Here is a 112,675-nt window from a genome sequence, read left to right as displayed (position 1 = left end):
GCGTAATATGCTGTACAAATATCCCATAGGCGGCCATTTTGCCGTTCACACGAATTGCGTAAATTATGCGTGCAAGAAAAACTGCAGCATGTTCTATCTTGGTGGATACACGCCAACATAGTACATAGCGATGGGCAGCATGAGGAAAATTCCTGCTACTAGACCCCAGCACATAATAATCTCTGGCACCGGCCATGTTTTTACATTTTGCTCAGTGAAAGAATACAATCTGATACATAAAGCAACATAGGAGCCACATCCCCAGCCTGCAGGACGTGCAGCTCTGCGGTCCTCCTGCACACAGACACGTACTTCCGGCTTTGGCGGCGCTCTACTACAGAGGATTATCTTCTCTATGCTGCTTACGTAACGTCGGCACGTACGGCTTCACGACACTGCTGGCACGTTCTGACTACGCTCGTTCTGGAACTTTTTGCGACAGTGCTGGCCGAGTGACGTAAAGCGCTCTCTTTCGGCAGTCTTGTGACTAGAGCCGGTAGTGGGTTGCTGTGCGGCCTAGAAGAAATCCGCCGCCATCCGGGGAGAGATCGGTGGAGGTCGGTGAGTTGGGAAGTCTGTGAGGATGGGGGGCGGCTGGGAGGGGATTTGGGGTGATTTTGGCGTTAGGATGTGTAGGAGAACGGCGTTAGGCCGGAGAGCCGGTGTTTCTCCCTGTATGTGTATGAATGGCCGGTGCTGCCAGCTGTACGGGCACAGGAGTAGTCGTCCTTATTGGTGACTGGCACAGTTGGCACCCCCTCACCGTACGTTTGTCCTCACTGCCCCCAACTTAAGACCTCCGTATTTGCCCGTTTGCAAGCGCCATTTTACTGTGTATTATGCAGTCTGTTTGCAGCACTAGGGCCGCTCTCACACCGGCTGTTTGGCTATTTTCACTGCAGTTAGCGTGGCGTCCCGCGCGCTGCGGTGGTCATGGTACAGCGCTCCCATTGGTTTTAATCGGACCTCGCAGACCTGCGCTGGAACACGCCATTTTTAATGCTGCGTTTCCGTGGCACGTCTCTAACTTGTGTTCTTGCACCGCATATTTTATGTGTGCAAAATCGTGCGCAGCGCGTCCTATTTTCGGGGTTTTGGCGTTTATTTATGTACTGAATCGCCCATTGAAATGAAAGGGGTGCATAAAAAATGCAGTAAATCTGCAATCACACAAGTAATACAGCGGTTTTTCCGGCGGTTGCTATGCCAACAGGAGGGGAAAACAGTTGTGACATCATCACTGGTCTGTGTTGATACTGCTCAAAAATATAGAGTAAAAATGCGCACATAAACAGCGTTAAAATAATGCAGCGTCTTATAGTGCGGCGCTGCGGAGGGGACATGTCCGCTGGTGTGCCGTGATCGCCCGTGTGTATGATGCCACGTCTCTGCCCTCAGCAGTCGGCTGATTGCCGTGGGGCAGATGCCGCCTTTTTAAAGGGAACCTGTCATAACCTGAGCCCCTATAAACTGTTATGGGGCTTAAAGGGGTTGTCCCGCGCCGAAACGTTTTGGTTTTTTTTCAATAGCCCCCCCGTTCGGCGCGAGACAAACCCGATGCAGGGGTTTAAAAAAAAAAAAACGGGTAGTACTTACCTGAATCCCCGCGCTCCGGTGACTTCTTACTTACCTTGCGAAGATGGCCGCCGGGATCTTCACCCTCGGTGGACCGCAGGTCTTCTGTGCGGTCCATTGCCGATTCCAGCCTCCTGATTGGCTGGAATCGGCACACGTGATGGGGCGGAGCTACGAGGAGCAGCTCTCCAGCACGAGCGGCCCCATTCACCAGGGAGAAGACCGGACTGCGCAAGCGTGTCTAATCGGGCGATTAGACGCTGAAATTAGACGGCACCATGGAGACGAGGACGCTAGCAACGGAACAGGTAAGTGAATAACTTCTGTATGGCTCATATTTAATGCACGATGTACATTACAAAGTGCATTAATATGGCCATACAGAAGTGTATAACCCCACTTTGTTTCGCGGGACAACCCCTTTAAAGATGGCGGAACGGGGAGTCTTGGGAGCGCTGCTTCATATTCGCCACTGCCGCGTCCCTGCGCAGTGGGCGGGCACAGACACCCTTCTGTGGAGCGCAGGCTGCTCTGACATCTGTGTCGGGGGCTCCAGTTTCCTGTTCCGTTCCGCAGCATCGGGGAATCCCTCAGCCGAATGGATTAGTCTCTTAACGGAGCTGAACAGACCCCGCTGACTATAATGGGGTCTGCCGGCTTTTACAGGAAGAAGCGCTGCATTTAGTCTGTTCTTACAGTATTTCATTCCGAACGGAGATTCCAACGCAGATATGAAGGCCGCCTTAATGGGAGAGCGCATGCGCAGAGCTGGATAATATGGTAACGCTGTGCGTGCGCCAACTTCACGGGAACATGGTGAGGATGCAACACTTCTTTCCATACTTCCTGTTCCTTCACCTTTAAGATCCCATAACCAAGTTCATGGGGCTTAAAGGTGATGACAGATCCCTTTACCGATAGTCCGCGGTGGGTGCAGATGACCCTCTGTTGGGGATCAGCAGCGAATAATGTTCTTGCAAAATGTGTGTAGAGCAGACGGTCGCCCCAATACTTGTGCCCCTCCACACTGACGCTTGCCCTGCCAGCACTGAGGTTGTGGGGGATCTGCTGCTGATTGTGGGGGGCTGATGAGCCGCTAGTCGTCTCTGTACGGCCGCTTTCCACATTTTCACATGCAATAAATCCCTGATAATTGGGAGGCCGATCTCCTGGACGCCCCTGTACGGGCTAGTGGATCCCCGACTGCAGGCAGGGTAAAGTACGGGCACGTTCACACGGGTCTGTGCAACTTGGGTGCAAAACAATTGCACAGTTTTCACTGCGTGTATTTAGTGCGTTTTGGTTCTCATGCGCGTTACATCCGTATTCACTGTGGTTTACACTCGTGCCAAAAAAACACCCAACTGATGTCACTATTTTTTTTACCCGCTGTCTCTGGGCAACATGCATAAAAACAATGCTTACGTACCCAATTGCATATTTGCTGCATTTTGACACAGTCCCATAGACTTCGATGGGCAATTTTGGTCTGTGATACGCGGCAAGATAGGACATGCTGCAGTTTTTTTTTCACATGACCAATGGCGCACGAAAACAACACTCATCTGAATGCCCCGATGCAGATCAGTGCGTGTACCCTAAGGAAAATCGCTGATTGTGTTAGTCCAGTTCCCTGCCACGACCAGTGAGCGAGCTCTCACTCCGTGTAAACAGGCAGTCATTCATCAGTAAATGGAGGCGGGTGGCTGGAAGAGATCTCTGGCGCGCTCCATCTCTATTCGCTGAATGACTGTCGCTCCGGTGAGAAAATACAGAAGCAATAAGTCTTTGGGTGACTGTCCGACCTCCATGCTGGCAGCGCTTTCAATGTTGCCAGCGATACTCTTGTGTAACGGCACAGGGCGGGCATCACTGGGACAAGTGCCAGGCATCATTTGCCCCACAGCTCGTCCCGTCTAGAAGGACCAGTAGTTTTCAGCCATTTTCTCTCCTGCACTTTTTTCAGCTAGTTTATGATAACTTTGTCGCAGCCATAAACTGGCTAATAAGGACGTGCAGGAGAAGAGGTGCACGTAGACGCAACCATTATCACTCCAAAAATCATTCAGTTTCAACTAGCTTAAAAAGCAAGCGTTCATTCCCTGGTCGCTTCTTTTGAACTCGCCCAAAAAAGCTGTTGTTTGATTGTCTGGTGTAAACAGGCAAACGTCCTTCTTCCGGCGACTAGCCAACAATTGCGCAGTGAGGTCTGTACTTCAGGGACTGCTCTTTGTAAAAGCACCCAAACAGTCGTTCATACGCTAACAACTCGCTGTAGCGACTATTCAAGCACTGTAAGCTGTCAGGGTAGCCTCACTTACGGATCTCCTGTTGGCGCTTGGACTGCAGTGTCTATATACAGTGATAAGTAGAAGCTGCAGACGACAAATGATGCAACACATTTAATAAAACTCTATTGCAAAATTGATTGTCATCCAAAATACATACATTTCAGGAAAAAATAATTGTCCCCAATGGTGTCTACAGCCTTTAAAAGGGTTTACAGTATTGATGACTGATCCTCACAGGAAAGGTCATCAATTGGAGATTGGCAGGGTTGGACTCTTTGCTCATGGCTGTCACTATGCATGGAGCCACAGCTCCGTACACTCTGTAGTGGCCCAAATGGTGTACAGGGGGAGATCCTCTTATCAGGGCAACCTTCCAATGCCGAAGCTGCTCTTAGTTTCTATTCCAAAATTCACTTTGGAATTTTGGGTATCTAATATGGTGTTATGTTTTTTTTCTTCCAGGTCCAAAATGGCGAAATTCCAGGCGCCAGTGATAAATGATAATCCCCTGGGCTGGGGACCCTGTGCCGTACCTGACCAATTCAAGGATATGCCCTACCAACCCTTCAGCAAAGGAGATCGTCTGGGAAAGGTGCCTAATTGTGTTGTATATAAGATATGTCAGTATGTAAGCGTGGCTTGACATTGGGCGATATTATGTCCACTAATGAGCGCCGATCTGTGGTTTAGGATCTCAGTTGGCACTCATATACGCTGTATATGTACCCCCGGATTTGTAAAGTGCTGCGGAATATGTTGACGCTATATAAATAATGATTTTGATGTATGGGGACAAATTATGACGGTCATTTGTCCCCATACAGACTGCATTCGTGAGCAGCACAGTCCCCTCTTTACATCTTACTGACAAGCATTTTTTTTTGCCTACGCAAAAGATCTAATTGGCTGACAAACGAGTAATTTCTCGTTTGTCAGCTGATGATTGGGAAAACAATTGTCTGTACCAAGGCCTTAAAGGGATTTTCCAGGGAGAATACTATTGATGACCTATCCTCATTGAGATCAACACAAGCGCCGGCCACTACACAGAGTTGGGAGCAGAGACATGTGCTCCCACCCCTCTATAATTGTGTCACTGTCAGCGGGTGCACAATCAGCTAATCGGTCGGGGGCCCAAGCGACTGACCCCAGCCGATCAACTATTGATGAGCTATCTTGAGGATGCATCATCAGTAGTATTCTCCTTTGAAACGCCCTTTTAAGTCTTCTTGTTAGCCATGTCTGGGGACTTGTACATTTACTTGGGGTGGCTAGTAACAGACTAACAGGCTGTGCTCTTTCTGCTTTCACTGATAAGGTTGCAGACTGGACAGGGGCCACCTATCAAGACAAGAGATACACCAGTAAGTATGGGGGCTCGTTCATATTGGTAGAGTCAGATCAGTGTTCCAATTTCAGAGAAGTGATGGATGGTTTTATTCATTTGCTATATATAATCTGAGCAGTACCGGAAGGGGTGTGAGTCCGGAAATCCAAGATCGGACCCTCCAGAGTGATCGTCCCATATTTATACGGGACTTATCAGACAGATCCAGTGAACAGACTCGTCCAGTTTTAGGAAGGTTGTAACTTTTGATGTAATCGCTCACTTAGTTCTTGTTGGGGTTTTTGCCTTCTAGATAAATATTCTTCACAGTTTGGCGGAGGCAGTCAGTATGCCTATTTCCATGAAGAGGATGAGGGCAGCTTCCAGCTTGTGGACACCACCAAGATGCAGAAAACCGCATACCAGAGGAATAGGCTGCGCTTCGCTCAGGTTATGAGGCCAGATATGTCTGTTGGGGGGAGCTTAGTGTCGGAGGCTTGGGAATGTAGGCAGTTCTGGCGGTGGTGGCATATGCGGTGCTAATGGTTTTTCACTATGTTGTGCTTACAGAGGAATCTGCGTCGTGATAAAGACAGAAGGAACATGCTCCAGTTTAACATGCAGACATTACCTAAGAGTGCCAAGCAGAAGGAGAGGTAAGAAGAAACCATATATCCAAGCTATATATGGTTATTGCACTGAATGTGTTAGTAAAAGCTAATAGCACTTCATCTGTAGTAAAGATCTATTTAATACCATTCCAGAGATCGTTTGAGACTCCAGAAGAAATTCCAAAAGCAATTTGGTGTTCGCCAGAAATGGGACCAAAAATCTCAGGTAAGCCGAGTGTGTGTCTAAGCAGGGTAATGGATTTGTGAGATCATTTCTGATAAGTATGAGACAAGCGGCTGCACTAAATGAGAATGACTGCAATATACTGTACATAGGAGACGTCCAGAGTGTGACAGGTGATCGGGTCGGGGTGCGGTGATGGAAAAATGTGTTGTCACTGGAGTGGCCCTTAAGGTGTGACTCTGTTTTAACCTAATAGGCTCAACTAAAACCAAGAGATTCCTCTGTAGAAGTCCGCAGTGACTGGGAAGTCAAGGAAGAAATGGATTTCCCCCGCTTGATGAAAATGCGTTACCTTGAGGTGTCTGACCCACTAGACATGTGAGTAACTGTAATTCTCAACCATCCATAAACCCATTTTGAATTGGATTCTTTAGCAAGTTTGGAGAATTGCTGAACGGTGATGTGTATAGGGGATTCTCAGTAGATAATACAGCCGCCTGTGCGTATGTCCAACTTCACGCTCAGGGTGATTTCATACCTGCGCGTGGAGTTCCACTTTCCTGCTTCGCTCAGGGAAGAGGAAAGCGAATCCCCATGGCTGAACGGCTCTGTTTCAGGATGGAACAATGCCCAACGGACCCCATTAACTATAATGGGGTCCATTCGGGTTCCGCTCAGCTGCAGTGCTTTTTCTTCTAGTATTTTGAGTCAGATTTGTGGTGAACCTTCCGACCAGAGGTTCCAACGTAAATGTGAAACCGGCCTTAATTGCATAAAACGTATATCATTTGCGGCTGGTAATGTTTACAAGTCAAATAGTATAACTTGTGGAAGTTAACGTTTATAGCCTGTATGTATACCTGAAATCAGTGGTACCATAGTGGGGACAATGCATGTTCTTTACACCCCAGAGAGTGCTGCGGAGCCCTGGAATACTATGATAAAGCCTTTGATCGAGTCACCACAAGGAATGAACGATCTTTAAAGAGCATTAAGAGGATCTTCCATACAGTGACAACTACAGATGATCCTGTCATCAGGAAGGTAAGTTCATAGTGTTATGTATTATTTATCTATACAGTAAGTGTCCTTTTTGTTGTTTAGCTGCACTTATTATGAAGTTTCTCTACAACGCCTCTAATGCTTGTCTGTCCACAGCTGGCAAAGACGCAGGGAAATGTATTTGCCACGGATGCCATTCTTGCCACCCTTATGTGCTGCACACGTTCGGTCAACTCTTGGGACATTGTGGTTCAGAGAGTGGGGTCGAAAATCTTCTTTGACAAGAGAGACAACTCAGACTTTGGTGAGGATTATAAGTTGTTGATGGCATTTCAGTTCCAGCTATTACATCAGTATGTTCAGTACAGTTTAGACCGGTTTTCAACATAATTAATTGTAAACATTCCTCTAGGATATGCCGTTAACACTTTCTGGTCATTGTGGTTCCAGCCTTTGGGATCGCTAGATTATTAGTGTTAGCGCCGTGAATTCAAAGGGTTAAGTTACGAGCTGCTCCCAGAATCATTGACTGGTTACACAGAACTTGTGTAATCAAGACAATTTCCAGTTTATTTGTTAACAAGCAGAAGTATTTATGTTTTTTTAGATGAAGACATTGGAAAGGAGGTTTAATAGACCCCTTACTTATACATAGCTTATTACAATTCACTATTACCATTAGTTATTAAAGCTCAGCAAGTGCAGTGAGGTCAGTCTACAAGAGCCTCCCTCAGATCACGCAAAGTTTGTTACATTACCTATTCCTAGGCTTGTCAGTTAGTTAAAGGGGTTGTCCCGCGATGGCAAGTGGGGTTATACACTTCTGTATGGCCATATTAATGCACTTTGTAATATACATCGTGCATTAAATATTGGCCATACAGAAGTTATACACTTACCCCCTCCGGTGCTAGCATCCCCGTCTCCATGGCGCCAACCAAAGCCGCCTTCTGCCTGGATTAGACGCGCTTGCGCTGAAGGGGCTGCCCCGGCAGCGTCTCGTGAGGCGGCTTCACGCTATCTTCCGCTGTGCTACAGCAGCGGAAGATAGCGTGAAAGGACGGCTTCCATTGACTGCAATGGAAGCCGTCCACGCGTACACCAGCGGCAAATAGAGCATGCTGCGGGTGAGGACGGGAGATTTCATGGTGCGGAATTCCGCACCGTGAGCTCTGAGCTATTGGGTTCAATAGAACCTAATAGCTGCAGGCAACGCAGCGAGTTATGCGGCGGAAATCCGTCAGTGGGAAGGAGGCCTAAGGCAGACCTTTCTCTCCCTGAGGCTGCGTATACTTTCAATTTAAGACTGGGTTACTTGCACTTCTTCAGGGTTCATATGAAGTGACCTTGCGTTTTTCGGACAGCCTGGTACATGAACTAAACCACCCGCATATACATGTAAGCAGAGAGAAAAGTGGACAAAGAAACTTATAATGGAACAAAAGCAGAGAGAACATTATGGCTTCTCTCAAAAATAGGTTTACAATGATGCCCTTGTATATTTTGACCGATGCAAATGAAATAGAAAAAGAACTCAGAAAATGCACACTATAGTCAAATGTAAAGAGCTGTGCTGAGCGCCCCCTCCTGGCCTGATTGATGTCTTTCAGGCCAAGATATGTCATTACAAGCTAGGCTCATCAGCGTCCAGCGCATGTGCAGTGAAGAGAGGCATTACTGGCCTTGGCTTCATAGGCACATATGCTGAATGCTTGAGTAGAACTTCTGGCTAGGTTTTATACTGTCCTCCATGTACAAATAGTGGCTGAGTAATTCTATTGGTCACATCTTGTAGGAAAGACAAGTAAACGTGTGTCTGCAAGATATAAATGATATGAGTGAAACTTTATTTGATTTTGTATATATATATATATATATTTTTTTTTTTTTTTTTATTTTATCCAACCTCTGATTGCTTATTGATGTATTACATGTTCAGTATTGCAGCTCCATAGGGAGAGAACTGTCAGTAGTTCTATATCTCTGCTCATCCACATCTGGATTGATTTTCACGTATTAACCCATTGCTGTCACTCTGGTTTCTATGAATCTAGACTTGTTGACTGTCAGTGAAACTGCAAACGAACCACCTCAGGATGAAGTGAACTCCTTCAACTCTCCTAGAAACCTGGCTATGGAGGCAACATACATCAACCACAACTTCTCCCAACAGTGCTTGCAGATGGTGAGTGTCATAAATGGCAAATATATGCCCTCCGCTCTATTAAATACTGTTAAAGGGAAAACCATATAACTCTTTTGCCATGTGGTAGGCTGGATTCTCATTCCTCTGTTGTGTCTGACCAGTGTTTACATGCTGAACACAACTGATGCAATTTTGGTGCATTTCTTGCACTGGTCCGGCCTTCATATCTGGACAGAAAATTGCTGCATGCAACGTGTGCAGTATGGGGGAAGTATCAAAATTGATGCTCTAGATGCCATCAACTCTCCCATAGAAAACTATAGGATCTGTTCTGTCATCAGTTTCCATTTGGCGTTTCACTACAATACCTGGGGGGAAAAGCCACGTGGCCGGGCATATGGGCACCTTCATTGTAGGTCCAAAGCTTCATCTGATGTGCCATTTATAAGCTACAAACTGCTAGCTGGTGCGCAGTGTCATGTAAATGGTTCTAATCCGTTTGCATTCTTGCTTGGATTAAAATCCGAATTAAGAGTTGCCTGAGATTACAAAAAATCTGTTCTGCTTTTTGTCTGGAATTGGCCCCTCTCTCATGTGATTGTGTCTGCTACTGCAGCTCAGCCCCTGCACAAGAGTGGAGTTGTCTCAGGAAGTGCACCCTTGCGCCTACCACTAGGACAGACCCCCTTCTTAAACCTGGTTTAACAAACCTATACTGCAGATGGTACCATGACAGCCCACAACAGATACACCAGCCAGAAAGGGTCATTAAACTAGACCATATCATCAGAAAATATTAACTACTATCCTCTTAACTACTACATCAAATGCCAAAACTGAACAATGTGCAAAAATCCCCAAGTCCATAATCTCATGGATTTACAAAAAAAAGGACATTTAATGACTGTGCAGATGAATACAGATACTGCCTCTACCCGTCCGAAAGATAGAAACCCTACAGAAACTGAGCCATAAGGAGTTCTGGTCCCATTAGTCTCAGTAGTAAGCGCCAGTGTTGTTTGGATACTCCTGTAAGTGATCTAAAGCAACTTGGCTGAATGTTCACACAATCTGTCAGCGCCTGGTGATGCCCAGCGTGTTCACTGGTAATTTCCTAGCTGCTTTTATGGTAGGTTTGTGATAATTGCTTTAGGCCAGGCTCACACAAGTGTAATTGAACATCATATTATGCACACAATACGCGGTGAATGGAGTCAATGAAAGTACATTGATTTTCACTGATACATTCACACTTGCGTATATTCATTGCGTATAATATGCTCGTAAAAAGGAACGTAGCAGTCCTATTCTCAGTGGGTGCGTATGAAACCGCTGTACATATGCAATTATATTGCCTATACAGATAGTCCCCGACTTGCGAACATTCGACTTACGAATTTCGCTAGATACGAACTATCTGTACAGCACAGTATGATGTAATGCTATGGCATTACATCATGCTGTGCAGGGAGCGGAGAGGCTTCTATCAAGCCTGATAGAAGCCTGTCCGGTCAGATCGCGGTTGCTAGGCAGCCGGGGGCCTTCTGAAAGGCCCTAGGGCTGTCTATGCAGAGCGCCTATCAAGCCATGCGCTTGATGGGCACTCTGCATAGACAGCCCTGGGGCCTTTCAGGAGGTCCCCGGCTGCCTAGCAACCGCACAGCGTCCCGCAATCTCATCGTGGGACGCTGTACGGGCCCCCTGAACGTCGGGTGCAGCGGGCACCCGGCGGCAGCAGTTCCAACGAGCCGCGCCGCTCGGCGGAACTGTTAACACTCTAAATACCGCTGTCAGAGCGGTATTTAAAGTGTTAACAGTTCTGACAAGCGGCACGGCTCGTCGGAACTGCTGCCGCCGGGTGCCCGCTGTAAGAACAGCCGGCAACCGACGTTGTATGGAGCGGGATCCACCCGCTCCATACCATTTGTTCGACTTGCGAACAAAACGGACTTGCGAACGGGCTCCCGGAACGGAACCTGTTCGCAAGTCGGGGACCATCTGTATGTAGCTTTTTAAGCGTGTTGCTAGTAAGGAAAGTTAAGAAAATATTTAAAACCAGTAAGCCGGTGCAGGACAGCGCAGGCATACGTGATCACAATTGTGGTGATCGCAGTGTCTTACTGCACCATCACTTGAGCCCGGCCGTAGGCTGTCCTCAGAGCATCTATCAACTTGCATGTTAGATTTTTCGTAAGCCAGCAGAGCTGTTTGTGGTTTCGTGTTACCAGAAGCCACCATTGTGCCATATTGGAATCACCGTTGTGTATTTCCCACAGGGTAAAGAGAGATACAAATTTCCAAACACAAACCCCTTCATGGAAGATGATGTAGACAAAAACGAGGTGGCCTCTGTAGCCTACAGGTGAGCGTTCAGTTCTATCACAGGTCTTTATTAAGAAATAACCTTCCGCACGCAACGTCATCTTGTCCTACTGACTGCAGGTACCGACGCTGGAAGCTGGGAGACGATATTGACCTGGTGGTGCGATGCGAACATGATGGAGTGATGACTGGGGCAAATGCTGAGGTGTCCTTTATAAATATCAAAACCCTGAATGAGTGGGACTCCAGGGTAAGGACTGTCAGATCTTAGAAGTGAATTCTATCCCGCTATTTCCCATCAGCCTTGCGGTCTTACTTCCGTTTTGTGTTTGGCCATTTTCAGCACTGTAATGGTGTGGACTGGAGACAAAAGCTGGACTCTCAGAGAGGAGCTGTGATCGCCACTGAGCTGAAGAATAACAGCTATAAGCTGGCCCGGTGGACTTGTTGTGCTTTGCTGGCTGGTTCTGAGTACCTGAAGCTGGGGTAAGTGTGGGGTTAATTGTAATAAAGCAATATATTAATGTAGCGGTATTGTTGCATTTGCTGACACTGTCTCAAGAGCACACTCACTGTTTAATGGGGCCTGATGAACATTTCTTCTCCCTTGAAGGTATGTGTCCCGCTACCATGTAAAGGATTCATCTCGTCATGTTATTCTTGGAACTCAGCAATTCAAGCCCTGTGAATTTGCCAACCAAATAAACTTGAGCATGGAGAATGCCTGGGGCATCTTGCGCTGTGTGATTGACATTTGTATGAAACTGGAAGAAGGGAAATACCTCATTCTGAAAGACCCCAACAAGGTATGAATAGGCTACATGGGTATACTGGTGAGCTTTAAATACACCTATACACAACTTTCAGTGTGATGAGCACTGAGTACATCGTAGCACGTTAAATCCTTTATTAGGCTCAATTCATCTTTTGCAGTTATGCCTCATATATATACTCAACCTCCAGAACCTTAACATGGCACCTACAGTCTTTGTGGTCCCTCTGTACGTCTGATTTTCAAGCAGCACACAGTGCTCATATGATATCCAACAGAGAGTAAAAAATCATTGCATGCTTCATCTTATAATACCAAACCATGTATACAGCTCCATAGTATGGAGCTCCAGGGACCTCTGTGTGCTCCTGTACAAGCTTAATGCTACACCATGTGCATGAGATCTAGAACAAGTGCATACGTATAGAGTCTTAAGTCACAGCAGAAACTGTTTGGCCCTAATGTAGGTATCTTATAGATTGTCTAGATTGTTCATGTGTTATTTCTGTCCCCTTTTATAGCAAGTTATTCGGATATACAGCCTGCCTGACGGCACGTTTAGCTCTGATGAGGATGAAGATGATGAAGACGAGGAAGAGGAGGAAGAAGTGGAAGGTACAGTCATTACATTTAAAAAAAATGTGTCTTGTATAATGTGTATGATTATAGACTCAATTTGCTGTCAGGCTGTCATGTATCATAATCAAACGGCAGCTTCAATCATCTAGGGTGCATGTGCGGGATTATATTGTCTCCGCCATAACATCTGCGGCCCACAATGCTATCCTGTGTGTCCCGATCATCTGGACATAGAAGTATCTATGCATGGCTTTTCACATGTAATTTCAATGTTAGTGAAGAGCGACAAAGCAGGGCAATAAGAAAGGACAAGTACTAAGGGTGCACAGTGTAGCCATGTCTGGGTGCACTATATATTAGGAGAATAAAGTCTCTTAACCCGTCTTGCAATCCCAGAAATGAGTATATAAGTTAGAGGCATCCTATATACATGCAGCTCCCTCCATTGTAGCTTATAGGAGCTGTGAATTGCCAGGCTGTTACCTCGACATCCATCATCTACAATGGAGAGAGCCTTATGCATTGTCTCCTCCCCTCTGGAGAGCTGATTGGGGGCAAAGGTGACCCCCATTCTCCCAATATCTGGGAGTCCTGGAAGTGAGTCTTATGGCATATACTTAGGATGTACCATAAATGTCTCAGATGGGAATACCCTTGTGGCCCTTGGAAGTGGTTCAGTATGGCAATGTGGCCCTCAGACCAGAAACAGACCTGAGATTGATAGAACAGGTCTGTAGTTATTCTCCCTACAACTAAGCAACATTGTCTTGAATGGAGCTAAGTAATTGTACCAGCCAAGGCCATGAAAAAAAACGCACTGTTTTTGAGGTACAACAGACTAACGTGGAGCCAATAATATAACAGATGATTAATTATAATTAAAAGTAGATAACGAAGACTGAAAGCAAGAGAGCAAAAGAGGGGTGGAAGGGGTACAAATGGGAAGGCCAGATACAGGATGGGTTGAGGCATACTAACAGTAGGGGTACAGCCCTTACTTGTTCTTGTAGCATGAATGACTTGTGCTGTATTTCCTCTTCTGAGGATTATGTATATGACGGGTGTTGTGTCTGCGTATGCAGTGATCTAACTCTTCTTTTTCTTATAATAGAAGAAGAAAGCTAAGTGTCAGAGTTCCTCTTCAGAATGCGTCATCCCTCACAGATGCTTGATAAGACCCATTATCAGAAACAAATAAAGATTATGCACAGACCGACACTCGACTCGCATGTGTTTTATGATGTCTAAGCTCAAGACTTGTCTATTTCCTTTAATGGTCCTGCAAAGAATCTGTGTGCTCAAATGGAGCAGAAAAGTTTAGGGGTTACAGGGTTTGTATGGAGGGGAATCTGGGGTTGATCCCACTCTATACAGTGCGGGTGCACCCAAAACAGCTCTCATCAGCAGTGCCGCTGATTGGAGCTGTTAACCTTTAAATGCCACAATTAATGTTTGATGAGATCGCGGGGTGCCGTGCGGTTGCCTTCTGAAAGCCGCCAAGACTGACATGGCAGATTGCCTATCAAGCTTTGCCTGTGGGGTGGCAGATTGCTGTCAGATCATGGTATAATGTAATACTATGGCATTGTATCATACTGCAGGAGCGATCAACCATCGCAAGTTTTTGTCCCCTATGGGGACTGAAAAAAAATGTGAAATTGGTTTTAAAAAGTTTTCTCAGTACATTACATGGTACATTACATAATGCTATTGAAAAATACAACTCGTCCCGCAAAAACAACACACAGACATCTACGCGGATGAATAAATAGAAGAGTTGTGGTTTTTCAAAAGTGGGGAGGAAAAACTGAAAATGTCCAATACCGTAGGGTCACAAAGGTCCAGGACCGCAATGACAATCCTGAGTTTTCTGTAATTTAAATGAGCAGTCTATGGGAATGCATTGTATTTTATATACATTGCACAGTATTGAGCTAACATTTAATAAGAACAGTGTGGTACAGACTAATGAGTATACATGAGAGCTTCGTCCATACAAGCTTATAATCTATAAGGAATAGATACAAGTGGTCAGGAAAAGGAGTAAGCAGGAATAGATATAGATTTCAATGTTGGTCTATTAAAGGGGTTGTCCCGCTAAAGCAAGTGGGGGTATACACTTCTGTATGGCCATATTAATGCACTTTGTAATGTACATCGTGCATTAATTATGAGCCAAACAGAAGTTATTCACTTACCTGCTCCGTTGCTGGCGTCCCCGTCTCCATGGCTCCGTCTAATTTCAGCGTCTGATCGCCCGATTAGACGCACTTGCGTAGTCCGGTCTTCTCCCTGGTGAATGGGGCCGCTCGTGCCGGAGAGCTGATCCTCGTAGCTCTGCCCCGTCACGTGTGCCGATTCCAGCCAATCAGGGGGCTGGAATCGGCAATGGACCGCATAGAGCCCACGGTGCACCATGGGAGAAGATTCCGGCGGCCATCTTGGTAAGGTAAGGAAGAAGTCGCCGCAGCGCGGGGATTCGGGTAAGTACTAAACTGTTTGTTTTTTTTAACACATGCATTGGGTTTGTCTCGCGCCGAACGGGGGGCCTATTGAAAAAAAAAAACCCGTTTCGGCGCAGGACAACCCCTTTAAGGCTTTATTCCCAGTGCATATACAATGCGTTTTCACGCCTGGGCGCATATACGATATCCATGTGAATAACAATAAACTGAGGATTTTGCATGCTTTTGGAAAAAATGTTCCATCCTTTTTTTTTTTTTTTTTTTTAAGCCAAAACCAGCAGTGAATTAGAAAGGAGTGTACAGTATATAAAAGAAGCACTTCTGCTCCGTCCTTTTGCTTTAAAAATTGCATCAGAACCTGAGTAGCATTTAAAATAAAAAATGCTGCATGAAATTGCACAAATAAAGCATCAAATCCCGGCTGGTGCTCTGTATGCGCCAGTTGCTCTCCAGTGAAAGCAGATGTAACATGCAGCAGGATCTAAATAGCTTGATAAAGCCATGTGTAGTAAAAAGCGGTGCCGGGGCGTAATATACCATAATAGCGTTAGTTCTAAATGCCGTGTTTTTTACTATATTCACACCATATCTGCGCACTACACGGCTTGCTGCAGGAGGATGGCTCCAGCGTTACCCCAGAGGTTACAGCTGTTTGCTGAGGGTCCTAGTAACCGGGCTCCACGATAAGCTGATAGCAAAAAGTTGTCCAAAGGGAACAAGTCTTTGGGAGTTTTGACTTTTCTTTTCCCAGACTCCTATTTTCGCTGCAGTTTTCTACGACTTTCTGGCCCGGATCCCAGATCATTCCTAGGAAATTACTAGAATTTGACACTGGCTAGAATGTCTGTAAATTCCAGAAAGCAACAGGCAGAACCAGCGGATAAATATTTGCATCAGTGCTGCAATCACCAGGAGATCGGTATGATAAATATAGATGCTTGGGAGTTTAGACTGACTGTTTTCCCACACATCTGTGGCCTGTGATCACCGAATTTGTGAAGGGGATCAAATCCACACAAAAAAAAAAAAAAACGCTAAAAAAAGGCCAAATTTATGATACAAACCCCAGTGCCCAGCAGCATATTGGAAGGCAAGATGCTATATGGGGAGGTAGCATCGGTGCAAAATACTGATGAACAGTCACTTGTACACCTAGCATACATTTGGATGGGGTGCTAAGTATTTGGCCAGAGACACACTAGCGTTTTGCAAAATATGCAATACTCTTGCACAACTTCTTTTTGCGCAGAGAACGAGTGTACTTTACGTGTGCCTGTGCAAATACTGTGCGTATTTGTGCAGGCACCGCTAGATCACATGACGGGGGGATCCCCCTGCTCTCATCTTAATAGCGATTAAGCCTAACAAAGTGCCGATGTTTGCAAGTATAAATCTCTTTGGCGTGCAAATGCTCATAAATTGGAGCAGGTCCTAATAAAAATGTTATATATAATATATACATTTTTATTTTTTGCGACTGAGAATCACGCGCAAAAAAAAAAAAATGACCCCATTAAAATTTTCTGCGTTTTGCATGCAAAAACGTGCTATATAGGAGCCGTCATACTTGCATATAGATAAGGCTTGTAAAGCGTCTCCTCTTGATACTAATAGTATGAAGGTCACTTATAGGGTGTAAGCTTGCATGGTGCACTACATGTTCTGTATATGTGTGACTGCTACCCTATACACGTATAACAGGATGTTCCTGGTGGCTCTGTGCGCGTTCATGAGTATTTTGCACCTGTGCTACCTCTGCCTTTGTTGCACCTGAACGCCAGTCCGCGTTCCCTCTGATTTACCCGAATAGAGCACATAGACGTGCATTAGCTTGTCCTATTTCTACTCTGTGATACGGACAGGAATCAGACACACAATGAGTTTTTTCTTTCATGCAGTCAACATGAAAAAAAGGTCAATCTGCATGACCCCATAGGCTGTAATGCGGCCATGTGCTGCCTGTGGATTAACATGGTCAGCACCCGGCCCCCAAATGCAAAAATCTAATTGTAACTTGGTGAGATCATAAAACTTATATTAACGGCACAAGATTAAGCAGGATAATGGGTGTAATTAGCGAGGAAGAAAGCATAACAATACGTATATAGCAGCCGCATGTTCATGTAGAAGTCAGGTGCCGTTACATCTGTGAGCATGTGGGTGAAGAACATAAACCTCTTCACTAAGAAACTAGCTTTACATGAGTGTCCTCTTATTTAAGCGGAGAAGAACAAGTATATAATTAGTGTTTATGCATTTTGAATTACTTTATAAGTGAAAATGAGACTGGCTTAGCAAAAGCAATGGCTTGGTTTACATCATTAAAGGGTTTTCCAGGACTTCAATAAAATCTACAGCCTGAAAATACTACATAGTATAGGTACTTTATACTCGCCCAGTCCTGCGGCTCCCTTGCCAGCGCTGCAGCCCCGATCCCTGCTGCTTGAATCTTGGTGCAAGCCTTTAGGTGGGCAGGTGACCGCTCAGCCAAACGAGGTGATTCTTCCATGGCCGCTGCAGCCTGTGACTGGCTGAGTGATCGCGTGCACAAGGTACGGCACATGACCGCTACCAGGTTCCAAGCGGCTTGGATCAGTGCTCAGTAGGGAGCTGCTAGAAGAGGAGAGTATCCTTTATTCTTTTTTTTTTTTTCTTTTACAGAATCCCAGAAGACCCCTTTAAAGTTAAAATCTAAGAATGTCCCATCTATTGCTCCATACACCAATACTGACACCTTTTACTACAGTCGTCATTAACCCTTTCCAATCCAATTTCCTTGACTCCTCTACTCTTCCTTGTTTTGGTATTGTTTTAAGTGCGAATTATATATATTATATACCTCTTTGGATCTATTCCATTTAAGCCTGAGGAAGAACCCTGAGAGGTTCGAAAGCTCGCTATAACAACATGTCTTTTTGTTAGCCATTACAAGGAAACATATCTACAAGATTACTTGTAGGTTATTCTCTTACTGAGAACAATCACATAGTGTCTGAATACTGACACGAAGCCCAGGACCCCTGATGAGGCCATTGTGGGCAAAACATTTCAGGTGGCACTAAAGTACATTTTAGCATGCAGATTAGCCTCTGACCAATTTCCATGATTTGGATCCAACTTTGCAACAAGGATCCATTTAAGGGTACATACACAGGGGGCGTTAAAAAAAAAAAAAAAAAAGGGTCTGATATTCTCGGATGCAATTCAGATGGGCAACACACAGACATCCCATGTATGGGCTGAACACTGCACATTGACATGCTATTCTCATCCGAACATGAGACAAGAATTGGACACACCATGGTTTTTGGTTTTTTTTACTTGGACTGTGTGCATACACCTATTCAAATGAATAGGTACTATTTCTGGCCAATTTTCGGGCTGAAGATTGAATGGAAAAAATGCCATGTGCATGTGCAGCACCCCATAGGGACACCCTGGACACCTGACAAATGTGGGGAGCTGGGAGGGTTAAGTGATTGCTTGTCACAGCGGCACTTATCAGGACACCATAGACACCCCTAGGATAGGGAATGCCATTAACAGGATAATGAGGGAAGTAGTTGTCACGAGTGACACCACCGTTCCTACACACCAGAATGATCCTTGGCGGAGAATAAATGTAGACAGAGACAGTCTTTGAGTACCACGGGTCCCTGGGAATGGTTAGGGCTTGGTATAAACTTTTCTTTAGCAAACTTGCAAAAACTCAACAACTACAAGGTAATTTCATTAAAATCTTTACAGTACAGGCAATACAAGAGATTTGAGGTCAGGGAGGAAACTCGGGATGACACCGGTCCTGGAATGGGAACACCCCGGAGGAGGAAAGGGATAGGGTCACTCCACAGACACTCTAACAGCAATTATTGACCTTCACCAAGCCCTGGAGACACGTGGGTGTAACAATTAAGGAGTGTACTTCTACGTGGGGATCCTGGCTGTGGACGGCTGCGTAGGAAAACTTGAAGTTTGGTTAGTACCTCTGCCTTGGCCTTGCCTGGAGAATTACTTGCAATCTCATTATTGGGGCTCACTCCACTCACATCCAGAGTACAGACAGCACGGGATATCTCTTCTCCACTTCCATCTTCACCACAAGGAGACTGAAGGTGCCTCCATGTGACACTGTGTTGGGTGGGACTCTGCTAGCAGACAAAATGGAACTTTGAACCAACTCCTTTCCCGCTCTCTATCACACACTCACACATTTATAACCTCTCAAATACCACATGACATGACAGACTGATACATTTACATGCATGCCAATATTTTATTACAGTTACCCTCTCACGTCCGGCAGCTGTGCCACACACACACTGGAAATAACAAGACAGATTTTGCACAGTGCATCAACAAAGGACAAACATGTATGACATTTATGGAGGGGACCAGGATGATGTACTGGGTCACTACACATGTACCCTAACAATCAAGCTTGTCTGAAACGTAATAGTCTAGTCAGTGGAACGCTATCTAATGTGACAAAATAGTATAGCTGGTACAGCTGTAATTTTAATAGCTCTGTAGAACCGCTAGCTTTTTTTATGAGTATAATAAAGGTTATGTTTTACTATATAGGGGTGTAGAAATTTGTCTTTCCTCGCCTGTTCTAGGCTTTTGGGGGGGTTTTTTGTGCACAGTCAAAGTCCAATTAAAATCTTAGGGAAAAAATAGAAAAGACCCTTATCCGTAAACCAGTAACACCATGCGGTGCCTCCATAGCAGCATGTTTGATTATTTAGCAGAAGGCAGCAAGATATCTGCAAAGCTATGGCTGATCAAAATGTGTTCCTTTACAAAAGATGACTTGTAGGTTGTGCTTGGCAATATATGCCGCACTGAGATTCATACACTATAATTGTTAGCTGATTGCCTCCTGATAATGTCTATTGTACAATGCACTTTGTCATATTCATTGCAATCAAAAATAGGCCCAAATTACAATATCTTATTTCATTCCACGGATTAAAAGGGTATTCCCAAAATCACTTGGTGGCTCAGTGTGTTCTACATATTGAAAATGCACCAGTTCTGACTTGTCACCCCCTCAGCATCCCATCTCCACTCTCTGTTTACCTCAGATTACTACTGGACACGACCTCCAGTAGTTCTTCACTCTGGTCAAGCATGCCCGAGTGCCAGTGCGGTTCACTTTTGGCCCGCTGAATGGAAATTTTGCATCATTAATAGATTGTAAGCCTGCATGATGCACTCCATGTACTATGTGGCCTCACACCCTGCGAATTCTTTTTGTGTGCAAGTATAGTATTAAGCAGCTGCCCCCTCGATATAAGGAGGGTGTGTGAGTGGCTCTTCAGCAGTACCTGCCATCGGTTCTATCTGCTCCTCCATATAGCAGTTTGGCTATTTGCATGTTGGGAGATGTGTTTTTTTTTTTACCTGCCCTCTTGTATTAGTACATTAGTAAGTATATGGCCGATTTCTTGGTCAAGCATGCTTAGCTCCTCCTGCCTTCATTTCTATGTAATTGCAATGTCACTGTCTATAGCGCACAGGGTGAGCATTTGCAGAGCAGGCTGTGTCCTTGCTCTTTCTCCCCTGCATTTAGTAAGCTCAGCTCCCCCTTCTCTGACAAAATATTAACAATTTCATATACAGAGATACAGTTCAGTTGGTCTTATTAGGGCTGTGAGAGAAGTTTTGTAGAGCTCCAAACTTCTCCCCTATTCGTAAATAAAGCATAGGAGGAGGTCGAAGCGTTAATATACTCTAACCAACCGTTTCAGTGCATAGGCAGAGCAGTGTTACTGGTCAATGCATAGAGGTGGCAGGTACCAGCAGCTAGGAGGTGATGCAAGTGTGAAGTGGCCCAGAGAAGCAGGGCCCCTGCATAAGTAGGAATGTGTTTGTCCTGTGCCTATGTATTGTCAGTGTCTTCTATGTGTGTGAATTTGATGTGTATTGCACCTCTGCAGCACTGAACGGGTTACTGTCTGGGTTGTGTCTGGGAAATGTATCTTGTTGTGTGTCATGTGACCTTGTTTTATATATGTGTTTGCAAGGTGTATGAGAGAGCTTTTTTTCTTTAGTCTGAGAGAGGAGTACAATTGGACCCCCACAGACCCTGATCGGTCTGTGCGTGGAATATGGAGGAAGCTGAGCGATATACCTCACCCTGGCTTGGGCCTGCTTTGCCTGGGTTAAACCAGCACCATTTCTAAGGAGTGAGAGTGGATGGAGAACCACCGGATAAAAACCATAATGCAACGGATATCGTCTGTGAGAGGAGAGAGTTGGAGTGAGTGTTAAGTGTCGCCGGGACCAGGACCCCAGAGATAACGGGACTGTGGTTTTCTCCTGTCTATCCAAGAAGCCCCCCTGTCACACCACATCTTGGATTGCAGTGTCTGCTTCCTGGTAGATGTAAATTGTTGTGATGGACTGTTACCAGTTATTCTCAAGTAAGTGGGCTTTACCGACCGTTCACGATTCTGCTCTTAAAACATATCTCTGTGTGTGTGGACTGTTTTATTCACCTTGATGGAGTATCACCGCAGAGGATGGAATGGTAGCGTCACGAGTGACAAGGACAGACTAGGCTACCCTTTGAATAGCCTGCCCTCGATTACTTGGACAGGTCCCTGCTGCCCTTAGGGTGGGAGATGGTAGAGCCCTGTGACAAGGCCCAAACTCTACCCCGCTGTCACATCCTAGGCTCAGGTTCCACTCCCCGGATGCTGTAAGTGTTTCTGAGAAATGCAGTTTCCCAGTTATAAACTCTGGCATGTGACTGGAACGTTCAGCAGCAAAATTGCGTCTTTGTTCCCATGATTTTTCAGCGATATCGCTGCTTTTTTCTGTGGCACCGTGGCCACTTAGATAAAATCGGCCAATTTTTTTTTTTTTTTTTTTTTTTACTGCAAAAGTCAATAGGATTTTCTGATGTTAAAAATGCATTGCACAAAATCACAAGTTCGTGCGAGGCAATAAACAAGGAGGCACCATAGGGAAACATGGGATAAAAAAAATGCAAACTGCGGCAAGATAGAGCATGCCACAAGTTTTTTTCTTGTAAGATAGCATCAGATAAAATATCGCTAATGTGAAGGAACCCACTGGAAAGCATGGGCTTCACATATATGTTTTCTTGCTATTGCATCGCGGCAAAATCACACGATTTAGTCGCCCATGTGAAAGCGGCTTCACCTACACAAATATCAGAGCCTACACCCATAGACAGGAGGCACATAGTAAGCTCATTTAGGCATATGGCATTCTATTTAATAATGTTAGGAAGGTACTGGGCTTTTGATAAAAATGTTGCATTATGGGATAATTCCTTTAAGTAATTATAGAATTGACAGCAATTTGTAAATACAATATAATTGGTTTATTAATAAGTAGAAAAAGCACATCTGAAATAAACACAAAACAATCTGGATATGAGGAACATCTCATCATCATGATTACATTAAAGGGATTGTATAGGACTGTCTGCTTTCTTCCAAAAACAGCACCACTCTTGTTCACAGTTTGCTAGTGGTATTACAGCTCAAGCCCATTAACTTCAGTGGAGCTGAGCTGGAATATTAGACACAACCCATGGGCAGGCATAGGGCTATTTCTGAAAGAAAGCAGATAAAAGAAAGTGATGCTTGGCTTTCGCACTAAACGATGGTGCCATATATTAAGTTTAGACTGTACTGGATGTAGCTCAGTGAAAACTGCACGGCTTAAGGCAGCAAACTTTTAAAGGGCTTGTACAGACTTACAAAAACATGGTTGCTTCCTGTAAAGCCCTTTTCCTACAAAGTCTTGTCTACACATTATCACGAGTGCTCGTCATATTTCATCTCTCAACTGATATTTATATAGGGGCCGTGTTTGCAAACCCATTCCTAGTCATTCTAATGGTTTCGGATAAAACTAGACCAGTGGATATTGCTTTCATTTTTGATCATCTTTTTTGGTAGATCAGCATTTGGGGTCCTTGGAGATAGGTGATCACCAATCACAAGTGTACAAAGAAGGAATTTATATTCATGCATCAATATTACAAGCTGCTTCTAAGCCAAATAGAAAATTGTAGTGTAAGACTTTGCACATGGTCCAATCTATAAAGTATCATCCGAACACACTTTTTGCCGGAGCCTTGTCAAAGGCCGTCTCTGTTCCTTTTCTGGCTTGACTAAACACAGATGGAGCTGCACCTCCTGCTTGTTCTAGAGAAGAAGACATAAAACTGTTGTAAAGTATGTATATAAAATATCAACCGTTACAGATAAGTAACATATTATTACAACTTACGGCATTATGGGTTCTGTCATTTGGCCTATAATCAGCAGGTGCACTTTTTGATGCGGATCTTCTGCGGCGGGCATTCTACAGCAAATCTGCCCCATCTGGACATAGCCTAAAGCAGGGGTGTCCAACCTGTGGCCCATGGGTCACATGCGGGCCAGGATGGCTCTGAATGTGAGCCAACACAAAGTGGGAACTGATTCGGGAGGAGGCGAAGTCACAGGCAGTACCAGGCAGTGGTGGGCTGTGAGTTTCTGCTCACAGATAGGCTCATACAGATGATGACACAGTGGGCGAGACTCGCAGCTCTGTGACTGTCTGACTCACTCAGTCACTCAAGGTTGGATGCAGGAAGCAGACAGCTGCATTCTTACAGTATTGGCCAGGCTTGGTATTGCAGGCAAAATTCCCATTCATTTCAATGGGAACTTGGCCTGCAATACCAAGCCTTACCACTACAGTAAGAACGTAGCTTTCTGCTTCCTGCAGAATTCATTTCAGTACACAAGTGCTCTGGCCTGGTGAACAGCTGATCAGCAGGGGGTTCCAGGAAACAGACCCCCGCCAATCTACTATTGATGACTTATCCTGAGGACATGTGGACAAGGAGGAAAAAGAGGGATGGAGCAAAATCCGTACAGTTGCTTCTGCCCTGGCTGACCCTCACTACACAGGCAAACAGGATCTAATTATTAACCCTTTTGGGATCCACTAATTGCTTGTATAGCTTGTATGTTTTAAACACCAGCTGAACAGATGAAAGGCTTTTCCCCGAAACACGTTTTCATAAGCTGATCACGTACTTTATTAACTAAAAGGAGAAGTTTTCCACACCGCGGTCACTTCCTACTTGCTTTAACCTGGAGTGTTGCGCCTTCTCCACTGCCAGTTTTTTTAGTCCTATTCTCTTATCCTGAGGATAGGCCATCAATAGTTTATAACCGGACAATCCTTTAATAAGTGGAGAAAGACAAAACAATGTGGCCCGGAGATGCCAAAAGGTTAGACACCCCTGGCCTAAAGAGTATGCTCCTCCATTCTATCTGCCCCTTATACTTTTTACTCAAAATTCGCTCAAATGACATCTTTTGAGCGATAATCATTGTGTGCATTTACGCAGCAAGATGGTTGCTCAAAATTCGCTCAAACGACAGTTTGAGTGACAGTTTTGAGCGTTTACATTGCATAAGTTTGTAAATGAAGGCTCACAGGACCGCTATCTTCTGCATACAGCTGTTGTCTTCTTGGAGCGCTCAGCTGGTTTCCAGCTGAGCTCTTTCAGCGGGGTATACAGAATACAGCTGGAGCGCTGTCTTCTGCATACTTCTGCTGTGTTCACGAAGCGCTCAGCTGGTATATAGCTGAGCACTCTGAGTGGGGTGTACAGAAGACAGCAGGAGCGCTGTCTTCTGCATACTCCTGCTGTGTTCCCTGAGCGGGATACGAGCTGAAACAATAGTATCGGCGGTATCCCGCTGAGAACTCAGTGTGCGGCACTGATAAGACTCATCATTGCCTTTCAGCTTGCTGAAAGACAACGATGAGCGAATCATTAATGAAAACTGCACAATGGCCGCGCATTTAGACCCAACAATTCTCGCTCAAAAGACGGCTTTGAGCGAATTTTGAGCGAGAATCGTTGGGTCTAAATGGGCCTTATGACGACAAGATCAGATTACAGAGAGTTTGTTTATTGACTGTTAACATTTATGTTTCATGTGAAATAAACTATGTACTTCAGTTTCTCCCCGTGATTATCTTTTTGGACTATTTTTAGCTTATTAATATGGCTACCTTAAAACACAGGGCTACATTAGTCTTAAAGGGGTTGTCTCGCGAAATCAAGTGGGGGTATACACTTCTGTATGGCCATATTAATGCACTTTGTAATGTACATCGTGCATTAAATATGAGCCATAAGAAGAAGTTATTCACTTACCTGCTCCGTTGCTAGCGTCCCCGTCGCCATGGTTCCGTCTAATTTCGCTGTCTTCTTGCTTTTTTAGACGCGCTTGCGCTGTGCGGTCTTCTCCCTTCGGCTCCGCTCGGCAGCATCGGCGTTTTGGCTCCGCCCCCTTGTACGCGTCATCGCGTAGCTCCGCCCCATGATGTGGCCCGCTTCCAGCCTCCTGATTGGCTGGAATCGGCACGTGACGGGGGCGGAGCTACGCGATGACGTGTACAAGGGGGCGGAGCCAAAACGCTGATGCTGCCGAGCGGAGCCGAAGGGAGAAGACCGCACAGCGCAAGCGCGTCTAAAAAAGCAAGAAGACACCGAAATTAGACGGAACCATGGCGACAGAGACGCTAGCAACGGAGCAGGTAAGTGAATAACTTCTGTATGGCTCATATTTAATGCACGATGTATATTACAAAGTGCATTAATATGGCCATACAGAAGTGTATAACCCCACTTGATTTCGCGAGACAACCCCTTTAACTTTAGGACACTGTGAAGGACATTTATTTTGATTGGTGTTTTACAGGTCGGTCTAAGTAAAGAGCATTCTGGAGTCTTTTAATACACTTAGCTAATGTCTACCCCGACCCTGAAGATCACCAGAGTTCGCCTATAAATTACGCTAGTTTCTGGGATAAATTATAATAAATGTGAGGGGCTACAAGAGGCCACACACACTTTTAGAAAAGTGCTATATGGGGCACATAAAGGCAAAAAAGTTACAAACTTTTGCACAAATTTTGGAACTTTTTAACGCCAGATAACTGCTGTAAACCATTAAATAAAATTTTTCTGTTAATGAAAAAATGTTCAACCAATCTTCTCTACTTATCCAAAAACTATTCTGAGAAACACTGTTGTGTAAAGGGAAAGTACCAAGTTCAACAAAGACAACAAATTACAATAGGAGGACGGTAAACCAGATCCATTGCAGTAAAGCAATTCCACTATACAGGTGTTTCTCCATACCATTTTGGTGGAATTATGAAGTTTATGGTACATGTGAAAACTCTGTAAGAAGAGATTTTGTTTTCTGCAAGTCACTTCGATCTGTCCACACACAGACCTCACTTATCCTTTAACCCGTTAAAGACCAAGCACGGCAAATATACACTTTAATCCCCATCGATAGCAAAAATACGGCACGAGATTAAAGCCTCTGCTTCTGCAATTAAGCAGAAGCAGGTTGGGTTATCAGCTGTTAGTCACAGCCAAGGAATCGGAGGAGAAGGGAGAAACCTTCTCTTTTCTTGGGTACATAGCGCTCAATGAGCGCTTTGGACTGAAAGGTGAGAGTGGAAGTATTACTTCCATTAGTCGACCTGGTGATCACGTGACTGCCAGTTGCCCTCTGTTAGAGCAGAGCTGCAGAGTCCTAGCAGATGCTGATCAGCTCTGCCAGTGACTATTGTTACTACAGGGGGATGTTTTCTCTTGTAACTGTAGCTTCCATGGATGCAGCTTTTATGGATGCCCCAGTTACACTGGAAGTGTCAAATAAAAAAAAACAATGAGAGGTCTTACATGACGTCATGGAGGTCATAAATGGTATAAAAATAGTTACAAAATAAGGTTAAAAAAATTACAGAATAAAATAAAAATATATACATAAAAAAGAAAATGACCCCAAGCCGACACCAACCAAAACCGTCACCGTATGTGCCCTGCAATCCAAAATATACAGATTATACATCAAAACGTCTGAAACAAAATGAGGAACCCATTCCTGTACTTTGTTTTAGTGTAAATATACTAATTTAAAAGAAAAATATATATAAATGTTAAAAAAAATAATTTTTTTCAGCTTTTTACCCACAATAAAACAAAAATTTTGGCAGCTGAAGAAAAAACATAGGAAAATAAAACTACCACATGGTTAAAATCACTAAAACGTGTCCGGTGTTTAGGACCAAAACAGCCTGGATCTTAAGGGGTAATAAGCGCTGAGAATGATTACTCTGGATCTAAAATGATACGAATGATAGGACTGTTCTGCCCATACTTACCACATTCATTCAAAACTTGGTATGTCTTAGATTTGATGGGAACTTGTTTCCCAAGCTTATCTTTGGCTCCTTTGAGATCTTCCTCCTTCACCTTTGGCCTCTTCTTTTTAATTGGGGCATCCTGGGAAAAAGTAGAGAAGCGCATAGGAAATCAGCAATCTAAAGATAGAAGTCTGCATGTATTACATAAATGCCATCTTGTTGCTATGCATTGATGATAGGAAGGTAAATAGTAACAGAAAGCAGCGGCTCTGGAGAGTTACAGAGTCTTCATTACTCTGAATGATGTTCTATACACAACAAGCCTTCCCAACTAATAATGCTACGGTTAGAAATAGGCTAGAGTCTTCAAGCAGAGGCCGAAGGAACCTTGGAAGCTCGCTATGCTTCATACAAGCAGCTGGAAAATCGTCTCTACTACTTCTTTACTTATTTCTATAAGAGAACTATTAGTTTTATTGTTTAACCCCTAATGGTCTCAGAGTTTTTTCCTCCCCACTTTAACGAGTTACGAGTATGATTTTTTCACCCACGTCGCTGTTTGAGGATTTGATTTTTGCAGAACGAGATGTATTTTTCAGTGGTACTATTTAATGTGGCATATAATGTACTGAAAAACTTTTTAAAAATTCTAAGTGAGTGAAATGGAGAAAAAACTAAATTCCGGCATCTTGGATGGGGGGTTGTTTCTATGGTATACATCCTGCAGCTATTTGTGAGTACAATTACTACGATACCAAATTTATATATATTTTTTTTTTTGCTATACTACTTTTTAAATATAAAATAGATTTTGACAGCAATCATTTTTTTATTTGTCCGTCAATATAGGTGTGTGAGGGTTTATTGTTTGCAGGATGTCCTGTAGTTTCAATTTGTTGTATTTTGGAATACATATAAGTTTTTGGCCACTTTTTATGACATTTTTCTTTGAGACAGGGCAACCCAAAAAGTGCAATTCTGGCATTTTTGTGGGTTTTTTTTCTGACGAATTTCAACATACAGGATAAATAATGCGTTACTTCGATAGATCGAACTTCAAAATAATGGGAAAAAAATATTTCGGGGCTTCATGACAGGTTGTCTTTAGCTATTTCTAGGTTTGCTGAAAGTTCTTAAATCCACTGTAACATAATTCCTTCCTCTTAAGTGCCAAAGTTCTAAAGTCAGTTCACCTCCTGGTATAGAAGGAACCGTCAGTGATTATGATGTCCGTTACCTTCTAGTCCAAGCCTTGTTTTTTTAAGTAGTGCCAATAAAAAATTCAACTCGCTCCACAAAAAACAAGCCCTCATACGGCTATATCGATGAAGAAATACAAAGTTATGACTGTCAGAAGGCAGGCATGAGAAAAAGTGGAAGTCATCATGAAAACAGTCTGCAGCAGGAAGAAGTTTGAAGTCAATTTTTCTGTGGGTGAACTACATATATCAGAATGGTCTGGCACCCTGTATCCACTATGTGTGGGAGTGTACACCAAGCATCCACCCCCCTCATTATCAGGAGGCAGTGTGAGTGGTTGTCTTATCGGTGTCCTGCACAGGTGTTATTAGCTCCTCCATTTGGTAGTCAGCTGCCTGCATGGTGAGAGGAGAATGTATCTATACGCAAAGTTTTATCTGCTTCAGTGAGCTGGAATGGCTCTGGAATATCTTGAGATATTTTCTGAGATGCTCTTGGTTGTTTATTACTGTTATACAATGTATAACAAGCTTATGAAATTAATAATTCTTGACTTTGTTGCTCAAAAACCCAAGACTTTTTGAAACAAGTCTTTGAACAGGGTGAAAAGTTTCAGGTTTGTGGTGGCAACGTGGCATTCATTCAGAGTGCATTCATTACTCACTATAATAATGACAGATTTAGATTGTTACTAATGGCCATCCACTTCTTATTACATGATTTCAGCTGTGGACATTTTAGACCTATGGAAAGATCTGTATTTTATCATGATAATGAATTTCATCGTCATCTATTACCACAATCTAACCAAATTTAAGGCCCATTTAGACAGGACGGATGTCAGGCAAAGGATGCACGATACTCGTCCCCGCACATACTCCCTCCCGTGCTGCTGCTCAAGAGCAAGTATCGCTGGCTCACAGCGGGGAGGCTGAAGGAGATTTCTCTCCTCACTCTCCCCTGCCCCTCTCCATTGACTTAACATAGCGGCTGTTCAGTACTGAGCGGCTACTATTTACACTGAAAAATCATCGTTCAGTGTAAAAAGCAGTGTTCAGTACTGAATGGCCGCTATGTTAAGTCAATGGAGAGGGGCACTCGGACACATCCGCCGTGCTGAAGAAAAAAGATCAGGCCGGCATGGAGGAGACCCACGCTGGATCCGGAGAGGTAAATGTCTTTTTTTGTCCATGACCACGTTTAGCATGGATTCCGCTGCGGGATTCAGCAGTGGAATCCGTGCATGCAAGTGGACATTAGGCCTTAGACAGATACATTGATGGAAAAATGAGATTTGTTTAAAGTGGAAAGAGGAAGCTCAAAATAAAAAACAAAAAAAAGGGCCGGATCCCTAAGAGGTTGAAGGTGATATGCAAGATTAAATACATGGCGGCTGTCTTTCACATACAGCTCCTCACTTGTGGTATTGCTGTTCTGCTCTATTGAAGTGAATGGAACTAAGCTGCAATACCACTAATAACCTGTGGACAGGTGTGGCGCTGGGATTACAAGAAAGCAGCCAGGGTATCTTTTCTCCTAAAGGAGAGCGCCTAGAAGGTATATGAGGAGACTTCTAAGGCCATGCATGCTCCTCTAGGAAATATGCAAATAAGGAAGATGGAACAATAGCTCTGCAGCGCCACCTATTGGAAGGCAGCATTCCTGCAAGTCAATGTCAGACTCTTTAGACAAGCCTTATACCAATGATTGGGAATTGTAAACCAAGCAGAATACCATACACAGACAGCTGTTTCTGGGTGATTGCCCCTTATCAGTTCGCAGTTGGTTTCTGGCTTGGCTAGTGAGAGGCCTATGACATATGTCGGGAAGAACAGATGAAAACTCAACAGGAGATATACTGTACATAGATGGATAAAATGGACTGGGCTTATGTGCACTTTAGCAAGTTGCTTTCTAAAAAGTGTATGCCGCCAGATCCCAGCTCCAATTTATCCAATACGTTTACACAACGTGAGTGACTACAGTATAAATACAGGGAGAAAAATCTGCATCTTCTTGGATAACAGAAACCACTCACCCTTTACAAAGTCATTATGGCATGCAACAGAAATTTCCACGGGGAGGAGAGGTCATAGTTATACTCTCCAGAGCTGGCACAAAACTATTTTGTAAACTGCCAGTGACTCTCGTCTCAGAATAAAGATCCAGAGATTTTGTTGTCACACTACCGGAGATGAAGAGTGACACAGATGACAACGATTTCTAATTTGGACACAGTGAGTCATGAGGTCACCTTGAAAATGTCTATTCCACCAAGAGTCTAATCAAAGCAGTACAGCTTGAGAGTGTACTTAGACTTTTCGATGACTTTTCCGAATAAGCTGTCATGTACTTACACGAAGAATTACTCTATTTCTGGCCATTACAATTTGTATTCTGCATTTTTAGCAATTTTCACTTCTGCAAGTTGTATATCTAATTCTCAGATATCTCTGAGCTACTGGGTGGAGACTAGTTGCTAAAATGGCTCCATACACTACACACACACAGAAAAGAGGAGATTCTGCTTCCCTCTCTCATATATAGAGAAGACATTACAGAGAAATGGTCCTGAGCTTTAATCCCAGCCAATAGTAAGAATACTGTGCGGGATTAAAGCTCCTGCTATATAGCAGGAGCAGGTTGGGTCCTTGGGTATTAGTCACAGGTTTTTAACTGCTTCTGCCTTCTCCTTTTCAGGCCACATAGCGCTCAATGAGCGCTTTGTAGTGAAGGGAGAAAGCAGAAGTGTTAAGGCCCTTTTAGACACAACGAGAATCGCTCAAAAATCGCTCAAAGCCGTCTTTTGAGCGGTTCTCGTTCTGTCTAAATGCAGGGACATCGTGCAGTTTTCATGCACTAGTCGCTGATCGCTGAATTCTAGTGTGCTAGAACTGAGTGATCAGTTATTATCAGTGGAGCAGGCTGTTATCAGCCGACTACACTGATAAGATTCTCTCAGCCTGTGTCCTGCTCTGAATTCACAGTGGGGACACTGTCAGTCAAGTGGAGAAGAATACAGTTGTTTGTTTATGCAAAGCAGCTGTATTGTTCTATTAGTGGCCACAGCAGTGTCCCGCACCGCTTGCATATTCTATAGTAGTTACTTAGCTACTATAAAGTATGCAAAGATGATCGCTCAAAACTGTCACTCAAACTGTCGTTTGAGCGACTTTTGAGCAATCATCTATAAGTGTAAATGGGGTTTTACTCTGCCAAGGCGGTGCTGCAGGGTTCTAGCAGATCCTGATCAGCTCTGTTACTGACTACTGTCACTAGAGCAGAATACTTTCCCTCATAACTGCAGCTCGTATGGATGTCCCAGCTACAGTGGAAAAGCGTGAAATAAAAAAAAGACAATGTGAATGACCCCCAGAGGTCTTATATGACGTCATGGGGGACATAGATGTTAGAAATAATAGTTACAGAAATAGGTATAAAAAAAGTTACAGAATAAAATAAAAATATACACAGAAAACGACAGACCGCAGACGCCAACCATATACGCCTGAAACAAATTATATATCAAAACATCCTAAATAGAGATGAGCGAGCACCAAAATGCTCAAGTGCTCGTTACTCGAGTCGAACTTTCAGTGATGCTCGAGAGTTCGTTTCGAGTAACGAACCCCATTGAAGTCAATGGGCGACTCGAGCATTTTTGTATATGACTGGTGCTCCGCTAAGGTTTTCATTTGTGAAAATCTTAGCAAATCACCAAAGTCATGTAAAAAACACAGAAATGGATAGGGCAGGCGAGGAGCAACATGCAGGGCTGCATTTCGGGCTCCGAGGTCTCACTATTAAGCCACAATAGTGGCAAGAGTGAGACCCCCCTCCCCGCACTGTCAGCATAACGATCGTTCTCCTCTGCCGCAGCTGTAACAGCTGTGGCAGAGAGGAACGATGTTAGCCCATTGAATTCAATGGAGCCGGCAATACAGCCGGCTCCATTGAAAGCAATGGGCTGCCAGCCAGCGCGGGATGAATTTTCGGGAAGGGCTTAAAAATATAACCCCTTACCTGAAAAAGAAAGATTTTAGTGTAAAAAAGAATAAAAATGCAGGCATTCTCTTCAATGGAGCCGCTGCTGCTGCCGGCAACTCCATTGAAGACAATGGTCCACTCGCACACCTGAATTCTTTTCCAGGGAAGGGCTTTACATATAAGCCATTCCCTGGAAATGAATTAAAAGTGATTTAAAAAACAAAAAAAAAAAAGATACTCACCTCCCTTCAGCTGCCGGGGCACAGCAGCGTCTTCTCCTGCTGTCCCCTGCACTGTGGTGCTGAACTGCTGTCATTCAGCTGAGAGCTGCGCTGAGCCAATCAGGGGCAGCTCTCAGCTGTCATTCATGAATTCATGAATGGGTGTGAGTGAGATCTGCCTCTGATTGGTCAGGCTGTGACCAATCAGAGGCAGCTCATTCAGCAGGTGGGGATTTTAAATCCCCGGCTGCTGAATACTACTCACAGCTGTTCAGAGCAGTTCGGGAGAACTGCCAGCTGGCCGCAGCTAAACTCCGTCTGCCGGGACCAGGTGAGTATATATATATTTTTTATTTTTACACATTTCTGGATAAATTGCAGGGAAGGGCTTATTTAAGCCCTTCCCGAAAATTCATTGTGCGATCGCCGGCAGCCCATTGCTTTCAATGAAGCCGGCTGTATTGCCGGCTTCATTGAATTCAATGGGCTAACATCGTTCTGCCGGGACAAGGTGAGTATATATTTTTTTTACTTTTTACACATTTTAGGATGTTTTTCAGGTAAGGGCTTATATTTTTAAGCCCTTCCCGACAATTCATCTCGCGCTCGCCGGCAGGCCATTGCTTTCAATGGAGCCGGCTGTATTGCCGGCTCCATTGAATTCAATGGTCAGTGCTCGTAATCGAGACGAGCACCGCGTGGTGCTCGTCTCGAGTAATGAGGATCTCGAGCACCCTAATACTCGAACCAGCATCAAGCTCGGACGAGTATGCTCGCTCATCTCTAATCCTAAACAAAATGTGGAACCCCTTCCCTTCATTTTAGCATAAATATACTAATTTTAAAAATAAAGAACTATAAACCTAAAAAAAATTTTTTTTAGCTTCCCTCCCCCCCCCCAAAAAAAATTTAAAACAGTAAAAATAGTCAGTGAAAAAATACGTAAAAAAATTACCCTATGTGTTACAGAAAAAAAAGTAATGCAGCAAAAATAATTTTGGTAGCTGAAGAAAAAAATTAGGCCAGTAAAACCACCACATGGGTAAAATCCCTCAAAAAATGTCTGGTCTTTTAGATACAAAACACCCTGGTTCTTAAGGGGTTAATGATTATGTTCTAGAACAAACTGAAGTATAACATTACATTGTATCTGCTCCATACATTAAAGCTCAAGAACCCCCAGAATGTACCTAATAAAGGAGCTGTGGTGGGTAGTTGATTACATTTTGCTGCCCATCCTTACGTTATGGCCTCCCAGTCTGCCCCCCTTACTTTAGTAATATCTCTAAATGCCTTATTAGCCTTCTATAAATTAGACTTCAGTATATAAACCTTTACAATGGACCATCTATTGACTGTAAAAGTTGTTGTACCTAAAGATCTGTATCTTTAATATGTATTTCTAGGAGACTGGGAAGGTGTTTGACTGAGATCGGGACCAGCTGGAGCGAAGATTGCCACTCAAATAGTTTGCAAAACAATATATTAGTTCTGTATGTTAAAGGTTGATCTAAATAGCAGGTGAGACTGCAAAAGGCCCCAACATCCACCTCCACCATCCTAGAACATCTGGCTGCTGTGTTTTTAGCAACCAAAGGATGGGAGAAAAACAGACCTAAGCGATATATGTGAATTCAGCCTAATACTGACTCTCTAGGTGCCAAGAAAATCAATATTTTTGACTCCTTAAAGGGATTGTCCCATGAAATTATATTATCCCCTATTCACAAGAGAAAGGATAATTAGTTGATTGTTAGAAGTCAAGCTGCTGGGATCTCTGCTGATCGTGAGAATGGGTGTCCAGAGCATTCTTAACCCCTTAGTGACGAAGCCTGTTTGCGCCTTAGTGACGGAGCCAAATTTTGGAAATCTGACATGCGTCGTTCAACGTAGCATAACTCCGTAAAGGCTTTACATATCCCAGTGATTCTGATATTGTTTTTTTTCCACATGTTGTACTTCATTTTGGTTGTTAAAAGAGACTGATACAATTTGTGTATATTTATTAAAGGTACCAATATTGGAAAAATTTTGAAAAAATTGTCATTTTTTCACATTTTCAACTGTAATATCTCAAATATGTCCAAACATACTGTACAAATTTTTGATAAGATATATATTTCCATCTGTTTACTTTATTCTGAATGCACACTTGAAAAACTTGTGTTTTTTTTAACCATTTAGAGGACGTACAAATCTAACATTACTTTTCAGCATTTTGAGGAACACTTTGTTTTCCTGCACCAAGCCAAGTTTGCAAAGGCTCATGAATGTCAGAATAATAGATAGCCCCCCAAATGACCCCATTTTAAAAACTACACCCCTTAACGTATTCACTGAGGGGTGTCATGAGTATTTTGACCCTACCAGTTTTTTTTCAGGAATTAATTCAATTTAGAGGAGAAAAAATAAAATTTTTGCAAATATGTCATTTTAAAGACATATTTTTTCCTATAGTGCCCATAAAAATGAGGATTGATACCCCCGTTTCTCCCGTGTTCAGAGACATAGCCACTGTGGCCCTAATCTTATGTCTGGATGCACAACGGGACCCAAAATGAAAGGAGTAGTCGGTGTCTTTCAGAACATAGATTTTGCTTGAAGGCGTTTTAGGCCCCATAGCACTTTTGTAGAGCTCTTGAGCGGCCAAAACCAAAGAGAATCCCCACAAGTGAAAACTAGACCCCTTTCCGAATTTATCTAGGGGTGTACTGCCCATTTTGACCCCACAGTTTTTGAATGAATTCAAGCAAAGCAAAAGGAAAAACATTTCATTTTAGTTTTTTTTGGCAATTCTGTCGTTTTAAAAACTGCTTTTTTGGTACAGCACACACATGAATGAAGACTTGCACTCCAAAATGGATACCCCTGTTTGTCCTGTGTTCAGAGACATACCCATTGTGGCCCTAATCTTATGTGTGGATGCACAACGGGGCCCAAAATGAAAGTAGTCGGTGGCTTTCAGAACAGAAATTTAGCATGAAGGTGATTTAGACCCCATTGCCCACTTGTAGAGCCCTTGAGTGGCCAAAACAACAGAGAACCCCCACAAAGGATCCCATTTTGAAAACTAGACCCCTTAACGAATTCATTTACTGTGTATTTTTACCCTACAATTTTTGAATAAATCTAAGCAAAGCAGTAGGGAAAAAATTACAATTTTAATTTGTTCGGCAGTTGCATCAATTTAAAAACTTGTTTTTTTTGTATAGCGCACATAGGAATGAAGACTTTCACCCCAAAATGGATACCCCTGTTTGTCCCGTGTTTAGAACCATACCCGTTGTGGCCCTAATCTATGTAAAAGACACATGGCTAGGCCTATAATGGAAGGAGCACCCGTTGGATTTCAGGGTACAACGGAATAAATTCTAGGCCCCATTGTTCATTTGTACGGAATAAAAATTGACTCCGTAAAAATCTCCCCCCCCCCCCTCCGCGCCCTTTTTGGCGTTCCCCAAATCTTAGATAAAAGTAATAATGTGAACTGTGTGCTATTTCCGAAGACGGGTAATTACGGAGGCTGGTTGGCATGGGTACATGGGGCAATAAAACCGTGTATCCCCCCTCCTCTCATGCTTTTTGGGGGTCATTTCTTGACCTCAGTGGCAGGGATGGGGTGTAAAGTGGCGCTCTGTGAGTCTCCGTAAGCTTGATGAGGTGCGGCGGTCTCGCACAGAAGACCCTCAGCAAGGTGCTCCTGGAACTGCAGGAAGGCGAGCGTTCCCAGGGCTTCTTGTAAATTGCGTATTACAGGTAGCGGTCTGAATAACGCCGGGCTCACGCAGCCGTAGGCGGGATCCGCTTGCGGAGGCCCACAGCGGATCCCAGCTGTGAGCCGGCCGTGACCCTGCGTACGGCCGCGTAATGTACTGCGCATAACTGCCTACTCACACAGGCTGTCATGCGCAGTACTTTTTTTTTGCATTTTCCGCACCGTCGCTTAGCGATGACACGGGTACCCGCAGCCCGTATACAAGGTAGTTGCGTATGGGCTGCGGGTATATCCGCGACCATGGAGCACAATGGGCTCTATGTTGCGGATATCCGCAGTAAAATAGAACCTGCTGCGTTCTCTTTTCTGCGAGTGGATTACGCAATTCCAACCCACTAATGTGAGCGGAATTGTGTAATCCAATGTGATTGATCTGCGTATTACCGGGGATCAGACGCATGCGGAATCCGTTATTCCTATCCAGTCATGTGAGGCCAGCCAAAGGTAGATCGCTACCTTTTTTTCACGTGACCGGGGACCGCTCAACGAGGGACCGGGGACCGCTCAATTAGGGACCGGGGACCGCTCAATTCCGGGGGGGACTGCCCGCATCCTGGGATGACAGCTCCATGCTGTCAGCTACCTGCGGGCACCGACAGCATGTAGCTGTCACGTCCTCAGGCAAGTGGGCATTAATCCAAAGAGGATGCATAAAACTACGTCCTCTAGGATTAAAGCCCACTTGCTGAGGACGTAGTTTCCCGATGGGGCAGTCGTTAAGGGGTTAAATGAATGAAATGATGGTTGAACCTGCTTACTACCTTTCCACTCATTTCAGTAGGACTAGCGTAGATAGCCAAGTTCAAGTGCACCACTTATTTCAATGCAATCAATGGAGAGAGCTGAGCACTTGAACTGGGCTATCTTCAACAGTCCCCCTGAAATAAATGGAGCAGTAGAGCATATGAGCAGCCATCAGGAACACTCTGGGCCCCATTTTGCCGATTGGTAGGGGTACCAACAATGAATCAGCTAGTTATCCTCTATTCATAGGATAGGGGATAATTTAAGATGACTCTCTGGTCATGGACAAATCAAGATGGTCATACTAATTCTCTGATTACCCAGTGCAACTGTGCATTGGTAGTCTAAGACACTGCATGCTGCTTTGAATAGCCAACATGTAATGTCTTAGACTACCGATACGTTACCAATGCACAGTTAGTCAGAGAAGCGGTGCAGCTACCTTGGTTTATCCAGGACTGGAGGGTCGCTCTAATTTCATGGAACAAAACTTTTAACCTCATTAGCTACTATCTTATTAGAAAGAATTAAAAAAGCAATGTTTATCATCATCTTTTTTGTCATGTCAGGGACTGCTGAGATTCAAATAGGAGCCCACCAGGGTGCGCAGGCTGAGACACCATATTCTCGTTACATAATGTGAGCAGAAAAGCCCCGATGTGTCTCTATGTAAGATCAGAGACACACAAAAGTACAATATAAACGCATAGAATACTTTGGGCAGTGTGTCTCTGTTAGTGAGGCATTACTTTCAACATGCCAGGATTGTCATTGGGGTAAAGGCAGACAAATTCAAGATTATGAAATTTTGAGTGAAGTTTGGCTTTAATTACTTTTTATTTAACATCTGAGGAAAAATTCTCATTCAATGCATAGTTGTGCTGTCTAGCAGTCTATAGATTGTAAGTCTATATGCAGTGGCAAGAATGATACACGATAGCTCTGCACCACTAAGAATGTGGACAAGACAAAAATAGAAAAGAAAACTGGCCCGCAGTAATCCATAAAAATAAAAGTTAAAAGGATTCTGTCATCAGGTTCATGCTGCCCGAACTACAGGGATCTTATCCTCATGGGGGTTTATTCTGTTTATTCTATTTTAAACATATATCACATAATTTTTATTATCCGTTATGTTTTTCCAATGTGTCCATAAAAAATTTAGGTTGTCCATGATATTTTGGTAAGTTGTCCAAAAAAATAATGTCCTCTGACTATACACAAAAGAGGAGAGAGCTGTTAGTCTTCATGCTGTGGCTGCCATGACCCCCCCCCCCCCCCCACCACCACCACCTCCGAGTCAAACTTCAAAAGCTGCAGCTTTTCAGAATAACCCCCCCCCCCCCCCCCCCACGAGGCAACCGGGTTACCAACCTAAATGTATCTTTTTTTCTGGACAACTTACCAAAATATCACGGACAACTAATAATATTTGTGGACACATTGGAAAAACATAATGAATAATAAAGATTACAACTAATACATGTTTATAGGTCAAATAATAATATGATCTCATTACCAGCATTTACAGGGAGCTGGAAAATGACGATAATTACAGTCATGATACCCGGCAAAGTACCACCTGCTCAAAAACATCTTTTTTCAGAGACAGGGTAAAAAAGTGTCCTATTTTTACGGACTGTTCAGAAATGTCTGTTTATGCAGTGGACATCTCTGTCCTGGGTTCATGCTATGTGCGGTTGACAGAATCCCTATAAAAAAGTGAATAAATCAGGAACAAAACTATGTAAAAAAGTATATAGTATAACAGTAGCTGATAGGAAAATGCAATAAAATAGCCATTAGTAAAAATGAATATGAGTTTGAACTTTCTGTTCCTGCCACTCCTGAAGCTTATTCTAGATGTACAGTCTCTCCAGGAAGAGTATTCCATCAAACCAGACAAATCTTGAACCTGACACATTATATATATTATCTGTGTGTCAGGTTCAAGATATATATATATATATATATATATATATATATATATATATATACACATACACACACACACACATTAGTTATGTTTTAATATGGTCAAAAAAGTATAGTAATAGCATGTTACTCACCTGTGGTTGGGACATTTCTGCCCACAAGTGGTTAATTAACGCAGAAGACGCAATACAAGAAAGAAGAATTCTGCAGTCCGCTGCTCAGTAGCTGCATCTATATATATGTAGACAACGGAGTGACGTGGGTAGTGGGTGTTTACACACAGCCTTATCCAGAGATGCGAGGCACTCAAGGGTTTTATTTTGTAAGATGACTGTGTAGTGTGAAGAATCCAAGCAACTGTTGTTTAAAAGGGGGTACATGTTACAACAGCTGCCAAATTTATCAAACATATCATCAATTCCCATACAACACAAAGCAACAAGGCAGCAAGAATCAACCATATACTGGAAATATTAAAGTAGATACAAGTTGACAATTTGGACTCACGGATGTAACAAAGTTTAACTTAACTCTTAACGTGTTAAGCTGTGTTTCTATATCACAGTTTATTTGCGCTATTCAATGGAGTTTTGTTATGTCAAAACAACAATAGCTTTTCAGTGGCTTAGGATAACTTGTAGCATAAAGTTATCACAAGCTAATTGAACTTTGCAACACCTGTGCTATTATGTTATTGAAACGTTTAACCCTTTGCAATCCAATTTTGGATTCAGGGTTTCCTAGGGGGCTTTCTCTTTCTGCCATTATACAATGGCAGCACCTGCTGGCTAGAGCCAGTACTGTGGTATGGGACATGTTGGAGAGGACCCCGACAACAGAGCGGCCAGTAATATACAGTAAGAATACCCTGCCGGACGTCCTCCGACATCAGAGCTGTACAGCCTGCAATCAGAATGTCTTTCAACATCAGACAGTGGATTGGAAAGGGTTAAATTCCAATTGATTTCACATTAGCCTTCAAAGCACGAATGCACAACCTTTTCTTGTCTGACGGCTAAATTATTAAATGTAACTTGAAGGGGTATTACCATCTGAGATGTTCATGGCATATCAAAAAGTAGGTCATAAATATGTGATAGGTGTCGATTCCAATTCCAGGGCTTCCAACTTTCAGTAGAAATGGGGTCCGCTTCTCCCCATTCAGCACTCCAGAACAGAAGAGACAATTGCTGGATGTGGTTCTCTTTCTGCAGTTTATGTGAGTCGCTGTAACAGCAAACTGCTCACATAAACTATAATGAAAATAGCCACATTTATGCATGGCCATATAAGAGGGGGGAGAGATGCCCCACTCTCCCTTCTTAGCAAAGCGTCTCGCAGCCACCATAATGAGCAACTGCTTTGAGTGTGCTTGGCTCCATTTACGCCTGTCCGACAGGGGAGCGGAGTGAATGAGAAAATTGACTACGTACCAGATTCAGGTGCACAGACAAAGATTCAGGCAAAGGAAGCGCCAGAACATGGTCAGCGCTGTGAGTTCGAAGCCCCATCCCCCTAGAGAGCGAACATAAAAACAAATATTCTTGGCACTGTAAGCGCCATATAAAAGGGAATTTCAGCTGTGCTACACAGAGAGCGCGCAGGGTCTGTGTAAGTGTGTGGAATTGCCGAGGAGCTGCCAGGACAGGCACAACAGTATGCAGAGGAGCTACTAGAGAGAGACTAATTGTTGCTGCACTGAGGAAACACACTTCCTGGAGCCACAAAGAAGAAAGAGAGCCTGTGTAACAGCCCTGAACTGGTGGGGGTATTTGGCTGTTACCAGGAGCGATGGGAATGATGTGGTGGAGTTGCACTCCTGACCTGAGGTGGTATGGGTCAGTGGAAGTGATGACTCCTGTGCAACACAATCGTAAGTGAGGCTAGACTCCAACAGATAAAGTAAGTGTGCACAAAGGAACAAAATAGTTAGCTAGCAGGGCTGCTGTGAATAGGAACAGACACATTTGCAGGAATTTGAAAACTTTTTAGAAATTTTTGGGCTTGAGCACTCGGGTGTCGACAGAAATATTTATATAAATATGGAATAGGCCTGAAATCCCAGAGTCATTAATACCGGAACTCGCACTCAGAAGGGCTTTAAATATAAATTCAATGAATGTCTGAGCGCTGCCTCTGATTGGTCACAGCACTCAGCCAATCAGAGGCAGGGTTTTCTGAAGGTGGGGATTTTCAATACCCGGCCACCAGAAGAAAGAAGAACTCTGCCAGGGACAGAAAGAAGAGTCGGTCAGCACTTTTCAGGTGAGTTATATTTTTATTTATTTATTTTTTCTACAGCTAAGGATGATTTTTCAAGGAAAGGCTTGTATTTAAAGCCTTTCTCTGAAAATCTCTGCAGGGCTTGCCATCATCCCATTGCTTTCAATGGGGTTGCAGAAGCGCCGGCCCCATTGAAAGCAATGGGAGAACATTGTGCTCCTGTGCCACAGCTGTTTTTGCCGCTACCTTGGTCAGCAAAGCCACTGCTGAATGGGCCAAGCAACTGTGCAGTGTTATCTGGGTTCTTCGTTAGAAAAATGACTAGATATTGCGCATTAGATCGGCTATGCTCCGAAGTTTATCTGTGATGCTTCCCTGGACTTTGCCAGGCTCTTAGATTGCGCATTGTCAGCTTTGGTAGCCACACGCCGCACGCTGTGGCTTAAGTCTTGGGAGACAGATGCCTCCTCTAAAAGGAGGACACAAATATACCTTTCATTGGCACAAGGCTTTTTAGCGCTAGACTGGACTAGATCACTGCAGATGCCGCAGAATAGACCTAGGCATGCAAGAGCCACACAGAGGAAGAGATCTTCATTTTGTTCCTTCCAACTCCAGTTCCCAGACCTCAGATAATAAATAGGCATCACAATATCAGAAGTGAAGGTCCTCCTTTTAAACAGAGACCCTCCTGGCATTCACATCCCCAGCACTCAAAGTCATCCTCCACTAAATCTTCCACATAATGTGTGGCCCCCACCTGATTTTTCCATGGTGGAGGGACGACTTTCCCTGTATAAGGAAACCTGGCTCACTGACATCTCAGTCACCTAAATTTGGGAGGTAATTTCTTCAGGCTACGCAATAGAATTTTAGGCCCACCCTCCTGATCACTTCTTCAGCTCAGAGATTCCGAGGTCTTCCCCAAGGGCCAGAGCCTTAGTACAAGTAATTCATAATCTATCTTCGCAAGGCATCATCATTCCAGTCCCCCCTTCTCAACACTTTATGGGTTTCTATTCTAACTTATTCGTGGTACCCAAGAAGGAAGAGTCTGTCGAACACATTCTGCACCTGAAGAATCTGAATCGGTATGTGAATGTTCGACATGTCCAGCTGGAATCAATGAGATCTGTAATTGCATCCATGGAGCTGGAAGAGTTTCCTTCGTCCTTTGACATCAGGGATGCCTACCTTCATATCCCCATCAGTCAAGCACATCAACCTTCTCTCCAATTCACAGTCCGATCCAATCCCTATCAATTCACGTCTCTTCAATTCGCGTTAGCCACGGCCACACAAAAATTTCCAAAGGTGCATAGATTTACAAATCGAGGATGGCCCTCCTCCATGCCAAGGGGTTAGTAGCCATTCCTTATCTCAACAACATCTTAATAAAGGCCCTAACCTTGGCGGCCAACTTGGAAAGTCTTCACATTGTTATGGACACACTGTCCAGGTTTGGATGGATCATCAACCATCCCAATTCTTTCTTCTCACCCTCATAAAGTCTGGATTTCCTAGGCCTCTCCTTTGACAGGGCTCAAATGTTCGGATGCCACCAGGGAAGCTGCTTTGCCTCCAGAAGCAGATACGCTCTTTACAAACTCAGCATGAGACATTCAGCTAATTTCATACTCGGCCTCTCTAGTGGGCCATCCTCTCGAAGTGGGACAAATCCGCTGACTCCTTAGATTGGAAGATCCGAGCACCTCTGCAATCACAGCACTCACTTTCTGGTGGCTGGACTCCCCAGGGGTTCATCTATGGCACTTCTTTCTGACCATCCAATGACAGGTACTCACCATGAATGCTAGTCTCTCTAGCTCGGGAGGTGGTGGTGGTGGGGTGGGGGGGTTCTCTCGGGTTTATCATTGCATTTGGAAGAGTTTCTATGGTGCAAACTTTGCAATTTTCACCCGATCCTCTTTTTTTCTTATCCTACTTACAGTCCTTTCTACACGAGTGTGCGGATCTTGTTTGAGCCTTGGTCTGTGCTTTTCTGCAAGGAGTCGCTTATGCTGCCTCCATTTTTCAAAGACAAGGTGATAGTATGTCCCATTCCCCCCTTTCTACCTAAGGTGGTGACAGCTTTTCAGCTTAATAAGGACATTGTACTGCCTTCCTTCTCTCCCAACACAGTTCATTCAAGAGAACGTACACTTCACAAACTGGATTTAGTACGAGCCTTGCAGGCCTATCTACCTCAAAGGCCCCGTTTCAGACACTCCGATTCCCTGTTCATAATCCTAAATTGCCCGAGGCGTTGCCTTGCGGCTTGCAATGTCATCAATTCTTGCTGGATATGATCCACGGTAGTACAGACCTATCGTGCCAAGGGCAGGACACCTTCATTCCGTGTTACAGCGCATTCTACTCAGACAATGGCTGCTTCATGTACGTAATGGGGCCTCAGGTACACAGGCGTGTATGGCTGCTACATGGTCTTCATTGCACACCTTTTCAAACTTCTACCGGGTGCATACGTTTACATCTGCGGAAGTGTGTTTTGGTCAGTTTTGCAGACTGCTATAGGCTGTCCACATGCATCGCTATATAACTTCCCACCCCGGGGGGACTACTTTGGAGCTGTCCCATGGTCAAAGCTGTGTTCCCCAATTATACGGACAAGAAAACAATATTTTTCTACTTACCGTAAAATCACTTCGTTAGGGGACACGGTGCCCATCCAGTTGAGTATTAGTTCTTTTACATTTAACCTTCTTGCTAGACTGTTGCTTTTGTTTTTGCACATGGTGCTATCGCGAGTTATAGTTATATCATGTTGTTATATTAACTGTTTTTTTTGCGTGTCCTACTTGGCTGCTTATACTGCTTGTATACAAACTGGTTAGCTTGGCTGCTGGGGGTGATAGACCTATTGGGAGGAGCTTTAACATTTTTCTGCTTAGTGTCCACCACCTAGTGGCAGTAGCTATACCCGCAGTCAAAGTGGTGTCCCACACTGAACGGGACAAGAAAGAGATTTTACGGTAAGTACAAAAATCTTGTGTTGTCTGAATGATCAGGCAGAATGAAAGGTCATCACAAGGCAGCAAACTTGTAAAATTGGGGAAAGCGTGAAGCCATTCTGTTTGCTTCCAAGGCAGAATAACCATATAACCACGGTGCTGAGTGCCTATAGCTCCTACAGCAACTCATCTGCTTAGCTACAATCCTCTTTTTATGGATCTACCTGCAGCACAAACCTTCACCACCACAATGTAAAAAAACTAACCTTTCATCACATTTTTATGATGCAATCCATAACAAACCTTTAACCCCTTAAGGACCAGGCCGTTTCATACCTAAAGGGCGAAATACTTTTTAGGGATTTTACCCATGTGGTGGTTTTACTGCCCTCTTTTTTTTTCCCTTCAGCTACCTAAATTAATTTTGCTGCACTTTTTTCCCCATGACATATAGGGCTATTTTTATTTTATTCTGTAATTTTTTTTACCATCTATGACCCACATGACGTCATATAAAACCCCTGGGGGTCATTCACATTGTCTTTTTCTTTTTTTATTTCATGCTTTTTTCCTGTAGTTGGGGCATCCATAGGAGCCCCAGTTACAAGGGGAAACATCCCCCTTTAGTGACATCAGTCACTTACAGAGCTGATCAGGGTCTGCTAGAACTCTGCAGCTCTGCTGTGCGAGGTGTTCCCAGTGGTTACGTGATCGCCGGCTCGTGTAGTGGAAGTTATACTTCTGCTTTCACTTCTTAGTACATAGCGCTCAATGAGCGCTATGTACCCGGGAAAGGATAAGGCAGAAGCAGTTAAAAACCTCTTTACCTTGGAGGTCTCAGCTGTGACTAACAGCTTAGGACCTGTCCTGCTCCAGATTGATTGCAGGAGCAGAGGCTTTAATCCTGCGCTGGCCGGGGTTAAAGCCCAGGACCAAGCACAGTATATTTACAGCGCTTGGTCCTTAGGGGGTTAAAGGCACTACTAAAGAGAGTTCCTTGTCACCATTTGGTTTTGCAATCCATGCCCCAGTACCTTTACAATTTGCTTTTGAAGTTTTTCCCATGCTATAGTCTAATGAGCTAAAAAGAGTCAGAGTTTGAAAAAAAATTCTGATTTTTTTTCCCTCAGTGCTGCACCAGCCCTGCTTCCATTCTTCATTGACACATTCTTCTTTTCTTCGCTGTAATCCCACGCAAGCACCATAGCAAACCCTTCCTACACCTCAGCTCTCCTTTACTAGCTGTACCTTCAGTAGTGTACTTGATGATTGTTACCTTCACTGGGTCTGAGGTCAGATGACTGTGGGAGTAAGGATCCTTAAGGTGCCTGCGCTGCACGCCGCTGAAGTCTCAACAAGTAAGGGAGAGCTGAGGCTCGCAGGGTCTGCTAAGGCTCCTGCGTGGGATTAGAATGAAGTAAACAGTAAGCATGCCAATCAAAAACAGGGGCATGCTGGGCACAGCCCTAAGGGGGAAAATTGTGACTCTTCACCTCATTTTAATACAGTTTAAGATTTTCCTTTAGCAGATGCTCTTCTTCCTGAGCTGAGTGTTGGCATTACTGTGCCTATAGATATATCAATGGCCAGATATACCTATAGGCACAGTAATGTCAACAGGCAGGTGGCCCTCGATATATCTATCCCAACGTGCTCTGTTGTGTGAAAAATCTGGTTCATGAGTCTGATGCAGCTCAGTTTGGTTGACTTGAGTACCATTGGTAACAGGGACTGTCATGAGTGAAAATCGGTTTACAGCATTGTGGAACATGTTAACACTATATGACTGGGTTCCGACCCTGCAGTATTTGCCTGCAGCCGAACACCCAACCACTAGCAGTGGTCAATGGGTGCACAATGTTACTGGTAAAAGAGCAGTATTGCTGACAAAATCATGCATCCATTGACCAACCATAGGGCTTCGGTTTCATGTGATTACTGCAAGATGGAAACCCAGACAATAAGTAATTGGAAATAACATCATTTAATGGGTGGTCTCGGATTGATAGTGGCCAGCTAAAAGGACTTTAAATCACCATGAGTTTTCTTAGCATAGTAGTTAATGACATACTGCTAGGCTAAGCCACAAGTGCTGCATAATAGGTTGGTACTATATAAATAAAGATTATTATACTGTAAGGTGGTGTAGGTAGTCGGCCAATCAGTGCAGACACATAAAATGTCCATGCTGGTTTGGTGGCTTTCCCAGCAAAGTGCATGTGCCGCAGATAAGGATTGTCTGTGACATGGTATGTGGATTTTGGTTTGAAGTTACACTGAACCTGGGAAGACCACTGGGTGTTGAAAATATTATATCCTAAGGCCATTGTAACCTGAGGGATCACTAGTACTGCAATTCAACCCCATTCACTTGAAAGTGTGAATGCAGAGAAAAAGTCGAAGGGGATGAAAACTGATCCAATCTGGGGACCCCATTCGTCAATACTGTGAATAATTCTATCAAAGGTGAAATCCAGTCAAGATCTTATGATTATTCATAGACACATAAATAAGAAGATCAAATTAGTAAATTCTGTCATCTCTGAGCACCACTGATTTCTGAAATGTAAAGAGCCTACAGACACCTTTGGCACCGCTCAGAATTCAGTTACTGAAAATTTAACAACATTCTAAGGAACTGACCCAGTCATATGAATAAGTATGCCTAGAATGTGTCAAGCTTCCAGCAACAGAAGTCTCTAAGCAGCACCAAAAGGACTGGAGAACACTGGGGGACCCAGACCATATCCCAGAAGGCCATTTTGACTATGTCTACATTAAGTACAGCATCTTACCCCTAGATATCAAGCTCTGAAAATAAAGGATTGCTCATGTAAAATGTCACCAGAGCTTAGCAGTTTAATCACATTACAGGACATGTGCCTCTCAGCACTGGAGCGTGCACGTTAGGCCGTGATCATTGCAAATGCGCAATAAGCAGATTGAAGCTGCCACATATGCAACAGATGAGGTCTTCGGCGCATGCACAGTGCATTGGAGATCGTGCATGTGCGTTATGTGAATGCACTGATAAAGGATTTGAGCAACACAGTGTGTCAAATAAGCTCTTGAAGAACTGAGGTTTTCTGGGACAATTTAAATACTGGAAATTACTTCCCATCATCTTGCATGTCAATGTTACCACAGGGTATTCTATATACTTTCTAACACCATTAACTGGGCTTTGATTATCTCTAACAATATCCAATTTGTGGGCCCCTGATGAATCCAGCCAATGTATTAAAATAAAGGAGAAACGCACTGGTAAAACAGGTGGACATTGGCTAATTAAAGGGATTTTCCAGGGAAATACAATTGATGATGTATCCTCGGGATAAGTCATCAATAATTGATTGGCTGGGATCCGCCCCTTCGTACTCCAGTCGATCAGGCTCCTACTGTTAGCAGTTCGAAGAGGAATCTGCTGCTCCGGACCTCTGTGTAGTTACTGGTGCTTATAACTGCAGCTTCCATTGATTTTAATGAGACCCCAGACCCCGGCCAATGCACAGGGGTGGGACCAGCAGCTTCCTCTCTGTACTCCTGTGTGGAGTAGCACCGACAATGAACACCTGACCAGGTAGGGTTCCAAGTAGCTAACCCCAGCCAATCCACTACTGATGATTAATCCTGAGGATAGACCATCAATAGTGTGTCCCTAGAAAACCCCATTAATATAGATGAATGTTCACCTTTTTTTAATAGGGCAAAAGTAGGACTTTACAGTGAAGTGTCATCAAGATGAGGGGGATGCACTTTTCAGGAAAAGCACTCTGCTGTAAGGTAGGGGGCAGTGTAGGGTGACAGAAGGAGAAGTTCTCAAATATACCTTATGATCCCCGTTCCTAATTACTAAGATACATGTTCACCTGATACAGCACATACATGGAGAAGACCCTACAGGAACCTGGTCATGTAACCTTTGAATGTATATACAGTCATACCTCTGCTTTTGTGGTCTTCTTTTGCCGATTCTTCCAACGTAGAATTTCGCTTCTACTTTCAGTGCCTGCTTCTAGTTTTTCCGATAGCCGCTGGTTCACGGGACCTCGCTATCCAATCACAGCCATTCATGGATTGCTCCAATCGCAGCTATTCATTCATGGATTAATGGCTGTGATTGGAGGATCCAGCGCTGGCTGCGATTGGCTGAGCAGGATGTCACTCAGCCAATCAGAGCAATCTCTTGCTGGAGGCAAGGTATTTCAATCCCTATCACTAGCAAAATGCTCTGCCATCTTGACAAGTGCCTGGCAGCCTGCACGAAGGTCTGGAGAGCGGCCCCCGGGCACTTTCTTGGTTGATAGCACTCTACAAAGGACTACCACTGAAATACCAGTGTTGCATATGCAAATGTGTCACTGCCACTTTAGCACAGCATGAGCGCAATAGGAATTTTCTCCAGTACCTCATTGTTTTTTTCCCCATCTTTATTTTTTAAATTTGGGGCACTCCAATCATTGGCTGCTCTCCATGCTACGTGGATCGTCTGTGGACCTGAACAATCGGATGGATTAAAAGTCCCCCGGGATTTCATTAACAGGTGATCCTGCTGAGCACCAGGTGAGTCCCACTGGGTTATATTCTTTAAAAATAGTGTTATTTGACTGATATACCCAAGCGCTGTCTTGTTCATATTGTTACTCTACTGTATAATATACTAGACTAGCTATACTCCATATATAATGGAAATTTATGGAAGCCAGTGTTTTTTTTTGATACCTGTAAAAGTAGCCCCTAGATGAAATCCCAAAGACTAGTAGTAAAAAAATGCTATGGAAACGCTTCCTAATGAGGCAACAGGTACTTCTGCATATGAAAATTGACAAATCCAAAACCAGATGTCGATGATTCCCAAACAATCGTGTAAGTGAAAAAACTTTTGACACAGATACAAAACATATGAGTATTTGGAAACGTATATTTATGTTGAGGAAAAAGGGGAGGAAAAAAAAACACAACTTAACAGTAGCCCTCATCTCACCCCAGTTTATAGGTTATTAAAAAGTGCATACATCCGATACACTGATCCCATGTGGGAAAGCACTTAGCGATGCAACACATTCCTTTAACTCATGCCTGCCAAATCACCACCAATGCTTTATTATGGGTTTGTGGCTTCATTTGGCAGGACAGGTTAAGAATCCCTGAAAAACATCATCTACATACTGCGCCGGTGCGCTCTTGTCCTGGTCAAATTATGTGCAAATACCAAACCCAAAAACAAATTCCCTCAGACAGAAACACAATGGAAAAAAGACAAAAATCAGGCTTTGTACCTCCAGCGTATTCCTTGTAACACAACATTTTTATCAAAAAATAAAAACAAAACCTCTTTTTTCACCCTTTTTGACCTTTTGAAGAAAAAAAATTTATTTGTATGAAAATATAAATTAAAAAGGCTCAAAAACAACACTAGACATACTGCAGAAACCCCCGATGCTGCCAAGGACGAGCAATGCATTGCACAGCAACCGCTTTGCAATCACTCCCTGAGAGCAAAGGAGTTGGGAATGAATGTAAGAGATGATTGTAACAGTAAAACAAAATTAAGGCAGTGTCTTCCATATAGGATTACGAGAGGGGTTTCTGTCATATTGTTGATAGCATTGGCTGTAGAAGTTATACAGGCATTTAACCCTTTCCAATCCAACTCGTATCCTGGTTTTCCTATAGGGCTAACTCTATTTCTGCCATTATACAACAGCGCTATCTGCTGGCTAAAGCCAGTACTGCATGAGGTGACACGGATAGGCTCCAACAGCAGAGAGGCTGGCAATATACAGTAAGAGAACCCCAACGGATGTCTTCAACATCGGAGCCCTACAGCCTTTAAATCATAATGTCTTCAGAGATCAGACAGTGGATTGGAAAGGGTTAAGTCATTGTTCAAAAGGGCTTTTTGATTTGGCAACTCTACGCAAAAGCTCTGTGTCAAGCCACTTATATAGAGAGATCTGGAGCGAGGGTCCAGTTTCTTGAAAGACTGTTAGTGTTTTATATATGAAGATGGGGATGTCCAAGTAGATCTTAGTAGACAGTGCTAAGGGCCATATTGAAGCTTAATATATTAAAGTGGTTCTTTGCTTTGGAGAATGCCTACCTTCATGTTAAAAGGGTTTCATAACAAACTTGTCATACATCATTTTGCTGCTGGGACCTCTTGCAATCAACTCTAATCAGTGGGAAAACCTGGCAGAGATGCTCTTTGTAGCAGCCATTTTATACCATTTTTGGACAACCCCATTTAATAATGCAAATTCAAAGCGATGAACATACTGGTATAATGCCATCAATGATACTATAGTACTTGGGTTGTTGCCCCAATGCCAAAGTGGTAGAAGGGCTCCTACACGCAACATGCTACTGCATCACTACGTGACGGAGGGATTTCTGGGCCCTCAGGCACCAGGACCTGGGTGTGACTACAACCTCCGCACGCCCACTTCTAATTCATTTACTTTACCTATGGCTTTCCAAGTCATCTCTTGTATATGAGCATGTAGAGCCATGGACCTTTGGGAATTTCCAAACTACATGATCCAAATGAAAATAGTCTTGTCACATAATGACATGGCTGGGATCTTCTCAAATGATAAACTGGTTACATTGTAGTGTAGGCACAAGCTAATATACCATTTTGGGCCATTTTAAAGGGTATTAATGCATAGAAAGGAATAGACTGGAATGGTAAGAGAAGGTGAAGTCCAGTGTTTCTGCATTATTGATACCATGATGGATGCTTTGGGGATTGTAATTCACATTCTGATAAATAGAGTTGCAGCTTGATACAGATCTGAGCAGATGGCCTCAAGCAATAAAGACATGCTCTCGCCATACTATCATGTGTAGAGCTGGTATCAGGCATGAGGCTACGGTGAAAAGGAGGGCAAATAAAAGACCCTCTTTCTTCTGGGGGATAACAAAAGTAAGAAATGGAAAATTAAATGGAAAAACTATGGAACAAGCAGTCAGTCAGATTAGAAATATGCCAACAGTTATTGACCTCTGTAAGGGGCAGGCCTCTGCAGTCTTTACATTTGCAGGACCTGCACTGGATATAGGAATGGGCAGCAGCTTGTAGTGCAATCAAAGTTCAGGGCCCATTCCATAGGGTTTCCACTGAAAGAACACTCGGCCTGTATCAACCTCCATCTCTGAAAGCTGACAAGACAGTAGAGGTAGTGGCTCAAAGAATCCTTGTGCCAAGAAGCCAAACCTTGTTTACTCCTGTAAACCTTAGTTTAGTGGAGGCAAAATTGTGCAAAAACTAGAGGAACATCATATGGGCAGGCCAAAGCGGTGCTTCTTCTTCTTAGATTTGGAGTTTGTTAACCTGCGGAGGTCCTCGTCAGCGTCAGACTCTTCCATCTCATCATCCGCTGAAATGAGAATCTAATGAAAAAAATATAAAAAAAAAAAATGAAATGAAATATCAAGTACCCCACAGAAATACCCACTATTCCTATTACTGTATATGGGATCCAACCATTAGAATACATAAGCCATGGATAAGGAAATATCCACAAATGATTTTACGAGGGAAAGCAAAGAATTCTAGTCCTTTCACACAAGGCATTTTGCTCCATTAGATGAGTGCCGATCAGCAAGAACAGTTCAATTCAGACTATTAGGGAACAAATATCAATAATATTTGTGAGCTGTGCTGGTCCCATTTACATGGGGAGAACCAAATAACGCAAATACAACAGCACGTATCACCGTATCACATAAGGGAAGCGCCTTTTGGTTTGTGTTGCGAGCTCCCAAAAGGAGTCTGGATCCGTGACCCCTATAAAGTCCAGCAAGATATAATGTGTTGGAGCCGCAAAGCAGGGTACCCAAATACCTCAATGCATAGAGTTAAAAGAATTCCATATTTATTGAAGCCACACAAGGGCTTGATGCCAAAGTTTCGGCTGTCGCCCCCCTCAGTAATAAGCCCCCCACCCCAGTAATAATAAGCCCCCCTTCAGTAATAAGCCCCCCTCCCCCCTCAAACCCAAATACTTACCTCCTCCTTATTGTCAGCGCCGCTCCCCCTCTGCTCTCGCTAAGCCCAGATGCACACTGACGTCAGTGTGTGCGCCCGTCACGCTACGTCCCCGAGTTCTCTCCTGCAGGACTGATGAGCAGAGGACTCTGGGGAGGAGGATCCTAGCTGCACACTGACGTCAGTGTGCGCCGGGATCAGCGGTAACAGCGCGATTACCTGCGGGGAGCTGTGGCACCCCAGCCGGTAATCGCTGCAGTGGTGAGCAGTGTTGGCACGCCATGGGCCATATAACACGAGGCAGCGAGCCTTGTGTTTGACACATGTGACCTATACTAACTAAATAGTATAGGTGATTGTAATGGAAGGTGTTAATGTGGAGTTAATGTTTTGCACATAGTGTGAGATCAGAGTAGAGTTAAGGCGAACACAAACAGGAGAGTGGAGGAGAGAGATGGAGAGGTGATGCAGTACTGAGATTCCAGGAGAGTTTGTAGTATACAAACTTTCCCGGGCAGCGCTATCACAGGCTGTCAGTGCTGACATCATCAGGACCAGAATCATCAGGTGCTGATAACAGCACCCCGAACAGCCAGCTTCAGGCGTTTTACCCGCTGTGGGGGGCCATAATCCCTGGCAGAGTGGCTGACAAATTTATGTCACTGCTGCACGGAGCCCAGGCAGCAGCAACTTAAAAATATTGTTGGCGAGGAGGGTTAAAGGAGTACTACTTCTAAATTTGGCCACTGGATGTCAGCGATACCAAAAACTGTAAGGCTCAAACTACATGGCGATTTAAGTCGCGACTAAGATGGCACAGCCAACATGCTATATCGCAATCTTATATGACTGCAGTTACATTGCGACTCACAAGTTACCATGACCCGACAACCACAAAAAAACATCCAAACCAGATGGAATTCTTGCAATCATGGAAACTTGGAAGGCACAATATCACTGCATTAACTTACATCAGGTTGCAATGTAGCATGGCAGTATTGCCATCATTGGCCAAGCAACATGTGGCCCTAAAATAATACAGTGACACTTCTCCATGAGACTAACTCCTATCTAGACCAGATGCTTTTTTCTGACAAATTTCCAATTCTATTGTAGACTAAGTACACTTGCCCTGAATTTAAGAGGACCGTCTCTGTAAAAGACCATTTCTACTGCAACTTTGGGTGATTAGCTCAGATTTTTATAGAATTTTATGACTTTTTTTTTTTTACTTTGTCATGTCTAACCAGATAAAATGAACCAACACTGACAAATATGTAGTTGACTAGTAATTATTAGGAAATTATAGTAGCAGTGTTTCTGGTGGTGCAATGCGCCTCACACAGCCCCGCTACATGCGCGCCCCACACAGCCCCGCTACATGCGCGCCCCACACAGCCCCGCTACCCCCCCGCCCCACACAGCCCCGCTACCCCCCCGCCCCACACAGCCCCGCCCCACACACCTCCGCTACCCCCCCGCCCCACACACCTCCGCTACCCCCCCGCCCCACACACCTCCGCTACCCCCCCGCCCCACACACCTCCGCTACCCCCCCGCCCCACACACCTCCGCTACCCCCCCGCCCCACACACCTCCGCTACCCCCCCGCCCCACACACCTCCGCTACCCCCCCGCCCCACACACCTCCGCTACCCCCCCGCCCCACACACCTCCGCTACCCCCCCGCCCCACACACCTCCGCTACCCCCCCGCCCCACACACCTCCGCTACCTCCCCGCCCCACACACCTCCGCTACCTCCCCGCCCCACACACCTCCGCTACCTCCACGCCCCACACACCTCCGCTACCTCCACGCCCCACACACCTCCGCTACCTCCACGCCCCACACACCTCCGCTACCTCCACGCCCCACACACCTCCGCTACCTCCACGCCCCACACACCTCCGCTACCTCCACGCCCCACACACCTCCGCTACCTCCACGCCCCACACACCTCCGCTACCTCCACGCCCCCCCCCCCACACACACACACACACACACACACACACACACTTCTGCTACATTGCTTTCGCATAGCAGCTGCACGTGATTTATGAACTTCAGCTGGTGGCTGAGGTGAAATCGTGGCTTGTTGCTGTATCATGTAAGCTGTATTAGCTTCACGCCGACGTTGAACCCTCTGTGGTGACATGTTTGCACGACAGCAGCAATTTGTTTTAACACTGGTTGATGGTTAGATGAAGGCCTGACTGGTGTTGGCAGCATTAGCACTTGAGTTGACGTGATATCACATTCAGGAGATGTGAAGATGGTGAAGGACTATGCTTCAATGTTGTTGGTCAGTATGCCCCACCAGCTATGTATGTGGGCATTTGTAAGGTGTCATTTATTGGAGTCTCCACACTAGTGTCCAGCTGTCTCACAACAAGCCAGACTGAGTACTGCTGTATCTGCAGCAACTGAGGCTGCAGGGTTTGTGAGGGATTAGTCCACCCATAATCCCTCATTCAGTACACGAGGATAAAGGATCCGTGATGACGTCACCGTCATGTGATAAGGGGGCGGAGCTAAGAGCCGATAACTGACATTCACAGGTGCTGTCAGGCTCTGCATTTAACTCACACATCACACACAGAAAGACTGACAAGTGGTCATTAGACAAGAAGTGATGTAACAGTTTCATGCTCTACTTCTTTCTTGCAATACCAAATGACAGCATGGTGCAAAGGATTACTAGGCAGTAATAGGAAGCAGGCCCAACATTACTGCTCCCAGTCACTTACAGGTGTCAGAAGAACAGCAGTCAAAACACTTATCAACTTCAAGTACTCTCTCTGCACCACAATTAATGGGGGGGTTTACAGTCATACTGTGCCAAAAGAAAAGTATTCACGTGGAAGAGGAGCAATATGCAGCTTCTTTAATGATAAATGGCTATGCAAATGCCTAATTATCACCCCAGTCACAATACATAGGCAAATATTTAGGATCATCATCTTCATCAACATGTCAAACTTTCCAGAATACCTGAAAGCACTTGTGTCTGGAGAGACGAGGAGGCAGCATTCCTGGTTTCATCAAAGCACAAGAGCGAGGCTGAAACTGCTAACAGGCACGACATGAACACTCAAGGCCATACCTTCCCATTTTAGGCTTTAAATCATCTCCCAAGATGGAAAGGTGTAAACAGGAACCAATGCCAAACTTATTGTGCCTCCAGCTATGCCACTGTCCTAAATAACACACTGATGACATTGTGTTTCTGGGCTTCAATTCAATGTTATAGCAGATTCCAGTTAAAAACAAAAACACACACTAGTGCGATCATTATTGAGAATCGTGGTTATGATGTTAAAAAACGTAACATTCTTGTTATAAACTGAAAAACATACAAATGTGAAAACTTTTAGAGCTCATGCCCGCGGCCGTGACAGACTCTGCCAGCGGAGTCCGCCACGGCGCCCCCCCCACCCCCATACTTACCACTCCGGATCCGCCGTACGTATCACGCATGGAGGGCCGGCGCACATGCGCAGTACAACGCATAACGCACTAGCAGTGTCAGATGATGTGGCCGGTGGTGGGTGGGGCCGCGTATTCACGCGATACTTCGGAAGTATAGCGTGACGGACGGCTTCCACTGACTACAATAGAAGCCGGCCGCGCGCATTTCCACGGCATTTAGAACATGCCGCGGAATTCTACGGTGGAATTCCGCAGCGTGAACATTGAGCTAATAGGTTCAATAGAACCTAATAGCTGCGGGGCAATGCAGCGGATTTCCGCCACGCACAATACGGCAGAAATCCAGCTGTGGGCATAAGCCCTTAGAAAGATATAAAATGAAAATTAGGAGCGAACCAAATTCTTAAAATAGATGTAGGGTCTGGTCATTGAAATCGTGTTCCTGAGGGCTCCTTCACACGAGCGTATATCGGCCGTCGTTTAAGGCCTGGCCGATATACGCTACCATCTGAGGCGCAAAAACTGGTGAACGGGAGCACAAATCTAACATTTGTGTGCCCGTTCAGACGGCATGGGCCCTGGCACATATACGCCGAGGCCACCATGACATTGCCCCTTTACCTTCCCTCCTCAACTCACCTTTTCTCTGGCTGTTTGCAATGGGAGGGGGAGGGCGCCACAGTCATCGGGTCCCATAGGAGCCCAAGCAGCGGCCGACGTATTCCAGCCTGAAAGTTAGTTCCAGGACTATCTTTTGGGCCAGACGTAAAAACGCCCGGCGCTGTATTGGCCCGGCCGGGCACTTTTATGTCACGGTAATACGGTCATGTTATATAATGCATTGGAATCCACTGCATCAGATCATAGTGTATATCGGCCGACCGTAAAAACGGCGGGCCAATACAAACTCGTGTGAAAGAGCCCTGAATGAGGTATGGCCTCACACTTTGAAACAGAGTTTTACAAGGGCCACTTAAAAAAAAAAAAATCTTTATTGTTTAAGTGAACTATTGTTCTGCCAGTAGTTAAACTAAACATTACAGAATCTATACCACCACTACAATAGAATTAAATTACGCGAGTTTGCCAAAAGTGTTTTTTTTTTTTTTTAACAGACTTTACTCCAGGATAGAAAACAACTTGGAATATTTTGACAAATCAGCTCTTTGATTGTGTTGATCACCCTCCCATCTTTAGCGTATGAAAGGATGTGAATTAACTTAAATACAAGAAAACGTAATCTCTCAGTGATACGGGTGAAAAAAGCACCAATTTGACTCTTAACAGGACTTAGAAAAAAAACTCCATGACAAACCAGAAAATTCCATGACATTTCCAGTTATTGCACGACTTCATCAAATTCCAGGTTTTCCATGACACGCCAGAACCCTGTAAGTGATGATGCAGGTACCAGCGGCCCACACACAAACTTAATTGTGTATGGGCTGTGGGTCGGATGGCTTCTATTGACTTCAATGGAAGCTGTCCGCTGCAAAATAGACCATGCTGCAATTTTTCCTCCGCTTGCGGAATACCCAATTTGTATCCGTGAATGTGAGGGAAAAAGCGAAAGTAAATGCCTTGCAACACGTGCAATTTGCTGCGGATCCTCCATGTGGAATCCGCAATAGGCATCCGGTCACGTGAAGCTGGCCTAATAGAATCGTTACACACTCACTTCAGACTCCGAATCATCATAGGAGGCGGCCCGCCGATACCGGATCTTGTTACCGTTCCTGGACTCTGGGCTACCTTCTTTCTCTTCTATTTTGGCTTTTGTTTTGCCCTTCTTCATCAAGAAGTTGTCCACCACCCAGAACATCAACGCCTGTTTGTATGAAAGATGAAAGAATTGAGTACGTACAGTGTTGAGCCTTTCAGTAAGCCAATAAAGAAATGGAGCATCTGAAATAGCAAGAAGCCAAGACATAGTACGTTCATATGAAATCCCCGTGTTGGTTAATTTTCAAAATTCCTTTTTACAGATGATCTCCAAAAGTAACCGGTTTCGAATGAAATTGGTAAATGGGACTCACATTAACAAAGAAGGGTACAATAAGCATTACGATGGCCAGCTCCAGTTTTGGGTCCGGAACAGTAACAGGTCTTATCCTGGCCACCTGTATAGATGAGAAGAGGGGCAGGGAAAAGCATGAGTTGTGAATGTATTGGGGTGTTTTAGACAACTCAGCCAATATTGTACAATACAAGAATACATAAGACATCATGTACACATATACTCTACATGGACATCCTCTCCAGAAGCACTTCCTTTTGTAGTGCTCGTTCACCCACAAAAGCATCAACCCAATGACAAGTGTGTTTGATGGGGTTTAGGCCACAGCTCTGGACAGGTCAGTCAACTTCTTACCAAACTTTGTATATCATTTTCTCATGCATCTCAATTTGTGTGCTGGAACATTGTTAATATGGATACAGAAATGGGTCTTCTATACATTTGTTATATCAAATACCCTATCTGGACCTATCAGAGTGGAGGACTTCAAGGACAAGTGACATTAGTGCATTTCACAGACTGCTCACTGAAATCAGTGAGAACCATGTAACGCTTCATTTATCCAGTGTTGGCGCTGCAGGGGGAATAGAACTTTTGCAGTTGGGTTCCCCCAAAGTTTTATCCATTTGCTGTGACTCCAAAGACACTATGTGATTAGCTTATAATGTCAGGGAACCCTTCTAATGAAAAAAGAATTGTCCAATGCAGAAGACCCCTTTAAAGTGACCCCCTGTCCTGGACAAGCAAAGATGGGCACACCAGCTTCTTTGAATAAGTGATGCACACTATGTTATAGGGCTCGTTCACGTGAGTGTATTCGGGCCACGTATTAGATTCACAATACAAAGTGAATGGAACCCATTAATCACGTGAAAAAAATAATTAGAAAATCACGTGTGCAAATTCAGCATGTCGCACACACAAAAACATAGCAGAGCAGGCAAAAATACATGGGCATCAGCAATTCTCGGTTGTGTAAATACATGCCCGAAATGTATTTACTCCTGTGTAAATGAACCCTTCGTATACATCATTAGTCTAAGACACGACACCTGCTTTGATTAAGCAGTGCTGACCAGTCAGAGCATCAAGCAGTGACTTACAGTCTGTATCAAGTAGTTAGAGAAGTGGCCATCTTTGTTTGTCCAGGGCTGGAGGGTCTCTTTAGGGACACTGATAAATGGACATCTCACAAAATTACTCCACTCAACTTCACATTTGACACTCAAAAAGAATCAAGAACAGTTCTTCTAACACTGGGCAACTCCACCTATGAAGCACAACTCAGAGAAACACTGATTGCCAGTGCGCCATAATGTGGTATATTACACCTCCGATACTTGATATTACACAGGATCTCAGCTCTAGTACAGCTGCTGACCCATGAAGACCCTAGTGAACAGTTCTTGCTCGGATGTTGCTTCCAGCTGAAGTTTGGAACTCAATATACACTGCTCCAGAAATGAAGGGAACACTTAGGCATCACAATATATCCCCAAGTCACTTATACTTCAGGGATATCAATCTGGCCAGTTAGGAAGCGTAAGCCATTGTGAATCCATTTCACCTGCTTTAGTGCAAATGAAAGTGCCAAGAGGTGCGCTGGAGGGGCGACAGTCCCAAAAAGAGAATGGTTTTGTAAGTGATGACAGCAGACCTTTACGCTCTCCTTATCCTTCCTGGCTGATTCTTCTTTAGTTTTGCTAGTGTGCTTGTCACTAATGGAAGCATGAGGAGATACCTGCAGCCCAATCCAGTTCCACAGGTAGTCCTGCTCCTCTATGATGGCACATCCATACATGCCATTGCAAGAAGGTTTGCCATGTCTCCCAGGACAGTCTCAAGAGTATACAGCAGATACCAGGACATGGGCTGTTACTATAAAATGGCATCAACCCAATGACAGGACCGCTATTGGCTCCTTTGTGTGAGGAGGAACAGGATAACCACTGCCAAAACCCTGGAATGACCTCCAGTGGGCTAGTGGTCTACATACTTCTTAACAAATTGTCAGATAGACTCCATGAGGGAATGTCCTATAGTGGGACCTGTGCCAGAGAACACTAGGACTAGCAGGTCTACTACTTGCACCCCGTTCCCTTCACAGATAAGAGCAGGTTCACACTGAGCACACGTGATAAACATGAAGCTTTTGTTCATAGACCTCCAATATGATTTAAGGGTTTCCTTAGAAACCAGAATACTTGGGTCCTAAAAACATTAGACACTTTTTAGTGATTTTACGCATGTGGTGGTTTTATGAACCTATTTTTTTCTGGCCTGCCCAAATTTTTTTTTCTTTAAACTTATTTTTGCAACTTTTAAAAAAACATTTATGTACTCCACGATGTCGTATTACACCTCCAAGGGGCATTCACTTTTTTTTTTTAATTTCACAGTTTTCCACTGTAACTGGGGCATCCATAGGAGATCCGGTTACAGGGGAAGAAAGCAACCGTAGTGTGACAATAGATCCCCATGATCGCCAGGTCTCAGAGAAAAAGGCACTGCGGCTTCCTGTATTCTCTACATAGTGCTCATTGAGCCTGCAAAAGAGATGGCAGATACAGTTATAAAACACTCCAGTCTTCCCCTCCGGGTCCTTGGCTGTCTGACAGCTTAGCACCCAACTTGCTGCCAATAGATTGCAGGGGCTTTAATCCTGAACCGTCTTTTTACTAGGGCACAGGATTAAAGCCCAAGACCAGTCGCCGTACATTTACAGCGCCTGGTCTTTAGCGGGTTTATTTACTGGAGTAGTGTAGTATATAGTAACAGAGCAATGATTTTTACGTGCTACTCTCTTCAGACCTTGGCAGTCCCATTCTGTCAGCTTGTGTGGACTACTGCTTTGCAGCTGAGCTGCTGTTCTAGTTGCTTCTACTTCCCGATGCTACTTTCACATTAGGATGTCAGGTCCACTTAAGGATTCTCAGTCTTAGGCTTCCATCTCACATACCAAAAGTGGCCAAGAGAAACCTGTACCAAAACATAGCCTTTAATTTGTGAAACAAACATTAATTTGATCTCCGTTTAACAAAATTTCTGTTCCAGTCAATATTCTTAAAAAGATAGAAAAGCATCATCCAGTGAGCTCTTCTATCCTAAAAGGACTGACCGGGACAGAAACCTTGTGAAATAGAGACTAAAATGGTCTCAGTTTTACACATTTAAAGGGGTTGTCCCGCGCCGAAACAGGTTTTTTTCTTTTTCAACCCCCCCCGTTCGGTGCGAGACAACCCCGATGCAGGGACCTAAAGAAAGCTTACCGGAGCGCTTACCTGAATCCCCGCGCTCCGGTGACTTCTATACTTACCGGTGAAGATGGCCGCCGGGATCCTCTTCCTCCGTGGACCGCAGCTCTTCTGTGCGGTCCATTGCCGATTCCAGCCTCCTGATTGGCTGGAATCGGCACGTGACGGGGCGGAGCTACACGGAGCCGGCATCCTGCACGAGAGGCTCCATTGAAGAAAGCAGAAGACCCGGACTGCGCAAGCGCGGCTAATTTGGCCATCAGAGGCCGAAAATTAGTCCGAAACCAGGAGACGAGGACGCCAGCAACGGAGCAGGTAAGTATAAAACTTTTTATAACTTCTGTATGGCTCATAATTAATGCACAATGTACATTACAAAGTGCATTAATATGGCCATACAGAAGTGTACAGACCCACTTGCTGCCGCGGGACAACTCCTTTAAGGCCAATTCCGTGCAAGTTTTCCCCTTCAATGCTATTTTCCGAAACGCGAGATGGAACCCCACAACGGAGAGAAGGCATAGGCAAAAGTACAGTGTGAAACAGCCCAACACCACACAGTGAGTGCAGCTCTTAGGCAAAAATGTAATGCAGTGACTACTGAGAAAGCTAAAATGTTATGTTTCTACCACTTTGGAAATGACCAAGCTCAACTACTACTTTTGGACACTTTAGTAGAGATGAGCGAACGTACTCGGTAAGGCCGATTTCGCAATCGAGCACCGCCATTTTCGAGTACTTCACTACTCCGGTGAAAAGATTCGGGGGTCGCCGTAGGTGTACAGGTGGTTGCAGAGGGGAGTGGGGGGGGAGGGGGGGGGGGGGAGAGGGAGAGAGCTCCCACCTGTTCCGCGCTGCTACCCCCCGCTCCACCACGCCACACCCCGGCGACCCCCAAATCTTTTCACCCGAGTAGTGAAGTACTCGAAAATTGTGGTGCTCGATTGCGAAATCGGCCTTACCGAGTACGTTCGCTTATCTCTACACTTTAGCAATTATCTCGAAGTAAAAATGTCAAGTGCACAGTCCATCCCTTGTAGAATAAAAACTTTTGATCGTCTTCACTGCTCAAACACACTTATCTGGGAAAGGTAAAATGAGAGCTAACCTCTTTCAGATTGGGTATAAGCAGAACAAGGACTATTGCAGTCTTCTCGAACATCATGATGAGGATGTAGAGAGCACATTGTCCAACCCAAGCTTTACACTGTAAAGGATCTCCTGAAAAAAAGAACAAAATAGGATGTAAGGCCATCTGAGAAATGCACCAGTACCTGATCTGTAACGGATATCTGGTCTACCAAACTAGCTACACAGACGTTGCTTTAGACGGGCATTTAGTAGTCCTATATAGAAGGCTAGAAAGCCAGATTTTGGAATTCTGTAAGGGTAAACATTAAGGCCGCCTGCAGACGGCCGGGTCGGATCTGGCTGCCAGAATTCTCACAGCTGGACCCAACCCGAACGTCTGCAGAGAGCAGCGTGACACTCACCTCTCCCGCGGCCCTGGCTCTTTCATGTGCCGGCTGCCGGGCAGCCGATGCATGCGCAGAGCGGAGCCAGAGGCCAGTGAGTGACGCTTCTGTGCAGGGTTGCTTTGATTGCGGTTTGCGCAAACGATTTTGCATGCCAAATCGTATCACATGAGGTACAACTGAGAGCGCAGCAATGACTACCAAAGTAGTGAAGTAAGCCAGTGTTATTGGGCTTCTCTGACAGGGGTGTAAGTGGAATATTCTATTATATTGATTAAATATTTATTAAAAGAAATCCACCCTTAGCAACATAGAGACCCCTTCATTTTCAAAAATGTAAACATGAAGGAGTTTCCACGTTGTTCCGGGTGGGGATATAATATATACATTCATATTCCTCTTACACCCGTCAGAGAAGCCCAACAATATTGGCTTCCTTCACAGCCGCTGACACGGTGCCAGAAAGTGGCATAAGATGTACAACAGGAAAAAGTGACTCAGACATTCAGAAAATCCAGGAACACAAATCTACAGTCAACAGGCAAATGACACACTGAAAGCCGTGAGCAGCAGAGGAGGACTCATGCCGGGCTCTGAAGTCACTGATGGGAAGTGGAAGATTATTCATGCTGGTGTCATAGAGAAGTAAATTATATGGACTAACCGCTTCTCTTGGCTCCGTCTCCTACCCCTGATTAGTAAGCTCCCTGGCAGCTTCATTTCCAGATGTCAAATTAAGAGATATTAATGAAGCCACGTTCTTAAAAATACCCCATGATCTAACAATGCTGAAGCACCTTCCTTACAAGTGACGTTGTGCCATTCTTCCTGGAAACATCAAATTATCAACTGCATGTTACCATTTCCCCTAACAATAGGATATGTGCCTACACTGCAGCGGGTCAGGAGGGGTATGGTTTCTCCTGGCGGAGAGCGCCAAGTAGGCTTGAGGAGATGTCTAGGCCAAGCAATGCTCCTCTGGAAAATAAGGTATGCAGATGGCTTGAAAAAGGCCTGTAGGAGGCCGAAACGTCGCTTTTAAAATGGACACAATAAAGACACATCAAAAAATGTAATTTTTAAGAAGGATTCCTGTGTGCTGCTTGTTATACTCTTATCTGCCTAAGGTATGCAGATAGCAGGTGATATAGTGGCTCTGCAGCGCCACCTATTGAAGGTAGCTTTCTTATGCAGGGCCAACCTTTTAAACAGGCCTCGCAACATGATTGGCAATGGAAGCCAAAACCAGATTCTTCTCTATAAGAGCTCGTTCACATGGCCATAGGAGTACAACGCTGCGAGTCTCGCAGCGTTGTACTCAACGCAGCCCCTACGCTCTGTCGGCAGAGGAGCTTGCAGAGATCGCGTAGGGCTGCGATAAGCACTGCGCATGCCGGGGATTAGAACGTCACGGATATGCGAAGTGTGACTTTTTTCTGCCCAGAGTGAGGCTCTGTATTAAATGCTGTACATTCGCAGGCATTGTGAGGCGGGAGCATTTCAATACGCAGCCCTTCAAGGGCTCCATATAAAACGAGGAGAAATAGAGCATGCTGCAATTTATTTCTCCTGGTTTTTATACGGATGTTACAGGGGACTTTACTTTTACCCCTTACAGTTCCAACGTAGGTGTGAATAGAAGACCGAAAGTCCATAGACTTTCATTGCCTCCATTCACCGCATGTTGTGCACAGAAATAGGTGTGCGTAATAAGCAGTGACAATATGCCCATGTGAATGAGTGCTATGCCAAATACCCCCATCTACAGACAGGCTGTTCCAATAGAGTTCTGGTTAGCTGGGTGAGGGACTTGTGATGTAGGCCAGAAGAAATACCATTTCTCCTTGTGGAGAGCGCCAAGTCAGCGTCAGAAATTTGGTATAGCATAATCTCCTTTAATTCGCCACTTACAGGAAGGAATACAGTCCTTTAGCAGGGGGAGTGATAACACCCAGTTGTCACATTATTCATACATCTCTAGGAGGAACAACAAAGACACCATTCTAAGAAAAGATTCTTCATTTCATGGGGAGTCTAAGTATTTAAACAGACATGTCAAAAGAGACAATGGGTCCTTTAAAAAAAGATGCCATCCATAGCAACGATGGGGCTCCAAAGTTTTACTGCAGGTACAATTTTAACCATCAGTTTTTTTTAATTCCTTGCAAGATGCCTTTCTTATTGCTTCACTTCCTCCTAAACTTCAAAAATCCCAATGTAAATCCCTTCATCTTCTATAGCAGTGTTCCCCAACTCCAGTCCTCAGGGACCGCCAACAGGTCATGTTTTCAGGATTTCCCCAGGGTTGCACAGGTGATGTAATTATTGTTGGTGCCTCAGACATTGCCACAGGTGTTCTTACCATAGGATATCCTGAAAATATGACTTGTTGGTGGTCCCTGAGGACTGGAGTTGGGAAACACTGGTCTATACTAAGGAAACCAAGCACTGGACCTGCTGCCAACATTTACAAGTGCTCATTGTATATACACTACATACCATATTCTCCAAACCTTAAGGAATCCCACTGCCGCCATTCAACCACGCAGCTCACGGCTCGGACCCCTGCGTAAATAAGTAACATGCCCAGCGTGGCATCCAGGAGGAAGTTGATTAGATAGCTGTCAAAAGACAAAAAGCAGCAAGAGTCAAGAAACGATCACAACATTACACACCGCCATCAATACGAATGAGTTATAGAAAATGAGGAAAGAATATAATAGCTACATAACATCCTGGCGATGTACTGAGATTGTCTCCCAAAACACCCCAAGATTCATTGCCAGCAGGCCTACAGGTATTAATACAGCACGTTTCATGGTCACATATACATGTACATCCTACTGCTGCATTCAGAATGCGTGGATAATATCAGGCAAGCCGAATCACACACCACCGAGTACACATGGCAGAGAGAATACAATGCTTAGTCACTTCAAGACTAGAACTTTACTTTCATCCCCACCTTCCAGGAGCAATAACTTTTATTTTCCCCTCATGCCTATGACAGCACCTATGAGAGACCCCACCTCCCTCCAGATCTCTTTAAATCGGGCACACCCTTCACCTCCTCAGTCCCTTTTTCCTGTCCATAGGATAGGATAGAAAATCACCATAGTATCAGATAGTATCACCACTGATTGAAGTGAGCGCTAAGAGTATTGTCAGCTAGTCCTTAGTGGAACAACCTTGCATAAGTAAAAGATTGGATTCCATCCTCACAATGAAAATTATGAGGGATAGCTCTCTGTGCGCTAAATATCCAGACTCAGGATTCTAATGGTCTTGGCCTACGGCTGAAGAGCTGCCTCTGGACGTTTCCCCACTGGGTCTTGCCTATAGCCCCTGAGCTTTGGCTTGGCCTATAGACTGAATCAAGAATCAAGCCGTATGCGGGCGCTTCTTTGTGGTATGTGTTGTATTTTTTAATTGTACCATTTAATGAACTGGAAAACATTAAAACATTTCTAAATTGTGTGAAATAAAAACGCAATTGCACCATCTTTGAGGTAGGTACATTCTTACGCAATTCATGGTGCAGGATAAAAAGACACGTGAACTTTAACCCTTTCCAATCCACTGTCTGACCTTTGAAGACATTATGGTTTAAGGCTGTACAGCTCCGATGTTGGAAGACGTCCGTCGGGGTTCTCTTACTGTATATTGCAGCCTCTCTGCTGTCAGAGCCTATCCAACATGTCACCTCATGCAGTACTGGCTTTAGCCAGCAGATAGCACCATTGTATAATGGCAGAAAAAGAGTAAGCCCCCTAGGAGAACCGGCATACAAATTGGATTGGAAAGGGTTAATCTGTGCGTCAGTATGATTACAGCAATATAGCAGTTTGGGATTTTTCTACTTTTTAAAACAAACTTCTTTTTCTAAGCAATAATTGCTCTCTGTTGCCATATTCTGAGACCCAGAACTTTTTTTCCCCATAGAATGGGCTGTGTGAGGGCTCATATTTTGTGAAGCAACTTACAGGTTTTATTAGTAACCGTATGTTGTAGTAGATAACCAACAGCACTAAAATGGGAAAAATACCCTCTCAAGGGGAGGCTTTGGGGCTGCACAGTCACGAACAGAAGATGGACCAATATCTTCCTAGATGCAACGTGATATCCAGATATAGTGACAGCAGCTCAAATCCAGGTGCAATAAAAAGAATTTTCTTTATTCCATCAGTAATACTGATGGAATAAAGAAAATTCTTTTTATTGCACCTGGATTTGAGCTGCTGTCACTATATCTGGATATCACAGTTTTTATTAGTATCATTTTGGTTTACATACATCTTTTGATCACTTTCTATTCAATTTTCTATTGTTTTAGGCGCTGGACTAATAAAAAATAAAGAACTAACATTCTGCAATTTAACTTTTTTTTTTGTTGACAGTGTTTACCACTGTAATATTTTAATAGAACTTCTGAACATGGAGATACCAAATATGTGTTTTTTTCACAGTTTAAATTTATGGAAAAATGGGGAAAGGATTTTTTTGAACTGTTACTTTTTTTTTACCATTTTAAAATTGTATTTAAACCTTATTCTACATTTTTTTTAGCAGGCTTAGGGAATTGAACTTGTGATCACTTGTACTATTTACTGCAGTAGTATTGCAGTATATACTAACTTTCACAAGGGGCGAATTTGCTGAGGAATATTTATGCAGACCCTCTGCACAGAAATTCTGCTGCATTTACAGTAGGAGCAAAGTGGGTGCGATTTTGAAAATCTCATCCACAAGCTACGGGAATAACCCACACAATACCAGTGTGCAAAATTCAATTCTGCAGCAGATTAATTTTATCACCGTTTCCGCTGCGGAATTGAGCTCTTCTCAATAAGGGGGCGAATTCCGCACAGGAATACAGGATGAAATCTGCACCAAACGGTGCACGTTTAGAGGCAGGCTTTCCGTGGCGGATCTACAGTAGAATGCCTGCTGAGGACATCCTGCAGCAAATCAGCCCCGTCCAGACTCAACCATAAAGGATTCTTTTTACGGTTTAGTTTAATCTGTTTAAACGCCGTCTCTCAGCAGTGTTACCAATGTAAAACTGCTGACAGCTTTATGTAGCTGTGAGGGAGTGAGGTATCGCCATACTTTTGTGAATACTGCAAGTACCACTATCGCTCATAAATCCAACTTTTGTTCTGCCGTACCCTCCACCAACAGTTCTCTGCAGCCGGGACTTCTTCCTCAGGGGCTGCCCCTCTGCTCCATAGCACTGACAGCTGTAGCATGCAACCAGGAGACTACTACAGCTGTCAATCAGAGCTGTGGAGCAGCTTACTGTACAGAGAGGGAAAGCACCAGAAGTAGTCCCTCCTGCACAACTCTTGCAGTGGCGCGTGAGATTTTATCACTGATGCTAACAGTATTCATAAAGTTATGGTGAAGCCTTCCCTTTCACCTACATAGAGCTGCTGACTGAATCCGTAAACTAAATAGAAAATGATATGAATACCAGAAAGGTAATCAGCAATAGAATACTGTAGGAATCTTACAGTGAGCACGGATCTTCTCTTGTAAGATCTGATAAGTAGACATTTGCAAAATGGATGAAAAGCATTCCAATCGCTTGCTTGGAGGTATCTAGGAACCTGCAGACAAGAAGACGACATTATCACCACCGCAAATTACTAATAAAATATGAAAAAAAACTCAAAAAGAAGCAAAAAAGATAGTAAATAGTCACATCATTACAGTCTGCACTTTCTGGAACACTAACATGTCTTGCATACTTTGTTTTGCACAAGAACAGGCCGCTGTGCATAATCCTGACTTTCAGAGCTGTGTACGGTGAAGAGCATGAATGCTAATCTTCTAGTTAACATGACGAAGCCTATGATGGGAACGGATCCTTATATAAGAACTGGATATCGAGGTTCTATTATGGTGGAACATTACAGGAGGAGAGATACAATTGGATGGCCACGAAATAGGTGCTGCCCCATAAGAAAAGCCCGGTGGGATGAGCTCAGCATTTTCTATTACATAAAACAGATCCAGACATCGATACTTAAGTATCCTTGATGCTTATATGACTGGAGATTAGGCGAGGCAGTCATGGGTAAAGACAGAGTTCGATCGTAAAGTGCACTTTTATCAGATCCCCGGGGATTCCCCCGCTATTTGGAAGCATTAAATATGCTCTCAGTGCAGTAATGTATGCAATTTTTCCCATAGGCCATCCCTCTCGTACATTAGATCACATAATACTAAACCCAAGCAATCAGGAAAATATCAGATCAGCTAACGCTTAACCCCTTAATGACGAGGCCCTTTTGTTTTTTTCCCCCCATTTTCATTTTTTCCCTCCCCTTTAAAAAAAATAACTTTTGAATGCTTATACTTATCAAAGCGATTCTGAGATTGCTTTTACGTGACATCTTGTAGTTTAGTGGTAAATTTCCATCAATAAATTTTGTTTAAAAAAAAAAATTTAACATTTACCAATATTTTTTTGAAAAGTTCACAGTTGAGTTTTTCTCCTTGAAAGGCTAAATTCACAAGCGCTAGTGCAATATTGCGCTTGCCAATGTGCGATTTTCATGCTGAGGAGAAGCATTTTTTGATTCAAAAAGGCCTTGCATCTCTTTTGTGAAATTGCGATCCTCAGGCACGTGTTTGACGCGCATCAGAGGATCGCAAGTGTTTATCATTGATTTCAATGGGAAACATCACATCGCACTCACATGCATATTGCACAGTACGTGCATGCATGCCATGTCTTTTAAGGTCTCATTGAAAACAATGGTTGAAAATAGACATTTTTTTCGACGCTGCAAGGGAAAAGAAAATTTAAAGGGGAAAAAAAAAAAAAAAGGTGGAAAAGAATGCAGTTCTTATTCGTACATCTTGCAACACCCAATTCACGTGAGATTCTCGTCCATGTGAATAAGCCCCAAGACAGATAGTCAAACACCACAAAAGAGTTGATAATTAACATTTCCCACGGGGCTTCTTTATATTGCAATCATTTTTTTTGTATTTTATTTTATGGACTCCACAAACCATGTACGTTTAGCAGTAGTTTTTCACAGAGCTTTCTCTGCATAGCTCCCATGTCAGGCGAAGGGTTTCGGTTGAGTAATTCCATGAAATCCACAAAAGCCCTTTCCCACCCAAAATAAATAAGAGCTGGGATGTGTGCAGGGTCGGGGCGTGGCAGGAAACTTGGATTGGAAAGGGTTAAAATCTTGTGGCCTGAATGGTTGAGAAACGGCATGTGGTCACCATCCCCTTTGCTACTAACGTGCTGCAGTCACAACTATGTGATGCCAAATATCACCCATTCATGTGATTTTAAAGAATCATCTACCTGTCCATGCCCATTTGGCGAATTCACAGCAAGCGCTGTGCCACGTTCCTGAACTCCTGGCATCATGTCCCTCAGGATGCGAGCGCTGATGCCGGAAGAACGAGCAGTGATGCTGCAGCCTCTGATGGGATGTAGCGGTCACCTGACTTCTGATGACATCATCTGTCACAAATGCACACCAGGGCTGCAGTGGTGGATTATGGCACCAGGGAACAGGCAAGCACTGGGGGGGCCACATTATCCAGTAACTAGACCAGCCCTCTAATATGGGAATAGCTTTTTCTGCTACAGAAGTCCACCTCCTACACTGGGAGACCCTCATATAGCACTTGCTCTACAACTTACCATATTCTCCAGGGACGCCGCTCGTGCTTTGGTTCTCGGAAACGTTTTACTGTAAATCAAAAAACACACATGTTAATCAAAGCGTCCGTATATCACATCGCACATCACAGCGAAAAGATGGCAGACACTTCATTACTGTAAGTGGCAACAAGCTGTCAGTATTTATAGGGATCTCCGGATATGAAGAGTTGCCAGGCAGCAGAAAAACATTGATTTTACCGGACACACTTACATTTGCCCCTGGGACTCAAATCTGCACTCACCTATTAGTAGTGTGACCATGAAAACCCCATGCAGATGTTGTCCCTGGTTGGATTCGAACTCCAGACCACAGGGCTACAAGGCAACAGTGCTAACCACTGAGCCACCATGGCTGCTTTTCCTCAAGAATAGGGCTGTAATTTCCAACTGGTCTGGTATTTCAGCTCAGCTAAACATAAGTGAGTGAAGTTAAGCTGCAATACCACACACAGCCTGTGGACAGATGTAGCGCCATTTTTAACCACAAGCAGACATGTTTTCTAACCCTTTACATTTCCAAGCTCAACTATGCAATTACTCAAAACTTTTCTGGGTTCCATTATAGTCAATGAAAGCCGCCCGTACCGAAAACTGCACCAAAATCCGCACTTTTTGGTTGGATTTTCATATGGTTTTTGATGCAAATTTGCACTAATGGGTGGTATATGAGAACGTACCGCAAGAAAAGGTTTACAAGCTCCGCCCCATAGACTTACTCAGTGTCACATAAACCCCTCAGATTCCCTTACATGCACAGAAACAGTGCAAAACGGAGAGGACAAAGAAGAACAATCATTTCCTCGAATGCCCACACAAGTATATATAACAATATAACCAACTCTAAGGGATCGGTCACACAAATAAACGCCGCATTAACACGACTGAACCCCGAATCACCCAGAGTTTCTCGACCCTTTCTACAGGTTTTTGTGTGAGTAAATACGCGGTGTATTTATGTCCACAAAGTAATACATGCATTATGTGTATTTGCACTTGGCTCCTAACTTCTATGGCTTATTTCAGTGTGTAATATGCGCCAAAATAGGACACGCTACATTTAATTTTTTTGTTTTCAGGCCACAAAAGCTACATGAAAAATACACATATGAATTAACCCTTTGAAATCAATGGGTTCCATTCCCTGCTTATTACGCCAATGTGAAAGAGCCCGAATGCCCCGTTTAGACGGAACGATTATCGTTCACAAAATCAAATGACCTAAACTGAACGATAATCGTTAAAGGGGTTGTCTCGCGAAAGCAAGTGGGGTTATACACTTCTGTATGGCCATATTAATGCACTTTGTAATATACATCATGCATTAAATATGAGCCATACAGAAGTTATTCACTTACCTTCCCTGCGCTGGCGTCCCCGTCTCCATGGCTCCGTCTAACTTTAGCGTCTAATCGCCCGATTAGACGCGCTTGCGCAGAAGGGTCTTCTGCCTTCGGCTCGGTCTGGCATGAGGGGCGTTCTGGCTCCGCCTCTTCTACGCATCATCGCGTAGCTCCGCCCCGTCACGCGTGCCGATTCCAGTCAATCAGGAGGCTGGAATCGGCACACGTGATGGGGCGGAGCTACGTGATGACGCGTAGAAGGGGGCGGAGCCAGAACGCCGCTGCTGCCGGACAGACCCGAAGGCAGAAGACCCTTCTGCGCAAGCGCATCTAATCGGGCGATTAGTAACTGAAGTTAGACGGAGCCATGGAGACGGGGACGCCAGCGCAGGGAAGGTAAGTGTATAACTTCTGTATGGCTCATATTTAATGCACGATGTATATTACAAAGTGCATTAATATGGCCATACAGAAGTGTATAACCCCACTTGCTTTCGCGAGACAACCCCTTTAAGTTTCAATGCGGGCAAACGACTGAACGACCAGTTTGTTACTTGTTATTCAGTTTTAACTGGCATAAAAACCAGTGCCGGCTCCGGGGCTTATCGTGCCATTTAAACACAGATCGTTCACAAAGGATTGTGAAACCCTGACCGCCAAGTGCCCGCAGACTGTGCAATTCTCAGTCTAAATGGGACGAGTTGTTGACGACATGACGATGTAAAAGGACCATTACTCCTTGAATAGCGCCAGATCCTATCACATATGCGTGCGCTCGGGAGTCACATTAACCCCTTGGCTCCACGGACGTGCTACACACGGTTACACTTACTTGCTGTGTGTCTGTCTTGATATTTACCAATGTACTAGGTGGAAAGGTCAGCGGGGTATCCAGTATCAGCGCTGACGCGGCTCACACTGTGGACAGATAATAGGCTGCAGGACAGTCCCGGTTACTAGAACGGCCCTTTTGTTTAGCAGACTGTCAAAATCTGTTTTTTGTAACAGACGAGGATTGCTGGCTTTAGTCTCCATAGAGTCTGTCCCGCAGGAAGGATCCCGCAAGTAGCAGTTTCCTTATATAAGGTCTTTAAATAATCCCTCAGTTTACTAGGAGTTCACAGTGCTTCCCCAAAAACCTGTCAGCAGGCGCTTTAAAGGGGGTTTCCAGGGAATTATTGACAGATCCTCAGGATAGTAAGTCGATAGTTGATCACCTGGGGTCTGCCACTCGGGACCCCGGCCAATCAATTGCTCCGGCCCTCACAGTCTGCACCACTACACATGGGTACGGAGTAGAAGCTGCTGTCCTGATCTCTGTGTACTTGCAGGGACTGCATCCATTGATTTTAATACAACCTACACATGCAGTTACAAGTACCGGCCACTACACAGGGGTCGGAGCAGCAGCTTTTGCTCTGTACACCTGTGTGCAGCGGGGCTGACAGCATGCGCCTGATCAGGTGATTGGCTGGCATCATGAGTGGTGGACACCAACTGACCAACGATTGAGGAAGTATCAATAGTATTTCCATGGAAAACCGCTTTAAGGGTGAGTTCACACATTGTGGAAACATCACAGCATCACCTGACCAGTGGCGCAGCGCTCACTAGAGGCGCAAAGGCTTCCAAAGTGCAGGGGAGCGCTGTGGCTTCTGAAGTCAACCAATGGTGCGAATTTTGACTGTTTCTCTTGTGGAAAATCCACAGCACTTCAGCTCCATGTGAACATACCCTGAAGACTACATGGCAGACTTGTGTGCTTATCCCTGAGCTGTAAGCTTACCGTCCACCAGCTCCTGAGCAACAGCATCTATTCCATCACACGGGCCATACACCATATCCAAGATGGTCGAGCCCACCACTCTTCACAGGACAGTCCAACTATTTTATGGTGGCCACTTAACTCTACCCGACAGCAGATGCCAGTTACAGAACGTTGGCATCTGCCAGCAGCTTATCCGCCTGTCCTTACCGAGAACATGTGCTTAGTTTATCCAAGTGATGGGGAAGACAGTAGGGAAAGCATTCATCTGCCAACAACTAGGAGGTTCCTCAATAGTGAGACCCACCACACACTATAACTACTGTACCCTAACAAGGCATCGCAGAAATGAGCCTTCTCTGTAAAGGGTGGCAACCCCCAAATCTGTCCTGACCTGCTAGAGCTTCTTACCAATTTTCACTGGAAATTTCAGACATTTGTAATGTAGCATCATATGGTCAAGATGTCCAACTGCAAATCTTATTGACAAAAATAGTTCTAAGGAGGCGCAAGTACCCCGATGGGCCACCTTTAGTCTGAATACATGAGGAGATACAGTCAAACATTAAGGCTCCGTATGTTATCCTGTAGCACATTTGCCCACAGATGTTGTACCTGGGCCTCTAGATCTTGCACACCTATAAGCTACCAAAACTGGTGTCCCAGTGGGTCCCATAAATGCCCGATTGGCAACAAATCTGCCGACCGCAGGTCAAGGAAGTGTAGCAACCAGGCAGACGCATTCCTGGGAAATCTCTGTGTGTGGGCAAGCATTAAATGCCAGTTGGAAGCCCTGCCATGTCCTGCCCATGTCGCTGAGCTGTATCACTACTAGGGGTGACTGTCGTATACGATGGCTCCCATCACACCAACTGTTGGGTCAGTGTGTTGCTCCACAGCAAAGACCGGATTGAGGCGCTGACCACGAGGTCTCCATACTTGAACATGGCTGCCGGCAGTTCCCAAATAGAACCTGGATTTGTCGCCAAGGATAATATGGTTCCAGTCCATAGTACTCCAGGGCTCTCTTTCATGAAACCACTGAACTAAGGTAACTTTGTTGGAGTATTAATGGCAGGACACACAATAGACACCATGACACCAGATTTCCTTCGGCAAAGCGCCTGGAATTGGTCCGGGGAGGGACAGATCTGTAATGACGGCACCATCTATGTCTGGATGGTGGACAATGTAACTATTGGATCTGCTTGCAGGCAGATGAAACAATCCTCTTTACTGGTGGTCCGTCTGGGCCGTCCGGAGCCTGTACGCCATGTGTGCCCTCACATAATCGCGGCATCCAACACTTAACACCTTGGTCAGAACGGCCCAGGTGGCGGAAATTTATCATAACGATCATTCTACTTCTCTCATTCCAATGATGTCCCCACCGTATAAAAAAGTCCGTTAACTGGGCAAAGAGGAACGTCTACAAGACCGTGAGCTCAACAAGAGGTAAACTACCTTTTTATAGGCCAATGGGGAAAGCACTATTTCAATGTCTGGTAACAAGACCTCAAGTCTAATCAGACCTCAAATGTCATCATTTACATGTCTGTGCGAGACACAACTGCAGGACGCGTTTTAACGCAATCCGACATCTCTAAATGCGCCATTTTTTGTCAATGAGTGTACATCACCATAAAAACATTGTCACTGAGGAACATGGCAGCTGGATGACACGGCCAAGTGTGGTTACATCAGTATAGACAAGGTTACAGAAGACTATTGTATACACAGGGCGGAGCGGTTGGCGAAGACACAGAACAGGAGGAGAATGGTATCCCCAAGTATATCCAAATCAGTAGCAGACCTGTCCGAGTTTATGGTAACTTGTGCGTCTCCTAGCAGATCATACTGTAACGGGCTACAGCCACTTGGGCCTTCTATGTTCCAGACTCATGAGATACTAGAGCAGTACTTCAGTGGCACTGGTGGTTGTATTACACGGCACCGAGCTGCAACAAGGCTGCTCCCATCACCACATGGTTAATAATGTAGTGTTCAGCGACTCTGGGCGTATGCGGCCCACTCACCATACTGCCCTCTGGCTTACTCATTAGGCAATCGTACAGAGGGCTTAAAATAAGATGGAGAACTAGAATGGAAATTTTCTGAAAAATAGAAAAAGGGGAAGGGCAGGGTGCAGCTACAAACCACAGCGAGCAGCGGCTCATGACACCACTGAGCCAGGACGACGGAGGCCGGGCTCACACAGCTGTATGGGAAGGTGCTGCTTTATACCGGCGTGTGGAGCTGTGATCGCGCATGCCTGAGCATCCCACGCACGGCGTTCTGCACCGGCTTCCTGTTTTTTTCCCGCCTTGCTTTGTTTCCTAGCACCATGCGCATCAGACACCGCACATACACAATGTAATAGTAAATGCTGCACATATGCTATGTGCCCAGACAGAATAGGGCTCTATTGTGCGCAATATGTAGAAAAACAGGACGCGCTGCGCTATTTTTTTACATATAATAAAATGGATCATGAAATCAATGTATTGTATTGACTCCATGCACACAATACGCAATGAGATCACGCTCGTGTGCGCCCGGCCTTGGGCTGTATTCACGGCGTCAAGTCATCGGGTCCGCTGTTGAGCACTGGTGTTCCTACAGAGGGTCCAGTACTGTGTCGCCGGTTTATGCCACAATGCACATGTGAACAGTCTTAGCATTAGTCAGTCCGTCTCCCAGTCCTTACTCCCTCGTCTGTTAACATTGCAGTACCCGTCAGGCCAAGCTCACACAACCATGTCGGTATAGCGTATTCTGCACGTGGGTTTTATGTGCCTAATACGTTGTACCAATCTGCCATGTTGCCACTTAGCCGACGTGTGCTAAACCCGGAGTATGCTCTATCTTGGAGCGTGTTATGTGTGTAGGTATCACTGTGTAGAGGCAGATGGCAGGCGGCACGCTGCACATGAGTGGTGTGAGCCCGCGACCTCACGGATCCGCCGCTGCTCGGGCCTGAGGCAGCACACTCCATGGTGACTACACTGTAGAGCAAACATCAGCTGTTCTCTAAGGACATAACTGAGAAGTAAAGGTTACAACACAGCTCAGAGCAGCGGACGGTGCCAGGAACAATACGGTCGCCCCACCAGCGCGGTCCTGGAAGATCACAGCAGAAAGGAACTGAAATAGTCATTAACTTACAGACACCAACAATGAGATTTGTATAGAAAGACATAAAGAACCAGACTGGGACAACAATCCCATCACCCTGGAGATCACACTAGTAGTGCGCCTGGGGAACATCACCCACAGACCGTGGCAGCACTATCACTCTTCCACCACAGCGCCCCTAGAGGCGGGATGAGATTTTAGGACTTAGAGGCCATCAATGCTTCAGGCACTCAAGTAGGCACCTTTGCTTCGGACGTTGTGAGTGCCAACAGGAGTCAGACCGGGCAGGAGCAAAAATTCTGCAACTACAAAAGCGTCCTGAAAATAATACTTTCCTGATGACGCAGCACTATGTATGGCACCCATTAAGATAACGGGGGTCCTCTGGACCAAGAGAGGAACCCCTTTAATGCAGGAAGCCCTAGCAGGGTACAAAACAAGGGGCAGCTTGGACCATGAAAATGAGCACAGGCAGTTATGACCAACCTATCCCCCTGAACTAATTTGCCCCTTAAAGGGCCACTCGGGTGAAAACACAATTTTCCAACCCTGCCTCCCCTCACCTAATTGCCTGTCACACTCTGGAGGTCTTCTGTATACATTGCATGCAATGCGGCCTCCTGTTGGATACTTATCTAGCACCATTTTGATGTTACTTTCACTATTCTGTGCCATTAATCTCACGATACATCAGTACATTACCTAGAGGCTGTACCATCTCTGCTTGCCAAGGGACAGTTTAATTATCATTACCTTCTAAATAAGCTAGAGACTACATGTATACAGAAAGGAAGATGAGCTGTGATCTCCTCTATGATAACTGTGTGATCATCAGTAACTGTTAAGTGTTTGTCTCTCCTTCTAGGCAGTTCCTGTAGTAGGGGCCATGCAATAGCATCATACCGACTAAGAAACTCACTAGCTTGAAAACACTTAAACCCATAACCTGAACTGAGATCCATGACCATCTGAGAAGGAAGAGGGCAGGAGTTTCAGGCAGAAAGGAGTGAGGTAACACCAGCTCATATTCATATATATAATGAATAACAGAAAAAAAAAATTCACCTGCATGGCCCTTTAACATGCACTTTTGGCTCAACCAAATGGGGATGGTTTGGGGACAAGTGACTGCCGGCCCTCTAGTGCTGCTTATCTCCCAGAGATACAAGTCTCACCTCACAGAATGTAACTAGTCAGATTCTTTGTTGGGCAGATGAGCATACATGGGGGGACTGTCCGGGGGTCTCGCCAGACATCAGCCAGCAGTGCAACACAACAAGATCTATATACACACACTATAGGGGTGACCGTGCCCCCCCGGTACTGCCCGAGTATACAGCCTATACACACACTATAGGGGTGACCGTGCCCCCCCGGTACTGCCCGAGTATACAGCCTATACACACACTATAGGGGTGACCCTGCCCCCCCGGTACTGCCCGAGTATACAGCCTATACACACACTATAGGGGTGACCCTGCCCCCCCGGTACTGCCCGAGTATACAGCCTATACACACACTATAGGGGTGACCATGCCCCCCCCCCGGTACTGCCCGAGTATACAGCATATACACACACTATAGGGGTGACCATGCCCCCCCCCCCCCCTATACTGCCTGAGTATACAGCATACACACACTATAGGGGTGACCGTGCCCCCCCGGTACTGCCCGAGTATACAGCATATACACACACTATAGGGGTGACCATGCCCCCCCGGTACTGCCCGAGTATACAGCATATACACACACTATAGGGGTGACCATGCCCCCCCCCCATACTGCCCGGTATACAGCATATACACACACTATAGGGGTGACCATGCCCCCCCCATACTGCCCGGTATACAGCATACACACACTATAGGGGTGATTGTGGTCCCCTGTACTGCCCAGATATACAGTATATACACACACACTATAGGGGTGACCATGCCCCCTGTACTGCCTGGGTATACAGTATATAAACACACAATAGAGGGATGACCAGGCCCCCCCATACTGCCTGGGTATACAGTATATACACACACACACTATAGGGGTGACAGTGACCCCTGTACTGCCTGGGTATACGGTATATACGCATCCTATTGTGGTGGCTATGCCCACAGGGTATAACATACACATACCGGTACTATAGGGGTGACTATGCCCACACACACAGGGTGGCACACTCCCCAGCAGGCTGCCTGTGGCACAATGTATAGGTGAGCCCCATACTCACACATAAGGATGCTGAAGGCCATCACTGCCAGCAGGCCTTGCAGAAAGATCCCAAAACTGTCCATAAGAGCCCCGCTGCTGCACCCCGGAGATGACGTGGTGGGGCCAGCTCCGGTGGTCGCGCTCTTGTTCCCGGTGATGGGGCCCATGGCACCGTTACCGGGCCCGGAGCCAGCCCCAGCTGGTCACCGCGGCAACCACAGGACGGTAGCCGGCAGGGGACGTGTCAGAGGGTCACGTGGGTGCCTCGTGACACGTAACAGGGCGTTCTGTCAGACGCGGAGTAGGCGGGGTTCTCAGCCTGAAACACGTGAAAGGGGCGTTACCCTCCGCGGCGTGCTGATTGGAGGGTTTTTTCAATCCGTTGCACGCCAGTAGGTTTCTTTCGGTGATCTAGTCTATAGACAATATGGAAGCAGCTGTATAAAAAGTACATAGACCGGACCCCGGAGGTGCTGACCAGTCATGGCGTCCAACCAGATCATCCGTTTTATCATTGATCTTCCGCTGGGAAAATGAAAGCTGCATTCTGATTGGCTGATTATTATGGCTGCATCTGTAGCATGGATGTCAAACTCCTTTTCATTGAGGGCCACATCAGCCTTAGGGCTCCTTTCCACTTGCGATTGCGTTTTTTGTTAATGCGATTGTCAATGGGACTTTCTAATGTTAAAAACGCAACGCAATGCACCAAAAACGCAGTTGCGTTTTTTACAATAGAAAGTCCCATTGACAATCGCGTTAACAAAAAACGCAATCGCAAGTGGAAAGGAGCCCTTAGGGCGCCCACCCACTGGCGATTTTTTTTTCTTTGCGTTTTGCGTTTTTCCTGCAGAGCCATTAGAATTGAATGTACTCCTGTCCACTGGCGTTTTGCGTTGCGTTGCGTTGCGTTTTTTAACATAGGAACTGTCAGTTGCATATGTGTCCTTATTTTTCTCCTAATGCACCCATGAAAGTCAATGGAAATTAATGGAAAAGCCGCGAAAACGCGGCGTTTTTCACGCACGAAAATCGCAAACGCCAGTGGGTGGGCGCCCTTATAGTGGACTTCAAAGGGACGATTGTTATTGTAAGGGCTCCTTTCCACTTGCGATTGCGTTTTTTGTTAATGCGATTGTCAATGGGACTTTCTAATGTTAAAAACGCAACGCAATGCACCAAAAACGCAGTTGCGTTTTTTACAATAGAAAGTCCCATTGACAATCGCGTTAACAAAAAACGCAATCGCAAGTGGAAAGGAGCCCTAAGGGCGCCCACCCACTGGCGTTTTTTTTCACTGCGAAATTCGCTGGGTTTTTTTTTCTGCAGGGGGTCTATGGGACTTGTAATGTAAAAATCGCGATCGCGCAAAATCGCGATTTACCACGATATCGCGATTTTGCGCGATCGCGATTTTAGCTTTGCATGTCCCATAGCCCAAAGACCCCTGCAGAAAAAAAAAACGCTGCGAATTTCGCAGTAAAAAAACGCTAGTGGGTGGGCACCCTAAGACTGTATTGTAATAGTGACCTCAGTAATAATAGTGACCTACATAGTGGACCCAGTAGTAATAGTGACCCCAGTAATAATAGTGACCCCATATTGGACCCAGTAATAATAGTGACCCCATAGTGGAACCAGTAGTAATATTTACCCCAGTAATAGTGACCCTCATAGTGCACCCAGTAGTAATAGTGACCGCAGTAATAATAGTGACCTCCATAGTGGCCCCACTAGTAAAAGTGACCCCAGTAATAATAGTGACCCCATAGTGGACCCAGTAGTAATAGTGACCCCAGTAATAATAGTGGGCCCACTAGTAAATGTGACCCCAGTAATAATAGTGACCCCATAGTGGACCCAGTAGTAATAGTGACCCCAGTAATAATAGTGGGCCCACTAGTAAATATGACCCCAGTAATAATAGTGACCCCATAGTGGACCAAGTAGTAATAGTGACAGCAGTAATAATAGTGGCCCCACTAGTAAATGTGACCCCAGTAATAATAGTGACCCCATAGTGGACCCAGTAGTAATAGTGACCCCAGTAATAATAGTGGGCCCACTAGTAAATGTAACCCCAGTAATAATAGTGGACCCACTAGTAAATATGACCCCAGTAATAATAGTGACCCCATAGTGGACCCAGTAGTAATAGTGACAGCAGTAATAATAGTGGCCTCACTAGTAAATGTGACCCCAGTAATAATAGTGACCCCATAGTGGACCAAGTAGTAATAGTGACAGCAGTAATAATAGTGGCTCCACTAGTAAATGTGACCCCAGTAATAATAGTGACCCCATAGTGGACCCAGTAGTAATAGTGACCCCAGTAATAATAGTGGCCCCACTAGTAAATGTGACCCCAGTAATAATAGTGACCCTCATAGTGGACCCAGTAATAATAGTGACCCTCATAGTGCACCCAGTAGTAATAGTGACCGCAGTAATAATAGTGACCTCCATAGTGGCCCCACTAGTAAAAGTGACCCCAGTAATAATAGTGGGCCCACTAGTAAATGTGACCCCAGTAATAATAGTGACCCCATAGTGGACCCAGTAGTAATAGTGACAGCAGTAATAATAGTGGCCCCACTAGTAAATGTAACCCCAGTAATAATAGTGACCCCATAGTGGACCCAGTAGTAATAGTGACAGCAGTAATAATAGTGGCCCCACTAGTAAATGTGACCCCCAGTAATAATAGTAACCCCATAGTGGACCCAGTAGTAATAGTGACCCCAGTAATAATAGTGGCCCCACTAGTAAATGTGACCCCAGTAATAATAGTGACCCTCATAGTGGACCCAGTGATAATAGTGACCCTCATAGTGGACCCAGCAGTAATATTGACCCTATTAGTAAAAGTAACCCCAGTAATAATAGTGACCCTATTGTGGACCCAGTAATACTAGTGACCCTACTAGTAAAACTGACCCCAGTAATAATAGTGATCTCCATAGTGGCCCCACTAGTAATAGTGACCCCATTAATAATAGTGACCCAAAGAGTGGCCCCAGTAGTATTAGTGACCCCCATAGTGGCTCCAGTAGTAATAGTGTCCCCTATTTTGGCACCAGTAGTAATAAGTGACCCCCATAGCAGTACCAGTAGTAATAGCGAACCCCCTATTGCCACCTGCAGAAGTGGTTCGGCGGCCATGCAGAGCCTGTGACTTCTCACCCCAAATGTCTGTGGGTGCCGTCCTTTATGCAGCACAGATGCCGAGGGATGAGGTCAGTAGTCACGGACTCAGCAGCGGTTGCCGCAATGTCTGTGGGTGCTGTCCTATATGCAGCACAGACGCCGAGGGATAAGGTCAGTAGTCACGGACCCAGCAGCGGTTGCCGCAATGTCTGCGGGTGCTGTCCTATATGCAGCACAGACGCCGAGGGATGAGGGTAGTTATCACGGACTCAGCAGCGGTTGCCGCAATGTCTGTGGGTGCTGTCCTATATGCAGCACAGACGCCGAGGGATAAGGTCAGTAGTCACGGACCCAGCAGCGGTTGCCGCAATGTCTGTGGGTGCTGTCCTATATGCAGCACAGACGCTGAGGGATGAGGTCAGTAGCCGGCAACTGCTGCTGAGTCCGTGACTACTGACCTCATCCCTCAGCGTCTGTGCTGCATATAGGACAGCACCCACAGACATTGCGGCAACCGCTGCTGGGTCCGTGACTACTGACCTCATCCCTCAGCGTCTGTGCTGCATATAGGATGGCACCCACAGACATTTGGGGTGAGAAGTCAGCAGTCACAGGCTCTGCATGGCCGCCGCTGGACCACTGCTGCAGGCGGGTTGAGTGGAATGCCTGTTAGGTTGCTGCACGGCACGAGGCCAATAGGGGGGTCGCTATTACTACTGGAACTGCTATGAAGGTCAGCTATTACTACTGGTGCCAAAATAGGGGACACTATTACTACCAGGGCCACCAATATAGGGGACACTATTACTATTGGGACCACTATGAGGATTACTATTACTACTGTGTGTGTAGAGACTGTGTACCCGGGCTGTACGGGGGGCACGTCCGAACAGGTGCAGGTCCATACTATTAGGCCTCATGTCCACGGGGAAAATCAGGCCCGCTACGGATTCTCCATAGAGAATCCGTAGCGGGTCCCTCTTGCCCCGCGGACATGAGGCATAAAAATAAGAATAAACTTACCTCTCGCCCGCCCGGCGGATGCGCAGGGTGACGTCGGTGACGTGCCCCGCGCATGCACCGGCCCAAAGAAAAAAGATCCGGCTGCGACGGAGAGAAGATGGAGCCGCGGCGAAGGGAAGAACCGGAGCGGGTGAGTAAATTCCGATTTTTGTCTCCCGCGGATCCGGATGGCTTCCATAGGCTTCAATAGAAGGGAGACCCGCACAAAAATGGAGCATGGTCCAGATTTTTTCATGCTCCATTTTTAAAAAAATCCCTTTTATTGACCATCCGCGGGTATTTATCTACCCGCGGGTGGTCAATGTATCCCTATGGGATGCGGATCCGCGTGCAGGAGAAGAGTTAAAATCCACTGCGGATTTTAATTCTTCTTTTGCCCGTGGACATGAGGCCTTAGAAGTGTTGATTTACTAGACCATTGGCCTTGGGCTGTTCCCCAAACTTGTCCTCCACTGCCACATCACTTCCCTGCCTGAAGGAGAAGGACTGTTAGGTTGTGCTTCTGGCACTTGTAGTACTCTGGGTTCCAGGAGCACACCTGCACAGGTGAGGGTAAATTGAGCTGGATGGATGTGGTTGTTCTGGCCAGCCAATCCCCTGGGTCTGGGTGTGTGTATATATATATATATATATATATATACTCTTCCCCCTCTGCAAGAAGAAGCTGTATTCCCCCCCTCTTGTCTGCTGTGTCAGTAGCGGCTGGGCAACTTGCTGTATGTTTGGTGTCTTGATGGTTCATTTCCGTTGTTACGTTTATTTTCTGTCAGTTTGTCTCTGCTTTGTCCTGCTGAGTTTGTTTGCCATATCTGGGCTAGTGTGGCCCTTAGGGTCCTCTGGTACATGTTGTCTTGCTAGTGTAGGGACCGCAGGAGAATGAGGAGCCTTTATTGTGGCTTGTGGGCTTAAGTATTTGGGCCAAGATATGAACCAATACCTCATACTTTTTCTAGCTATTACATCTGCTTATGTGTACAGGTATGCAAGGTGAGTGCTTTGGTCATTTGTAGTCCCTATGTTACGTCTGTCCGTCAGTCCAATCTGCAGTATGCAGTTCTCTGTCCAGTTGGTGTTTCCGTCAGCACGTCCAGTCTGAATTCAGTTTTAGGTTTCCTTGGTTGTGGTCCCTAACCCCTTCTGGGCACGTCCGTGTGGGCCCTGTGCTTATTTGCTCACACGATTATAACAAGGACTATAATTCCAAGCCCTGTTTTTATAGAGTCTATAAACTGAGAATATAGCATATCTGCCGCATTCCCAGGGTGGGGTTAGTCACTCACAGAGGGTCCATAAATGAACTTTGACCATGTAAGGCTTGTTTTATCCTGATAGCTATTTGCTGTGTAAACAATGACCTCTACATGTATGATTGTATCCAATAGAATAAATGTGCAAAATGTTAAGCATCTGATTGGGATCAGGCATTGATATATAATGAAGAGCGAGCATAGGTATAAACAGTGTAAAAATCAAAAAGGAAAAAGGGTGAATAGGCGCGACTCCAGAAAAGGTAGTGGGACGGTAGGACGTAATATCCAACTTCATCAGTCAAAGCGGGGTGGGACATTACTCTTGGGACTACAGTAAATGGATCGCAAAAGTGCTAGTGGTACCAGTGTGTGGAGCTGGGGACACTAGGAGATTATCTTCAACTTCTTCCGGTGTCCCCAGCTCCACCATTGGTACCACCAGCACTTTTGAGATCTATATCCCTTCAGTCCCAAGAGTGATGAAGGTGTTCACACCCAAAACACGTATCTTATGCTGTTTTTTAATCTATCTAATAAAAGAGAGATTGGATGTTATGTCCTACCGCCGCACTACCTTTTCTGGAGATCCGCCCCTATTCACCCATCTTTTCCTTTAGATTTTCACATCGTTGGCACAATTCATTTTCTCAAACCCTCTCTAAGGGTTTTAGTCTCTAGACCTTCATCTGGGTCCAAAGCATCCGATAGCATTGGGTTTGCTCCTCACTAGAGATGAGCGAGCATACTTGCTAAGGACAATTACTCGAGCGAGCATTGTCCTTAGCGAGTACCTGCCCGCTCGGAAGAAAAGATTCGGGTGCCGGCGCGGGTGAGTTGCGGGAGTGAGTAGGGGGGAGAGAGGGAGAGAGATCTCTCCTCCGTTCCCCCCTACTCTCCCCCGCCCCTCGCCAAAACCCGAATCTCACCTCTTCCTTCCTACTCATGAATTTAAATAGAGCAGCCCTCCCATTCTAGGAGCATGATCTTGAATTATGCTATAGGTGGTAATGCTCCAGCTCGGCTGCGAATAAACAGTTATCCACCTAAATAGTTCCTAGTGAGTTGTATTCCACACCAGTCAATACCATGTTCCTCTGTTAGGGCGAGCACCCACTGGCGTTTTTTTACCTGCGTTTTGCGTTTTGCGTTTTTCCTGCACAGGCATAGAGATAACATGTGTTCCTGTCCACTGGCGTTTTTTTTGCGTTGCGTTTGCGTTTTTAACATAGGAACTGTCAGTTGCATATGTGTCCTTATTTTTCTCCTAATGCACCCATGAAAGTCAATGGAAATTAATGGAAACGCCGCGAAAACGCCGCGAAAAACGCGCGGAAAAATCGCGGGAAACGGGGCGAAAACGCTGCATTTTTTTCCCGCGGAAAACGCAAACGCCAGTGGGTGCTCGCCCTTAGCATGTTAAACGTTATCAATAAGTAACTAGCTGTTACTATTCTACTTGCCAAAGTACGATCCAATAACAGACGGATACATCATGTTTTATAAAGCCGGTTTAACAAGAGTGGTAACAGCCAATTGTCAAATGCCAGGGCATGAACAGGTTTTCTATAAAGCCAGTGAGTCAGGGGTGATGTCTTTTCTGATTAGAGTCGTTCTCTTTCCTTTTTTTCCCGTACGACTCAGACTTCCATGGCATCTTCTCCTGATAACTGTAGAGTTTGATGCTGAGACATCTTTGGCTTTCACTTTTCACGCCATCCCCAGTCTTTACAGCAACACACATAAACTCTGATTCCCTAAATTAAAGGGGTTGTCAATTTGCAATCTTTTGTTGACCCATGCTTAGAATAGGCCTTCAGTAGTACATCAGCTGGGGTCTGCCGCCTGGGACCATCGCGGATCAGCTGTATGCAAAGCTGGTGTGCTTGTGCACTAATGGCCCTTTTAGAAAGAAATGGACGTTTTACAAAGCCAGTTTAGACAGTTCTCATTCACTTATCATTTAGCATTTCACTTTCCTATATGAAACACTCAACAATTAGTGTTTAAACTGCCTTACAAGTGAATGTGCCGGAGCTGATTCTCGTTCGTCATTGGCTTGCATTTGAACTGAATGCTTCTTGCGTACTTGAGTTCATTTGAACAATTCTGTGAGCAATAATCATTCCATCTAAATGCAGCATAAGCTGATTTCTGAATGAAGTAGACAGCTCCGTTCCTAGTGCAGTGGCCAGGCTTGATATTGTAGGCAAAGTTTCCATTGGTGTGAATAGGAACTTTGCCTGTAAAACCAAGCCTGGCCACTGGAGAGAGAGAAGGGAACTATCTGCTTCATGCAAAAATTAGATCAGTGCATAAACACACCAACCCAGCAAAACAGCTGATTAGTGGGGGTCCTGCTCAGGGGACCCTCGCCAATCTACTATTGATGGCTTATCCTAAGGATAGGTCAACAATGGTTTCTAACTGGACATCTCATTTAAAAAGGTTTTCTCAATGAATATATTTATCACTCATCCATATGATACATGGTAATTAAATAATTGCTGGGGGTCTGACCGTTAAGACCCCGAATAATCACAAGAACGGCATCCCTGAATCCCCCATGTGAATGGAGCAACGGTGTGCATGAGTAACCAGCGCTCCATTCACTGACTATGGAGATAGCCAAGCGATGCACCCTGCTAACCTTCCTCAGTCCTATAGAAGTGAATGGAGCGGTGGTCACGCTTCCCACCTTCACGTGAGGGGTTTAGGCCATTCTGCAGTTGGATCCCCATGAATCAAACATTTACTACATGTGGATAGTTGATAAATGTATTTAGTGCAGAACCCAGCCTAGGGAAGAAAACTGTTGAGAGCCCAGACCAGATCCAGATTCAGGCCGGCTCACACGACCGTATGGTAAAAAGTTGCAGCGTTTTACCGGAGTGTGGAGCTGCATATCACCGCATTTGTGATCACGTCTGACTGCACATGACAGCGTATCTCACCCACGCCATCCTGCATTAGCTTCCTGGTTTCTTCTTTTTTTTTTTTTTTTAAACTTTCCTTCTATTGTCTCTTAGCAACATTGCCTAAAATATGGCACACATATGCAATGTAATTGTGTTTGTACAGGGTTTTCATACGCACCCATAGAGAGCAATAGGGCTCTATCTTGTGTATTATATGCAATGAATACACATAAGTAATTGGATGAATGAAAATCCATGTACTTTCATAGACGCCATTCACTGTGTACTGCGAGTGCGTACATTGTGTGTGTGTGTAAAACCCGATTAAATTACGCTGGTGTCAGCCCGGGCTTAGGGTGACTACCCACTACAGTTTTTTTTTCATCGCGAAATTTGCAGCGTTTTTTTTCTGCAGGGGTCTATGGGACTTGTAATGTTAAAATCGCGATCGCGCAAAATCGCAATTTACCGCAAAATCGCAATTTTGCGCTATCACAATTTTAACATTACAAGTCCCATAGACCCCTGCAGAAAAAAAACGCTGCGAATATCGCAGTGAAAAAAACCGTAGTGGGTAGTCACCCGTAGGGCTTATTCAGACAGGCGTATATTGGTTGGGTTTTCATGCCCGGTCGATATACGCTGCCTCTCTCTGCAGGGGAAGGAGGCGGGCCGGGCACGGTGCACTGAGCTTATGTGAATCCGGTCTTATTTTTCTCTCTCCCAGGTACCTTTTAAGGTCATACTGGTTTATTAATACCAAGTGTAACAGTTAAAGACGTCTTGGGACTAACCCCCATTCACAAACTCATTGCACTGAGATTCACGTCACACTCTCGGGGTGCACCATCCTGTTTTCTATTTGTCCACCCGCTGCTACACGGGGCTCTGATGGTGGACAGCATTCGGATCCAGTGTAACAGCACTTGTATTTGGAAAGGGGCTCAGGAAAGAGAACATGAAGTATCACCGGCCATTATCAATTACATTAATCGCTCTACAGTTAAATATTTTCCTTAGATGTAATATATACTGGTACTGTATATAGTATGTTATTCTGGGCAGATGCGGGCATCGCTCTGCTCCTCCTGTATGAATAGGCTTTAGCCATTGTGAGGTACTGAGGGGAGTAGTGGTGGACGGTCGCTACGTCGCCCCTAGGTTCCGGTACTATGCATAAGGGGACTGGAGGAAGGTCACGTCTCGCTCTTGGAGACGTAAGAAACCAGGAGCGTAATGTGGTCTCCAGCAAGCAGTTGCTGGAGATCTGTTCTTTAAAAATATCCGGGCCTGTTTTTTTTGGAATGGATGGCAGGTTGGTAGTGCGGCCGTCCATTCCACCTCCTCCACTCCAGGGTGTGCGCAAGCTCAATCAGCCCAGGTGCTGAGGCTGAGCCAGTTCTAGCGTGCAAATAAATAGCAGGTGCACGAACACAGGGGAGCTAAGATGGCTGCTGGACCCTGGCAGCCTGTGTGACCGGCTCGGAGATAGAAGGCCTACTGTGCACTGCACCTGCTAAGTGCGACCTGATCAGGCCGGGGCGGCCTGATAACTGGATTTTGGACTATTATTTGTTTGACTGAAGCTAAGGTTGGACTTTTTATGTTGCTGTTATAAAAAATAAACGCAGGGCACGCCTGCTTTGGACTGCATCCGCTGGTGTTCCGTCTCTGAATATTGCGAAACCCGCACGCTACCGAGCTATTCTCCCACATATGGTGTTTCGGATGCGGGCAACGAGTTGACACCGGCGACTAACACTGCATGTCCTGGATAAATGCCGCTGGTGCCCTATCAGAAAAGACTGCGGCCATGGAGGACCTGGTGCGGCAGCTGGTGCAGATATGTTTACAGCAGCAAAATGCACAGGCAGAGGCAAGGCAAATGCAACAAGAAACTAATCGCCTCCTAATAGAGCAAATGGCAACACTGCGAGAGGCCATGGTGATTCAACGGCCGGCGATCACAGCCAGCCAGAGCACCCACTCCCAGGGGGTCCAAGGAGGACAACCATCCACAAGGGCCTTGGTGCAAGCTGCGCTGCAGAAAATGACCGCCGACGACAACGTGGAAGCCTACCTTCACGTCTTTGAGAGGGTTGCGGAATGTGAAGGGCTGCCCTCGGACCAGTGGGCAGATGTCGCGGCCCCTTTTATGACTTGAGTGAAATGGACTCCCGGGACTACGCCAAATTGAGGGCTAAAATCCAGGCACGTCTGGGAGTCACCATACAGGTGCGTGCAGGCCGGGTACATGCCTGGAGGTACTCTGAGAGCCTACCAACGCGGTCCCAGATGCATGATTTGATACATCTTGTCTCCAAGTGGCTTCAGCCAAAGGACTGCACTCCTGCGCAGATGGTGGAGAGGGTCGTCTTGGATGTCTTCCACAGTTCCTTGCCTCCTGCGGTACAGCGTTGGGTGGGACAAGCCGGGCCGACTGACGCCAACCACCTAGTTGAGAGGTATTGCGCCACGGAGGAGTTGTTACAAGCCTCTACGAGATGGGGCCATGCCAGAGAGGAAAAGGGTCCTCGTCAAGATGGTAAAACTGTACCATATTCTGCTCCAAGGGGGCCAGTGTGGAAGAAGGGAGAGGGCTCAGGAGGCGAGCCAGCGGTTGGCCCACACCAGGGCGCTCGAGAGCGGGACCCCGGACGCCTACAGTGCTGGCGGTGTCACGAGTAGGGTCATGTCGCGGCACATTGCCCCCTATGCTCAGAGCCCATGGACTGCAGCTCCGGGCGGAGGGTCTCCCTATACCCACGCCCCGCGCTAGCCGCCGAAAACCTGTCCGAGGATGAGCCGCAGGTGTGTTCGGTGAACATTGGGGACTTCCTGGTACAGGCTCTGTTGGACTCCGGGAGCCTTGTGACCCTGGTACATGGGTCATTGGTGAACTCAACCTCCTACAATGGAGGCCGAGTGGGTGTACTATGCATCCACGGGGACACTCGGGAGTACCCCCACTGCTACCGTACCAATAGCCACCCCTTGCCGCACCACTACCCACGAGGTAGGAGTGGTTAAGTCCCTAATGCACAAGGCTATAATCAGAAGGGACTTTCCACTATTCTGGGCCTTGTGGAGGAAAAGGACTTCGGTTAATAAGAATGTGATTGATAATGTTGTGTTAGGAGGTAAGCCCTGAGCCGTATGACCTGGACACGTCTGGGCCCGCAGTCGGGGTGACCATCGGTGACTATGACGATTGTCCCCTAGCTGTACTGGCTGGCGACACTGAAAGCCTGGCAGACGTCCTGCCATGCCGGAACTTGGTGTCCCGTGAAAATTTTTGGTCTGCTCAGCTGAATGACCCCACGTTGATCAGGGCCCGTGAGGCCGTAACAAAGGTAAACAGGGTACCTCAAACTCCAGGTGGGAGTAAAGTATACCTGTATATGGCTGTGAATAATGACCTGTTGTACTGAGTGGATAAGGTGCACGGGGAAGAACTGGAACAGCTAGTGGTTCCCCAACCCTATCGCCGGATAGTCCTCGACCTGGCACATAAACATGTGCTTGGAGGTCACCTGGGGGTGGAAAAAAACACGCAAACGAGTGTTGCAACGGTTCTATTGGCCCGGGGTACATGAGGAGTTTAAGCGGTATTGCGCCTCATGCACTATATGTCAATTAAGGGCCCCTAAACCTCATTTCAGGAGCCCATTGTTGCCCTTGCCCGTTATAGAGGTACCCTTTGACCGGATTGCAATGGATTTAGTCGGACCAGCAGTGAAGTCCGCTAGGGGACATCAGTATATACTGGTCATTCTAGACTATGGCACACGGTACCCGGAGGCAATCCCCCTGAGAAACACCTCCTCCAAACTCATTGCTCAAGAGCTGTTCCAGATGTTCTCCCGCACCGGTATTCCCAAAGAGATCCTTACCGATCAAAGAACTTCGTTTATGTCATAAGTAATGAGAGAGATGTGCGAACTTCTAAAGATTAAGAAACTGCGTACCTGAGTAGATCACCTGCAAACTGATGGCCTGGTCGAGAGGTTTAATAAAACTTTGAAGAGTATGTTAAAAAGGGTGGTCAGCCAAGATGGGAAGGATTGGGATTGTTTGTTGCCAGCCTTGATGTTCAAAATATGTGAGGTTCCCCAATCTTCCACAGGTTTTTCTCCGTTTGAACTACTGTATGGTAGACACCCACGCGGTCTCCTCGACCTCGCCAAAGAAACTTGGGAAAATGAATACACCCCCTACAAAAATGTGGTAGAACATATTTCAGTAATGCAGGATAGGATAGCAGCTGTCATGCCCATTGTAAAGGAACACTTGGAACAGGCACAGGTGGCACACAGTCGAGTCTATAACAGGTCGGCCAAAGTCAGAACCTTTTGCACGGGAGATAGGGTGTTAGTGTTGGTGCCTACAGTAGAGAGCAAGTTTTTAGCCAAATGGCAGGGGCCTTATGAGGTGCTGGAGCGCATAGACGTCAATTATAAAGTGTACCAACCTGGCAGGAGGAGGCCAGAGCAAGTGTACCATGTGAATTTGCTCAAACCCTGGAAAGAACAAGAGTCTCTGTCAGCAGTAAATGCGCCAAGCAGCCAGGTTTTTGTGAAGTCTATGGACAAAGATCCTGAAGTAGCTATCTCAGGGTCCCTATCTAAGGTACAGAAACAGGAGGCAAAGGAGTTGGTACTTCGAAACACGGATGTGTTTTCGGAACTACCGGGGCGTACGTCAGTAATCAAACATGACCGTCACGGAACCCTACGTAAGGGTCCGGGTGAAACCCTACAGAATTCCTGAAGCCCGTAGACAGGCTATACCAGAGGAAGTAAAGAAGATGTTGGACCTTGGGGTCATTGAAGTGTCAAAAAGTGAATGGTCTAGTCCCATTGTCCTGATTCCTAAGCCCGATGGCACCTTGAGGTTTTGCAACGACTTCAGGGAGTCAAACGAAGTCTCTAAGTTTGACTCCTACCCGATGCCACGAGTAGATGAGCTAATAGAAAGGCTAGGACATGCTCGGTTCTTCTCTACACTAGACTTGACTAAAGGGTATTGGCAGGTACCACTTACCGACAAGGCCAAAGAAAAGACTGCCTTTTCTACTCCCGAGGAACTCTTCTAGTAGGTCTGCCTACCTTTTGGGCTACATGGGGCCCCACTTACGTTCCAAAGAATGATGGATATCAACCTGAGGCCACACCGGCGGTATGCCTCCGCCTATCTGGATGACATCATTATATTTAGTACTGACTGGGAGAGTCACTTGGCCAAAGTACAGGCGGTAGTTAATTCCCTCAGGGATGCAGGGTTAACGGCAAACCCCAAGAAGTGTACGTTGGGAGTGGAAGAAGCACATTATTTGGGGTACATAATAGGACTAGGAGTTATCGAGCTCCAAATTAATAAGGTAGAAGCCATCCAAAACTGGCCCCAACTATTGACCAAGAAACAGGTAAGGGCGTTCCTAGGGATTGTAGGCTACTACCGCAGGTTCATCCCCAACTTCGCCACCATAGCAGCATCCTTGACAGAGCTAACAAAGGGAAGAGGTTCCACCGTGATTAAGTGGAGTGATGATGCCGAGCAGGTATTTCAGAAGTTAAAGACAGCCCTATGTAGAGAGCCGGTCTTAATTACTCCCGACTTCAGCAAAACATTTGTAGTACAGACAGATGCGTCTGATGTAGGTGTGGGGGCTGTCCTTTCCCAAGCGTTTAGAGGCGAGAGGCACCCAGTCACCTATCTTTGTAGAAAACTTACCCCCGCAGAGAGAAATTATAGCATTGTGGAACGAGAGTGTCTGGCGATAAAGTGGGCTTTAGAGTCCCTACAGTACTATCTGCTTGGACGACATTTCAGATTGGTGACAGACCACTCCCCGCTCACCTGGATGAGTCAGGCCAAAGAGCGAAACGCTCGGGTGACTAGATGGTTCCTTTCATTACAAAACTTTAAATTTAATGTAGAACACAGGGCTGGTAAGCTACAGGGAAATGCTGATGCGTTGTCTCGAACCCACTGCTTGATTAATAAAAGTGTTCGCTCCTACAGGTTCGAGCAGAGGGGGAGGGTATGTGAGGTACTGAGGGGCGTAGTGGTGGAGGGTCGCTAGGTTCCGGTACTATGCATAAGGGGACTGGAGGAAGGTCATGTCTCGCTCTCGGAGATGTAAGAAACCAGGAGCGTAATGTGGTCTCCAGCAAGCAGTTGCTGGAGATCTGTTCTTTAAAAATATCTGGGCCTGTTTTTTTTGGAATGGATGGCAGGTTGGTAGTGGGGCTGTCCATTCCACCTCCTCCACTCCAGGGTGTGGGCGAGCTCAATCAGCCCAGGTGCTGAGGCTGAGCCAGTTCTAGTGTGCACATAAATAGCAGGTGCACGAACACAGGGGAGCTAAGATGGCTGCTGGACCCTGGCAGCCTGTGTGACTGGCTCGGAGATAGAAGCCCTGCTGTGCACTGCACCTGCTAAGTGCGACCTGATCAGGCCGGGGCGGCCTGATAACTGGATTTTGGACTATTATTTGTTTGCCTGAAGCTAAGGTTGGACTTTTTATGTTGCTGTTATAAAAAATAAATGCAGAGCACGCCTGCTTTGGACTGCATCCGCTGGTATTCCGTCTCTGAATATTGCGAAACCCGCATGCTACCGAGCTATTCTCCCACACCATTTACTTTCCATCAGCACGCAGGAGTTCATCCTCCCCAGTGCTCTCAGCCCAGGTGTAGGGTAATTAGCCATTACCCTCCTATTTAGCTGCACTGTGAATCCTCCTCCTTGCCGAAGTATTGGTGTGTTTCTCTTGTCACCCAGCAAAGGCCTCCTGCGCCTGACTTCAGCGTCTGCCCTGATTCCTGGTCTCTTACCTGGTTTCTGTTTGCACTGTGCCTGTCCAGACACCAGACCTGATCCTGTTCATAGCTCAAACTGTTCATGGTGCTTTGCACCAATGCCTCTGAGCCCTGTGGGTCAGCTGCCATCCACACCGGAACAACTCCAGGAGGTAGCAGCCTGCATGGTTCCCCGCAGTAAAGTCCACATCCCTGTACTCAAGTTGAAGGGTGAATACTGGGGAACTGTCAGGTTAACACCATTAGGTTTAGCCCAACGCCAAATGGGTTGGTTGGCACAGTGAATCCACACTCGCTATCTGTAACAACTGTGCATATTACATATAGGACTATGCTGGTACATGTAAGAGGAGGTGGCTAGCCTTTCTCCTTCTCTACTTTCTGCCTTTGCTGATACCCCATGGGGTTCCTGCAGTTCACCCCGTTCCCCCTGCCTTCCATGTTGTGGGCCAACTTATGTTTTCCTCCAGGCTACAGCCAGAGCACAATGGTAGGACAGGTGAGGGAGCTAGGGCAGTGTACCAGTCTCCATGTTGGTACCACTTGTTGAAGGCCTGCAGCCAAAACACAGCAGAAACAGAGGAGAGCTTTTTTCCCAAACATCATGGGAAGAACATTACTGAACAGCACATTGTCACAAGGTAAAGAGCAGTGGTGCTCCAGCTGAAGTTACAAGGGTGTTAGGAATGAGTAGCTGGCATGGTTGTTGCTTAACTTCTTTCCTTGGCTCCGCTCTCCCGCTTTAGCTTTGAGTAACGGATTATAATAGCAGCCCTTTGAACGACCATGGACCACCTGGGAGATCTGGGTTGCAGGCGGCCAACCAAACTGCCCCTATTATTAGCATCCTTCCCAACTTTAAAAGAATGAAAAGCACATTGTCAGTGGGCCATGCAGTAATTTTCTTCACATTAAGTCACACCTCTAACCCCATTAGATTCAGGCCAGTCTTACAGTAATGGCGCTTAAATAGTGACACTTTTTGCCCCACACACTTTTATAATGTCCTGACACAGTAATGATCCCCTCTTAGTTCCAACCACAGTAAGAATGCTGCCTCACAGTAGCATATCTCCCAATTTTACAGAAATACAAGGACTACAAATGCTGGTGGCATGGGAAGCGATTTTTATTTACTAAACCCTGCCCTTGACCACCTAACACCTCTGGTAGGCAAACGCCAATTCGAGGCCACAGTACAGAGCTCTACCCTCCTCTTCCCCCTACACCTGTCCGACATGTACGAGACATATTGACCTGGTCGGAATTAAAACCATTGTCAGACTGTTATAGGGAGATCAGGGTCCCTGCGGGAGCGTCGATGTAGTATTTTCAACTGTGAGGGTTTGTGGGCTCCTGGATACCCTTGGGGAATTTGTTCAGACTACTTAGTCCACTAGACATAGGATATCTGTGATCTACCAGCTGGAGACAGGGGACACATTCCATGGGTCATCAATGCCTGGGAGAAGGAGTTGGGCAAATGCTTGTCTTAAAGGGGTTGTCTCGAGGAAGCAGTGAAATTTTTTTTTTTGCCCAGTTCCCCTTATTAAGCATACATTACTAATCACCCATGTAAATGACTTTTCGAGCCGGTTTCTACTTAGTTCCAGCGTTTCAGCAACTTATAAAAAGTTTCCCCAAGATGGCCGCCGGCTCTTTTCCCGTCGCTTGCTGTAGCCCGACATGCGCGCTCCCGAGACGCTACCAGCTGTGTCTCCCTGACAACCAGACGCCCCGCAGACGCCGACCGGACCCACCGCGGCCGCCGACCACGGCACACGCTCTTGGGCCACAGTCACCCACCGCCAGGCAGCAGGTAACCGGCGCTAGGCCCCGGCTCCCCAGCGCTAGGCCCCGGGGCCACAGCGGCAGTCCGTCACTCGTCACCCCCGTCAGTCCGTCATCCATCACTTACCTGGGTGGCTGGGCTGGGCGGCTCGGCTGGGCGGCTCTGCACCTTCCTCTAAGAGAGGATGGTAGCAGAATGGCCGCTGCAGCGCGCTCCCGAGAAGTTACAGCTCGTCTGCGCATGCGCAGAAGAGCTGTAGCGGCGAGCACACTGAAGCGGCTCGTGCTCAGAGCAGAAGACCGGACTGCGCAAGCGCGTCTAAAAAAGCAAGCCGCCAGCGAATTTAGACGGAGCCATGGAGACGAGGACGCTAGCAACGGAGCAGGTAAGTGAATAACTTCTGTATGGCTCATATTTAATGCACGATGTATATTACAAAGTGCATTAATATGGTCATACAGAAGTGTATAACCCCACTTGATTTCGCGAGACAACCCCTTTAAGACCTTTGGCCCTTATCTTAACCCACAAAGTGGTGCTGCCATGTAGGATCCAGAAGCTAAACTATAAAAAAGTGACCCAGCGATATAGAACACCTGAGAAACTTCATAAAGTATACAGCTAGATTCAACCCCCCCCCCCCCCCCCCCTTCTATTCTATTCTGGAGATGCTCTGAAGATAGAGGTAAAATGTGGCATATTCGGTGGGCAAGTCCCCCAATGACCGCTCTTTGGAGAGGTTATTATATAATCATATTTGTAGAACATCTCTAACTGACGCCAGAGGTGCTCTATGATCCATATTCACTGGTACTATCTTTCATATCATAAAGGGGCTTCTTGGTATCTTTGTTGTTGAAGTTAGATTAATCATTCTTAGATTACGGCATTCCACTAATGTGGTTAGAGGCCACGAACACCTTCATGCAATAAGAGGAAAAGTAAGCAGACAAAGATAATAATTTCACCAGTTTTGGCAGCATTGGATGTCCCTCCAGTCATCTCCAGATTAGAATTCAATCCCATAGAAATCCACTCATTAAAGAGTGTGCAATATCCTATAATGTGTTAGCGTTGGTACTACGACAGAGCCCCCTCCTCTATCCCTCCCTCCCCCCCCCCCCCCCCCCCTCTTACCTTCCTATCAGTGCCTTTAGGTTTTAGTTTTGGAATTTCTGATATGTTTAGTAAAAACTATGACAGCTATGTTGATACTTATCCAGACAGGTTGTGGAATGTTGTGATCTGAGAACTTTTTCATTACACATTTCTTTCCTTATATTGTAACACTATGCCTTGTACGTTTTAACAGTTGTCTAATAAAATTTTTTGGAACATAAAATACAGATCTTCAGTCTTACCCAAACTTAATAGAGTTCCAAACACCTCTTTTCCAAGTTTTCGCAATAAAAAAAAAATATTAGACATAACTGGTAATGCAGTGTCCATAAAACACTGAGCCATAGAAATATCACGTTGCTATGGAAAGCGCCGGCCCCGTGTCCATGGGCAGAGAATCATTGCGATTCTCCGCTCGCGGCCGGTAATTCACAGCATGCTGCGAATTGCCCCGATTCGGTCAGATAGGCTGACTTGCGGAGAACCGTGTGCCGGCTCCTGCTCCCGGGTGGTGGCTCCCACAGCTGAGATCCACCGCAGGATACCGCAACGTCCGTGGACAGGGGGCCTTAATCAGAAATGGTACCAATATTAACTTCAAGAAACGAACTCTGACACAACACCATAAGCAGAAAAACTAAAAAGTTATGGGGGTCAGAATATAGGGAAAGAAAGCTATTTGTTTGAGAAAAAGATATATTTTTAAGTAGTATAACATAAAAAAAGAATATAAATTGGTGTTGTCATAATTGCACTAGCCTGCAAAATAACGCTAACAAGTCATTTTTCCCACAGTATGAGTCATAAAAACAAAACCTTTAAAAAAATCAGTTTTTTCCATTTTATCCCACTTTAAATTGTACTGAAAAACATTAAAAAAAATTTAAGTACATTAAATGGTACGTTAAAAAATACAATTCATCCTGCAATGAGGTTAATGGTCCTTCAAAATTTTGGGGAAACTATAACTCCCAGCATGCCATGAAGGTCTGCACCAATCAGGGCATCCTGGGAGTTGTAGTTCTATTGAAATTCCAACAGGTGATCAACATGGTGATAGAACTTCTATTCTAAGCATGTCCTGACAGTTGCAGCCCCAGGGCAAGCTGGGAGTTGTAGCAATGCTGGCTCTTATACAAATAACTTTTTTTTGCCTTATCAGCAAGTTAAAAAGGTTTATCAGGCAGACTCTGACATACCAGTCCTGGGCAATCCTGGACATAGACAATACTGGGCATAGACAGATGGACAATCCTGATGCAATGGAGCCATGATGGTGCTGCCACAGTGGAGGTGGCATAAGAGACCTGGTTAGGACCAGGCAGAGCAGTGAGTTAACATGGCATATGACTCACACCGGGGGAAAGAGAGTGGAGCAGCAGGGTTCCTTAATGTGCAATAAAAATGCTGTGGAATTTCAGTTGCAGAATCCACAGCAATTCTGTATCGAAAACATTGGTACATTTGACTCAATCAGCAGTGGATCCGCAGCTGGTTTCAAGTCAAAATCCGCACCAATGGATTTTGGCAAAGTTTTTGATGCGGACATGCTGAGAATTTTGCTGTGGAGGTTTTTCACTGTGAAGAATCCATAGCATTTCTGTTATGTGTGAACATACCTTAATTGTGAAGGTGATACGGGATGTCTCCAGATAGGGGGAGAGCAAACCGGTATAGTCAGTAGGGTATAAAAGACCCAAACATGGCTCAGAAGGGGGATTAGGGGAAACTAAGGGGAAGACACCAGAGACTTGAGTATTGAAGTGTCCATGTATACAGTACAAGATATAGTTTAAACTCAAACACAATGTTACAATAACAGTGGTGTTATTACACAACCGCTAGTAGCTGCCACTAGTGTTTGCGCTTTCCCATGAATTGCTGGGTTGAACCTGCAAATGCCATTGCAGCCCAGCAATTAGAGCTATTACATGAGCGTTAAAAGGGGTTTTGCCAAAGGCTAAATGTATCCCCTTATCTACAGGATAGGGGATAATATTCTGATCAGTGGGGATCCAGCTGCCAGGACTCTTACGAATCCAGAGAACAGGGATCCTGACGGTGCCTGCATGAACTGTATATGTATACACACCTCTGCTTTATTAATTTCAATAATAGCGGCAAAGGTTGTTGAGCATTCGTACTCGGCCCTTTGACACTAGAATTGAAATGAATGAAGCAGCGGTGCTGATGCGCACGCTCAGCACCGTTCATATGGGGACACTTGCTCTGGGGATAAAGTGGGAGTTCCAGCAGTTGGAGCACCACTGATTAGAACGTTGTCCCCTATCCTGTGCATAGGGATCTTCACTGGGTGGCAGTGCTAGATTGCAGGAGCGAGCGATTAAAAACAAACAAACAAACAAACAAAAAAAAACAACACATCGCCCGGTTCCTTGTGAAATCTCCCAACACCATAACTTAGTTTATGATTGTGTGCGGACATGACAGGTTCCCTTCAATGGCGCTCAAGTAATATCACCTTAAGACATTGTAACATTTTGTGTTAAATCCTTGCTGTTTAAAGTAGCAAAAAGTATCTCTGCTGATTGTGTTTATGCATGTGTCGTTGCATACGGCACATAAATCCCATAACTAACAGTAAGGTTGGGCTCACAAGACTGCGTTTACCTGCAGGCCTCGCATGTATTGAACGTGCAGGTGTGCAATGACATGCATACTTGCTGCATGTAACCAATCCCCATACACTATCTTGGCATGTATGCGCATGTAACAAATACCAAGATGGGACATGCCATGATTTTTTTTTCCACATGAGTAATATGCATACACAAAAAATGCAGGTGTGAGTAGCCTAATAGAAATTAATGGACTATTGGCATCGTGTGTTGTGTGCGCAACGCACAATGACAATGTGTGTAGCCTAATATTGCTCACTTTGTATAATATACATTTCTATACACTATTATATTCCATTTATTGAGCCCAACTTTAGAATCTGACCCAGTAAAAGGGTAGATCCTTACAATGTGTTTGAGATATCATGAATGTTTTGGTTTGCCACTTTTTGGAGGAGGATTAAATATTCTATGTTTTTTTCATAACCTCTTTTTATAAAAGCCATGAAAAACATGATAGTTTGCCATGATCCATTTTGTAACAGATCTGATGATACTTACTGGATCCATCAGATTAAAGGGTTGTTTGGTACTCGAATATTGATGTCCTATCCAGTAGGATGATCAGACACATGTGGTGATGGTTTTCCGCCAGTCATGTCACAAGTGACGTCATGTGCATCCTGTGTGATGCATGTGCGAAAGCCCTGAAGCGCAAGAAGTCTCCAGTGGGTAGAACTAAAGATGTCCATCAAGACCTCAGGGAGGTGTTTAACTGAGGTAGAAGAGAACCAGGACCAGAGAGGATGCTGGACTGCCCACTGGATGGGCCACCTCAATGGTCATATGTGTGAAGTTGAGCATCAATTCAAAATACTAAAGGTAGCTTTATAATATTCTTCAAGGCCCACATCTTACATTACCATCGGAAGACGACAGAGGAGACCACACACTTTGGTCCGTTTATATGGATGTGCTGTCTTCTTTTGATGATCCAAATCAGTTTCGAGTCTTTGGATCAGACTCATTAGGGAGACTTCCATTACTATTTTAAGCTTTTGTGCTGCTTTATTTTCTTTTGGAACACTTACCACATTTTGTCAATGATAAAACAATGGAAATGTGACACTCCCTATAGTGTGATTGTTCTCAGTAAGAGAAACCTAGTAATTGTGTAGATATGATAACGTTTAATGGCTAACAAAAAGGCATGAGGTTAGAGAGCTTTCAGGTCTTTTACGGACCCTTCGTCAGGCTTAATGAAACAGAGCTAAACTGTCTCCCCCAGCATTGCGGGTTGGCGTATATGTGCTCGGGCTGTCTGAACGGGTGCACAAATGTTAGCTTTCAATGTTTTAGCACTTAAGCGTTTTTACTGCGCCGGCGGGCCTACATTAAAACGCCAACGGCCGCGTGAATAAGCCCTAAGGCTGAGGAAGGGTCTATAGAAGATCCGAAAGCTATAGTGTTAGCCACTGAAGCACCAAGCACTATTGTTACAGGAATTACAACACAGTCTCATTAAAGTTCTGGTCCAACTCTAGGCAATGATCTGTAAAAAAGCCACGGGGCACTTTACAGAGAGGTACATTTATGGCTTCACGTTTATAGGCATTGGTGAGGATTACAGCTGTTAGATATTTAGCAATCAGACATCTGATTGATATCCTATCAATTCTTATTGTGGGAAAACCACGTTATTTCAGTTTGTCTCCTAACAAACAAACGACCTGTCATGTCCTGTCAGCAAGGCCAGTTGCATAGCTTTGCAGCCGCAGCCCAACCGACTATTGCAGCCTTTTTGCTTATACCCATCTACTGCTCACTGTAAATTGGCGACATAGGATTTGACTGACAGTGGAGGTGGGTACTGCCCACTTGACATATTCACAGCACCACAAGCCAAATCTATGAATCCATATGGGAGGGAGTATAAACAAACAACAACAAAAAAAGAGACAGACATAGTTGAAGTCAGCTGGATTGTAGGTTCAAAAGTTACACGGCCAGCCCTACTGACATGAGAACATGATAGGTCCTCTAGGTTGTCCAGTTGTAAACTATTGAAGGCCTGTGTGCAGCATAGGTAATCAATACTAGATCAGCAGGGGGCTGTTGCCTGGAATCCTTGACAATCATCTGTTCACCAGGCTGGTGCGCTCATGCATTGAGCTGATGTCTGTAGGAAGCAGACAGCTCAGTTCCTACTGCACTGGCCAAGCGTGGTATTGCAGACCAAGTTTCCACTGAAGTGAATGGGAACTTAGTCCATAATACTAAGCTTGGCCAAAGCTTATTGCATGTACGCATTGGCTGGATGAACGGCTCAGGGATCTCTGATGATCTACTATTGATGGCCTATTGTAAGAACTGACCATCAATAGTTTAGAACTGGACAACCCCCTTAAGTAAACTTCTCTTATTGTGGAGAGAAAAAAAAAGAACACTCAATGTTAAAATATTACAAATGTATTAAAAACAAACTGTTTCAAGAAATCACATCAAAACATTGTGTTCTAGTTTGTACATTATATACAGTTAAACATTGAGGGGAAAAAAAAAGTAAAAAAAAATACGTTTCTTTCATTGCTGGGAGAAGAAGGATCGCGGAAACGAGGACACTGTTACAGAACAATGTAACTGTAGGAAGGTAGGCTTCTCTCAATTACAGTGCATACATGAAATAAATAATGCAGAAACACCAACTTGGTTCACTGTTTGTAGTTTACAGAACTACAGTAAATTGGGAGGAGTCAAAATGAACATTTCCGACAATCCACTGACATGATGATGCTATAAATGCTGATGCAACAAAACCTAATAAGAGACTAAGTAAAGACATGTCTTAAAGCTTGGCCGATCTCCAGAACGGTTGAGGTGTCTGGTGCTTGCTGTGTTACTACATTAACGCTATAAATTATAGCTCTGCTGCTACCTAAATGCTGAGAAACAAACCAGATTTACAATAGGTCAAGTATTCACACAGTAATGGCTCAGTAGCAAATAAAAAAATCACTAGGTTATATAAATACGCCTCTTCATATAGGTAGCACGAGTCGCGGACTTTATTGCAGTGTCAAGTATATACATATGTATATATATCACCGGATCTGTAACGGGAGAGACATCAGACATCGGTTTCCCATTTCCTAGGTGACAGCAGTCCAGACTGCTTAGAAAGTTGTGCCACAAGACAGAGCTGAATAATAGCATTAGAGTTACTCTACCAGATGGTTTTTAAAAACCTTGGGCACCCTAGAATTCAAATTAGAAGACAAAAGCTAAAATGCTCAATGTCCTAAATACAGTAGTCTATATTCTGTGAATGGAAGCAGATTGGCGGCCACAATGTCCATCAGGAAACTGCAAACTTCTGCATTCTCCTACCACTCACAGAAAACATCTTCTGTATTCTCCTGACAGGGCAACAGCATGAATCTGATTTACCTTCAGCGGCTCTCCTGTATTACAAGATGTGAAACGTTCAAAACTAGCATTTCCGGTTCTAGTATTAGAGAATCACAACTATTCTCCAATATATGTATACATCACTCATACATTAGTTATAGCGGTTGGCCCTTTTTTTTTTTTTACTGTACAAGTGTCTCCTGATGGATTAGCTGGTCACAGAATGGTACCGCTCAGGTGTGTATCGTGTGCGAATCTGGCATTCAACCCCCCTACAGTGCCACCGCAGGCGAAACCGAAGTATTACAATAATCATAGTGAATCAAATGGGTTGTCTGTATAATGCAGAGACATATAGGGTCCTCTAAAATAAGACATGTTATTGTAGCAACACTACTCTGGCTAATGATGACAGACCCCCTTTATTAATGAGGTTTTCCAGGACTTATAAGGATTCTGTCATTGGGCTCCTGTTGCCTGAACCACGGGGAGCATGAACCCGGGACAGGGATGGCTGTTGTCCTCATGAGTGTTTTATTCTGAATTGCTGTGGCATTTCAGAATAATCGCACTTCACGCAGAAGGCCTTTGCCCAACTGCTGCAAAAAGACTGACAGCTCTCTCCCTATACAGGAGAGAGCTATCTGTCTCCATGCAGTGGACGGGGAGAGGCCAACACGGCCTGCCTCCGCGACTCGTACTCTGAAGTTTGACTTGGAGCTGAGCTCCATTTCTTCTGAAACTCTGGAGTGTTTCAGAATAAAACATCCAGAGGTGCAACTAGGCATCTCTGTCCCAGGTTCATCCTGACTGATTTTGGCAATTTGAACCTGATGACACAAGCCCTTTAACAATTGAGGACCTACACTTGGGTCATGAAGTGCATCGTTTCTCCTTAGCGAGAACACCTAGAAGGTGAGTGAGGAGACTCATAAAACCATGCATGCTCCTTTGTTCCATCTTTCCATTTGCAAATTTCTCAGTGCCCCTCCTGATCCAAGTCTATAGATCACTCACTAGCCAGGCCAGTAAACCAACTGCTAAGGGGCAAATGCCCCAAAATGTCTGTCCGCGTACATCTTTTCCTTCTAGAGAAGGCTCTGGCTCATATTCCCCGTCATTGTGACAAAACTTTGTGACATTGTGATAAAACATTGTGATAAAAGGTCTGCCATTCGACTTGCAGGAATACTGCCTTTCAATAGGTGGCACTGTAGGAGGTATTGTTCCATTTTACCATTGACCTATCCCTGGGATAAGTCATCAATACTTGATAGTCAGAGACCCGCTGCTTGGTACCCCTGTGATCAGCGGTTATCCAGTCCACTGTCAATGCAGACAGAACTGGAAGCTGACAGCTCTATCCACATTGCAATGGCCAAGCTTGGTATTGCAGGCATTACCAACCTGGACCGCTACAAGGTGTATGAAACTGTCAGTTTCCAACTCAGTCTACACTCACAGTGGGCCTCTACTGATCAATTGATTACTTATCCCATGGATAGATCATGGAAAAGCTCTTTAACTCAGGATTCCCTAAAAGGTATTGATGACCTATTTGCAAAATGGATTACCAAACAAACCCCTTTAAGGAGGCAGTGGTTCCCTTTCATCAAGTATTTTTGTCTAAAAACATAGCAAAGCTGAAATATAAACTAAAATTAAGGCTGGGCTCACACGATCGTACGGTAATACGATACGTTTAAAGGAAAAAAAAAAATTGCAGCATTTTACCGGTGCATTGTTGCATTTTTGCCTGCGCATGAAATGCGCTATCCTGCACTGGCTTCCTGGTCTCGCTATATAATTATAAACACATGCAAGTGTGAATGGAAATGAAAGTCAAGGACACCATTCACTGCGTACATTGTGCGCATAATACACAATTCAAATACATTCATGTGAGCCCAGCCTTCGACTATACACAAGGGTAACACAAAGGATCAACTAAACCCATCTAGAGGCCATCATCAGATATAAATCAAACAACCGTGTCCCTTTGGATTGATAATTAACTTTCTAGAAGTCTAAATCAAAGAAAAGATGGCTGGTTATTGTGTTCCTTCTTCACTTATCACAAACACTTAGAACTTTTCATCCAGCTTGATGTAGTGCACTGCAGAATCCATCCACAACCTCATATGTAAGTTAGTGGCAACTCTAAACACACCTTTATACATGGAGGTAAGTGGGCAGCAATGACTACATACATATTTCCTCCTACCCCAGGCTCGGAAAGAAGTAGCACGAGGACTTGTAAACAAGTGACAATTCTATAAAAAGTGCAAATCACTTAAGGCTTGTACAAACCACGCAGCCGTGCCAGACCAAAGATACTTCATCTAGAAAAGCTTTGGTAGCAAGCCAGCTTCACCCGCTCAATGTGGTAGCACAGTCTAATAGCCATGGCTGGCTTCAGATCCATACAGACTTGAACAGCAGGGAGATTGAGTAACAGAAGTGCTTTTCCATCTATTTCCTGGTGGAAGACAGAAGAGAAAAGAATGTTAATATGGCAAGATTGTACGAATTTGACATAGTTAAAGAGAGGTTAAAGGCCCATTTAGACAGAGGGATGATCGCGTTTGAGCGATACTCGTTGCATCTAAATGTGTGGCCATCGTGCACTGCTCAGTGATAGTTAAATTCAAGCCAGCCTAAAAATCATCTTGTGGTATTATCAGGACCGCATGCCGAGGTCTCTGGGGGTAGTGCTGATAGTATTGTTTCAGTATTTATCACTACTGGAGAACAATGGAGCAAAATGCAGATAAGAGACCTCCAGCTATTAACTACATTCAGCTAAGGCTTCATTTGCACGCTAATAAGCTATTAAGTAGCTGAGTAGCTACATAATCGTTTATGCAAAATGATCGCTCAAAGCTGTCACTCAAACTGTCGTTTGAGCGATCATTGCTCCGTGCAAATGGGCCTTAACTCCATGTTGTCCATGCCTACCAAAATTAACACCCATCATTGGATCACAGTTACGGGGCTAAGGGTTTGTGCAGATTACTGCTTCTGTGTAAATGACTTTAAAAGTGAGCCATATACATAAGGAGTTTGTCTGGATAGTTCTGTTTTATTTATTAGTTTTCCCAAGCAGGAAATACTTTCTATTAGCTACAGTGGAGAGTAATTAGAAAACATGGTTTTCCCCAGTCTGGAGAACTCAACGTGACCATGTATTATAGGAAGGAAAATGTGTAGCAACCCACAGAGTCACTCCGCAATAGGGTTAGGCCTCATGTCCACGGGGAAAATCAGATCCGCTGCAGATTCTACATGTAGAATCTGCAGCGGGTCCCTCCTGCCCCGCGGACATGAGCGCTGAAAATAGCAATTTAAAAGCATTTACCTATCCGTAGCGGGCGGCGAAGCTCTGCTCTTCCTCACGGCCGGATCTTCATTTTCGTCCGGCGGATGAATTCCTGACGCCGGCGGCACGTCGCCGGCACGTCGTCGACGTGCCGCGCGCATGCGCCGGGCACATCCGCCGAGCCGAAGCAAGGGAGATGCGGCCGTGAGGAAGAGCAGAGCTTCGCAGCCCGCTGCGGGTGAGTAAATGCTTTAAATTCCTATTTTAGGTCTCCCGCGGATCCGGACGGCTTCCATAGGCTTCAATAGAAGCCCGCGGGAGCCGTCCCCGCGGGAGACCCGCATGAAAATGGAGCATGGTCCAGATTTTTTCATGCTCCATTTTTTTAAAAATCGCTTTTATTGACGATCCGCGGGTATTTATCTACCCGCGGGTGGTCAATGCATCCCTATGGGGTGCGGATCCGCGCGCGGGAGATCCGCGGCGGATTTTAAATCTCATTTTGCCCGTGGACATGAGCCCTTAGTGTTAGAGAAGTCCCAACTTGTGGGGATAATAGCACCTCCATACATGATCCACTGTAACTGCCAATAAACGACCAACGAAAAGGTCTTCAATCACTACAGTAGAAGTAGCCAATTTCTGGCACGGCTTTCAGCTGAGTTGGAAGATTGGCAAGTGTTTCCCATTGTTTTCAATGGGGAAACTTGCATTGCACTTGCGTTTTTTCTAGCCCAAATAAAAACAATGGGCGAGGCATTCTGAGTAGAGATGAGCGAGTATACTCGCTAAAGGCAATTGCTCTTTAGTGAGTAATTGCCCGCTCGAGACAGAAGGTTAGGGTGGCGGCACGTGGGAGCGGTGAGTAGCGGCAGTCAGCAGGAGGAAGAGAGAGATCTCCCCTCCGTTCCGCCCCGCTCTCCCCCGCAGCTCCCTGCCCGCCGCCGGCACCCGAACCTTTTGTCTCGAGCGGGCAAGTACTCGCTAAAGGCAATGCTCGCTCGAGCAATTGCCTTTAGCGAGTATACTCGCTCATCTCTAATTCTGAGGGAAAGCCCAAAGAGAGGACTTTGAAAACAATGGGCGACACGTTCTGAGGAATGCAAAAAAAATAGACATGCAGCGATTTTTTTTTTTCCACACCGCTCAAGTATATGACTACATTTAAAAGAATGGGGTTTATATTTGTGCAAGATTTAGGAGTCTCGCAACGCACAGATCTTGTGAAAGTTTCTCAGGCGCGTGAAACCCGCCTTATATCATTGATGACCAGGGTACTAGAAACAGTTTTTGCTAGCTCCATTTCTTCTAACTCTTGTATCTTCTCTGTCCTCATTAACAAGAGACAGTTGGGAAATGAGTAGAGGGGCTTACTCACAGCTTCATATCTGGCCAGGAGTAGACGACAAGAAGTGTTGTGTACATTCCTGTCCTGCGCCAACCTCTTCTCCCTGACAAGTCACTTCTGTAACTCGGTATGGGCTGCTGGCCTTGTTGGAGTAAGGTTTAAGCTAGTTTTGAGCAGACCGAACCTGTAGAACCCCGTTTCAGGTCGAACTTTGTTAAAAATTTGATTTAGTACTAACTTGAACCGAGTGTTTAGCAAAGGTCTACCTGAAACCGAGTTCTACTGGTTAGCTTCACTCAACATTAGTCCAGAACATGGATGTATAACACTGTCTAATGCATGGCTTTTGGGGCTCTTAGTGTTAATCAGTTTTAGGCATATTGTTGAATTTCAAACTAATTCAGGCTGAACTTTATGTAAAAATTTTGCGAACTAGCCAAATGGAACTTGTCAAAATTTCACTCAACACTAGTTCTAACTGTCCCTGCTGCTTGACAAGACTGCCTCAGACGAGCGCACATCAGTGCACATCTGCGAATGTAACACGGACAACTGGTCTGATCTGAACTCTTTTAGGAGTTATAGATTCCTAAGGCCTCATGTCCACAGGGAAAATCAGGCGCGCTACAGATTCTCCATGGAGAATCTGCAGCGGGTCCCTCCTGCGCTTAAAATAGGAATTTAAAAGAATTAACTCACCCGCAGCGGAGCGGGAAGGTCTTCTCTTCCTCACGGCCGGATCTTCTGTTTCGGCCGGCGGATGAACTCGTCACGCCGGCGGCGCCGGGCACATCCGCCGAGCCGAAGGAAGAAAGATCCGGCCGTGAGGAAGAGAAGACCTTCCCGGTCCGCTGCGGGTGAGTTAATTCTTTTAAATTCCTATTTTAGGTCTCCCGCGGATCCGGACGGCTTCCATAGGCTTCAATAGAAGCCCGCGGGAGCCGTCCCCGCGGGAGACCCGCATGAAAATGGAGCATGGTCCAGATTTTTTCATGCTCCATTTTTTTTAAAATCCCTTTTATTGACCATCCGCGGGTATTTATCTACCCCGCGGGTGGTCAATGCATCCCTATGGGGTGCGCATCCGCGTGCGGGAGAAGAGTTAAAATACGGCGCGGATTTTAATTCTTCTTTTGCCCGTGGACATGAGGCCTAAGGGTGGTTTTCACAAGGATGGGAATATTGTGCAATTTTTTGCCTAAAGCATTAGTCGGTAAAAAAAGAAAAGTATAAGGAAGCCAATGAATTACAAGGATTTCCTTCCCATCAGCATTGTTTTCACTAATGCGTTGTTGAGAGATATAAATCGCACAATTATTTTTTTCTATCATGTAGGGGGGGTAGGGGGTATGTAAACCTGCAATTGGACCAGGACGCTCATAAATATTATGGGCCTGTAATATGCTTGTGTGAAACTGCCGTAAATGTCACTGTGCATACCTCATGTTTTTGTGTCTGTGTGTAAATGAGTGCATGTGGATATACTGTATATGATTCTTGTGGTGATACTGTATAGTCAAACAATGTGGTTTTGTACTGAGGTTTGAAAACTTGCAGCATTTTTTTTTCGTAACTACAGCACAAAAATGTGATGTGTACAATATATAGTAGTATAAGGCCATGTTCACATCAGCTTTCTGGTACATACTTCACCGCCCCCCACTGATTCCTGTGCCGCCCCTCTGGTGTCATGTTTACAGGCTGTCCCAGCCTGTTTATAGAATGTCACAGGCTGCTGCGGCCAATGACAGGTCAGCGATCAATCGCTCAGCTCTGTTATTGGCTGCAGCAGCTTGTAATCAAACAATGGGAGCAGAGGACAGAGTAGCAGTGTGAGACTAACAGGGAGTGGGGAGAGGTGACTACATGCCAGTTACTTATGTTACTGCAGCGGGAACAGTATTTTAACATAAAATAACTCAGAGAACCCCTTTAATTCACAATTGATTGTAAATAGAGCTTACTTGTTCTTGGAAGAGTCGTGCAAGATGAGCACAATCTGTGGATTTGATGTATTCAACTACATCATTAACAGTCCAGTCCAGTGGGCTTCCGTTGAGCGCCAAGGGTTCCCTCAACTCAATACGGATATCCTACAAAGTGACACAATTTGTTAACTCCTGAATGCATTAGAATAAACCAATTAGACTAAACTGCAATTCTCTCGGTAGTCATATCTAACCAGTAAGGATGAGCGAATATACTCGCTAAGGCACTACTCGTTCGAGTAATGTGCTTTAGCCGAGTATCTTCCTGCTCGTCCATAAAGATTCGGGGACCGCCGCGGCTGACAGGCGAGTCGTGGCGGGGAGCAGGGGAGAGCGGGCGGGAGAGAGGGAGAGAGAGATCTCCCCTCCGTTCCTCCCCGCTCTCCCCTGCAGCTCCCCCCGAATCTTTAAGGACGAGCAGGGAGATACTCGTCTAAGGCACATTACTCGAACGAGTAGTGCCTTAGCGAGTATACTCGCTCATCCTTACTAACCAGTTTTTATTTTCAGACTGAGGTAGTTCCTCTGTTCCCCATACCTTAGAAGACAGAAGCTTTTCACTTTCCAGCATCCAAGGTTTTCTCTTTTTCTCACAGTTCAGCGACTGCTCACTACGGGTAGGTGAGGCTGATGAGGATTCTTTTCCTGAAATTTCTGAGCCCTCTTGATGTTCTTGGACACTCTCTTCACTGGGGGAATAATCCTCATCCTCATCATCATCCTCATCAGCACTTGCCTGGAGAAGTATGTACTTTTCAAAAGAATGGTAAGAGGAGGTCCGTGTTTCTCAATCTTTGTCTCCTAGAGCCTCAGCAGCCAGAATAGGTTGATGCCCGGGACTCACCAGGAGTTATAGTCTAGCACAAAGTTTTTTTTTTAATTACCTCAACTGAACTTGACATTTGTTGTTTATGGAACCCAGAAGAGTCAGCTATGTTACTAAATCATAGATTTCTACAAGTATTAAAAAGGACTGAGCTGCAAATAATCAATCTCTGTCAAAACTGTCTCCCCAGCTACACCTTACCAGTTAAACTTATCCCAGTTTGAGAAACACTGATCTATACAATCAATATCATGGGGCACTTTTATAAACTTTAAAAAAAGATTATTTTTTGTGCAAGTTGGTATTTGTGCAAAATGTTTGACTTTTCGTCATTCTGCGACGATCCAGCCACTTTTTGGATAAGCGGATGGGGCTGCTCTGGAAGGAGGGATGCCCCCGGGACTGACAGACTTATGTAGATTTACTCCAGAAGCTGGCAATAACTGTACCAGAAGTTGAGCGTACATTTCTAGGAAGGTGCACAGAGAAGTGACTGGTAAACACATAATATACGAAGAGTCAGGTGCTTCCAAATGTATTAAGCACAACATCCACCGGGAAAAATTGTACTGTGACTGGTGTTGAAAGTGCCCATCTTAGTAAAATTTCCCCTTATTTTTCTAGTGTGGCCTTCAAATTTAAGTCTCTGGTTACATTAGTGTCTTTCAGGGTTTTGGCGTGATGTTCGTTGCTTTGCTAGCAAGAGAAGTGCTGCATGCTGCGCTATTTGTACTGTAAAATCTGACAGAACTGACAAAGGAATGCATTGTAAGCAAATCCAGCAAGAAGAACTAAGCACCATCTAGTTAAAAGGACTTCTGAGACACTTCTCATAGTGTTAGGTGCAGCATCCAAAACTTCTTGCTTTTAATACAGCCTGATACATACAGCACACACATAAATTATAGGCCTGAATGCCATGTTTGGGGATTAACTCAAGGATTGGTTTAAATAGATCATATGATTTGATGAATATTAGCAGTTGTATAACCCACTTTTCCATTTTTTTAGAGATGTCTGTAAGTAGTATTTGTACCATCTTTCTTGAAAAGGTAAATATGCATCTATACCTGAGGGCTGCCGACAGGCGTGTTGTCTACAGAGTTGGATGAGCGCTTCTTCTTGTGGACAAAGAATTGTTTCCTTCTCTTCCTCCTCTTAGCTGGCTTCTTTAGAGCTGCCTCTATACTGCGCAGTATGCCTGTAGGATTACTCAAGTTCCGTCCACGACGTTTTCCATAATAATGAGCTATTCAATACAAAACATTACAAGATCAGTGTGAATATTCGTGCACGGTCAGAAACACCACCAATGGTTATACCAGGCAGGTCACACCGAGAAAGAAAATTGATTTTTTTTCTCACCAATATACAGACATCGCTCAATTATTATCAATTTTAAAAAGTTATCAAGTGACAAGATTTTTTTCCAGTTCCTCAGCCTACTGCAAAAACAAAGAAAAAAAAGTCATACTCCCGTACCGGACACCCCACTGCTCCTGCTTAGATGGTGCCCAGTCTGTGCAGTTTTCTATACTTGCTTTATCAGCAAGAATGTCACCTATGCAAGGACACGTGACCATCGCAGCCAATCATTGCCTAAAGTGAGACGGTGATTGGCTGCATTGGTCACATGTCCCTATGAAGATGAGGTCACCACTGCTTCAGCATAAAGTAGAGAGCAACTAGGAAGTAAGTACCATTGGAAAGGCAGCGGCAAGAGATCAGGTGATGCGGGTATGCTTTTTTTGTGTGTTTTTTTCCAGCAGCTTGAGATTTTTTTGTTGGTGAACAACCCCTTTAAGCGATTTTTTTAATATTTGGAAGAGACTAGTCAAATCATAGTGAGCCAGGTGGGGGGAGCCGGAGATCTTTCGCTCAGTGGACACTTAACCTCGTACTTGGAAGAGCCACTAGCTGCAATCCAGTTTTAAAGCTGTGCCTTTCCTAAAATACTGTAGTGCTTCAGAGACAGAAGTCTTGTTCTATGTTAAAGAGCTCGATATGATCATGGGGCCTGTCACAAAGTCACTTTGCTCATGATTCGGGCAGCATGTTCTTAGCAACAGGTTGGATTTAAGACATAACCAAATTAACGCTTGATTTTTGGGGAGGATTATATGTAGTATGTGAACCCCAAAAGACGATGCAGAAGACACACACAATATCACTAAATATTCAGGGAGATCATAAGCAAATTAGACATGTTCAGAGGACTTCAACAAAAAACAAACTATGGAACAGAACCCAAAAAAGTAGGTGTGTATACTAAGTGGGGTATG

The 112,675-nt window shown here is 45.1% G+C and overlaps 3 protein-coding genes and 1 long non-coding RNA gene across 7 annotated transcripts in view; 1 reads left to right on the top strand and 3 right to left on the bottom strand.

Annotated features, from left to right (window-relative positions):
* The first annotated feature begins 445 nt into the window (after window positions 1-445).
* EIF3D (eukaryotic translation initiation factor 3 subunit D) lies at window positions 446-14,027 on the top strand. Of its 2 annotated transcripts, none has more exons than XM_066596289.1 (16): window positions 446-557; window positions 4,329-4,458; window positions 5,185-5,230; window positions 5,507-5,643; window positions 5,764-5,849; window positions 5,958-6,030; window positions 6,245-6,366; window positions 6,900-7,032; window positions 7,147-7,294; window positions 9,045-9,175; window positions 11,413-11,498; window positions 11,579-11,708; window positions 11,802-11,944; window positions 12,072-12,264; window positions 12,752-12,845; window positions 13,921-14,027. In XM_066596289.1, the coding sequence occupies exons 2-16, from the start codon at window positions 4,336-4,338 to the stop codon at window positions 13,932-13,934; spliced, it is 1,659 nt and encodes a 552-aa protein (XP_066452386.1). In that variant the 5' UTR covers window positions 446-557; window positions 4,329-4,335; the 3' UTR covers window positions 13,935-14,027. The 2 variants fall into 2 exon arrangements, with proteins under 2 accessions (XP_066452386.1, XP_066452385.1); XM_066596288.1 differs by having other exon boundaries at window positions 446-561.
* An 8,578-nt stretch (window positions 14,028-22,605) lies between these two features.
* On the bottom strand, window positions 22,606-79,113 carry STIMATE (STIM activating enhancer). Of its 2 annotated transcripts, XM_066596287.1 has the most exons (10): window positions 78,875-79,113; window positions 70,390-70,438; window positions 68,228-68,323; window positions 65,214-65,335; window positions 62,348-62,460; window positions 58,005-58,088; window positions 57,647-57,796; window positions 51,830-51,939; window positions 27,506-27,636; window positions 22,606-23,460 (listed from the first exon to the last, which is right to left on the bottom strand). In XM_066596287.1, the coding sequence occupies exons 1-10, from the start codon at window positions 79,020-79,022 to the stop codon at window positions 23,363-23,365; spliced, it is 1,101 nt and encodes a 366-aa protein (XP_066452384.1). In that variant the 5' UTR covers window positions 79,023-79,113; the 3' UTR covers window positions 22,606-23,362. The 2 variants fall into 2 exon arrangements, with proteins under 2 accessions (XP_066452384.1, XP_066452383.1); XM_066596286.1 differs by lacking the exons at window positions 51,830-51,939; window positions 57,647-57,796; window positions 58,005-58,088; ... (3 more) ...; window positions 70,390-70,438; window positions 78,875-79,113 and adding an exon at window positions 39,484-39,596 and having other exon boundaries at window positions 27,506-27,626.
* A 6,642-nt stretch (window positions 79,114-85,755) lies between these two features.
* On the bottom strand, window positions 85,756-96,834 carry LOC136619828 (uncharacterized). Its single transcript, XR_010791053.1, has 2 exons — window positions 96,775-96,834; window positions 85,756-86,174 (listed from the first exon to the last, which is right to left on the bottom strand). It is a non-coding gene; the product is annotated as an uncharacterized lncRNA (long non-coding RNA).
* A 5,123-nt stretch (window positions 96,835-101,957) lies between these two features.
* SFMBT1 (Scm like with four mbt domains 1) overlaps window positions 101,958-112,675 on the bottom strand; it is an 89,971-nt gene continuing 79,253 nt past the window's right edge. Inside the window, exons 18-21 of one of the 2 annotated variants that reach the window (XM_066596283.1) lie at window positions 111,464-111,642; window positions 110,106-110,303; window positions 109,544-109,672; window positions 101,958-105,391 (exon numbers count right to left, since the gene is read on the bottom strand). In XM_066596283.1, the coding sequence (XP_066452380.1) occupies window positions 105,251-105,391; window positions 109,544-109,672; window positions 110,106-110,303; window positions 111,464-111,642 (647 nt within the window). In that variant the 3' untranslated portion in view covers window positions 101,958-105,250. The other variant, XM_066596285.1, reaches the window with a different exon arrangement.

The sequence above is a fragment of the Eleutherodactylus coqui genome, chromosome 3 (assembly GCF_035609145.1).
Source record: "Eleutherodactylus coqui strain aEleCoq1 chromosome 3, aEleCoq1.hap1, whole genome shotgun sequence".
Lineage (NCBI taxonomy): Eukaryota > Metazoa > Chordata > Amphibia > Anura > Eleutherodactylidae > Eleutherodactylus > Eleutherodactylus coqui.
The sequence above is the reverse complement of the archived record's forward strand: the minus strand, read 5'-3'. Positions and strand labels throughout refer to the sequence as shown.

Excerpts from the sequence above, each read along its gene's own strand:
- EIF3D (XM_066596289.1), top strand. The coding sequence starts at position 4,336 with ATGGCGAAATTCCAGGCGCCAGTGATAAATGATAATCCCCTGGGCTGG. Across the intron at positions 9,176-11,412 it reads CCCAACAGTGCTTGCAGATG|GGTAAAGAGAGATACAAATT; the intron begins GTGAGTGTCATA and ends TATTTCCCACAG. Across the intron at positions 11,945-12,071 it reads TCTGAGTACCTGAAGCTGGG|GTATGTGTCCCGCTACCATG; the intron begins GTAAGTGTGGGG and ends TCTCCCTTGAAG.
- STIMATE (XM_066596287.1), bottom strand. The coding sequence starts at position 79,022 with ATGGGCCCCATCACCGGGAACAAGAGCGCGACCACCGGAGCTGGCCCC. Across the intron at positions 62,461-65,213 it reads CTTAAGGTTTGGAGAATATG|GAGATCCTTTACAGTGTAAA; the intron begins GTATGTAGTGTA and ends TCTTTTTTTCAG. Across the intron at positions 58,089-62,347 it reads TTATACCCAATCTGAAAGAG|GTGGCCAGGATAAGACCTGT; the intron begins GTTAGCTCTCAT and ends TCATCTATACAG.